At 38.3% G+C, this 111,411-nt stretch overlaps 1 protein-coding gene across 1 annotated transcript; it reads left to right on the forward strand.

The window, feature by feature from the left end:
- The first annotated feature begins 771 nt into the window (after positions 1 to 771).
- Positions 772 to 88,678, forward strand: FAM120A (family with sequence similarity 120 member A). The gene is made up of 18 exons (XM_058165615.1): positions 772 to 2,046; positions 8,935 to 9,181; positions 14,122 to 14,204; positions 58,479 to 58,607; positions 58,912 to 59,008; positions 60,395 to 60,492; positions 60,617 to 60,897; positions 63,439 to 63,526; positions 65,238 to 65,462; positions 66,322 to 66,496; positions 71,781 to 72,030; positions 74,075 to 74,189; positions 79,854 to 80,063; positions 81,027 to 81,207; positions 82,573 to 82,710; positions 83,913 to 84,054; positions 86,126 to 86,222; positions 86,775 to 88,678. The coding sequence occupies exons 1-18, from the start codon at positions 1,573 to 1,575 to the stop codon at positions 87,084 to 87,086; spliced, it is 3,342 nt and encodes a 1,113-aa protein (XP_058021598.1). The 5' UTR covers positions 772 to 1,572; the 3' UTR covers positions 87,087 to 88,678.
- The last annotated feature ends 22,733 nt before the right edge of the window (positions 88,679 to 111,411 follow it).

Genomic DNA, 111,411 nt, shown 5'->3' on the forward strand with positions numbered 1-111,411 from the left:
TAACGGAATAGGCTGCTCCTTGAACTGACATGGTCTCCTTATAGGTCTTCAACTAAACCGAATAACATCTATCTGAAATGTTTTGCAAACCTTGCTCCAAACGGGGTTGGACTAGATGGTCTTTGAGGTTAATTCCAACAGTACAATTTTTTGATTCTTTAAGAGAGCTCTCTGTGTGCACACAATATATATACATATATTATTCTTTAATCTTATAAATCTTGTGCGTTAAGCTTCGCCTTGTTCACTTTATATACAAAGTAATGAATTTACTCACACGCAACCCTGAATAGGCTTGAATGTGAATGTGTGTCACGTTATTGTGCATGAACAGAGGCGTGCACTTTCGCGGAGCGGGTTTCGTGTTCTCAGGCGCAAATGCACTCGCGGGAGTAGAGTTCGAAGTGGGGGATTTTGCACGTACAATAAACATTAGCACTCGTGCTCACAGTCACCCGGGAGGAAGCCTGGCCGAGAAAACCTTATAGAATTCAGGTCGGCCGCAGGTGGTTTGTACATTTCCAGGCACCGAACGGCCGCTCCTCCTCCAACCCCAGGGAACCCTCTCAACCCCCGCCCCTCCCCACCACGTTCCCTCCTCCTCGCCGCTCTCAGGCCCCCTTCCCTCCCATTCCCTGCAGCCGCCCGCCATTCACGCGCCTATCCCTCCCTCATTTCCGCTTGCGAGGCCCCGGCTGGTCCAATCCTCCTCTCCGCTTTCTTCCCGCCTGTCTCGCCGTGCGCATGCTTGGGTTATGCAACAGGCCATGCGCCCTAGCGTCCCAGCTGCAGGGCGGCGGCGCTGGGGCAGTTCTGTTTGCGAGAGGAGGCTTAGTCGAGGGGTGGTGGTGGTAGAAGAAGAAGCAGCGGAGGCTCGGAGGAGGAGACGGAAGGGGGAGCTGGCTTGGCCCGGCCAGCCTGCCTGCCCTCCCGCTCTGCCATTCAGGTGGAAGTGGAAAGAGGGGAGAGCGGGCCGTCGGCCAGCTGCCTTCCGCTTGCCTGAGCGAGCTGGCGGGCGGCAGTGGTGGCCTCGGCACTCTGGGCCAAGTCCCGCCTGTTCCGCGACGGCGAGTGGGCTGGCTTCCTGCGCGTTGTGCCGCTCCCCCCCCTTCTTCTTTTCCTCCTTTCCCTTCCTCCTCCTCCTTCCTCCCCTCCCGCTCTCTCGCTTTTCCCTCCCTCCCTTCCTTTCCCCGGCAGTAGGAGCCGCAGCGGCAGCAGCCACAGCAGCAGTAGTCCGGATCCCCTGAGCCATGGCGCTGTGAGAGCAGCACATGGCGGGCGCAGCAGCCATGAACCCCCCACTAATCCATACAACTCCCCCCTGAAGGGCCACCGTGTAACTGCAGCCGCCGCCCGCCCGCCCGCTCACCCACCAACCAACCAACCAGTCCGCCTTAGTTGAATAATATTAGACAACCAGCACCAGCTCTGCCCAGCACTACCCATCGCAACTGCTCCTGCCGCCTTCACGCCCGGACCGAAGACGCTCTTCTCAGCCAGCTCCTTCCCTGTGCCGCCGCCTCTGCCGCCACCTAAGCCCCCGCTAACAGCCAGCCCGGTCCCCCCGTCGCCATGGGAGTGCAGGGCTTCCAGGACTACATCGAGAAACACTGCCCGAGTGCCGTAGTGCCGGTGGAATTGCAGAAGCTGGCCCGGGGCAGCCTGGTGGGTGGTGGTCGCCAAAGGCCCCCTCAGACCCCGCTGCGACTCCTCATCGACGCCGACAACTGCCTGCACCGACTCTACGGCGGCTTTTACACGGACTGGGTGAGCGGCGGGCAATGGAACCACATGCTGGGCTACTTGGCGGCTCTGGCCAAGGCCTGCTTCAACGGCAACATCGAGCTCTTCGTCTTCTTCAACGGCGCCCTGGAAAAGGCCCGGCTCCACGAGTGGGTGAAGCGGCAAGGCAACGAGCGCCAGACCGCCCAACAGATTGTCAGCCACGTCCAAAACAAGGGCACCCCGCCGCCCAAGGTCTGGTTTCTCCCGCCTGTCTGCATGGCGCACTGCATCCGCTTGGCCCTCATCCGCTTCCACATCAAGGTAAGCGAGCGAAAGCAACGGCCTGTTCGGAGGGCTGCCCAGCGCCGTCTTCGCTGCCCCAGTGTCCCCTCGCATGCGTCTCCTTGGACCGTGACACCAGGGCCCTCTTGCAGCCCTGATCTGCCCTCCAGCCCTCTTCTGATTCTGCTTTTCGCTCCTTTTCTACTCGCTTGGCTCTCTCCGGTTCCCCTCCCGTCTCATGGAGAGGGGGCCCCTTTAGCAGGGGCCTGACGCCCATTGGGGACCAACTCCTGCGCTGCCGTCCTTCTATTCATGGAAGTGCCTCGCCACCTTGCTGAGTTGAAACCCCCCCCCCTCTTCCCTTCCGTGCGGTGGACAGAGGGGCAGCATTAATAAAGATGGCAGCAGACTTTTCCCTCCCGGTTATGGTTTGACTAATTATCCAGAGGGAGGAAGGGAGGGAAGTTCTATTTTCCCATATCCGCAAAATGTCGTCGAAAACTAGCTGAGTTAGAACCTTGGGCGGGGAGTCGAGATTTCCTGGGATCCAGCGTGCTTCCCGCTGGTCGTTAATAATCATCCAAGGTTGCCCCGAAAGTTTGTACAGTATTGCGTTGTCTTGGCTAAAACTCTTCCCCTCCCAGGAACAGAGTAGAAATAAGTCTCCCTACGTCCTCACTAAGAGGCAGGAAGGTACAGGGTGGCCGAGCTGGCATAGGAGAGGACTTAGTAAGCAAACTAATGTCCTCAATCTCTACAGGGATTTTTCTATTTATATATAGAGCTTTGAAAATCAGATGAGAGGAACAGGGAACATCCAAAGGCTCCCATCCACAATGGAAATGAGTTGCTAAGATTAAACATTTTAATTCAATTTGTTACAGTCATAGACCAGACTGATTAAACATTTCAAGGAATCCTCATTTGCTTTTTCCATTGTTCCTAAACTTGGATTTCTGGTTTGTTAATAATGCAGGTTTTTTTGCCATCTCTCCTCAGGCTTTCTGCCATAATTCTTAAGTACAGGTCAGGTCCATTCTTTCCCTGTATAAATAGCTATAAAGTATAGTTTAAACTATAAAGGAAGATAATTGGTGATCGTTGTACTTGATCCAGGAGTGAGAGTTGCATTTGCCAGTTGGGAACAAAATCCATCTTGTTACATTTCTGTTCTGGATTCACTATAATTTTTTTAACTGTGTTTTTTGTGTTCTTTTTTGAAAACATCAGGTTCAGGTACTTTAATGCCATTATTTTGATCCCTCAATTAGTAAAATGACCCTTGAACCTAATAACCACTCTTTGAATCGGGGTTATTTCTTAATCCAGTTGTTCGTTTTAATAATCAGAATCATTTCTATAATTTGTTTAAATCATAAATAGGAAATTAGGCAATTGTCCAGAAAATGCATGCAAGCAACAAGTTTTTTTAATTATGGTTTAGAAAGCAAGGGGAACTTGTGGCTTGAACTACACAAAAGTATGAAGTTCTAGACTAATAATATCACCATTGTAAATCATTTAATTCCAGTTTTGTAGAAGATACTAAGTTTTAAATTATTACTGTACAGCAATGAAGCAACACAATTATATATGTGGTTGAATAAATTTATTTACGATACGCTTTGATTTACAGATTTTATTTACATGTAGATCAATGACCATAGAGTCATTCCTCCATTTTTTCTTAAGTCCCCCACTCCTCGGATAATTATGTAGTATTGTTTTCGTAATTGTAATTGCATTTCATTTTATTTCATTTTGCCCTTAAAATAAATCCACTGGTAAGGTATCCTGCTTGAACTCTTAGTTCTCCTAAGTGGAGACTTTTGACAATTATGTTGCATAGTTGAGTGAGTATGTGACCTTTACGGATAATGTAATTTTTTTTAAATTGGAGCTTGATGTTACTAGGCTCTACCTTGTGGCATATAAAGCCTTAGCTGTAGAGAGACAAAGGATACTGTCCACCCCAGTCCCAGAATACTTTTAGACATGGATATTAAAAATTAGTTTTTAATAAGTTCAGTGAAACTGAAAACATAATAATACTTTTTTCTGGAAGTGTGGGTTAAATTATTTTCTGACTGAAACTTAACAGTTTAAGGCCTAGAATTCATTCTGTGTTGTAGAATGGCTGTGATACTTCACACTAAGTTGCTAGTGGAAGTCCCTCCCCTTGTTTCAGTTGTAACTGGTAAGAAATTTAGTAAGCCTACCAGTCCACAAATCTGATGTAATGATTGGCTTACATAAGTGACAGACATTAAGTGTAATATCATAGTGAACAAGTTAGATTGCTCTGTTCTTGTTACTCATCTATCAGAAGTGGACTGCTAAGTGTAATCATATTTCTCCAAATCAGATGTGACTTACATTTCTAATGAATACATGATTTGAAGCTAGAAAACCATTTTTACAGTAGTCTTTGAAGAAAAAGGATCACTGATTTCAAAGAGTATTGATGTTCTGAAGTTTTTATTAAAACATTTTTCTTTCCAACACTTAATCAGAATTTTCTTGTAAAATAGAAATAAAACGAAATGTTATATTGTAATGCAGACTTGAATTCGCTAGCAGTAGCTCTTCTTACTCTAAATTTACAGAAAGTTGCAATAAGATATTTCTATGCAGTAATCCTTTAAAAGTGAACTGGCTTAATGCCATTACATCTAGTGAAATAAAGTTCTAGCTATATTAAAGATAATATTAAAAATATAAAATAAATTTTATCATGATGACAGTTTATGTTATAACATGTACTATGATAGTTGTCTGATTAATGAACATAATTCACATTATATTGGTGATATATATCAAGTGCATAATTTTAAATAAATTGCATAAGCAATAGAGAATATCTGTGAGTCTAAACAGAAAGAGCATCATGGGAAGTTATATTCAGAACACCTAATATGTCAATACATGACACATGCATTTTAACTGCCTTTCAGATTAGATACATAATGCAATTTTAAATAACTAAGTGAAATGTTGTGTTTTTGTAATTTGACACTCAGCAATACCTATTTGATTTTTTCTTCAATTTATCCAGATGTGTCAGATTATACATACTGTCACCCATCTACTCTGCCCAAAGTTTGTACTTAATGAGGATTAGAGAAGTTATGTTTTATTACTGATAGAATGCTTGTAGCTGAGGATTGAACTGTGGGATCTTTGGTGGCCTCTTGAGCTTGGTTGTTTAGACATCTATTAACACCAACTAGCAGTCAGAAGACATGATGAGAACTCATTAATTTCACAATTCATGGACAGATCATAGTTTCTTGATACTCAGCATCGTAGACCAAGCTAAATCCCAATCAAAAAATGCTAGTGAATTACTGAAAACCTGGCACGGACAAGGCACGGACTCTATATGCCATCCACATATAGAGATAAACAACATCACACTCTTCAAGAGACAACCAAAAAGAAAATAAAAAAAATTATATCAAAATACTTCCTCATCGGCAATCAACACCCAGATGAGCAGAGATTAAAACCAAGATTAGCACTAGACCAACAATCAAGAAGTAAATAATACCCCAATCAAGAACCACCAATTCAGGCAAACAAGCTAACAATAAACAACAGCCTAATAAAAGAATCACAAGACCGCTCCCACCTACACTGACTGGGCAAGCCACTAGTATATAAAACAAGAGCAAACATTTTTTAGAATTGAAGATGTTACCTTGTTTGATAATAAAACCAAGCACAGTGAACACCAAGGATCCTACATAATCAATTACATTTGAAGGAGCTCAAATCTGGGAGACTTAATCTGTAATAAAGCTATTTTGAAGCAAACATATAGGATATCATGCATAATATATTTACTTTTTCATGATTTTGATATTCTTAAATCTCTGAGGAGAGTTGTAATACTGGAGTCTTTCCATTGCTTTTATATTTTAATTAGCATTTGCTCCAGAGGTGGGTTTCAGCAGGTTCTGACCAGTTCTGGAGAACCGGTAGTGGAAATTTTGAATAGTTTGGAGAACCGGTAGTAAAAATTCTGACTGCCCGCCCCCATCTATTCTCTGCCTCCTGAGTCCCAGCTGATCGGAAGGAAATGGAGATTTTACAGTAACCTTCCCCTGGATTGGGAGGGAATGGAGATTTTACAGTATCCTTCCCCTGGAGTAGGGTGGGAATGGAGATTTTACAGTATCCTTCCTATGCCACACCCACCAAGCCACATCCACAGAACCGGTAGTAAAAATTTGGAAACCCACCACTGATTTGCTCATAAGATTTGACTTGTCAATCCTTCCCCTCAAACCTCCCACCCAAATATTGGTTGTATGTGTAGGTATCTAATGTGATCTTCACCACCAAATTGGTGTGCTTTTTCTGGGCAATTGAGCAATAATTGGTCAGAATGGTCATTGTAGAAATTGAAAATTATAGTTTTAATTTTTAGTTTTTAATGGAGCAAATAGAAGATTAATAGAAAATATGGCTTTATAAAAGGAAAAGGAAGTTCTGTTTATGGTTATGTTGAGTGTGGGTGTGTTTAAGAGACTGGGAGAGAGAATGTTCTACAGAAAAATTCTCAGTTCTGTTCTCCAAATTCAAAATAGTTGTTCAGATGTATATGAATTATATTGTATTAGGAAAATTAGGTTATTAATATTTAATCAATATAAGAAACATCATAATATTCTTCCTAGGAAAAGAGTCCCACAAACTCAGTGTGACTTGCATGATTATATTATACTACCTATACATCATTTAAGATGGGGTAGTCAATCTTTTTATACCTACCGCCCACTTTTGTATCTCTGTTAGTAGTAAAATTTTCTAACCGCCCACCAGTTCCACAGTAATGCACCGTGTATCGTCGTCTGCGCATGCCTTTCACACATCATGGATTGGGTTTGGGGGAAGTGCCGGCTACCAGTTCTGCTTGTCTGTTACAGCTGGGTGGTGTGGGGGGAGTTGCACGAGCTATTCTGGGACGAGGCTCTTTTGTTTGTGGTCGCACTATAGCGCCATTTAGTTTCACTTGCGTAACGTGAACTAAACTTATGCGTGGGTGATACAAATAGTATATTTTCAGAAATTTAAATTGTCACGGAATTTTATGAAAACCTTATTAAAATGTTTTTAAATAATGCTATGAATTTTTTTTGAAAAGTCAATTAAATTAAAAAAAGAAAGTACTTCAGTATCGGACTAAACCCCCACCGCCCACCATGAAAGCTGGAACGCCCACTAGTGGGTGGTAGAGACAAGGTTGACTACCACTGATTTAAGACATGATAGTAAATTTAACAATAAACAGCTAAATACAGTAAATTGCACATATTATTAATTCAGCTTCTTAAAATGATTGGTGGAAAAAGGTGGTTTCAATTCCTGTTATGAAATTGTAGAATCTAAATGTGGAAAACAGTTCATAAATTTGAAGCAATGTAAGAGAAGGCCCCTATCTGCTTGCCACAAAGCTGGACATCTGACATTGTGGCATTTTTATGGAAAGTTATCTTGCTAAATGCCTAGTCAGGTTATTCTGAAATTCCTATGGCATGAAATGGAATTGGAAATTGACAAAATGATAAAGAGAGTCTCAGAATCGTTAAATGAACCCATATTCATAATCTTATCCTAACTAGCTTCCTAGGTGTATAAATTTTTCAGAAATGTTGATATAATTAGAAAAAAAATTACTATTACTGTTGAGAGTAGACCAACATTTTGAGGAAAATGGAAATGTATGAAATACATAATCTTAAAATTTAAAGAGTTTAAGATAAATTGTGTTAATTTATAAATGTATGGAATATGCTAATTAAGGTGTATTCTGTAAGAAACAGTGGAGCATGTATTTTTATTAGAAAGTTTATGTTAGTTTTATAGCTAGTTTAAAATAATTTAAATGTTGTTAAATTCTAAATAAATAGAATTACAGATAGTTGAATTTTTAGAAATGTGGCATCTACTCACTTTTTTGGGGTAAAGAGAAACCAGCAGACGAAAGGATTGAAAAAGGAAAAAAATCACCACCACTGTAAAAAAGTGAAGAACATTTTAAATTCTAATATATGCAACAAATATTGAAAGTACATGTTTTCTGGAAAAAAGACCCTGACAGTAATGAAGGTAACCCACCCACTCAAAGTTGAGAATATTTGTTTTGCTACATAAAATATCATGTAATCAGTATTTCTGAATTTGAAGTATTGTCATCTTCAGTTTTACTTACTCTTTTATTTTTAAAAACCTTTTGAGAACTGAGATTTTGCCTTGAGAAAGACCTCCCTATCCTTTCTAGTTCTAAATTATTTTGTATGGTATAAAATTTGTTTTATGTTTTTTTTACAAAAAATTAGGAAATGTTTCATAATATCTTTAAATTTTTTTCCGCTTTGAATGATCTAAAATAGATCTCTTTCAAGGTGCTCCATAGACCAATTCCATGGAAATTGGCCTAGTTCAAATTCCATGGTCATTCTGTAAGGAGTAGAAATAGAATTGTAGGTGAATTTCAGTGAAAGTTGGTCGAACTGTCAAGCACAGAAAAAGTTATTTGATTGATCTACCACCAGAAGAGTAGGCTGGAATATGATAAACCTATTAAGGCAGGTTTTCTCAAAATGCAGACTGTGACTTGCCAGTGGAGAAGAGGTCTTAAAGCATTAGATAAAGTGTCACTTTACAATGATTTCCTTACAAGTTCTTTCTGAACAAGCTTACTAGTTTCATCCAAAGGAATGCTGAATATAAAGCAGTGTGGTGTTGAGGGGTGCCTAAGCATTATTTTTTGTTTAATTGTATGAAGTTTAGCAAGGTATAACTTCATATTCTATATATGAAATTTTTAAAATGTGATATTAAAGTAGACTTTGGTTTATATGTACAAATGGGACCCAACTTTTGATATAATCTTTTCCATGTCCTTTTTTTTTTGCATAGGTTGCACAAAGTATCGAAGATCACCATCAAGAAGTAATTGGTTTTTGCCGAGAAAAAGGCTTTCATGGCTTGGTTGCATATGATTCGGATTATGCATTGTGCAACATCCCTTACTATTTCAGTGCCCATGCCCTAAAACTGAGCCGTAATGGAAAAAGCCTCACAACAAGCCAATACCTGATGCATGAAGTTGCCAAGCAACTGGACCTGAATCCAAATCGGTTTCCTATTTTTGCTGCTCTTTTAGGTAGGTAAAATAACGCATGGCAATATGTGTGTACATTTGTGTGTATATCTCCTGAAAATTGGTTAAAGGGCGAGTTGTATGTTTGTAATTATAAACAGTGAATGTCCTGGAAAATTCCATTGAATCCATGTTTTAGCTATTTGGATATCAGCCCACTTTAATTGGAAAATTGTCAAGCCAAAATTTTCGTATCACTTAACTGAATGTTATATGAAATGTACATGCAATTAAAATTTTCTTAATTTAATTGGATGATAATCTCAGGTACAATCGTTATTGTGAATGAATAAAGTTTACTGGAAAAGGAGAGAATTTTAGTTCTGGATACTTTTAAAATGAAGAGCATATCTGTATAGAATATTCTAATGTCCTATAAAATAACTGTAGAATAAAATAAGATAAACATGGAATGCCAACAAAATAAGAACTATCTATCAAAATAGACATTTTTAGAAGGAGCTTGTGACTACAGATGTGTGGGATTTTGTCCCGATTGGGCATTGAAAAAGGCAGGAGAGTGCTGTTTTGCATGCAGTCTGAATTATTGTTTGACTTGGATTTGGGTGTAACTGCTGTCAAATGCTACTTATTTAGCTAGAAATTAAAGCATTTTATTCACTATAGTATATTCTAGTTGAAGAGACACTTAATGAAATGCAGTATTACAGTCCTACATATGACTAGCTTAATTTTAATAAAAATCTAACAATAGGACCAGAAATAGTGAAAGAATGGTGATTCCAACTACCGTATATACTCGAATATAAGCCGATCCGAGTATAAGCCGAGGTCCCCAATTTTACCCCAAAAACTGGGGTAAACTGGGGACTCGAGTATAAGCCAAGGGTGGGAAATGAGGCACCTACCGGTTGGGGAAACCCTCCCTCCCTCAGCTGAGAAGGCTGGCGGCTCCCCCGCCCCGCCCTCTCACTGCACCGGCAGGGCTTCCCCGCGCTAATGCAAAAGCCCGCCAAGTTTGCGCCGTCCGGTAAAATGTGAAAAAAAGAAAAAAAAAACTCGAGTATAAGCCGTATATACTCGAGTATAAGCCGAGGGGACGTTTTTCAGCACAAAAAACGTGCTGAAAAACTCGGCTTATACTCGAGTATATACGGTATATGTAACTGCTAAGGTAATTACTAAGCTTACTCTAGTATCCACAGCAGCAAATTTGTGTACACATACAGTACATAGGAAATTGAGATAATGATTTAGCTTGCATAGAATGCTAATCAAGATGTATTTGTTTGCATATACCGTATATACTCGAGTATAAGCCGAGTTTTTCAGCACATTTTTTGTGCTGAAAAACGTCCCCTCGGCTTATACTCGGGTCTATCTGACTTATACTCAGTTTTTTTTTTTTTAAGCCCTCGGCTTATACTCAGTATATACGGCTTATACTCGCGTTTTTCTTTTTCACATTTGCGGACTGAAGCCCTGCCGGTGCAGTGAGAGGCGGGCGGGAGCTGCCAGCCTTCTCAGCTGAGGGAGGGAGGGTTTCCCCAACCGGTAGGTGCCTCATTTCCCACCCTCGGCTTATACTCGAGTCCCCAGTTTACCCCAGTTTTTGGGGTAAAATTGGGGACCTCGGCTTATACTCGGATCGGCTTATATTCGAGTATATACGGTAATTTATTTGAAGATTTCAAATGGTAATTTATTGTTACCAATACACCCTAATTTTAAAATCATAGTTTTAAGTTATTTGTCAGCCTTATGAGGTAGACCAGATAGGAATAGCACTAGCACTTAGACTTATATACCGCTTCACAGTGCTTTACAGCTCTTTCTAGGCGGTTTACAGAGTCAGTATATTACCCCCAACAATCTGGGTCCTCATTTTACCAGCCTCGGATGGATGAAAGGCTGAGTTAGCCTTGAGTTGGTGAGGATTGAATCCCCAGCAGTCAGCAGAATTAGCCAGCAATATTGCATTCTAATCACTGTGCCACCACACAACCAGATGAGCTAATTTTACTTTATTGTAAGGTCACATTAGCAGAATCTTGAGTACACCCTCTTCTCTTTAGACCCCTAAAATTAGGCAAGGGCTCAATGAGTCTCTTGCCCTATTCACCTTCCTGCTGTGACTAGCTGCCTTTTATCTGACTGTTCCCTTAGTTGCCCTGTGTCCCAGAGGTTATTCCCACATATCATTATACTTCATTGATGGACTTACCTATTGACAATATTTGTTAATATTGTAGCCCAACCCAATAAATATTAATTCTGGGCAACAATAGTATATCACAAAGTTCAAAATTCAAATTATGTATCAGTGAAAGTCATTAAGTAAAGTTACAAGCTATGAGAGATTGCCAGATTCAATGAAAGACTGAAAGCATCCCAAATTGCTTTAACTTGCTTATGGAATATAAGGAGAATTGGGACTGATAAACTTCTCGGAGAAGGATATCTCATTTAAGTAGAGAGCACCATTGAAAAGGCCTACTGTCAGATCTGCATATTCTGTTCCTTATGAGGAGACAGAATGAACGCTCTCTAAATGTTCTTACCACAGACAAAATCTATTTGGACAAGGCTCACACAAATCACAAAACAATTAGCCAATTCACAGAAGAGAAATCAATGCTGCTTAGAAAAACTTTTTTTATTTATAAAAATGCTGTTCAAACACATACATAAACATATACAAAATTTTAAAAAGGTACTCATGCACACTAAACACAATGACAGCCTTTTCTGCTCCTTACTAAGAGAGTCATCCTACAAATACACCCTCTAACAGACTCTGGTTCATATTGTTATTATTGGCAAAAGAGATACAGGGAAAAATCTTAAATCAATTTAGTTTAGTGGTTGAATGTAAGCAAGCATCCACAACAAAACTGGATAAATACAAAGATTGTTTTCAAATCAATCAGTTCTTCAGTTTTATGTTTTAAAAGTTGAAGACAAGAATGATAACTGGTTGATGCTATCATCAAAGAAGATGGAACCTGTAGAAAAGATATGTTGTACAATGTAGCTTACTTTGTGAATATAGTTAGTATAAGGATGGTAAAACTCTTGGCTTTAGAAGTTGCCCATAGCAGCAGTGATACTGTATTTAATTTTTCCTGGAACAGCGACGCCATCTGGATTACTGAATTTAGCATTAGTCAGTAATGTGTTTCTTATTTAACTATTTTCCACCAGGAGATGAGGATCAAGAAATGTTTCAATACAGGATTTCCTGACTAAAAAGGCTGGATTTGAAGATATCAGTGTCCCTATATTTGATATCCCTATCAAATATACTGTATTGCTTAAACAAAAGTGGAATTTTTGTACGATTGATAAGGCTTGCCACCCAGTGCACAATTCCTTTCTCTTAGGGATGCTTACATCAAAAATGTAGCCTTCCATCTTTTTCTGTCTTGGGCACTTAACTCTATGTATTTTTCCAACAATTGCCAAGAACTTTGATGGAAGTAGTCGGTAGTATTTCAGTATGTTTTGATATGATTGATAGTACTGATTTAGCAACTTTATATTTGTTTTCTCAAAACTGGAAAATCTTTGACAGTGAAGTTCAGTGTCTTATGTATTGTCTTCATCATAATCATCATCAACCTCATAATTATAGATGAATGATTGTTTGGTTTAGCTGATGTTTATATTTCCTGGGATGGATCTGTGTCTATTTTGCTTTCTGCATTCTAGTGTGACCCAAAACTCTTGCAGAAAAGTTCTTACAAGAGAGGAAGACAAGATTGCAGTTGATTTCAGTATTTTACCATCTGACCCTACACTATTGCATCTTAACCTGTTTGCATGGTAGAACAGCAGTACCATAATGAAACTTTGACTATCATCACATATTTTAATCAGATAGATTTTTGGGATGTCAACATAAAAGTTGAACATCAGCATTTCATCTGTTGATTGGCAGTGTTGAAAATTTATCCATTAATCCCAGAAGTATGGGTAGATCACATATTAGAATGGTTCTATGCTATGCTGTCTGTTCTACACTGATGCAGAACCATAATTTAAATTTTGGTATATCACCACCACAGAAGTAGATGTATTGGAAGAAGGGAGGCTTATGTTTCTTGTTTCTTCCTTCCTACTAAAATGTTTACACAGCTTAGAATGGTTTAAAAAAATTTTGCCTTGGTGAATCATAGAATATTTTCAGATGTTCAATTTTTTATTTTATGGTTACTTTTATTGTAACAGAAGCAGAGCTCTGATTTTACATTCTGTTGCTTAGGAATTGTTTCATTTTGTTGAAGTGGTCCATGTAGCAAGTGATGTCTGAAGATCTTAACTCCTAAACACGATTGCTTGGAAATAGGTTTCTGTTATAGGGATTTTACTTTCAGATAAATATACCCGTGTTTCCCCAAAAATAAAACCCTGTCTTATATTTTTTTGAACCTGGAAATAAGTGTTTGGCCTTATTTTGGGAGACGTCTTATTATTTTGGGGCACGTGAAGCAAGATGGGGCTCCTTGCTGTCTTACCTGATTTCCAGCTGTGCGTTTAAATATTTTCGGGAAGGGCTTATTTTTGGGGAGAGGTTTATTTTAGTGTATGTGCTCAAAAGCCCGATTGGGCTTATTATCAGGGGATGTCTTATTTTCGGGGAAACAGGGTATGTAAGAATTAGAAGTGATATTAGGAAAAAATATAGATTAATTATGTCTATTAACATAGTGGAATTCCATGATTTGGGAGTAGAATTTGAAGCTAATCTTTTTTAAAAAAAATTCCATCAGGCTTCATTAATTTCAAGCACTTATTTAAGTTAATGCATATGTGGAGATTCATCTATCTATATAAACATACTATTTAAAATAAATTGCATTCATATTCTTACAGTTTTAAAAGTTATATTGACCCTAGTTTTAATACTGTAAAATAGGAGATATTAATTTTCCAGATTCTGATGTAATTCATATGGGCATGTCTTGTATTGTATATTTTAGGTAATCATATTCTACCTGATGAAGATTTGGCTTCATTTCATTGGAGTTTACTTGGTCCAGAACATCCACTGGCCTCTCTTAAGGTAGAACTTCAATACAATTTGTTTCATTTTGAAAAAAATAACAGGATACAAATAATCCATAATGTGAGGCATCTTTTATTATTTTTGATGTTTCCTGAAAAATAGTCTACTTAATTAGAAGAAGTGACAAAGACTGATAGTACTAATGTCGAGATAACATATTAAACTGCAGTTGCTTTCTTTAAGGAATTTTTGGCACACATACACTAATAGGATGTTGTAAATCCTGTTTTTTCTCATTTCTGTTCTCATTCTCTCATTCTACAACCAGCAGTATGTTTAGACCTTTTGGTTTTCACTTTTACTCCTTTTTATTAAGAAACAGTCTGAAAAAAATGTTTTCAAGTATACTATGGTACATATATTTATAAAATACAAAATTTGAAACATTTGTGGAACTATAAACTCTCTTATGAAAATCCAAACTCTTTTTTAAAAAAAATAGAGCGCTTGTATGTTGATGAACCAGAGTTTATGAAGTAGAAATTTGAAAGAACAACTGTGGATTGGGAAGAACTAGGTTTATTGGATTTGACTGATTATACCTCCCTTTTAATCTGGTTTGGCAGCTAAAAGATAAGTTAAATTAATTCAATTAAATTAAAACATTTGAAGAATTTCTCTTGTTATCTATAACCAACTTTAAAAAAACACACCAGCAAACTGGGGTTGGGCATGTTTCACAAATAATTTGGGAAAAGTCCTTTGAGCCCTGTATGAAGACTAGCACCTGTCTTCTGCTCATTAAAGAAGCCTATTGCTTTCTAGACTTCTAAGTGAACTTGAAGAAATTGCAGCTGTGTAGGAGTCATATTCGGATTAACTGATTTTTTAAAGCTGCCTGCAGCTTCCCCCCCCCCCCCCCCAATATCCTCATTCAGTAATTTGAGAAATGGTTTTTTAAATGAGTAGGAGTAAAGAACACAGATATTTTTTCTGAATTTGTTTTCAAAATATTCCTAATATAGCTAGTTTAATTTAGATTTTGTAGAATTTTACTACTTTCTCAACTGGACATATTTTTTATAATAAAGTATAGCAGGAATTGTAGATCCATTTATGGCTTTCAGATTCTCTCATTCTTTATTTAATTTTTTTAATACTATTATGTTGAATAATGGTCATTTGTGCACTGAGGAAAACTTTCATTTCAAGAATGATTTTTAAATAGGATAAATGGAAAATACCAATCTTAATTATTAATAATTGTTTATTAACATTTACTTGAAAATAGGTTCTACTGATGATAGTGGAACTTGATTTCAAGTAATTGTGCTTATGATAGTTGCCTAACCAATATAAGACTAATACAGCAACATAAGTTGAAAAAGATATTAATTTTATTTTATTTATTCAACTTTACATTCTCTTTCACAAAGAAATTTTGGAAGGAATAGAAGTACTCTTAGACCAATTCTCCATCATCACAAGATCACAAGCATGATAAGCCATGGCATCACATGTAGATAGGATATTTAAAATCTGCATGCAGGTTGCTTCACTTGATTTTACGATATATTGATTCAGGCATTTACTTCCTGATCATAAGCACCAATAAAATGCTTTATTTGGAAAATTCCACACAATGCCTTGTAGCTTACCGAAAAGGGGATCCAATACGTACAGGATTTAATGTATCTGTGTTGTATACCTTATTAAATCAGCATTTTTTAGCCACTATCCAGCAGTCGATTGCCTTTTCTTCTTTTGTAAATCTGAACAGAAAGAACAGAAGAGTTCCCATGTCTCAAGATGGTGACCAAACTCTTTGTTAACTAACTTGAGCAGTAAAGGCGTGTTTTGATTTCTAAGTAGTTTATTAATTAGAGATTCAATTAGTGAAAGTATGTATATGTGTTCATATGTCTCCTCTGATGTACAAAATGGAGTAGAGCAAATCTAATCACAGCAAAGAGAGATGTTTGTTTTAAGGGAGTGGTAGCTTTCCTTGTATTACCTCCTGTAGTTATTTTGCTGTGTGCAATTTTACTTTGAGATCAGCTTCGATTTCATGAGTTAAATCTATGCCCATAGATGTAAGCAAGTCAAATAAACCAAGTAACTGCCCATATCCTGTATTATCATATTAGAATGTTATACCACAGGGGTTCTAAATTTATGATTAGATATGGATTTGGAGATTTACATTTATGGATGGCTGTATTTTTCAAAGATGAAACTTTCCTAGCAAAAGCATATTAGGTTATAGAGAAGGTCTGATACAAAGGTATTAATATTGCAGCAAATTCTTTTTTTCCCATTATAAAATTAACGAAGAAGGAAACTGCCAAAAGAAATTTATGGCACTCATTTCACTCCATTATTTTTTAAAATTTGGGATCATGTAGACAGAGAATATAGAAATATAAATTTTTAAGAAACTAGAAACAATGGGGAGTTGAGTTTTTATATATTGGTTCTTAAGGAGGAAAAGTGGAAACAATGCAATCTGGATTTTGTCACTCTAAGAAGATAAAATGCATTATGTATAAATTATGTTAAAATTGAAAATACCTATTCTTCAAGCCACAGTAATTATACTCCAAAGGTTACTATGGTTATATTTTAATTAAACAGAATATTGTATTTTATATATTAAAAATATATACATAAATATTTTATTTATGTTTTGATATATAGGTTATTAGATTATTTCAGCCCATTTATAGGCTGTATGTAGTTTGAGATTGGGATATTTGATGGATTTGATTGTGCTATATGTATTCATTTCATATATCTTACTGTGCTTTTGTACTACCCAAGAATGGAACTTATTTGGTTTGTTCAACAATAAAAGTTAAAATCATAAATAAGAATGGAATCAAAATTTAAAAGAAAAGCAACAACATAAAAGCAGCATATGACAGAAATAATCAGTGGTATATTTGGCTTATGCAGGCAGCAAGTTTACTCACCCATCCATCTGTTCTGTCCTCCACCCAATATAGCAGACAGCTATATAAAATATAACATAGCTATTGAAATGATTTTTAAAGTTATAGCTTCAAAAGTATAGCATTTTTTCACTCTTTTATGCTATAGCAGTGTTAGTATCAAAAAATGGCTTGATTCACATTTATTTTATAAACACACACACACACACACACACACACACACACACACACACACACACACAGAGTACCGTACGTGAATGCAGCCATTGTTATTTCTAAACCATGATTTATAACTTAATATATTGTGTTAACTAGATCACTAAGCCTTGTTTGAATGGACTAGCACAGAAGGAAGCATGAATACAGCCATTGTCTGGTATCTGATTACTTCAGATTTTTTTATTCAAGATCAATAAGATATTTTAGTGTTTTGCAAACCTGGGTAATTTCAGTCTTGTTACTTTTACTGCATGGCATATTTTTCTACATTTTCTACATATTATGTGTTTCTGCATTTACAAAAGAAAAACACATACTTGAATTTAGCAACAGCGTGGAGTATTTAATGAATATATATATTTGCTTATAAAGGGTCTTATTGGATCTGAGCTCTCTTAGTGTCTACGAGTTTGGGATACTTTACCAGACTCTCAGTACTTCATAGGCTACTGTAAATTGATCAGTCTGTTGGCACATACCTTCTCCACACTAAAACCTATAAATATTTATAAAACAAAACATATTAATGAATAGAACTGGTGCTGCAACTTGTCTACCCTCTAACATTACTATAAAGTTCTTTGTAATGAAGAAATGGACATTCTATTTTTAGCAACATTCTCCTAAAGTACTCAGTCTAGCCCTTGTCTGATTTGGAAAAGCATGAAATAGCATGCATTGATTTTCATGCCATCATGATAAGATCATATGAATTAGAGTGCTACTCCTGTTTGACTGATTACAGCAGTTTCTGGTATTGTTGAATTACTTATGGCTTCCTCAAAGTGCCATTTTTATTGTATAGTAAGAACATTGTATATGAAATTATGCAACCTGTATGTAGATTATCATATAAAAGTTATGCAAGCATGTAACCTTTATCCTCTCTCTTCAGTTCTAAAATTAATCCATTTTGTCATTGGTTGTACTATATTAATTTTCATTACTATAATCTCTATTGGTTCCCTTTTCTTTTTATATTGTTTTTAAGGTTCTGTTAACTTCAGAATATATTTGTTCTTTTGCTCCTCTTTATTATCCATATTTTTATGTTGTTGCTTTTGTTCCTCTAATACTTACATTCTCTGTAAACTAAATATTCATTCTTTTTATGTGTTTTTATGCCTTGCCGCTTCATTAGAAGTTTTTACCACTATAACTTATGTCTAATTCCTTCCATATTTTTAAATGAGTGATGAAAACTCATTTCTTCACTGTGCGATTGTTCTGCTGAATTCATTGTTACCATTTTTAACACTGCCTTTTCCTCATGTGTCTATTTAGGTGTCCACTTGAAAAAATCAATGCTTAAGGTGCTGGCACATAATGCCGTTTGTTTAGACACTTTGAGAAAGTGTCTATATATGCATTGTGATGAAATGTACATATATATGTATACGCATATATATGCAAGTCTTGTTCCTCCATAATGGCTCTTGGAGGAGTCCTGCTGGCCAATTAATGTCCTACTGGATTTGCACTTAGAAGGCAATGCAAATGTCTCCATTCCTCAATAGGAAGTATCTATCTATAAGACTTCATCAGTTCACGTTGCAGGTGTGGGATTTTATGTTTTGTATCTTCTTCCATATTCAAGATAAAATAATGTAACATGAAACACTAAATTAGAAATCTTTCAAACCAGTAACTTTGAATGCAGAATTACGTTTACAGAACATGAAGCCCACTATCTAGAGTTTGAAAAAGTATAGCATAATTGTACTAAATGAAGTCAAATGAATGCTATCACATGCTATTTGTTGTAAGCAATACAGGAAAAAAAGTTGGATAAGGATGAATAAATAGGGAAATTTATACAAAACAAGAGGATGAAGAAGTTGCCCTGAAGGAATCTACTCTCTATGTAAAATATGCCTGTTAGGAGATAATACAGTGAATATGACAGCCTTGTTTTATCTATGAATATGCTTGCTCATTTATTTTCGCAGAAAAGGAGAACCCAACATAACATGTTTGAATTAAAGATTTTAATTTAATTGATTAAATTAAAGATTTTGAGATAAAGAACTTTCCAGTTGACCTTCCTCCCTCCCCCTCCCTCTGCGCTTGTACAGAGTGGAAGAGTTGCATATTGATTTAGGAAACTTAGCAAATAGTCTAGTCAAGGCTAGAAGACATAATGATTTTTTTGAAACAGAGATAAAATAATATTTGGTATTGGTGCAATGATAATTAGACCTTCTGAAACTACAGTCTGGGAGTTTGTTTGACTCAAATGAGCGGTCTGCAATCAAATTTGTTTCTCATCATTCTTAAACCACATTTGTTGTAGTTTCCTTTCCTGTTTTACATTTTAGATTTAACAATTTTGGCTATATTCTCAGTAACCGTATTAAAAACTTGACATTCATTTTAAAATCATCTAATGGAGCTTACACATGAACATACTTGGTTTTTTTCTTTAAAAAATCTGTAACCATTTTCTTTTACATGATCTTCTCTTTGGCTGTGCTTTATGTCCTTTATGAACTTCAGAGCATCCTCATTATGCTAGCAGAACTTTTTGAGGTATTTCTTCTAGTAGTTATAGAATAAAACTCTATTCACTGCCTGTCTTTTTCAGCCACTTAATCTGCTGCTGCTGCTACTTTCTTTTGTGGACTTCTCGGTTCCAGTTACTGGGTAAAAAAAATTAAATCTTCTCCAGGATTGCAGAATTCTCCTTTCAAACTTCCATTGTCCAGGTGTGATGTCACTTCCTCCACCATAATTATAGTGCTACCCAGTTAGATTTCTTTTTTAAAAAATAAATCACTCCCCATTTAAGTATGCTTTGTAACTGACTGCTATGCTATTAAATGCTTTTGTTACAGCATCTCTATGTTGTGGCTGTAAGAAATGTACCATAATAAATTCTGACTTTCAATTCCAACAGAAATGTGTTTTCAGAATTGATTACAATATGAAGTAAATCTAAAGTTGATGACTGAAAAAAATTGTTACCTGTGATGTTGAATTTCTGATAACTGTAATAATGGACAAAGTATAGGTATCTTTTTAAAATGAAAATAAAAAAGAACCCTTATATCAGTGAGCATTTTTAAGTGGTATTTCATTAAAAATATCCCAAATAAAATTAAAGGCCAGGCTATTCCCTTCCTTTAATCTGATCATAGTAATATTTATTGGAAGTTCTTTTCAATTCATTACTACGTTATTTTGGAGGTTTTAAAAAAGGAGAAAAAAAAGAAAAAAGACTTGGCAATTAAAATTTTAAAACTTGTTAAACTATAATTTTCTAATGAAAATGCTGTTTACAAAGAGTTTATATTAAATGCAGTTGGTACTATTTTTAGGTGAAATGGCATCAATAATTGAAATGGATTTATCTTCCTTCATCCTGAATGAAATACGCACTCTAGAAGAAAATGTGAAGGGGAGAAGAGACCTTAGGAAAGAAAAGTTGTGGAATAGAAGCCACGTCATTCAGTGTTTGATATCACTTAGTGTGGCTTTGGGTTTTTTTCCCCTTTCTTTTCTTTAAAAAATAGTTTCTTCACCTTATGTTATTAAACAGTTTTACATTATTACATTAACTGTTTAAAATTTCTTGTACTTACAGAATTTACTTTATTCTAAACTGTTAATAAACTTTAAAAATGTACTTAAATCAATATTAATTTTTCAGAACACTTGGTAATAATCATTTTACTTCCTAAGCATAAATTCACAAAAGAATCACACCATGCTGGTAGGGTAAAATAGTTTTGCAAGTAGGTATCCATAGAATAAGTTCTAAGAGTTCATTGAAAAGATAGCCTTACTAGGCAGCTATCAAGAATATGGTAGTAGTTGTAGATTATGTTAAAAAGTTCCTGTGCCAAATTCCAAAAGTTTGAAATTATCCTAGTTCCATCACCTACATAGGATTTGTAAGATTTTGTTGCTGTTGTGAGGCCCGTGTCTTAAAAATGAAACTACATTCCCTTTTGCTTGTTGTTCTGGAGAGCAAGGTATTTCTCCCTGCAATAATCTAATGTTTTAATATCTCTGTGGTGTATTTTTATAGGTCAGTGCATTTCCCTTTTTTTGCCTCCTCTTCAAGTTATCAATCTGAACCTCCAGTTGCAAATATGAAAAACTAAAGATCTTTAGTTTTCATAATAATATACCTAATTACTTGGCAATACAAGGTTCAGGCTCATCAATTTAGACAAAGGTCACCATCATTGGCAGCCTCCAGATTATTTTTAATTTTTGCTGGAAGTAAACTTTCAAAAATACCTGAGATAATACATTGTGATCACAATTCTCCTTAATATGAGAGAGATTTTCAATCTTACTGCCCATTGTCTATTCATTTTTTTTGTGTGAGCACCCTTTTCTAATAAAAGTTACAGTAAAAATACCAAACTATTAGAGAGTAATTGGAGCTGACAGAATGCACATATTCATATTTGAAATCTGGTATTGCTTAACATAAGCACTGCTTCTAAAAAGATATACATATCTGGCTTGAACCAAGATAATTTGTCTTTTTCATGCCATACTTTAGGAATTCTCCCTGTTACTTTTTATTATTTTTCAGGATTATGGTAATCGTTATTTACTTGATATTTGTGAGCTTTCTTCCACATTGGTTTTAAACCTTAAAAAGTGACACTTGAAAAAGAACTGTAGATTTAGTGTATTACACAAGATTTGGAAAAGGCATGTTGTGCGAGTGTGGGGAATGTAGTTTCAGTATCAGAAATAGTTTTAAGATTCTTCTTTAGTTGACAGAACTGCAATTGGCTTGTAATTTTGAAGTTTATTAATTTTGTTTAAACTCATGGGACATCTCTTAATATAGAAGACAGGAATATACTGTATAGTGCTTTTCAACCTTTCTATTCTATTGGCATCCTTCAGTCTCAAAAGACTATGGTATCGTGCTCTGGAAACAGCATCTAGTATGGCTAAAAAGGCCAATTCGAGAGTGACAATCCCTTTCACACTGAGGATAGATACATTCTGTCCCCTGTCCAGCCCCCAGATTTTACTGGTTCCGGGACTGCCTCTTTGCCTCAGCCTGCTGAAAAAATGTCTCTTCGAATTGGAGAAGGCCATGCTGTGTCTTTAGCCTCCAAACTGAACGATCGGAGGTCAAGGTTTCCCAGTTAATGTCCATTCCCAGGGACTTTAGGTCCCTCTTGCAGATATCCTTATATCGCAGCTGTGGTCTGTATGTTTTCAATCATAACACTGTTCTATAACAGTAACTTCATAATATAATTTGTCTTTTTACATAATTTGCATATGTATTTCTTTTGACTGAGCAGCCCAGGTAAATAAAATAGAAGAATAAAAAAATACATAGTCCCATCATTATAAACATGACATTCATGACAGAATTAACGTATATATTACTCAAGTTCCAACTGCTTGTAGAAAAATCCAGGTTCTTTCTGTTTCAGTGCTACAAATTAGATGACATCTGGCTGTCTTTGGAAGATTTTTCTAGAAGGGCAGGGATGCCACTGAGAAAGATAGCTTCCAACATACTCACTAATCTTTCATAGAGGAGACCTACAGCATTCCTGAAATTGACCTAGCAGACAGATAGATTGCATTTGCAATGATCCTTTGCGAACCTTGACCCAAACGGCATTGGTGAGTCATCACTCTCACCAATAACTTGAATTGTACTTGGAAACTTAATAACAATCAGTATTGTTTTTCCTAGATTCTGCATTTTTCAGGGTCTGCTTGTTTTTGCATTATGCTTGCTTAGTTCTTAAAGCAAATAATTTTATCACTGATAAACAAGAGCTTTTGTTTGTTAGCTGGCTTGTGATTAATGCTGAGAAAAAGTGATTGTCACAAAAATTACTCAGATAGTTTCCATGTCTAAGGGAAAACTAGAACTTGGATTTCCCTATTCCTAATCCAGCACCTTAATCACTTCACTGAATTAAGTTCCCAGTGGCAACTGACATAACATCCCGAATATTGGTATTAAATGACTAACTGGCTTTTATTTCACAATATGAGATCTATTGTATTTTGAACCAGTATTCAAAATACCATCTCGGTATTTAAATATTTAATTTAAAGACATTTCTAAATAGATACAGTTACAGTAATCCAGTTTTGAGATAACAAAGGCACAAATGGATAAATGTATATAAATATAGCCCACAGATAGCAAAAATCATTCCAAAAGGAACCCTATCTACTACAGGTAGTCTTCCATTTACAACAGTTTATTTAGTGACCCTCCAATTTTACAATGACACTTAAAAAGTGACTTATGGCCGTTTTTCACAGTTATGACCTTTGCAGCATCCCTATGATCATATGATCAAAATTCAGATGCTTGGCAATTAGTTCATATTTATCATCATTGCTCTGTCCCAAGGTCACATACTTATCTTTTGCAAGCTTCTGAGAAGCAAAATCAATGGGTTAAGTGAATCTGGGGGAAGCCAGATTCACTTAACAGCCAGGTTACTAACTTATCAACTGCAATGATTTCCTTAGTAATTGAGGCAAAAAAGATTGTAAACAGGGCAAAACTCACTTAACAAATGTATCACTTAACAACAGAAATCTTGGGCTCAATTGTGGTGGTAAATCAAAGACTACCTGTATTTAATCTACATACTCAAAATAATCCCAGATGACCTTGCAAAAAGTCCTGGCTACAGGTAATCCTTGCCTTATACCATTTGTTTAGTGACCGTTCAAAGTTACAGCGGTATTGAAAAAGGGGATCTATGACTGTTTTTCACACTTAAAACCGTTGCAGACTCCCTGTTGTTATGTGATCAAAATTCAGACACTTGGCAGCTGGTATGTATGTATGACAGTTGCAATGTCCTAGAGTCATGTGATCACCTTTTGTGACCCTCTGACAAGCAGAGTCAATGGGGAAGCCACATTCACTTAACCATTTTACTAAATTAATGGTAGTGATTCACCTAACTACAGTGGCAAGAAAAAATGGAGAAAAAAATCACTATCTTGCTTAGCAGTGGAAATTTTGGGCTCAGTTGTGATTGTAAGTTGAGGACTACCTGTACTTTATTTGATTGTGCAAATGTGGGACTACTTAGAAGCAAATCCAAGCAACTTATTTGTTTTATTTATTAAATTTACATGCTGCCTGTTTCAGTATTTAGTGAGTGGGCAATATGCATACACACACATATATATAAATAACTAAAGATGCTGAGCACACCTAATACTTCTTCCTCCTCCTATTTTCCTCACAACCCTGTGAGTTGAGTTGGACTAACAGAGAGTGACTGGCCCAAAGTTACCCAGTGGCTTTCATGCCTAAAGTGGTACTAGAAAGCCTAATGTCTTAAACTACTAGACTAAACTGTCTCTCAAATCTCATCAGAAAAGGCTTGAAGAAAACTTGACTACCATCATCCCCAAAGAGGGTGCTAATCATAATTGTAAGCAGATAACATTCTTACAATAACACGTCTGGTGGGCCAGATGGTATTTAGTTTAGTAAAGTATTACATTATGGAGCTTGTTGTTGCTATTATAGCTTCCTGCCTGCTTGCCTGCCTACCTACCTACAATAAACAAAAGAACTGGAATTTGGATAATTGGTTAGAGTTTTGTATCTCCCTTCAATGGCTCTGGATGGGGGAATCTTAGTTTATAGAAGGAAAGCTTACAAATAAAAAAAAAGTTAAAGACAAGTGTAGAAATGAATCTTAATAAAACTTACATTTTTGCTGTCAAAGTCTTTACTTTTTCTTCACCTTTTCTCTTTTGTTACTGGTTGGGCGCCTTGATTCTTCACCTCTTTTTTCCAGTCTTTACTCCATATGAGGGAAATGGTTTGAAGAACTTTTACCTCAGGCCAGCTATGATGGAAAGGACCAAATGCCTGTATCTCCTCGGTTTTCTTAATTTCTGCCTCCTTGCCTATTGCCTCTTCTAATGAGGGCTGACTACTTTTAGTTTGCCTCTTTACTTTGGCTCTATTTATTCAGGCTATTAGCATTGAAGCCTATGGTGACAGTTCCCAGGTAGCCATCTTTTCTTCCTTTGGGCCTTCTGCTCAACTGTGCTATTTGATTGGCAGCTAAGTCGCCTTGATGAGGAGAGCCAAGAAGGGAATGGGAGGAAAGGAGCAAAGGAGCTTAGAACTGCTCAGACAGCCTGTCCTTTCCCAGTTCCACTCTTTCAAAAGTAAGATCACGTGAAGTGTTAATACCACTTTATAATGCCTTGGTAAGGCCACACTTGGAATATTGCATTCAGTTTTGGTCGCAATGATGTAAAAAAGATGTTGAGACTCTAGAACAGTGGTTCTCAACCTTTATAGTGCTGCGACCCTTTTAATACAATTCCCCACGATGTAGCAACCCCAACCGTAAAATAATTTTTGTTTTGAATTAATCGCGCCTGAAGCCCTATTGACTAGCGATCTGAACTGCTTGCGATTACCTTGAGGATGGAGGCATTAAAGCGGAGACTCCTCCCCTATTAAGTTTATCGTGCCTGAAGCCAGATTGGGAGCTGGCTGAGAGGGAGACAGCTGGCAGCTGGCTTGAGAGGGAGACATCAGAGCAAAAATTTCTCTCCTTTTTAATTCATCGCGCCTGAAGCCGAATTCGGCTAGTGATTTGAAGAGCCTGCAGCTGGCTTGTGGAGTCAATCATTGGAGCGCGATTCTTCGACTCGCAAGTACACTTCCCATATTTCCGATGGTCTTAGGTGACCCCTGGCAAATCGTCATTCGACCCCCAAAGGGGTCGCGACCCACAGGTTGAGAACTGCTGCTCTCTAGAAAGAGTGCAGAGAAGAGCAACAAAGATGATTAGGGGACTGGAGGCTAAAACATATGAAGAACGGTTGCAGGAACTCGGTATGCCTAATTTAATAAAAAGAAGGACTAGGGGAGACATGATAGCAGTGTTCCAATATCTCAGGGGTTGCCACAAAGAAGAGGGAGTCAAACTATTCTCCAAAGCACCTGAGGATAGAACAAGAAGCAATGGGTGGAAACTAATCAAGGAAAGAAGCAACTTAGAACTAAGGAGAAATTTTCTGACAGAACAATGAATCAATGGAACAACTTGCCTGCAGAAGTTGTGAATGCTCCAACACTGGAAATTTTTAAGAAAATGTTGGATAACCATTTGTCTGAAATGGTGTAGGGTTTCCTGCCTGGGCAGGGGGTTGGACTAGAAGGTCCCTTCCAACTCTGTTGTTGTTGTTATTGCTGTTATTAATGTGAAAACTGTGCAGGCAGATAGTCTGTCATATTCCTAGTGAAACGAATTATCTTTGTTTCATTCATTTCAAGCGAAGGAACCTGGTGGTGAAGTGGTTAAAGTGCAATATTTCAGGAAAATTCTGCCCACAACCTGGAGTTCGATCCTGACAGGGCTCAAGGTTGACTCAGCCTTCCATCCTTCCAAGATCGATAAAATGAAGACTCAAAATTGTTGGGCAATATGCAAATAATGCTTGCGTTATAAACCACCCAGAGAATGCTATAAAGCACTGTGGAACGGTATATAAAGTGCTATTACTATGCTATCTTGCTCAGATCTTCTCCAAGCAGATGGTATTGGGGTCTCTCAGGCCCTACAACTTTAAGTTAATAGCTTTGGAAAGGGCTCAGGTTGAGCATATAAAATAAATTTACCTTGTTGATTCTGTTGCCTCACTAGGATTGTAGATGTGATGATAGTCGGAAAATCTTCGATCTCCCTCACCTTGGTTAAAACCTACCACAAACTACTTAATGCTTTGCAACCTCTGGGTGAGTTAATAGCTAAGAATTATGGTTCCTGGTTCTACTTCTCTGACTAAAAAAGGCTATTTGGAAACAGATGATCTTCATTTTATTTATTTTAAATATTTATTTAAATATATATTTATATATTTAAATATAAATTTTGGGTGGTGTACAACAATCAGTAAAACAAACAAAAAACTCATTAAAATATAAAAAATAAAAATAAAAAATGCTATATAAAACTAAAATATACAGACACATGAAAAGAGTAAAACAATCAACCACAGTGGAGCCATCTAAGAATGTCATAGAGCACACTGGTAAAAAAGGCTTGCCTCTTGGGATCCACCAAGGGTAACACTAACAGATTCGCAAGCCAGATCTAATGGGATGATATGGAACTAGGGAGCAATTGTCCCTATAATAATCAGGTCTCATGCCATGAAGGACTTTAAAGATTAAAACCCACGCCTTGAATTGGATCCTAAAAAAATCCTTACAGGTTTTAAATCTGTGGAGATATAGTGACCCTAAACAAATTTTGAGACATTTCTTTCCAGTCTGTTACTATTGATACCAATGTGTCTGCCACCAGTTAATAAAAAAGGCAGAATTAAACATGACAGAAATTGAGAGTAGGTTTATTTTGTGGTTCATGCCTTGAAAAAACTAGCAGTGTTACTATTGCTGCTCTCCAGACCTCATTACTGGAATTACAGTATTAAAGAATCTTGCGCTTGCTAATGCTTTAGTCACCTCTAAGCCCTACATGGGGCTCCTCTTGAAGACCATTCAAGACCTGCAGCTGGTTCAGAGTGCACAAGCAGTTTGACTACACCTCATATTAAACTTCAGCTCTATAACCTGCAATAGATCTTAATGTACTTCAGGATGGAATTAAAGGTGCTGGTTGTCAAGTATAAAGATCTCCATGACATAAGATCAAGTTATTTCCGGAGCACCTCTCTCCAGTTGTTTTCATTTGTCCCACTAGGTTCATCAGAAGAAAGAGACCAGAAGGTCTCTTCAATTAATGTCATCTTTCCGGACCTTGAAAGTATGTCTTTCTATCACAGCACCTCCCAATGCCTGGAAGGCTATTACACCCACACCCACACCCACACCCACACCAGAGATCAGGTTGGCCATGACTCTTTCATAAAATGCTGAAGACTTGAATGTGTTCCAGTTCCTGGGGGTTGGAAGGTTAGATGGCTTGTTAACAGATTTCTGTCTATTGTTTTATTAAGTTCTTTCTCAGTGACCATTTTTTTAGTCTTTGCTTTTTAAAAAAAAAGTTTTGATAACCTCTTTTTAGTCATCAATGTAGCATTTTTGAAAGGAAGAGCCATATAAATTGATTGATTAAATAAATTTTCCAATGTGGTTAGGTGAGACTAAGATTTGCAGTGATTTAAAATGCAAAATATTCTTTAATTTGAACAGTTCCGTTCAATAGAACAGTAAAATTGCAAGGGTAGAACTAAATGCACAGTTACTTTGATGTTACTTATGGCAATACAAAGCAGTCTTTGTACAAATAATACACAATTCTTAGTTTTGACTTTAGATGTCATTTGGCCAAGTGCTCTCTGGTTCATCAAGATGCTGCATGCTTCAGTTTCAGCCACAGAACAATGCAATAATTTAAAATTTGCAGCTTGAAGTTAATCTCGTACAGTACCAGTATAAATGTAAAAAAAATGCTAAAAATTCAAACACTCGCTTCCCCTTATAATTCAGCCATGATTTTATAATCTATAAACTTGATTTTCCCTATAGAAAGTGATTGCTATTGTAGACTCTTAATATTTACCTGTTATCGAGTTTTTACCAAAATAAATAAGCTAAGTCATCCCTTGGCTCCTGTTGACTAAACCAGTCAGTTTATGGAAGTACCTCAGTAACATATTAATTGACTTTTGATTTAGTTCATAAATGGTCACAAATTCACATAATTTCCACTTGGTGTGGTTATGACTGAAGATTCTAAAATCTAAAATCTTGCTATCTGGACTTTAAAGACTGCATTTACAATTTTAATTTTAAATTTAAATTAGTTTGCTTCCAGATACAGTTCAAGGTGTTGGTATTCAAATTTAAAGCCCTTCATGCATGGGTCCAAGGTACTTGACATCTCATCCTACTGGGATTGGCCCACCTCATCTATGCCAATAGAAGAGGCATGCTGTGAGCTCCATTGACCAGGTTATTCCAACAAGTGGAGTCCAGGAGAAGAGCTTTCTCTGCCATTGTGCCTGTCCTTTAGATCATTTTGCTCCCCAACCCAGAGTGAGGTTGTCTCCAATTCTTCTGATTTTCCTCAAGAGCTTTTTTTTTTTTATAAATAATTTTTATTTCCATTTTCCAACATCATATTTATGTACAAACTATTATCCATCATTAATCATTAATTTCTATTTATTACTGATTCAGGCCTGCCCGATTGCCACTTCCTTTCTTCACAACCTCCCTCTCTACCCTCTACTACTTTCACATCCTTCATCTCCTTCACTTTACTACTTCCTCTCCTCCTTCTCCACTCCTCCCTTCTTCCACCCTATCTAACCTTCTTATTCCCCTCCTCCTTCTCTAGTCTTTCCTACCTACTTTCTTCCCTCCTTCTACTCCTCCTTTTCTTTCTGAAATGGCAGTCGAGCATCCCCAATATCATTTTAAATTTTAATTTCATATCTTCAAAAATTACTGTACATTAATAATCAATCCATGTATCATTTCCCCACCCCCCCCAGACTTCCCAGAGCAAATACCGGGTATTATGACCAACAATCACAAGCTAAAGTATACAAAATATACATAACCTCCCACCTTTAAAAATTTAAAACTTTAGATCCCCTCACAATAAAAATAAAGAGATAGGAAAGAATAATAAAAAGAAAAAAAGAAAAGAAGCAATACCAACTTCACATATTACTTCTTCTTACAGTCCATTTTTAAAATTAATCCATCTTCTCAAATTCAATTTTTTTTCCACTTGTATATTCCTTCAAATTTCATAAGTCCATTTCTCAAATTACAGTCCATCTTCTCGAACTCAAATTTTCATCACTTATATATTTCTTCAATTGCCATAACATTTAATGTCCGTTCTTCTTACAGTCCATTTTAAAAATTAGTCCATCTTCTAAAATTCAAATTTTTTTCACCCACTGTATATTCCTTCAAATTTCATAAGTCCATTTCTTAAATTACAATCCAGCTTCTCAAATTCAAATTTTCATCACTTATATATTTCTTCAATTGTCATAACATTTAATATCCAATCTTCCAATACTACTCCATCAATCAAATATCATTTCGAATAAAATCTCTCAAATATAATATTTCCAGCTTAACTTCATAACTTTTACTATCTATAAACGTGTCAATTAAAACAAATAATCATTTAAACTACATCCACAATATAACAGTAAACAGTTAAAATCATTACATCCACATTATCTAAATTCATAAATTTCACTTTCCATCCTTCACAATTAAATAATATCATCCCATAGATTTATACCATACAAATAGCAAATAACAAAAATCCTATAATTTATATCCTAAACAAATCAATTCCAAAAATTAACCATAATCATCATATTCACATCTTAAACATTCCTCCCCTCTCCCATTCTATTTTCCATCATTTCCAAACCAATTAACTTAGCATCTAACAACAAAGGATTCCCACTCTTTAAAACATTAATATAAAAATGTCTCGCTTTCATAACTGAATTAAGAAAATGCTTTCTGCCTCTAAAATTCACTGACAAACCCATTGGAACTTCCCATCTAAAATATATCTGATGTTTCTTAAACTCATCCACTAAAAAAGCAAATTCTCTTCTCTTTCTTAACATTTTAGGAGGAATTTCCTTCATCATTTTTATATCGTGTCCCAATATTTGAAATTTATTTTTATAAAAGGCTTGCAAAATTTCATACCTAATCTTTTTAGTTGTAAAATAAATAACTACACCCCTCGGTACTCTATTTTGTCTTGCCCACCAAGAATTAACACGATAAATTCTTTCAATATGAATCTCAAAATCTTCTGGCTCCACACCCTTTATCTGAGCAAAGGCTTGCGTAAAAATCTCTTTTAAATTTTCCTTCCTATTTTGCTTCAAACCCCTCACCCTTATAGCATATTCCATTAATCTATATTGTAATATTACTCTTTCTTCATCTGCCCTATCTACCTTTGCCTGTATATCTCCCATCTTATTATCTAAGTTCCAATTGTTTTGATTCTTTTGAATTTCCTCTATTTTCCTTTGCAACTCTAAATTAGCTTTATTAATTTCTGCAAGATCATCTTCCATCTGAATACAAGAGCTTAATATTTGCGCAATTGCATCCTTTACCATTTTCATTTCCCTCTTCTGCTCTTCCACCACTTCCTTAAAATCCAACATCTTTCTCTATTTCATCAAATTTTTGATCTATTTCTAAAAAATGACTCTCCAAAAACTCCTGTAAAGAATTTCTTAATTCCTTTTTGATTTCTTCTTTTAATTTTTGAATCTGAACTGAAGAAATTTCAAAGTTTTTAATGACTTTTGGCACTATTTGCTTAAAAGCCATTTTTAAAAAATATAACTTAATAACGGATCAAAAAAAAATATTAAAAAAGAAAAATTCAAAAAACGTTTCTTCTAAATCACTATAATCCCAAAGAAGAAGAAAAAATATAAATCATAAAATTCTCGTTTCTTCCATTTAGTCAGTATCTTCCTATATATCTTCTAATTCGACACTAGCTGTTAGTAAGCATTTCTTTAACTTTCGTTTCCAGTACACACATTCCACAAAACCGCCATTTGCTTTCTTCTCTCCTATCTTCGCAACAAATATATCATCAGGGGCTTGCAGTCTTCTTACAAACAAGTGCTAGAACTCCAGTTTCTGCTCCATCCATGTTACAATCCATCATAAATCAATTCCTGCCGTGGAAATTGGACACTACGTTTCGTCTGCCATAAAAGGCAGATGCCTCCCCCAATCTGGAGCTTTTCAGGCTATGGAAGGAGAGCTCCCCGCAAGCCTCAAAAGCTTTTTCTGTGGCTATATTTGGGTGTCTCAGCTTCAGCCTGAATGCTCATCTCTCCCTCTTTGCCCGAGGGAAGAGATTTCCAAGCTGTTGGACCAGATTTACGATGTCCTGACAGCTCTACAGACTAGGGAGTTAGCAGCCTAATCAAAGCTGCTTCTCAACGAAGCGGAGCCACACCAGAAGTCTGACTTTCCTCAAGAGCTTGAAGACCTGCCAGTTGACTTGCGGCTCCAATGGAGCAGTTTCACATTTGGGTGGTTGATAGATTAACAACATTCCACACTGTCATCTCATCATACTTTCTCCCTCCCTATCTTTTAACTAGGTTAATTATCAGTGTTTTTATAATATTTATATAGGTTTTGTACAGTTTAATTTTAATATTGTAAACTGTCCGAAGTTATCTTACAGTAAGATGGGTGGCTAATACATTTTACAAATAAATTAATACAACAGCTTTGTAACATATGCAGTTGGAAAATGGGAAGTAGAACTGTTTTCTTAAGGAAAACCAATTTCTTATTTAATGTAACTTCCTGGATTAAATGCTTTATCATAAAGCAGGGGTCCCCAAACTTGGTAGCTTTTAAGACTTGTGGACTTCAACTTCCAGAATTCTCCAGCCAGCTATAGCATAAAGCTGCCAAGTTTGAAGACCTCTGTCATAAAGTATCGATCTATCGATCTATCGATCTAATGTGGCAAAGATGGAAGCAGAAAAAGTTGCTGTTTTCTTTAAAAATTGCTGTGTGATTCATAACATTCTTATATAGCAACTTTCAACATGTGAAGACATGACTACACAAACACAGGTTTTAACTCTTGAATGTGCAGAATAGTAATCATTGCTTGTTGCTGAATATAACCACTACTAGGTGATTTGGGGTCCTTTCTCCTTATATAAGGCAAGATTCTGATTACCATATGTTGGCAACTATAATTGCTAACAGGAATTTTTCCCCCTCTGGGCATTAACTTTATGCTGGAGTAGCTGAATAGTTTCATAGTCACACTAAGCTGTTTAAAATGCAATCTTACAGTAGGCTATTTTCTACAGAGAATTCTTTTCTTAAGGCTGAATAGCGGTTGCCTTGCCACCCAGTTTTCTAAATGAGTTCTAATGTTCCCTTTGCTTTTCAGGTAAGATTTTTCTCCTAGGTCTGTCTCTCTGTCTCTGTCTTTCTCTCTCTCTCTCTCCCACACACACACATACACATACAGGAATTATAGATGTTCGAAAGATCATTTTAATTTACTTAACTTTACAGTCTGATTTCCAACACAATAAAATTGGTAGTCCAGTGTTAATATTTTTTTTTTAAAGATGGAGTTATTTTCATAAGTTTTGTACATTTCTGAGGCAATGAATAAGGGTTAGAATTGAAAATATTACATTTCTGAAGCATATCTGACTCTAGTTGGAATAAATTTAAATTATTCTTTAAATATATTTTGTAATATTTTATCAGGTATCAAGTAAATAAGCACAATACAGGTAACCCTCAATTTATAACCACAATAGGATTGAAATTTCTGTTATAAGTCAATGCAGTAATAAAGCAAGTTATCACATGAGCAGTCCCAATCTTACTACCATTTTTACCATGGTCATTAAATGAATTAGTCAGTTGTTAAGTATGATAGTATGTGTACCTGGATAATCAATGAATAGCTGTTTGGGCAATATAGATTTTCTCAGAGAAAGGTCCAGATTAACAAAACTACAGTCCCAGAATAGATGACGGAGGGGTGGTAAACAGCTTCAAGGCAGCCACACCCTAGAATCTCTTGGGATATATCTAGTAGATTTGAAAGTTAAACTTGACTGGATTTTGCTGTGTTCTTTTTGGCCTTGGGCCTGACGTTAAGTGAACTGCATAGTCATTAAGCAAATCCGGCTTCCTGAATTGATTTTTCTTGTTAGAAATCAGCTGGGAAGATTGTAAATTATCATCACATGACTGCAAGATGTTCCAGCTGGTTGGTAAATGTGAATGGTAAATGTGAATGGCAACCAAATTACAGAATTACAATCACCTGACCATGGGAGTGGTACAACAATCATAACTTCAAGGAATGGTCATTCACTTTCCAAGACCATTATAATTTCAACTGTTGTTAAATGAACAGTGGTAAGTCAAGGCCTAGTTGTACTCATGTATCTGTCCTATCAACTATTATTCTCTCAATTTAGAAATGGCTGTTCCTTCCTGGATCAGGATGACTTTAATCTAAGATATCTGGAAGTCATTGGTATAGAAAAAATGTAGCATTGATGAATATTTCATTTGTAAATGTCCATCAATATAACTAAATATATCTATATTTCTAATACAGAATTGCACAATACAGCTGCAGAGTTTTCTATTAATACTTAAAATAGCATCTACAATTATTATTAATTATGTGTTTTTAAATAAATTCTAACTATTCTTATGCCACATTTCTTTGTTCTAATGGGGCCCTCAGACAATTAAAATAATTGTTAAGACCAAATTACTAAAATTAAGAATGCCATTTTTTTCTTTTTATGACCCTGTAAATCCCTTTTTATCAGGGTGGAGTCAGAGCAACTAAATGGAGCTGAGCATTTACTGGTCGGATGCCCTTCCTGACGCCTACGTGGAGTTTGCAGCAGCTATTTTCTCTTTGTGCATTGATAGAGTAAATTCTCCAAATACTTTTAAAAATTTCATTAAGCCCTTCACTTATTCATGCTATTTTAGCCACTGCACATGCAATAATTTAGTGAAGAAGACATCACATAATGATTGAGTAAAGCAGCCATGCAACCATAATCTAACAAAATTGCATGGATATCTGCACACACAAAAAATCTGTGATCAGGTTGTTCATATGTTAGCTGGAATTTGTTTCAGAATTCTAGTTTAGGTGGAATCTAACACAAAAAGGGGTCCCTAAATAGGCTTCTTCAGGTGAACATATAGCAGCGAGGATCAAGATTGACAATTCAGCCCAGTTATTAGACAAACCTACATAGTATATGTATATATTGCCAAAATTATAGTAATTCTGGAAACAAAATTTTCTGCAGGTTTTGAACTGAAGTCAGGTAAAGTAAATGCTACTGATAAAGTATATGGTATGATAGATGATAAAATCTAGTATCTGATCTATTTGAGAATCATCTTCATTTGCAAATATTGTAGGGTTGGTGTTTTTTTTTTTGGTAACTTCTCAAAGGGAGTTTTTATAAAACAACTTGGTATTGCATTTTAACACCAGATTGAAAATGACTTCATTCATTCATTCCCTTTGGCTTCAAGAGTGCCCTCTTGTGGTTTTATAATAACTAAAATAGCATGTGTGCAAGACATTTTCTAATAACTCTGTTCAGTTAACGGCTACCACCTCTGTAAATAAAAAAAAATTAGGACTGAAATAAATACCAAGACAGCTGAAATAGGTTTGGTATGCAAATAGATATAACTTACATACATGTTTTCAAATCATGAGAAAAGGAGGTGTATGAGAAATCAATGAATGTGGAAAGGATACAAAGCCAAGAATAAATATATTCCTTCCGTAATAGAAGTATGTTGAAAAAGTGTTAGTTACATCTCCTACAAAGAAATACTATGTTTCATGAGGCAAAACTATATGGTATATTTGTATGTAGTGTTAAGTTTCCCTTATCTCGTAGGAAGAAATGGTATTTCCTAATTAAATACTTGCAATTATCTGACTGATAGCAGCATTCTAAGAAGGCTGCTCTCTACATAGGCATCTTTTTTGCATAATGCTGCAACAGCTGATTTATTATTTTTGGAAGGCATATTTATTCTTTTGTACTGAAGGCTTACCTCTACCAGATACCTCTATATTCCTGTAATCTGTCGTCTCCAACATACTATTAATGTCTTGTCTCTCCCCAAGTCTCCTTTGCTAAAAAGAAAGGAAGCCATCACTGTTCAGTTAGCTGTGTAGTGCATTTGTTTTTCATAATTCTAAATATAGTTCTTTTCACTGCAAATTATATTATGATGCAGATGATAGCTGTTTCCAGCATGCTGCTGAAGTAATCATGCAATATTTTGATACTTTGTATATGAAATTTCCCTTAAAGATTTTCAAAAATGTTACAGACTACATTGGTGCTAAGGCTATACAATTTGTACTCCAGGGAGGCATATAAATATATTACAGATCATGCTAACTTTAAGCAGTAACAGATGCTTTAATAAAGAATCATTTTTATTAATTTAGGCCATTTTTCTGCAAAACAGTTTAGGAATGTTAACTTGATTACAAGAAACATATTTATTGATGCATTTGTAACATGCCTTCTTAATTTTTCCAAATAAGTCAAGATAGCAAACACCTTCCTCCTATTTTCCCACAACAATAACCCTGTGAGGTGAGTTAGACTGAGAGAGAATGACTTGCCCATGGTCACTCAGTTGGCTTTCATGACATGGCTTTAGAAAGAAATAATGTAAAAGCTGGTGCCTTTGAATACTAAACAAAATTAAATTGCCTTGTATAATCATGCCATTAAGCTATAGTTTTCCAAGGTCTTAAGGAGATATTATCACGAGACCTCAATTGAAGATCGAAAGTTTTCCATTCCTTTTTCATTGAAAGAATAAATCACTGGACTATGAGCAACAGTAGAAGACTGTTGTTGAACTTGTTCATCTGGTACAGAAGGCAGCAGTCCATGTTATAATGTAAGTTGCTTGAAGCACATTATTCCACTTATTAGAATAATGGCTGTCAAGATCTTACCTTAATTCCAGAGTATAAGCTTGTTATTTAAAACTTCCATTGCTTTGGATCTACCATGAAGTCTGCCGCATTTTCGATACCGGTAACAATTTATACTATTAACTTAAGTTCTTCCTTCACTGTACTATCTCTGTGTAGAATCCATATGATAAGGATGCAGAGGCATTCTTGGTAGCTGCCCAGCCAGTTACGGAATTTTCTTTCCTTGGAGACTTGCTAAAGTTCATGGACCTTTCGGAAGCATTGTAAGATGTTTTCATTTGGTCTGGCTTCTAGTGACTGGGGTTAAGCCATTAATAAGGTTATTATTAATGACCTTATTAATGAAGCCCCTGGACAAGAGTATTATTCTATCGGTACGATTTATGGGAGGGGCAGATATGGCGGAAGGAGGGGACCATATCATGTTCAGGGAGTGCGCCCGCGCTGTTTACAAGCGATTGCGTGCTCCGGTCCCACTACTTTTCCCGTTCCCCAAGTGGTCAGATTCCTCAGGGCCGCGACCTTCAACTGATGTTATGCAACGCCAGGTCCGTTATTAATAAGGCCCCCCTCATTTCAGATCTGATACGGGAGGGGGGTGCGGACCTGATGGGCGTTACAGAGACCTGGCTGGGCACAGAAGGGGGTGTTCCCCTCGTCGAGATATGCCCACCGGGCTTCCGTGCATTTCATCAGCCGAGGGTTCAAGGCAGGGGTGGGGGGGGGTTGCGGTCATAATAAATGAGAGTTTGGATCCGAGGGAGGTCTCTGTCCCGCAGACAGCTGGCTGTGAGTCTCTCTTTGTGCGGTGGGGCCATGGGGTACAGATGGGTTTACTGGTCACGTGCCTGCCCGAGCTGCTCGACGTGATAGCCGAGGCGGCAGTTGATACCCCCAGGCTTATGGTCATGGGGGATTTCAATCTGCTGTCAGTAGGTGAGTCATCGTCGTCAGCTCGGGAGTTCATGGCCTCCATGGCAGCCTTGGACCTGACCCAGTTAGTGAACGGTCCCACACACACTGGGGGACACACGCTGGACTTGATTTTTGTCTCGGGACAGTGGCTGAATGATCTGGATGTGGGGGACTTAGTCATTACTCCCCTGCCATGGACAGATAATTCTCTCCTTCACCTGGACTTTCGGACCACAGACCCTCACCGCAGGGAGATGGAGCCAGTTTGTTGGTTCCGTCCCAGGCGCCTGATGGACCCGAGTAGGTTCCTGACGGAGCTTGGGCCATTTCCTGAGGATCTGGCCCATGGCTCGGCCGAAGAACTCGCTGCCGCCTGGGAAAGGGCGGGGGCGGGGGCTTTGGACCGCGTCGTGCCGATGCGGCCTCTGACCCAGCGCTGCTCTCGACTGGCTCCTTGGTTTACTGAGGAGCTGAGAGAGATGAAGCGCCGGAGAAGACGCCTAGAGAGCGCCGGGAGGGCCAGCTGCTCCGAATCTGACCGAACACTAGTACGGTCACATATTCAGACCTATCTAGTGGCAATAAGGACGGCGAAGCAAGTATACTTGGCCACCCTTATAGCATCGGCAGCCGCCTTGTTTAGAGCGACCCGCTCCCTTCTGTTTCAGGGGGCTCGGGAGGACCCCTTGCAAGGTCGGGCTGAGGAATTTGGAAGTTATCTGCACGATAAAATCGCTCAGATCCAGGATGGGTTGGACACAGATTGGGTAGATCCGGACGGGATGACGCGGGCACATCTTGAGAACATTGTTTGGGCTGAGTTTGATCCTGTGACTCCCGATGACATGGACAGGATACTGGGGAGGTTGAATGCCACCACATGTTTATTGGACCCGTGTCCCTCCTGGTTGGTACTGGCCACCCAGAAGGTTACACGAGGCTGGCTCCAGGGAATTATCAGCGCTTCTCTGAGGGAGGGAGTCTTCCCAGCTGCCTTGAAAGAGGCGGTGGTGAGGCCCCTCCTTAAGAAGCCTTCCCTGGACCCAGGTATTTTGGCTAATTATTTTTTTTTTTTTTTTTATTCAAAAAGTTTTTATTAGTCAAAAAAGGTTTATACAAATACATATCAGGTATGGTAAATTTTCATTTTTCTTATCTAAAATAAGAATTTTACTCAAATTTTTTAACACATACAACAGCCATAAGGCAAGCAGGTGACACGAAGTAGCTAAGTTTGCAAATTTTAAATACGTAATAAAGAAGAGTCAAGAATAATCAGAATATCGTACAAAAGAGAATAAGGAAAACCAACACAATCCCAAATATCTTTATCACTTCCTAGTTTTGGATCTCAGAACTCTGGGTTCAGCCTGACCCAACTCCAGGGCCGCAACAGCGGCAGCCGCTTCAGCCCCATGATCTATAACCTCCCCTTCTTCAATTCCTGGATCATCTGATTCCAGGAAGGCTTTGTGTTCCTCCACATAGGCCGTAGCCTCCACAATTGTACTGATTTTTTTCGTAATGCCCTCCCGGAAAATCATCAATCCTCTGGCATCAGCCATCTGAAGCCCACTCCCTTCTGGTACAATTTGCTTGACAAAAAATAATATTTCTTTCTTTTTTCACGTACCTGTCTGGGAATCTGCCTCAGAATGGCTATCTCCCTGCCCCTGTAAATCAGTGCCCCACTCCTATGTTTTCTAAGAATTTCATCTCTCGTCTCTCTTCTCACAAATTTGACATGAACCTCTCTGGGAACTGCATGCGTGCGTGCATATTGCGAATTAACTCTATAAACTCGATCCACATCCCAATTCATGAAATCAACACCTCTCCCAAGAAATTCTCCCAACAATTTAGTCACAACATCTCTCAAATCTTCTTGGTCCACTTCTTCCAAATTTTGAAACCTAAGGAAATAAGACATTTTATCCATCTGTAGTCCAAGCACAGCATTGCCTGTCGTCTCCTCTCTTTTCTGCACTGCCCGCATATCACCCTCCAGACCTTCCACTTTCTGCTTGTTTTCTGCTGAGACTTGTTGAGTATCCTTTAAATCCTTTTGGATAGTCACAATTTCTGCTCTTATTTCCGTTTGGCCTCTTTGCAAATCATCCAATTTCTTGTCCATATTGGATAACTTTTCCAGAATTCTCCATCTCTCCAGCAGTTGGTCTCTGACCTTTTGCCATTTGAAAAAAAAAGTATTCAAAATCCTCAGGCAAGCACAGTATCCTTGTAATTTCCTCCGGATCCACCAGGGGGCACTCACAGGAGCAACGAGTCCAGAGTACAGTTAGTCAACCAGGAAGCCGAAGGGAAGTGATGTCATCAAAATTCTCATAGTGAAGGCGGAAGCTGGGCGCCACCACTGTTCCCCAGAAGGAGGGGGGGCCTCAAACCTTCCCTCCTAAATTTCTCCATCACCTCTTCTCTCCAGAGCTCCACAAAACCGGTAATCTTCTTATTTTAAGTTCTCCTCTCTCCAGAATAACTCGTGCTCCTTCCAACCGCAGGGGAGAGAAAACCCCCCCGCACTCCGGAGCACTCCACTCACGCCACCGATATTCCCTTCCCTTCTCCTCCTCAATTCTTCTCCGTGCCCTGTTCACCACCAGGCTGCTGCAGTTATAAATCCAATGCCCCGGTATCACCGGGCACAGCGGCCCAGGCGACGACCAAAATAATGGCCGCGGCCTGTGGCCTCCGAACCCCGCCAAGCCTAGGACGCGCCAGCATCGGTCCCCACAGTCCTGTATATCGGCTGGGAGACCCCTGGCGAGCCGTCCGTACGGCAGGTGTCCTTTTCGGAACACCTGGCCCCTGAGGGCCTCGGCGGCGGCCGGATTCGGGCGCTGGAGGCAGGAGAAACCTTCCAGACGTCCGTTGCCGCTGGATACCGGAAGTCGTCTCCGGTATTTTGGCTAATTATTGTCCAGTCTCCAATCTTCGCTTTCTGGCGAAGGTTGTAGAGAGTGTGGTGGCTTGGCAACTCCCCCAGTACCTGGAGGAAACTGTTTTTTTTTTTTTTTTTTTTTTTATATAAAAAGTTTTTATTGGTCAATAAAGATTTATGCAAATACATATCAGGTATGGTAAATTTTCATTTTTCTTATACATAATAAGAATTTTACTCAGAATTTTAAACACATACAACAGCCATATGGCAAGCAGGTGAAACGAAGTAGCTAAGTTTCAATCTTACATACACAATGAGGAAGGGTCAAGAATAATCAGAATATCATACGAAAGAGAATAAGAAAAACCAACACAATACCAAATATCTTTATCACTTCCTAGTTTTGGATCTCAGAACTCTGGGTTCAGCCTGACCCAACTCCAGGGCCGCAACAGCGGCAGCCGCCTCCGCCCCATGGTCTATAACCTCCCCTTCTTCAACTCCTGGGTCATCTAAATCCAAGAGGGGTTTGTGTTCCTCCACGGTGGCCGCAGCCTCCAATTGTACTAATTTTTTTCGTAATGCCCTTCCGGAAAATCATCAATCCCTCTGGCATCAGCCATCTGAAGCCCACTCCCTTCTGGTACAATTTGCTTGATAAAAAGTAATATTTCTTTCTCATTTCACGTACCTGTCTGGGAATCTGCCTCAGAATGGCTATCTCCCTGCCCCTATAAGTCAGTGCCCCACTCCTATGTTTTCTAAGAATTTCATCTCTCGTCTCTTTTCACAAATTTGACATGAACCTCTCTAGGAACTGCATGCGTGCGTGCATATTGTGAATTAACTCTATAAACTCGATCCACGTCCCAATTCATAAAATCAACACCTCTCCCAAGAAATTCTCCCAACAGTTTAGTCACAACGTCTCTCAAGTCTTCTTGGTCCACTTCTTCCAAATTTTGAAACCTAAGGAAATAAGACATTTTATCCATCTGTAGTCCGAGCACAGCATTGCTTGTCGCCTCCCTCTTTTCTGCACCGCCCGCATCTCACCCTCAGACCTTCCACTTTCTGCTTATTTTCTGCTGAGACTTGTTGAGTATCCTTTAAATCCTTTTGGATAGTCACAATTTCTGCTCTTATTTCATCCAGTTTCTTGTCCATATTAGATAACTTTTCCAGAATTCTCTCCATTTCTCCAGCAGTTGGTCTCTGACCTTTTGCCATTTAAAAATTTCAAAATCCTCAGGCAGGCACAGTATCCTTATAATTTCCTCCGGATCCACCAGGGGGCACTCACAGGAGCAACGAGTCCAGAGTATAGTTAATCAACCAGGAAGCCGAAGGGAAGTGATGTCATCAAAATTCTCATAGTGAAGGCGGAAGCTGGACGCCACCATTGTTCCCCAGAGGGAGGGGGGGCCTCAAACCCTCCCTCCTAAATTTCTCCATCACCTCTTCTCTCCAGAGCTCCACAAAACCGGTAATCTTGTTATTTTAAGTTCTCCTCTCTCCAAAGTGATTCGTACTCTTTCCAGTCGCAGGGGAGAAAAAAAAAAAACCCCCCCGCACTCCGGAGTACTCCACTCACGTTTGCCGATATTCCCTTCCCTTCTTCATTCCTCAATTCTTCTCCGTTCCCTGTTCACCACCAGGCTGCTGCAATTATAAATCCAAAGCCCCGGTGTCACCGGGCACAGCGGCCCAGGCGACGACCAAAGTAATGGCCGCGGCCTGTGGCCTCCGCACCCCGCCGAGCCTAGGACGCGCCAGCATCGGTCCCCCCAGTCCTGTATATCGGCTGGGAGACCCCTGGCGAGCCGTCCGTACGGCAGGTGTCCTTTTCGGAACACCTGGCCCCTAAGGGCCTCGGCGGCGGCCGGATTCGGACACTGGAGGCAAGAGAAGCCTTCCAGACGTCCGTTGCCACCGGATACCGGAAGTCGTCTCCCCTGGAGGAAACTGTTTATCTAGACCCGTGCCAGTCCTGCTTCAGGCCTGGGTACAGCACAGAGACGGCTTTGGTCACGTTGGTTGATGATCTCTGGAGGGCACAGGACAGAGGTTGTTCCTCTGTTCTTGTCCTGTTAGATCTATCAACGGCGTTCGATTCCATCGACCATGGTATCCTGCTGCAGCGGTTGGAGGGCTTGGGGGTGGGAGGCACTGTTTTACAGTGGTTCTCCTCCTACCTCTCCGACGGCTCGCAGACGGTGTTGACAGGGGGGCAGAGATCGACCCCTAGGCAACTCACTTGTGGGGTGCCGCAGGGGTCGATTCTCTCGCCCCTCTTGTTCAACGTCTATGAAGCCTCTGGGAGAGATCATCCGTGGTTTTGGGATGAGCTGTCAGCTGTATGCTGACGACACTCAATTGTACATCTCCACCCCGAAACACCCCAACGAAGCCGTCGATGTGATCACTCAGTGTCTTGAGGCCGTTCGGGTCTGGATGGGGACGAACAGGCTCCGACTCAACCCATCCAAGATGGAGTGGCTGTGGATGCCGGCGTCCCAGCACAGTCAGCTTACTCCATCGCTGACTGTGGGGGGCGAATCTTTAGCCCCCAGGGAATTGGTGCGCAATTTGGGCGTTCTCCTGGATGCATGGCTGTCTTTAGAAGACCATTTGACAGCCGTCGCCAGGGGAGCTTTTCATCAGGTTTGCCTGATTCGCCAATTGCGCTCTTTCCTGGACCGGGACGCATTATGCACGGTCACTCATGCCCTCGTCACTTCCCGTCTGGATTACTGCAATGCTCTCTACATGGGGCTCCCCTTGAGGAGCACCCGGAGGCTCCAACTGGTGCAGAATGCGGCTGGGGATTGAGGGAGCTCCTCGTAGCTCCCATGTAACACCTCTCCTGCGCAGGCTGCATTGGTTGCCGGTGGTCTTCCGGGTGCGCTTCAAGGTGTTGGTTATCACCTTTAAAGCGCTCCATGGCATTGGACCGGGATATTTACGGGACCGCCTGCTGCCAACAGTTACCTCCCATTTTCCGGTACGTCCAGTGCGCCCCCACAGGGAGGGTCTTCTTAGGGTGCCGTTGGCTAGTCAATGTCGGCTGGCGGCCCCCAGGGGAAGGGCGTTCTCTGTGGGGGCCCTGGCTTTATGGAATGAGCTACCGGTGGGACTCCGTCTCCTCCCTGATCTCCGGACCTTTAAGCGCGAGCTCAAGACTTTCTTTTTTCACCAAACGGGGCTGGCCTGATTGATTTTAGTATGGGGGTTTTAGTGGGTTTTAATAGGGTTTTACTAAGGTTTTAGTTTTGATAAATTTTAGCTAATATTTTAAGTATACAGCGATTGAATCAGTTTTTTAAACTTGATATTTTATTTTAATTTGTTAAGATTCTTGTCGTTTTATTGGCTGTACACCGCCCTGAGTCTTCGGAGAAGGGCGGTATAAAAATATGAATTTATTTTATTTATCAAATCAAATTTGAATGAATGAATGAATGAATGAATGAATGAATGAATTAAAACTTACATTAAAACAATTTCAATATAAAAATAATATTGCTGTGCCTTAATTTTTAAAGTATTTTTATGAATGTCATAATGGGTAAAACACTCACTTTTCAATATTCTGTGTCTTAAAATCTGATTTGGGACATACTTCAAGCAGGCAAGATTTGTATTTAAGGGCACATACAATACAATCCTTGAGAAGTCTACAAAAAGTTTTAATTGTAATCCTAAATTTAATATGCTTGTTTTGAAAATGGGTAAAATGTTTTCTAGGAAGAGAGCATATATAATTTATGACATTAGGCAATAGAAATAATCTATTAAAGCTGTACCTTAGAAAACCAGAAAGATTGCCTCTTTTTATTTAATTATAAATTTATTGGTCACTTGGCAATAATTTTATTTTGAGCAGTTTAACAAAATAAAAAACACTGCACTAAAAATGTAATATTAACAACTATGGAAAATCAAAACTATATTTATTGCAGGCCTGGAACACTAGAATGACTCTTGCTTGTCATTAAAATAATGATTATTGGGGCGGGGCCAGCTGTCAAAGAGAAAGGTTGTGCAAGATGGCTCTCTGGTTTAGAGAGCTGCTTTTATAGCTGCTTCCAACTGCACGGCAGACTTTTCAGAATCCCAGTTTTTTGGAGGGGGACCGAAAGAAAGAGGTGTCCTGTGGAGCGGTTCTTGATGGCAGTTGGAACTGGGAGCAGTAGGAATAGCCTTGGAGAAGCCGGTCGGGAGAAGGAGATGGCCCACAATGGCGGCAATGAAGAAATGACAGCTGACAGCTTGGCAAAGATCAGTGATGAAATAGCGGGACAATAGTGAGACAGACCTGGTGAAATTTGATCCTGGCATCTTCTTGTGAGTGATCCGGGGTGAGAGCATCCCAGTGGATTTCTGAAAAGGTAAGAGGAGAAAAGGGGCCCCAGGAAGAAGAAGGGAAGAAAGTTCATTCCCTGTGATATAGCGGTGAAAGACAAGTTTGGGCATAGAAGGATTTACTGCAACATGATAGACCTTATTAGCTGAGAAAGGAAAAAGACCAAGGGTGGTTTTCTTTGTTTACTTTGTTTTCAAAAGACCTTATAATAAGAAACTAGAACAACTGAAAGTTGGAAAGTAAAAGTGCTGACAAATTGGAGGAGGTTGACATCTTGAATGAGGATTGAATGCTGAGTAACAGAATGAGACAAGGGAGATACCTACTGGCCAAGAAGAAAATAGTCACAGAGGAAAAAAAGGATACTTTAAATATATAAATCGGGATAAAAGAAAGAAAAAGAACTTTGCTCCAGAACTTTGCTTCAGAAAGAAGAAAAACTGTGGGTTAATATTTATTCGTCTAAGAAAATAAATTCAGTAGTCACATAAGAATTTGTTGACTTAAAGGATGGAAAGAAGCAATACACAAATAAGAATTTGACTGCACAATGAGCGTAAGAAACTGTCTATACTTGGTGATTTTTTGTACAGTGATTATACATATATAGAGAAGATTAACTGCAAACTAGACATTAGATGTTATATTAAGAATTAACTATTATTAGTTTTATTATTAATATTATAGTGACTTTACAACTTATCTCTATCAATTTATTCCTGCTATTGATTGCTGTAATAGGCGATTCAGAACTATATCTTGATATAAGTATTCCAAACTTACAAGCCATTCAATTACTTTTGTTAATAGTGTTTTATATTTAGCAATATCTGTTATAGTACATATTATATGATTTAGTTCTAGAAAATTTGATATATTTTGTACTTAATTTATTAATATATATAAAACATAAACTGTGTGGCGAGTAGGCACAGAATAGAATATTTGATAGTCTGGGTGTACTGGAGGGAACTTCCAGGACTGCAAATAAGTGGGAGAGTTGGTTTAAAACAGTGTTCAAGATGACAGGTATTCATAATTTAACGAGAATTGGTACAGGAAGGAGTCAGGCAACCCAAACTACAACAATTGAATTAAGCCCAGCAGGACAGAAGTCTATAGAAGAGATGATGCAATGAGAAAGATCAAATTCATTTAAGGACTTGCAACTAATGTTATAATCAATGCAGGATGTAATGTTGAAAAATCATGAAGACCTGAAAAAGATAGGAGAAGTGAGGAGTGATACTGGAGAACTCAAAGAAAAGATGGAATTGATGGATGGGAAATTCAAATGTTTTCAACAAAAAATTATGAAGAATGAACAAAAACTACAAGAGATGGAGGAGAGAACGGGAAAGGAGGAAAAGAGAGTAGATTAAATGGATGAAAGACTGGTACAAGCAAATAAAGAATTTGAAAGCCCACTACCTACACTTCCAAAACATGAGAGAAGAAAAAGGCAAGTGTCTGCCAGAAATGCTGGCAGACCTACTAGCAAGAGCTTTAGGAATTGGAAAAGAAGAGATGGTCAATGAGATGGACGAAATTTACAGGATTCACACTAATTATGTGAGAAGGCATAATTTATCCAAAGACGTTCACATCAGATTTGTTAAGAAATCAGTTCAGGACGAGATATTACACAGAACTAGAGATGACCCATTAGAATATCGTGGAAGACAATTAGTAGTACTTAAGTATGTGCCTAGAAGGTGAGAGATTTAAGAAGCTTTAATTGCAATAATACAAGAGCTACCAATAGATTTAAACTTAATGTTAACCGCTTTAATCTAGATTGCAGAAAATATGACTTCTGTAACAGAATCATCAGTGCTTGGAATACTTTACCTGACTCTGTGGTCTCTTCCCATAATCCTAAAAGCTTTAACCAAAAACTTTCTACTATTGACCTCACCCCATTCCTAAGAGGATCATAAGGGGCGTGCATAAGAGCACAAACGTGCCTTCCGTTCCTGTCCTATTGTTTGTCTTTTCTTCTTCCTATATATATATATGCTTATACTTCCTAATATTTACTCATATATATGTTTATATACTACATAATCTTTTTGTATGATACTTACATATATTGTTGTGACTAAATAAATAAATAAGGCCTTATCAACACTTAACTTCCAAATTGACAAGACAAAATATCAATTTTAGAAGATTGACCTGGGAAGGAAGTATGGTGTCATGGCAAGAAAAAAGATTCAGATTGGACATGATAGATAAAGCAGAAGAGTTCCACAGACAAAACTTTGGCAGTGAGGAAGAGTTAGAAGAAAGAGACATAAGAGAAGAAGGTGAAACAAGAATACAAGCAATAGAAACAAAAGAACCCCAAACTAGAGAGAAGGAAAATGGGAGAGGAGAAAAAGCAGATAATGGAAAACATGATGAAGGTAGACTCAAAGAATTTAAAGAGGCTAGCTAGACCAATAAGGGCGACAAGATCTAGATATAGGTAGAGACTCACAGGAAAAAATAGCGATTCTATGTCTAAATGTCAATGGTTTAAACTCCCCATGAATGAGGGAAAAAATTCTTAATAAACTTAACAAGATGAATTTGAACATAATAATACTACAAGAAACACATATAAAAAGGCAGCATCAATATTTATTAAATTACCCTAAGTTAGGGAATATGTTTGAATCACTACCTCAACAGAAGAGGGGGGAATTGTGATATATATTAAGGAAGAAATTTCAGCAAAACAAATCTACAAAGATGAGGAGGGTAGAATATTAATAATGGAAGTAATTCTGAACAAAAAAAGTGGTTCTTGTGGGAATTTACAACCCGAATGAGGGGCAAAAACAATTTTATAAGAAGCTATACAATATTATTGGAGAAATAGAAAATGATAATATTTATATTGGGTGACTTCGATGCAATAGAGATTTAGACCACAGAAGTGATAAAAAAAGGAAAGGAATCAGAATACTACGGAATACCTTTTTTAAAATGGCAGAGGAACTGAGCTTCAGGATAGTTGGAGAGATAGAAATCCGGGGGGGGGGGGAGTACACATACTATTCAAGTCAACATCTATCGTGGTCTAGAATCGATATGGTTTGGTTGTCAACAGAATTAAATTTGGAAGTTAAAGAAATTATAATTGATACAAATTGTTGGGCAAACCACAATCCTATTAAAATTAAATTATTTAATGGGTCTGCTTGCCGGATTTGTTATCATGCGGACATTTTCAGCGGCTGACCTTCTTGCCCTGCGAGATTCCCCTCTCTCGCAGGTTTGGCCCTCTACATTATTGAGGGCCCACCTTGAGGACGGGTTTTGGAACCCCGAGAGGTGGCATGCCAAAAATAGGAGGCTTAGGGGATATTGTTAGAGGTATTTAATGAAGTTTTGCAAAATGCAAAGATCAAAAAATGCAAAGATCCCAGCTTCATGGAGAGAAGCAATGATTACATTGATTCCCAAAGAAAATTTGGATCTGACACTTATCAAAAATTATAGGCCCATATCACCATTGAATTCAGATTACAAAATTTTTATGATTATAATGGCCGAAAAGAAATTTTTGGAAGAATTTATTCATATTGATCAGAATGGATTTTTGCCCAAAAGGCAAATAAGAAATAATGTTAGAACCATTTTAGATATTTTAGAGTACTACGAGATACACAATGAGAAGCAAATGGTATTAATATTTGCCGACGCACAAAAAGCATTTGACAATGTTAAATGGGAGTTTATGTTGAACCAGCTATGTTATATGGAATTTGGTGTGAATTTCATAAATATGTATAGAGCAATTTATTCTAAACAGGAAGCTAAAGTAGTAATTAATTGTGAAACAACTAAAAATTTCCAAATTCAAAAAGGCACAAGACAAGGTTGTCCACTATTGCCGCTATTGTTTATACTATCATTAGAAATTTTGACCAGAATAATTCAGGAAGACTAACAAATTAAAGGGTTAGAAATTAAGAAAGAATTTTTTAAGGTATAGGCTTTCGCAGATGATGCTGTCTTTATTATAGAAGAGCCCCTACAGTCTAATGGAAGTACTGGAAGAATATGGGGAAGTCAGAGGCTTGAAGATAAATAAGGATAAAACGAACATGCTAGTAAAAAATATGACCAAATTGTAAGAAAAGGAATTGGCTGAAAAAATAAACATTCAGACAACAAAAAAAATAAGGTATCTAGGAATTCAAATGACTGCAAGATACCGTATATACTCGAGTATAAGCCGAGTTTTTCAGCACGTTTTTTGTGCTGAAAAACGTCCCCTCGGCTTATACTCGGGTCTATACAGCTTATACTCGAGTTTTGTTTTTTTTTAAGCCCCTCGGCTTATACTCGAGTATATACGGCTTATACTCGAGTTTTTTTTCTTTTCTTTTTTTCACATTTTACCGGCGCAAACTTGGCGGGCTTTTGCATTAGCGCGGGGGAGCCCTGCCGGTGCAGTGAGAGGGCGGGGCGGGGGAGCCGCCAGCCTTCTCAGCTGAGGGAGGGAGGGTTTCCCCAACCGGTAGGTGCCTCATTTCCCACCCTCGGCTTATACTCGAGTCCCCAGTTTACCCCAGTTTTTGGGGTAAAATTGGGGACCTCGGCTTATACTCGGATCGGCTTATATTCGAGTATATACGGTATATTACATTCAAAGGGGACAAGTACAACAAATTAATTGAACAAATTTAAATGGATTTAGATAGGTGGAAAAACTTGCAACTTTCCTTTGTGGGAAGAATTGCAACAATCAAGATAAATGTTTTACCGAAAATATTCTTTTTATTTCAATGTATACCAATTGGATTAAAAAAGAATTTTTTTACAAATTTGAACAAAATTATATTGAAATTCATTTGGCAAAGTAAAAAACCAAGAATTAAACTAAAATTATTACAGGATGCTAAAGAAAGAGGGGGATTTGGCCTTCCAGACTAGGAAAAATATTATCAAGCAGTAACTCTTGTATGGGTGAGTGATTGGATACATCTAAAAAATAGGAGGTTGCTAACGCTGGAAGGCCATGATATGCAGATAGGGTGGCATGCTATTCTCTGGGAAGAGAATACAAGGTTCACCAGTACTTCCAGAAGCACGTCATTAGACGGGCACTCTTAGACGTTTGGATTAAAATTAAGCAATGTACTTATATGGAAATTCCGAATTGGATATCGACATTGGAGATGTTCACACACCCAAATTTTATTAAGTCAGGAAGAGTTATTACATACAAAGATTTTTTAAATGAAAGAGGAGAGTTGAAATCCAGGAAAAATTTAAATGAGGAAAGAATTGAACTTGAATGGTGGGCATATGTCCAAGTACAATGAAAATACATGAAGGACAAAAAAGAATGGGGCATAAAAACAGAGCTAACAGAATTAGATAAAATAGAGGAGAAGGCAATAAGGAAAATATATAATTATTTATTGGGACAGGATACGTTAGAAGAACAAGTAAAGGAAACTGTTAATTTGGAATAAACATTTTGGCTATAGCATTGATTTAGAAAATTGGCAGGATCTATGGGAAAGAAACAAAAAACTACTTTAGCTACTACATATAAAGAAAATTTATATTAGATGTTCTATAGTTGACATCGCCCACCCACAAGATTAGCAAAAATAAGCAAAAAACATTTGTCGACGTGTTGAAAATGTGAGGCAGTGCCGAGGACTTATTACCACATGTGGGAATGCCCAAAAGCCACAAAATTTTGGTACCAGATAAGACAATGGCTAGAAGAGATACTAACGCAAACTATAAAAGCAAAACCGGAATTCTTTGTACTGGGCATTATAGAGGGCAAATACAACAAGAGTACAATTTACTTAATATTCTAACAGCAGCAAAGATTGGCTTTTGCACAAAATGAAAAAACAAAGAGACCCCCACAGAAGAAGAATTGTTAACTAAAATATTAATTTGTGCGGAAATGGACAGACTGACCCTGGAACTTGAAGATAAGAAGGAATCAGAGTATTATGAAATCTGGAACAAATTTTATTATTGGCTGGACAGGAGGAGGAATGCTGGGATAAAGGAATATTGACGAGTTAAATGTTTAGAAGTTTTTTTTCTATTCTTTTATGTACACTGAGAGCATATGCACCAAGACAAATACCTTGTGTGTCCAATCACACTTGACCAATAAAAAAAGTCTATTCTATGTTAATTTTCTATGTTAGATACAATTGATTTGGATATCGATGTAACCTGCATAGATGAAAGAATATATATTTGAAATGTGATAATTAGTGTAAACTTATATAGAGATAAGGTGGTGTATCAATTATAAGGTAAAATATGATGAAAATGTTTAAACAAGATATGTTACACTATGTCCACTGTTTTTAATTTTGTATTGTTAATAAAAAACTTTTTTAAAAAATAATAATGATTATCTAGATGCCTGTAAGAATTCTGTCTCCTTAGTTACCACCCACCACACCTCATTCAATGTAGAGTCCTCCAGTAATGATGTTTTACAATATATTTCTACTGTTTTATATCTGAAAACTTTAAAAAGTTTAGATGCATTACCTTTATTTTACAGTAACTTAAAAATTGTTGACTGATAGGGACATCTTAAAAGACAGTTTGGATACAAAATAGCAATTTGTATATATAATTTACATCATTTCCAGAATCTTAAGTATAATGGTTGCTTTTTCTGATCAATTCCCCAGAGTTTAATAAAATTATCAGATAAGCATTGGAGTTGTTAGGTTAAAATTTCGAATCATAGTTTCACATTTTTGCAGCCATTACTATAAAAGGCTGTTATTAGCATGCAAGTAAGATTTTTTATTAGGTAAAATAATATCCAACTGAAAGAAAACAGTAGTAATTTCAAGTTTTGGATTATCAAATGTACGTGTATGTGTGTGTGTGTTTCTGTTTGTGATTACTTACTTTGGCACATAGTGATCTGTAAAAATTTTTTTAAAATATTTTAAAAATTAAAAATTTATAATACAATCCTATAAATGTCTGCTCACTAAGTTCAGTGAAACCTTTTACTCTACCAGGTAACTGTATAGGAATGCAGCCTTACGATTCTATTTTTTCCTGTTTTTGAATAATAAAAATTATGTAATATAAAATTACTATATTAACAAAAATTAATTAAGTTTTGGTCAAAATTACTAAATTGTACAAAAGTGTGCATGTGTATACATGTAAGAATTATGTTATACCCCATTGTCTCTCTGAAAGTGTTGAAAACATTTTATGAATTTTGGTATTTAAAGTTTAACGTTTATAAATAATGTGAGTGTCTATCAATTTTAAATCCAAGTTTTTGATTAGGTAATTAATATATTTCCTGATCAACTATGCATATTCTAGTTGCTAAAATCAGTTTAAACGTTTGTTGGAAATGAAATAATAGAATTTAAGAATATGTACTAAAATCTTTGGTCACCTATATGTAGGAACTGTAGAAGTAGATCTGCTTTGATTTGCCTTATATTGATTTGAAACTATTAAACAAAATCACTTATCTGTAATTACACACTGGTTAAAGCGAGACAGTTGTTTTGTAGGAAACATGCATAAAATCCAACTCTATAGTATCCAGAACTTTAAAAAGCAGATAGTAGAAAAATAGCATTTCTGTCAGAGGCAAGGAAAAGTTGTCTTGGAAAGTTATTATTTAAAAATGTAAAGATGAAGATTGTAAGTCAGATAAAAGGAAACGTTCATTTACATGTTCAGAGATTTTACAAATTCTATGGCATTGTACTATAGTACAATGAAGTCTTAATAAATCAGCTAGGGAGACTACTGTTAGTAATGCAGGTAGTCCTTGATTTAACAACCAATTGTTCAGCAATTGTTTGAAATTATCATGGTGCTGAAAAAAACCATCTTAACAACCTGTGCCCAAGGCAGTATACAAGATGGCTGAAAGGGCAGAGATGAGGAGTAGGGGAGATAGGGAGCTGGAGGCAGGGCTTCTATTTCTTCTATTTATTTATTTATTTATTTATTTATTTATCTATCTATCTATCTATCTATCTATCTATCTATCTATCTATCTATCTATCTATCTATCTATCTATCTATCTATCTATCTATCTATCTATCTATCTATCTATCTATCTATCTATCTAATGCATTGGCCGCCCATCAGGCAAGGCTAAGAGGGACCAAGTCAAAAACGGATGGGTGTTCACTTAACTACCTACAAATCTGAGTTAACAGCTACAAACAGAAGAGCCAGAATTGCCCTCAGAAATCAGTGCAGTCATGTGACATCTTGCTTTATGACTGCACCAGTTTACAACAGAAGTTCCTGTTCCAATTGTGGTCATGAGCCGACAGGACTACCTGTACATTTTATGTGGCTTATTGTTACAATTACCGTATATACTCGAGTATAAGCCGAGTTTTTCAGCACGTTTTTTGTGCTGAAAAGCGCCCCCTCGGCTTATACTCGAGTCTACGTCTTGATGTACTTCGGGAACCCCGCACAGGAGACGCCAAAGAGGCGGCGAGATCGTCCGGCGGGATTTGCCCAAGGCTGAGCAGTTCGCCGCGCGGACCTGAGCCAAGCCGGTCGCAGTCCAGCCGAACGGTGAAAGCGACATGCCGAGCGCCGCTCCGCTTTCACCGTTCGGCTGGACTGGGACCGGCTTGCTCGGGTCGCAGTAACTCCGCCAGGCTGTGCGCGAAGAAACCATTTAAAAGCCCGCCAGGCTTTCTTTCTTCTCCTCCGTGCTTCAAGTTGGGCTTTTAAATGGTTTCTTGGCGGCACAGCCTGGCGGGAGTTACTGCGGACCGAGCCAAGCGATCGCAGTCAGCGAGCGGTGAAAGCGACATGCCGGCGCCGCTCCGCTTTCACCGTTCGGCTGGACTGCGACCGCTTGGCTCGGGTCCGCAGTAACTCCGCCAGGCTGTGCCGAAGAAACCATTTAAAAGCCCGCCAGGGCTTTCTTTCTTCTCCTCCGTGCTTCAGAAGTTGGGCTTTTAAATGGTTTCTTGGCACAGCCTGGCGGAGTTACTGCGGACCCGAGCCAAGCCGGTCGCAGTCAGCCGAGCGGTGAAAGCGGAGCGGCGCTCGGCATGTCGCTTTCACCGCTCGGCTGGACTGCGACCGCTTGCTCGGGTCCGCAGTAACTCCGCCAGGCTGTGCCGCGAAGAAACCATTTAAAAGCCCGCCAGGGCTTTCTTTCTTCTCCCTCCGTGCTTCAGAAGTTGGGCTTTTAAATGGTTTCTTTGCGGCACAGCCTGGCGGGAGTTACTGCGGACCCGAGCCAAGCGGTCGCAGTCAGCGAGCGGTGAAAGCGAGCGGCGCCGCATGTCGCTTTCACCGTTCGGCTGGACTGCGACCGGCTTGCTCGGGTCGCAGTAACTCCGCCAGGCTGTGCGCGAAGAAACCATTTAAAAGCCCGCCAGGCTTTCTTTCTTCTCCTCCGTGCTTCAAGTTGGGCTTTTAAATGGTTTCTTCGGCACAGCCTGGCGGGAGTTACTGCGACCCGAGCCAAGCCGGTCGCAGTCCAGCCGAACGGTGAAAGCGAGCGGCGCCGCATGTCGCTTTCACCGTTCGGCTGGACTGCGACCGGCTTGCTCGGGTCCGCAGTAACTCCGCCAGGCTGTGCCGCGAAGAAACCATTTAAAAGCCCAACTTCTGAAGCACGGAGGAGAAGAAAGCCCTGGCGGGCTTTTAAATGGTTTCTTCGCGCACAGCCTGGCGGAGTTACTGCGACCCGAGCCAAGCGGTCGCAGTCCAGCGAGCGGTGAAAGCGGAGTGGCGCCGGCATGTCGCCACCGCTCGCTGGACTGCGACCGCTTGGCTCGGTCCCGCGCGGGCGGGGAGCCGACTTTGGCCCTTTAGCAAGGAGGAAGGTGGGAGGAAGCGGAGCTGCCGGCTGTGGCGCCCGCTGAGCCGCCGCCGCCGCCTGGAAGAGGAGGAGGTGACCTTCACGCTGGAGAGGGTGGGGATGGGGGTTGAGGGGCGTGCAAGAGGAGCGAGCGTGGAGGAAGAGGAGGAGGCGACGGCCCGCCGACAGCGCGGCTTCTAAGATCAGCCCACGCTCCGAAGAGGGAAAGGGAGCGAGTGGGTGGGTGGCTGGGACGAGACCCCCACCACAAACACACACACAGCCGGTCGGACGGCGCGGTTCCTTTCTCTGCTCTCTCTCGCTCTGCGTCAAGGCGCTGGAAGGGGGCGGAGAGCCAAACAGCAGCAGGGGCAGCCGGCGCCGCCGCTTCCTCCTCCTCCTCCTCCTTTCGTGGCGGGCTGCTTCCAAGTCTGGAAATCTGTTTTGGGAAGTGGTGGTGCAGCGCGGCAGTTCAGCCCTGTCGGCCGGGGGAAGGAGGCGGTGGATCGGATTCTCGCGCCACACCGAAGTCGGCTGGAAAGCTTGCTGCTTCTTTTTTGCTTCTCTCCCCCCCCCACCCCTCTTTTCGGCTCTCTTGCAACGTTGCTGCAGCTCCTCGGCTCCTTTTCCCGGCGCCCCAGAAGGCTCGAGCCTCTGCTGCCGATTGAATACTAAAATAAAATAAAAGCGGAGAAGAACGGGGCGCCGCTTTTGGTGTCCAGCGTCCCTGTCGCCGCCCGGCAGGACGCGTTTAAAAAGGCGGGGAGTTGAAAAGAGGCTGCCTCTTGGGGTTACCTCAACATCCATTCCAGAGCCGCTAAAAGAGCGGCTGCTTGGCCCGCCCTGGTTGGGGAACGGGCACAAAAAAAGGGTCCCTGGTGACCCAGAATTCATCCTAGCCCCATTGACTGGCCCCTTTGACTCGATAGGATTTAGCTGACGGGATTGTTAAACAGCGCTCGCACCTTTCTTCTGGGAGAGAAGTCACTCTAATAAATATTGGGAGGTGTTTTCAAGGAAACATAGGGGTCCACCTTCTGCCCACAAGAAATGTAGGGAAATGCCACCATTCCCAGCCTTCTGAGCACATCAGCTTATCCTGGCAGAGGATGAGGAAAGTCGCATTTCAAAGCCTTTGGAAATCACCAGCTTGGAAAAAGCTAAATTATGTAGGGCTATTCAGCTACAACTTCGTGTTTAGGTTTTGTCTTTTGAAGCGAGATAATGATAGCTAGCTAGCTAGCTAATTAGATAGATAGATAGATAGATAGATAGATAGATAGATAGATAGATAGATAGATAGATAGATAGATAGATAGATAGATTAGAAAGAAAACAGAACAAAAAAACAGAATAATAGAGTTGGAAGGGACCTTGGAGGTCTTCTAGTCTAACCCCTGCTTACGCAGGAAACCTTATACCACTTCAAATGCTTATCCAATATCTTCTTAAAACTTCCAGTGTTAGAGCATTCACAACTTCTGGAGGCAAGTTGTTCCACTGGTTAATTGTTCTAACTGTCAGGAAATTTCTCCTTAGTTCTAGGTTGCTTCTCTCCTTGATTAGTTTCCACCCATGCTTCTTGTCCTGCCCTCAGGTGCTTTGGAGAATAGTTTGATTCCCCTTCTTTGTGGCAGCCCTGAGATATTGGAATGTTCCTATCATGTCACCCCTAAACTAGACATACCCAGTTCACATGCCCGTGAGACGTCTTGCTTGCATGTCACACACACGCACCGCTCGCTGGGAAAAAAAAGGATGGAAGGAAGGAAGGAAGGAAGGATGGATTGATGGATGGGCGACCGCTTTGAGCGCAACCCTTCTCCCGCAACTAAGGGGGTCAATGTTTTCCCCAATCCTAGGGTGTGGGAAACAGTCATTCTTTCTTCCCCTAGTCTCTCCCGAGATCGCACTGCAGCGCCCATCATCCCCAGCCGGCAATCTGAGCTCGTGCCATCGATGTGGTCCTTGAACTTCCCCTCCTTGTTTCTAACCCAGCCTAGGATGGCGGCGTGGAGGGTATGGTGGTGGTAAAGCGACCAGGAGAAAGCTTTCGCTCTTTTGAGAGGTCCTCTTGGAAGGCTGCCTTGGAAAGGGAAAGTGGGAGGGGCAGAGATTTCTCCTCAAAGGTCCCCTTGGAAGGCTGGGTTGGAAAGGGAAAGTGGGAGGGGCAGAGATTTCTTCCTCTCGGGTCCCCTTGGAAGGCTGGGTTGGAAAGGGAAAGTGGGAGGGGCAGAGATTTCTTCCTCGGGTCCTTCTAGAGTCCTTGAGAAACTGATATCATACAAGGTTAATAAATTATACTCCTCCTCCTCATTGATGAGTTTTCATCCTGAAATTGATTGAAACATTGTACCATCATATGCTGCCATAGTATAGTGTTAACAACATCTGTAAAGATGATATATGAGCATGACACTAAGTTTTTCTATATTTCCCCTTTATTGAAAAACTTCCATCATGCTTCTTTCTGAAAACAAAGGTCATTATAATATACCTCATTATATATTTGATTTGATGATATTTCAGTTAATAAATACCATTTAAGGTGTTAAGCTTCCTTTCTTTTCAGCAGCAAAGTGAATTACAACTTTAAAGAACTTTATTACTTTATATTCATTTATTTTAAGTATAGATTTTAGATTTTTAAACAAATATGTTTAGAGCTTTTATATCTTTCAAGTTATTCAAATTATCCCTCAGCAGGTATATAATGGCATCCAATTCCAATATCATGTTGGGGCTTTTGAGCAAGGGAGGAGGAACGCGAGCACCACCTTTCGCGCTGGCATTCCGGGATTTCCCTTTGTTTAGAGCTGGGAATCCTCCTTCCCCCTTTTGCACTTTTATTGTTTTTCGTTCAAATAAATATTCATGTTATTTTACTTGGCTCTATCTTTATTTTTTACATTGACCAGTAGCTGCCTCATTTCCCACCCTCGGCTTATACTCGAGTCAATAGTTTTTCCCAGTTTTTTGTGGTAAAATTAGGTGCCTCGGCTTATATTCGGGTCGGCTTATACTCGAGTATATACGGTATATTTTTGGCTATAGAAATTAGATGTTCCCTTTCCCACCCATTTTTGTGTCTCCTCTTTATATAAAAAAGTAGCTTTTAATAGGTCTTCATAGTTGGCTGAACTTAAAACATATTTAAATATTAATGTGCTCTCTGTGTATTTTAACTCCATTTTAAATGAATTAACTTTAAACAAGATACTGTATAATTGAAATGTTAAAATCATTTTTTAAGCATTGATTTTATCTGGTTTGCAAACTTTCATAATACTCTTTTTCCATTAACTTTCTTCTTGCTCATTGCCATCAAGTTTTAAATTGTGGCTCCACTTGATTATGCTCACATATCCCTTATGGAAATACTTCAGTAGCTGCCACTTAATTACCAAATTACTACTATGAATATAGAAACATGCTTCAAATCTGCCAAATCAAAAGAATAGCAACAATATAATTTGCTCTTGTTTTAAAAAAATATTGCAGAGGTATCTCACATGATTTATTTATTATTTTTTAAAGTTGTCAATAGAATTCCTTGTTAGCATATTTTACAGTGGAATTTAATTCAAACCCCATTACTTATTGTAAATGTGAGTGGGAGTAGGGCAGTTCTAACATATGTTTGTGTTTCTAGGTACGAGCACACCAGTTAGTTTTACCACCTTGCGATGTAGTGATCAAAGCTGTAGCTGACTATGTCCGTAATATTCAAGACACCTCTGATTTGGATGCCATAGCTAAAGATGTTTTTCAACATTCACAGGTAAAAAAAAAAAAAAGAACAAAAGTTCATGGCTGTATAGTTCTTAAAGAGTATATTGTGGTACTTGTGAATTGCATTGCATGAATATGGCTTTTATTTTAACTTGTGTTTTATTATTCTCTTTGTAAGAATTGCTAAAGATGGTCAGAACTTAGAATAATTTTTGCTTACTACTTGTCCATGAAAGAAACCGTTAGGTTAACAGATTGCCTTTATACAGTTGCAAAAAGTTTATAACTGTATAGTAATGCTGGTTCATTTGTGTATTTAATTTTAATAAAAGTTAATTTTAACATTCTTTTAGTCTAGAACGGATGACAAAGTTAAAAGATTTAAGAGAGCAGTTGCATATTATTCAGCAACTAATAAGCCTATGCCATTTCATCCACCACATTACCTAGGTAAGTTCTTATACTCATGTAAGATATTGATTGATTTTGGTTAAAAATGAACTGTTTCTTCAAGATGGCAATTTGCAAATGTATTAGAACCTCAATCTCTAGTGATCAGTCTGAAATTGAGAAATACTATCTTATGACATGTAAAATAATAGAGAAGGTATAGGTTGTACCACACTAATTCTGTCAACTAATTGACCATTACTAATATTTTAAATGTAGCAATAGTGTGAAATACAGTATGTTTTATTTGAAGTGTATGTATGAAAAAGACATATGGGCCTCATTGGTCAGTGTAGTACCTCAACACAAAGGTTAACTTTGTTTTGAAAGAAAGACAAACAATTTTACATAGACTCAGAATGAAATCTCTTACTAATCAAGACAGGTAAATTTTATTCCATATAATCGTGAAAATCTAAAGCTAGAGCTTTTACTATTAATTGCATTAGTAGAATAGGTTTTTCTAAAAAAAATAGAAGCACAAAACTAGAGCAAATGAGTAAATGTCAGTCTTCATTGGTTGATGATGTTACTTCAGTTAACAATTCAAATTGTAGTCACTGAGACTTATTCTGTAGTAGATATTATGACACTTGTCTTCCTATTTCACAATAGTCTGATTATTCTGAGATTTATTTATTTAGTGTATTCTGAGTTAAGTCATATTGACAAAGGATGCAATGTTGGTTTGGATTGTCTTCTGTATCTGAAACTGAAGACTGGAAGAGCAGTCTGTTTATGTTCTGTAGAATAAGATCTATTTTCCCAACTTTAGTGGGCTAGTTAAAAGCAACAACATCAGTAGCTATACAAATAGTGCTTGATCACAGTATGTAAAGAAGATAGTCTTCATGTACTTTATTCTTTGTTGTTTTAAATCTTGATTTCTGACCCATAAGAGAACTCAAGAGAGTTATGAATTGTTTATGGCTATAATAAACTGCCTACATTTTACATTTTTATTTCTGCTTCTAGTTCAAAAAAACAGAATCAGATGCAGTACTTGTACACTGCACTTCTTTTCTATTGGAAAAAAAGAAGAAGCAAACACTAGAGACTAAAATGGTGGGACTGGATCTATTATGTAAATAGAAAAGGAGAGCGTTTTAGAAAGAACATGAGATTGTCAGAAAACTGGCAGTCAGCATAGAAAATCTCTACTGAAAGAGGCAAAAATGAAACAGAAATTGACAAAAGCTCTGAAATTTGAAGTAGACAAAAATAAATTTCACTTTAATAAATCAGATCAGAATTAAAAACATAAAATGGAAGCCTAACACCATGACTTAGATCTTTTGTTTTCATATTAAATAATCATCCAGATTTACATTGGATTGCACTTCATGAAAGAGGGAAAAAACCCTTTTTGTTTCCTCCCCTAAACAGGCAGACCAAATCACTTGGGAATGCCGGGTATAATGCCACCATATGTGTCTCCTCAGATGCTTAACATTCCACAGTCTGCCCTGCAAGCAAAGCAAGCGGCAAGTACATCCCCCCCCCCCTTCTGCTAATCCTTCTGCTGTTGGAACCCATGATGCATGTATTTGCGTGTGGGCAATATGCACAACTTTAAGAAAACATGGCCTAATTTATACTTTCTTTTAGGCCCAGCCTATCTCTAGTCATGGTAACGCCCAGGGTCAGGGCCCATATCCCTATAGTCTGTCAGAACCTGCCATCACGTTGGACACAAGTGGAAAAAATCTTTCTGAGCAGAATTACAGCAACATTCCTCATGAAGGAAAACATACTCCATTATATGAACGATCCTCTCCAATAAACCCAGCTCAGAGTGGGAGCCCGAATCATGTTGATTCAACATACTTTCCTGCCTCTTCTACGTCATCTTCCTCAGATAATGATGAAGGCAGCGGAGGTGCTGTGAAGTAAGTACGACAAAAGGCAGCAGGATTGGCTAAAACAACCTGCTGTTGGCCTCAAATTTGTTAAGATGGATCCAGATCTGGGCAAATAACTGTTTGGTGGAAGATTTTCCAGCTGTCTCCTCAGCAGGTCTTCAGCATGAAAAATATTTAAGAGTAGAAGAGGGATCTTTGGGGAATGGTATGAGCTGTAAAATTTGATGAAGATAGAGTGGGAATTCTTTAATTAAGGGATCTTTGACGTGTGCCCTTTTGCTTGAAAGAGAGTTTTGAAGATCATGCTCTGGTTGGTAAGATGAGATAAAGTGAGGAAGATCACATTGTGCCCATCGGTTTCTGTAGGATCCCTCTGATCTATTGTCTCCATTCTTCTTCTTGTTTGAATATTAGGCTATATTTATGCTAACGATTTTACTTATGAAGATATTTTTTAATTAAGAAAAGGAGGAGATTTTTGAAAATGGCATTTTCCTAGTTGCCTCAGCAAAATATTTTACACTGGTTCTATTTCTGAAAAATTATATAATATTTGTGAAATATTTTGTATATTTTAAAATAATATTTTGCTCTTAACCATTTGAAGTGTCAAAAGCTTTAAACTTTAACATAAATAATATTAAACTAAAGCCTTCAGAAGAATAATGATGACATAACCATAGTTTGCTCTGTACTAATAAAAATAAGTTAATCAGTCAATCAGAATAGAGCTGGAAGAGACGTTGGAGGTCTTCTAGTCCAACCCTCCTGCTCAAGCAGGAATCCCTATATCATTTCAGACAGGTGGCTTTCCAGTCTTTCCTTAAAAGCCTCCAGTGATGGACCTCCTCAACATCTGAAGGCAAGCTGTTCCAACTGGTTAATTGTTCTCATGGTTAGGAAGTTTCTCTTTAATTTCAGGTTGCTTCTCTCCTTGATTAGTTTCCATCCATTGTTTCTGGCTTTTACTAATAAAGTTAGTAACAAATAACGTTCATGAATTGTCTCAGGCGCATATGTTGACATATATAGGTTCAGCAAAAGGGGAGAAATCCATTCTAATGCTTTTTATTTTCATTCATAATTTGGGTGCAAATGTGACTTCTTAAACTATTTTTGTTTTTTGTTTCTTTAATTCTTTATAGATATTTAAATCCATCCCTTTCCATATTCTCAAAGTGCTTTATTGAAAATTAATATGACATAAACAAATCATGCAAATATGCAGATGCAGCCACTCTAAAACAAGCATATTTAAATCAGTTAAAATTTTTAAAAGGACTTACCTAGCGTCATGACATCAGCTTGAGTGCAAAATACCAAGAATGGTCACTGAAAATGCTATTTCACCTGCTGGCTGAAAATCCAGTATAGGTAATCCTTGATTTACAACCACAATTAGAACAGGAATTTGTGTCACAAAGCAATGTGATCATAATGTGATCACATGAACGTATTGCTTAGTGACAGCAGTTCTTGCAGTCCTAGTTGCTGTTGTAATTCCAGACATACAGACCATTAAGCAGGAAATAGCAAGTCTCAGGTAAGGTGAGCAGGAGCACCATAGGGGTGAGGGAAGCTAGCTGGGATACTGTAGTACGATGGAAGCTCTGGGAGGCTGGGGAAAGAAGATGTTGAATCCGTGCCTGTGTTCCAGTGCAGCAAGGCTGGAAAAAGACTAGGTTGCTGCTTATGGGTTTCTTGGCACTCTGCAGCTCTTGAGCTCTCAGAACAGCCCCTGAACTGCAGCATAACATGAAGCCTAGCCCCAGCCTGATCCAGCAGTGTGGCCAAAGGAGCTTCTTGCCAGTCTTGCGCCATTTCCAGCCTAGACCCAGCTGTCTTACCACCTTGTACTCCAAGTGCCCTACTGCACTCCACTGCTCCAACTGACCTTTTGCCATTTCTTGCTTCTGCTGCTGATGAGATGTGCCTGGCTTCGCCCTTTATGAAGCAGCTGCTGGCTAAATAAAGGCCATCTTCCCCAGGTCCTGCAAGGAAACTACTGTGTAAGACCTAGGGAAGAAAGCCGCCTATGAAGGACCAGGCCAGGCATGCCTCATTAGCAGCTGCACAGCAAGAAGGCAGCAAACGTCAATTTAGGGTTGTAGGGCTGTGATGTGCAGGGTACAGATGGAGGGTAGTAGGAAGTGGGGGTAGTTAAACAGCCTCATTGACAAGCAACCAAATTTTTATCACCTGTGGTTGTTGCAGCAACCATAACTTGGAGACTAGTCATAAGTCCCTAGTTCAACACCATCATAACTTTGATCAGTCTCTGACTGAATGGTCATAGATGAAAGATTATCTGCAGAAAAAGAAGTCTCCTTCAATATGCAGCCACATATATTGAAGGAGAAGGAGAGAGGGAGAGCCCTTTTGGTTGCTCAGAATCAAGCTATCACAGTCCTTTCAAAGAGAATAACATGTTACTTTGACTTTATTCTGAAATAGTTGGAGTCAGCTTAGCACAAAATAAATGTGTGTTTTGCCTGGATGCTCTGTTATAGAGTCTTGCATTATAATCCTTTTATTTATGTGGGCTTTTTTTTCTCTCTCTCTCTTCAGTCATGTTGGTGGAAACAAATTGAACTGGGAAAAAATAGGAACTCAGTCAGAAAATCAAGCATGTGGGGATCCAGGACACCAATCAAAGGTAGTGTTTTGAGCAATATTAAATTTGTGTATATGTTTTAATGATTATTTGGTTGATGGTAGAGGACACGGAATTACCTAGAAGATGCACCCATCATTTTTCCTGGATGATACAAATTGGGATCCATCCACTGACCAGTGAAGCAATGTTTTCGCTTCCTTCTGTACAAGAAAAAATAATCTTCTCTGACTGCTATTTGACTAGTGGTGCAGAGCAGAAGAAAAGTAGTCTCTAGTGTCCATGAATGCTTAGAAGTCTGAGCAAGTTGTAACCTAAAATGGCCAATGAAGTAGTTTTATTAATGTGATAGTTCTATGCTTATTGGTGTAGAACTCGGTAGTGTTATATATAGCATGCATAAAGGTAAAGGTAAAGGTTCCCCTCGCACATATGTGCTAGTCGTTGTCGACTCTAGGGGGTGATGCTCATCTCTGTTTCAAAGCCGCTGTCCGAAGATGTCTCTGCGGTCATGTGGCCGGCATAAAAAAAGGAAGGCACAGTCTATTATCTAGAAAGGTTGTGGGAACCTGACCATGATTCACATATACACATCTCTGTTTCAAAGCCGCTGTCCGAAGATGTCTCTGCGGTCATGTGGCCGGCATGACTCAATGCCAAAGGTGCACGGAAGGCTGTTACCTTCCCACCAAAGGTGGTCCCTATTTTTTCTACTTGCATTTTTACGTGCTTTCGAAACTGCTAGGTTGGCAGAAGCTGGGACAATTAACAGGAGCTCACCTCGTTACATGGCAGCACTAGGATTCGAACCGCCGAGCTGCCGACCTTTTGATCGACAAGCTCAACGTCCTAGCCCCTGAGCCACCACGTCCCCATAGCATGCATAGTCACTGGCAATTACACTGTCCTAAATGAGAGAGGAGGCACCCGGCTTTAATTTTTCTTTTCTCTTCTCTCATATATGCACCAAGACAAATTCCTTGTGTGTCCAATCACACTTGGCCAATAAAAATTCTATTCTATTCTATTCTATTCTATTCTATTCTATTCTATTCTATTCTATTCTATTCTATATCCTTCTTCCTCCTCAAGTGTATATTGTAATAGTTCGAACTGATAACTTTAAATCTAGTGTTGAAAAATATGCAGTGCGTAATGCAAAAATGTGCACAAATACCAAAAAAAGAAGTGCTGATCTCACCTTACACAATGGGTTGTCAAGGCTTTTAGCATTTGTCTAACATCAAGATTTCCACCATTGGCAGGGGAGCTGCCATCCCTACTTCTCTAATCCATAAATTACTTCAGTCAGTAGAAAAATGTATCACTTCTTAAAAATTAATATAAAGAATGCAGAATAAAAGCAATAGTGCTTGATATAAAAACGGCAATACAAGTTTTATCAAAATATTGATTTTGAAAAAATATTAAAAGATTAGGAACTTTATTTCTAAACAAGCCTTTTATAAAAAATAAAAAGAAATTCAAACTGTTTGAACTATGTTCAAGATATATTGTTCATGAATATTATACAATTATAGAAGAACGAAGTCATTATCAAGACACGGTCACTTCATTCTCAGCTTAACCTCTTCTATACTGTAAAATTGAATTGGGTTGCTTGTTCTATTTTCTGTAAATATGTTGCAAATGTAATTGAATATACATACAGCCTTCTGGATCTTTACGATTTCACAATATTCTCATTGTAAAAATGTTCCCGTTTCAAAAATAACTTTATTGTATATTGTAGGTGGAAGGTTCCTCTACTGTTTCTTCAGGGAATCAGGCAGCTGAAGTTAAAGGGAACCAAACCAGTAGTGCACAAATCCCATGTCTGTTGTCAATGCCCACCAGGAACCATATGGATATTACCACTCCTCCATTACCTCCTGTAGCACCCGAAGTATTAAGAGTAGCAGAACACAGACACAAAAAAGGATTAATGTATCCCTACATATTTCATATCCTAACCAAGGTAAGATTTTCTGGCAAGAATTCAAAGAGATTAATGTTATCTCTTGCTTTTAGTTCATATCTGAGAGAAAATTTGATTTAGTAGAATGAACACTATATTAGTTCACATTTATTCACTTTACTCAGTACTTTTTAAAAGAACTTCCTTTGAAAGTGTACTTTACAAGATCAATCCTATTTCTAGTTCAATGCCAATTGTCTTAATGGATGAATATATAAGAAGTATTTGTACAAAACAAATTTTGTGTTAGGTTGTTTTAAGTCTTCAGTTTTCATTCAGAACAAATCTCAAAGCTCTCCAGTTTTATCTAATCTAAAATGTGTTATTTCACATATTTTTAAATTTTGCCCATATCATATCTTACTTACATACTACTGTGTTACTTAGTGATACTCTTTGGAATCATATTCCTATCAAATAAGATCTAAAATTTTAATATATTTGAAAACAGTGGCTTTATAGATTTAGATTTTAGAAATATAGCTAAATTATAAATATACATTTATATGCAAATAAGACATGAAATGAAGTAAACCAAATAGAAATTAAAAGGGCAGTGGCTGGGGTATTAAAGTTATTTTGTAAATACTAAAGCAGAGGTCTTCAAACTTGGCAGCTTTAAGACTTGTGAACTTCAGCTCCCAGAATTCTCCAGCCAGCATAGCATAGCTGGCTGGAGAATTCTGGGTGTTGAAGTCCACAAGTCTCAAAGCTGCCAAGTTTGAAGATCTCTGTACTAAAGGAACCAAATTTGTATGTCATATAATTATTTTCTGAAAGTTGTAAATCTTTCAGCGGGTAAGATACCATGCCATAAATAAGATCCCTGAAAGCTGCTCATCATTTTGTTCATCTACAGGGTGAAATTAAAATTGCAGTTTCTATTGAAGATGAAGCAAACAAAGACCTGCCTCCTGCTGCTCTTCTTTATAGGCCAGTTCGTCAGTATGTTTATGGAGTCCTGTTTAGTTTGGCAGAAAGCAGAAAAAAAACAGAAAGGCTTGCTTTTAGAAAGAACAGATTTCCTCCGGAATGTATGTATTTGTCTTTTATTATAATGGTGAAATCACTTGAAACATCACTAATCTATTCTTTGCCTCAGTTATGCTGTAGAATAAACTGTGATTTAAATTTGCAAATATAAAAAAGCTATGATTTGCCAAAGTAATTCATTTTTCAGTTGCTCAGCATTTTTGTACCTATAGTGCAGGGGAATTTGGGAATGTGAAGCAATGTTTAAACAGCAGGTAGCACATCAAGGTTTGGAAATCAGCATTTTGAATCATGCTCTGGGCAAATTAGAAGCACTACAATATTTTTAATTAATAAAACACAGTAAACATCACACTGGATTGGTTGCAATTGCTGAATATTCATCAGGAGTTTGCATAGGTTGTCCATAGCCAGGAAGATATAGCATTTAAAATTAGTTATATTTTTCTAAATCTTTCAAATTAAAATAATGAAAGTTACATTTTAGTAGTTTCAAGTAAGCACACCATGAAATCATAGAACCGTCCAATCAAGAGAAGTGTTTTGCTTTTTTAAATGTCTTATATGATACTACATTCAAATTTATAAATTTATACCTGTATTGATTTTATTTTTAACTGGAATGAAGCTCTTGGATGTGTATATAGCCCCCATTAGATATAATTTACTAGATTTGTTATAGGATTTCCTAAAATAAATGTAACTGTTCTGAAAAAAATTCTGATAATATTTCAGTTACACAAGGAACTATTAATTCCATCCCTATGCTGGACAGGAACAAACCACTTCATTGTATAATGGGAGAGTGATAGAATTAAGCCACTCGTTGGAAAAAGATAAGTGTTATTAATGGCAGGAGGAGCGGAGGTTAACACAGGTCCATCCATCAAAATTTATTTTAAGCAAATCTGGCAAAATCATGTCTTTAGCTGGACTTTTGCCACTTTTCAAATGAAAATTTTGGGGGGTTCGCTTGTTTTAATTTCTGGCTGTGAGATCAGGGGTCAGTCAGGGTAAAGAAGCAGATAAAGAACTGCCAAGAGAATCCATACCAAAAGGAGCATTGAATAGGTTGCCAAAATATTTTGTCCAGGGCTCTGAAGGGATTAAATCATTAAAGCATGGAGCTAGGTTTATCTGAAGAGAGAAACAAGATGCCAGAATAGATGATCACGCTTATTTGTTACTGCTCATTGGGCCCTTGTCCCATTCACTAATGAATAAATTTGCTCTTCTTCTCTCTGATGTTTTCTGTAACCTTTTTTTTTTAGTAAAAGAAAAAGGTCCATGAGAGAGTAGATCATTATAGAACTGGGCATTTCTATAAACTGAAGTTAGCATAGCTTTGGCTTGAACTCAGTCCTTACCAAACCAAGCTTTCTGCTTAACAGAGCAATAATGGGTTGGAGTTTAATTGGATTTTAAATGGTCTTGAACTAAAACAGTAATTTTTTGAAGAGTGACAAAAATGTCATGAATATCACTGGTTGTGTCAATAACCATTCTTTTGAATAGAAAAAATAGGCAGAAAGGTTTTACACCTTCCTTTCATCAAACTAGGCTCCTTTCCAGAAAAATATAGGATCCTGGATTTATAAATATTAGATATCTGTAATTCTGCCCATTTTTTTGGCTTTATTATTTATGCCTGCTGTATTTTATTCCAGTTATTGTTTGCAATTTATACAGAATTTAATTTAATTAATTTAATTTGGCAGAAATTGAAAGCATGTTCTAGTTGCTATATAAGTATTAAAACCTAAGGAAATTACAAAAAACAAAGAGGTGTTTAAATTGTCACATACCAGAAGGTTATTTCCCAAATATTTCAGAATCAGATGTGCTTCTGACATTGAGGAAAGTTACGATATGTATTCTGGCATGGATCCTAACCACTTTTCCATTCATGCAAAAGAATGGGGCAGTTTCTGCAAATGTATGCCTCGGTTTTCAGACCTTTATACCATGGTCTATATCAGGGGTCACCAAGCTTTCGGATCTCAGGGACCCCCTCGCCACCTCTAGCCACCCCTCCCCTGCCAGCCACTCCTCGCCTTCCCGCCCAGGCTCCTTAGGGCCTCAATAGGAAGCAGTTGTTGGAGCTAAGCAGCCACCATGAGAAAGAGTTGGCAAAACAGCTCAGTTCAAATTGGATCTGATCGAGAAGGAGGCTCAGTAGAAGCAGCTCACTGAGGACTATGAGCATAGGCTTTCCAAGCAGAGGGAACACCTGCAGGAGTGCAAGACCACGTACAGATGCCTGGAGGCTCAGCGGGCTGAGATGGTCACCAGTTCCAGGCCATAAGGCATTCCCACTGGAACAAGGTTGTTGTGTCTGGGCCCCTGAGCCGGGGCCCTGCCAGAAAGTGACTCCGAAAGTGAGGGGAAGGGCCATCAGGACTTACCTCTGGAGCACTGGCTTCCCTGGCTCCACTCCAAGGGCCAGGCAGGCCAGGTGGAGGAGATAACGAGGCCTCCATCCCCTGACTCTTTCCCCCCCCCCCCGGCCACGCCTCCAGACCTGGCTGATGGCAATCAGGCCTGGCTGGACCCTAGTTTTCGTAGGCAGGAGAGGCAGGAACAACAGAAGCAGGGGTGGGGCAGGCCTAGGAAGTGGTGAGTCATGGAGCCACACCCCACAGGATATGGGGCCGGGATAGCTCAGGCAATAGAGAAGCCTGTTATTAGAACACAGAGCCTGCAATTACTGCAGGTTCGAGCCCGGCCCAAGGTTGACTCAGCCTTCCACCCTTTATAAGGTAGGTAAAATGAGGACCCAGATTGTTGGGGGGGCAATAAGTTGACTTTGTAAAAAATATACAAATAGAATGAGACTATTGCTTATACATTGTAAGCCGCCCTGAGTCTTCGGAGAAGGGCGGGGTATAAATGTAAACCAAAAAAAAAAAAGCAGCAAGGGCTGCTATACCACTTCATGGCGAGCAAATCAACTGCTTAGAGGGAGAGAACTAGAGCTGAAGTCCTGTTTGTTTCTGGTTTCCTGGCTGACTCATCGGCATCAAGAGAGATAACAGAGACACTTGGCAGACGCTCGCTAGTTTGCTGCCAGAGCTGATAGTTGCCGGCTAATTAAGTCATCGCTCGTGTCTCCCGGACTGGGGTGAGGGGGACAGAACAAAGGTCCTCAGGCTCTTCGCCACCAGCAGCACCTCCCTCCAGCCTTTGCCCAAAGCCCCACACCAGGAGGCTGAAGCAGACCCCAAGTCAGAATTTCTGTCCCCCTCCGACCCACACAAAAAGACCCCGAAGGGGGAGACTCTCTGCAGCAACACAAATGTTCATTGCATGTATCTGTCCCAGGGGCCGTAGTTTGAGGATCCCTGATTTAGTGCAATATAAAAAATGCAAATAATTTTTCTGCAGGCCACCAAATTTTCTCACGGACCACCAGTTGGTGACCACTTGTCTATACCATCCCTTATGATTACCTAACAGGAGTAGATGGAGGACACAAAGATTCCAGTGGGAGATTGCAATGAAAATGTCCTCTTCTGTGTATGGGAACTTTACTCTCCTTGCAGAAAAGACGCTAGGGTGGAGATCAGTGTGTTATTTTGCATTGATTATCATGAACAATTGGAACTGGAAGGAGCCAAGTCTTGTTTAAAACTACCCTCTGCTGCTCCATTGTAAAACCAGCATTCCTACCTTCTGACAATTTGCACTTTTGAGGTAGTAGTCATCTCCCCTATTAAAACTCTTTTTGGATGAGCTCACCATAAATATTTTGAAAATCCCAATTTAGTGCACCACATCAAATGGCACTATAATGCCTTGTTTGGACTTTGAAACTAAGGAGCATCAAACCTGATTAGTACTTTGATGGAAGATTATCAAGGAATACCAAAGCTGTAGGCTAGATTGAGAAATCATCTATAAGAAGACAATAGTGAACCACTTCTGTTGCCAAGAAGGCTATTGGGTTGTATTCATGTCATCAGGATATTGACCTCAACTCAAGGAATTTCATTTTTCCTTTTATATTGCAGTTTGATAGAATTGTTAGGGTGAGAAAGTTTAAACCATCCACTAGAATTCAAACGTTTGAATCTGATTTTGGTTGGAGCTAATACATAGCATTATCAGACTAAGGGCTCCAACAGTGATGATTCTGAAATTGATTTAATCAGTTTATGGAATGAGTTTGCCATAAAGATAGAGAAAGAATGAATACAACGGTATTGTTTCTTTCGGACTTCTGAGTACCTTTCAGTACTATTAATCATTGGTTCCTTTGGATATTTGTATTTCTACTTGGATTCACTGTACAGAAGGTGAAGCTGGGTGATTGTTGTTCTGTCCTATGGCATTCACAAGGTACTTAAGGGTTTATTTTCTCCTGATCTTACCAGTATGAAATGCCACTTACTATTTTTCATATAATCAAGGAAACATAATGATTTTTTAAAGCTGGTTCCTTAGCAGGATAATGGGCTTCATGGTGGCTAATAAATTAAAGCTCAGTCTAAGGATCCTGGAAGTGGATAGGTTGGGTTTTTTTTAATCCATCCATATTCTTCATTCTGCTATGGAGGAATTTTTGTCAATGGAGATACAAATGGCCTCAGTGGTTAGAGTTGCCTTTTATCAGTTCAATTTGATATGCAAGTTTTGATACACAAACTGCAGCCCTCTTGGGCAGGATAACTTGGGGTACTTTATACACGGGCTAGTAACATTTGAACATTTAGCTATCTGTATATGGTTTTGGAATTTATTTACTCCAAAATCCAACTGCCAGATTATTAATCGAGAGAGGTTTCTGCAGTTGTAATCACCATGTTCAAAATGTTAGTGCTAACTGTTAAAGCCATGAACAGCTAAACTGTGCCAACTAGCTGGTGAAAAGTCTTCTCAGTGTTTCTTAATTTCATCTTCAGAGGACTTCCTCAGGACCTCCTTACCATAGTTTCATATTTAGAAAAAACCCTCCTCAAGGAGGAATGCCTGAAATACACATGATATGATTAGGCAATTATTTACAAAGACCCTCCCAGGCACTGTAGATTTTAAACAGTTGCTGCATTTTACATCCTTATAGCTTCTTGGTGAACTAAAATTCAGAAAATTCATCAAAAAATAGAGAGGTCTTATATGAGTAATGGCAGTACCGGTATCAATGAGAATGCATTTTGCAAGTTACAAGTAGAATTCAGGTTCAGTGTAAGAAAGCAAATCTTTTGAGGTTGATTCCTAATATAAGTCTAAATGTTATAAATGCAAATAAAATAAATTGAGAAAAGGTATGGGCAAAACGGCATTTGTGCACAAACTATTTTGTTTCCTTTTTTAAAAATTCTGCAGTCTCACCAGTGATAATTAAAGAATGGGCTGCTTACAAAGGAAAGTCTCCCCAGACTCCCGAGTTAGTAGAAGCTCTTGCATTTAGGGAATGGACTTGCCCTAATTTGAAGAAACTTTGGTTGGGGAAAGCAGTAGAGGACAAGAATCGACGAATGAGGGCATTCTTGGCCTGTATGAGGTCAGACACACCAGCAATGTTAAATCCAGCTAATGTACCCACTCACCTAATGGTGCTCTGTTGTGTATTAAGGTGAGTATATTATTGATTAATGTTAGCATATAGTAAAAATTCCTCTTGATATTCTGTATGTATGTAATTATGTAAGAATGTTATTGTTTTATTGATAGAACTTTTCATGTGACTTAGAGCATAAATAATTTGTAGAACTGACATTTTTCTCTAGATTAAACACAAAGCAAATTAAGACTTAAAAGTTTGTTGTTCAATTTACTTTACACAACAATTAAGAGAAATACATGGAAATTCCTACTGGAGTGGAGAAAGCAGCAAAGCATAATTTCTTTTTTTAGGGACAATGGAAAAACAGATTAGTTAAAAGAGAATAATTTTAGGGATGTAATCCATTCAAATATGGGGGTGTAGGTTGAAAATACGTTGGTGAATAAAATAGAAAGCAGTTTAAGAAGGCAATCTTAAGACTCCCAGGGTGAACAGTTCTTAATTTTCAGCCATATCGGTTTGATTCTAGCACTGAAAATGACGTGCTTAGTTTAGCTCCAGACTGTTCTAAGCCTTTTCTGCCATAATTTTAGTTAGATTAGTTAACTTAAATATTCACTGACTTTTTTAAAATTATCACAGGAAGACTACATAGGATCCAGAAAGTAATAAAACTCCAGGAGAGCCTTTTACCAGGTTCGCCTGGTTCGCCAGTTGCGCCCCTTTCTAGACCGGGATGCCTTATGCACGGTCACTCATGCTCTCATGACATCTCGGCTGGACTACTGCAATGCTCTCTACATGGGGCTCCCCTTGAGGAGCACCCGGAGACTCCAGGTAGTTCAGAATGCAGCTGCGCGGGTGATAGAGGGAGCCCCTCGTGGCTCCCATGTAACACCTCTCCTGCGCAGACTGCACTGGCTGCCTGTGGTTTTCCGGGTGCGCTTCAAGGTTTTGGTAATGATCTTCAAAGCGCTCCATGGCATAGGCCGGGTTACTTACAGGACCGTCTGCTGCCACCGAATGCCTCCCACCGACCCGTGCGCTCTCACAGAGAGGGACTCCTCAGGGTGCCGTCGGCCAGGCAGTGCCGACTGGCGACGCCCAGGGGAAGGGCCTTTTCTGTGGGGGCTCCCACCCTCTGGAACGAGCTTCCCCCAGGACTTCGTCAACTTCCTGACCTTCGGACCTTCCGCCGCGAGCTCAAGACACATCTATTCATTTGCGCAGGACTGGACTAGGGTTTTAAATTTTTAAAGGACTAAATTTTAGCTTTGGTTTTAAATTGGGTTTTATTATTTATATCTTATTTTAAATATTTGGCCTTTATAATAAGTTTTTTAGATGAATGTTTTATTTTGTATATTTGTGTTTTTATATGGCTGTATACCACCCTGAGTCCTTAGGGAGATAGGGCGGTATAGAAATACGAATAAATAAATAAATAAATAAATAAATAAATAAATAAAATCAAAAAATCTAATCTTTTATTAAATATAAATATAAATTTATATTAAATATAAATTATTAAATAGAGAAGTATTTTCTATCAAAGTAATGTAATTAAATTTCAGTTTTGTAAAATCGTAAGTTGAATTCAGAACACATCTCACACAAATTAAAGGCCTTTTTTTTTTTTTTTAAATTTATATCCCGCCTTTCTCCGAAGACTCAGGGCGGCTTACATGTGTTAAGCAATAGTCTTCATCCATTTGTATATTATATACAAAGTCAACTTTTATTGCCCTCAACAATCTGGGTCCTCATTTTACCTACCTTATAAAGGATGGAAGGCTGAGTCAACCTTGGGCCTGGTGGGACTTGAACTTGCAGTAATTGCAAGCAGCTGTGTTAATAACATAGTTGTCCATTGATTCCTCCCTGGTACCTCTTCTCTGTTCTAGATTATGCTAAGGGCTCTGGAGCAGTTTTTGACTTTTCCGCCTCTTGCTCTCAGGCTTAATTTTACACACCAATATTTTGGATCCACTTTGGATGTAATTACAGTGCTTTAATTAATGCTATACCTTATTTAAATATTGTTGTATACAGACATCATAAGTATTACACAGCTTTTCAGAAATGGTTTACCCAAAGTTCTTTGTCTTTGTAGATATATGGTGCAGTGGCCTGGAGTTCGGATACTTCGTCGCCAAGAACTTGATGCCTTCTTGGCTCAAGCTTTATCTCCAAAACTCTATGAACCTGACCAACTGCAGGAACTAAAGGTGACTTGTGAAGTTGGTCTTTATGGAGCATTTAATCCTTATTAATTCAAGCGCTTTGCAAAGCAGTATTATTTTCTTTTGTCAGTATTTTCTATTTTCATCCACTTGTTCATCAAAATAGTATGTGGACAGGAAGAGTTTCTGCCTTCAACACCAGCTCAGTAATAACTTGCAGATATTGAAATCTGCTTCAATTTTCAAAGGAAATGTGCTGGTTTTTTGCTTTCTTTATCTGATACTGTATTCATTTTTGTTTTATATCAATGGCTTTCAGAGCTCTAACCTTTAAATCATCACTTTCATTTTATTTTATCTTTTCCTAAAGAATACCTGCTTGTCTCCACAAGATTCCACCTCCACATATGTACTCCTAAATAAATAATATCAGAGAAATTGTTACTTAGGCATATTGATCATGATTACTAGTAGACTATACAGTAATGAGATGGATAGAATTAAATCCTATTACTAGTTTTCATTTTCATTTCAATTTTTTTATTTAAAGCAATTACGTTAATATTATTAAAATAATAATTTACTACCACATTTTAAAATTCATTCATGGCCTTGTTCAAATAGATTAAGCATCCATTTTCAGTAAAGTATTTATAGATGGATGCATGCTTTTGTTGCATTTAAGAAATGTTGTTTAATTAGTATTAATGATATCTCCAAGATATCATAGTATTAATGATATCTCCATTCTTTTAAATCATAGAAATTTTACCCATTTTTTCTTTAGATGTAGTCATGTGCCTTGCTTTAAAGTCCCTACATATTTTTTAATGAAAGTTAAATAAATTTAATTTTTAGTTTGTCTCCCTGCTTTGTCAGCAACCATATACAATTCCTTAATAGAAATGACATTCATAATTAAAACGTTTAAATAAATATGTGATAGGCTAAAGGATCTGTACAGGAGTATGTGTACACCTTTTATTAAAAAATATCTGAATTTCAAGTAAAAGGTTGAAGTACAAGTATTTGACACTTGCAGCTGAAAATATCTGCATTTCCTCCACGGAAATAGGCAGCAGAGAGGAGAGAATTCCACCCTGGGCTTAATCCAGTTTTTGGTGGATTTATTCAAATCAGTATTTTTTAGTCAGTTTCTTAAAAGATTATTTGAATTGTCCCCCTTTTACCAAGAAAACCAAATACGGTTATACCCATGTTGTGGAAACCATTGATATCATTTTCCATTCCCAAGGTTATTCTGAAAAGTCTCATATAAGACATAATTAATGTATAATCTTAAAAGATTCTCAAATTTAGAAAATAATAACATTCAAATCATTCAGCAGAAAGAGTTTGTGATTTTTTTTTTGTTAAACTGAACTTTTTGATGAAGATTTTGTCCCATCTATATAGGTAATTTTTGTTTTTGCTTGTCTTGCTTCTTTCTGTAGAACTTCCCTTTCCTCCCCTTCCCCACTTTTCTGTCTTTTTCTCAGCAACCGCTCACTGCTTTCCTGCTAACAACTTGTACTTCCTTAGGGAGGCCTACCTCACACCATGGCTCTATCGTCTGATATAGGCTAGCGTTGAAGACAGGATGCTGGGCTAAATTGATCATTGGCCAGACCCAGTAAGGCAGTATTTGTATTCTGAATGTAAATTACCCCAGTTAAATCAGTATGAGCTTAGAATTACAGGTGAGTGACTTGGAAAAGAACCATACTGGATGACAGTAAATCTCAAATTTTGTCCAACAATAAAAGGCTGAATTCATCTTGTTGACTTGTACTTTCATTTTCAAAATTCAAGCATGTAGAATAATTATGACAGTCTATTTTATTAGCAAGTTAGGTTTGACAGAAATAAAATACATTTTTCGGTCAACAGTAATGCATGCTATATAAGATTTATGGCATGCTGTGCACATCATATAGGACTTCATTTTCATAATGCTACTGTATTTATTGCAGTTATGACACTGTCACCATAAGTTTGTTTCTATAGGACACATTGGAAGTACCTTGAAAATCTGATCTAACTGCTCTTGTTTGGTAAACCTATCCCTGACATATATAAATCTACATTTAAGAATTTGAATGTTCTGGCCAATCAGTTGTTCCTTTCAAATGTATTAGACTTCAACTCTTGTATTTCCTAGATAGCATGGTCAGTGGCTATGTTGGTTAGGATGTGTGGATGTTGAAGTCTAAAATTTTTGATAGCATATAGTTACTATCCAGTTTCAAAACATAGGCTGATATTGATAGATTGTTATACCAATGTAAACGAAATTAACAATTGACAGGTGGAATCCAAATATACATCTACGATGATGGAAGAGTCTTTGGGCTATTGGAAACTTTTGCTAATGGAAAGTGAAAGGATCTGATTTTACTAGTCTCCTGCTTCCCAAAGCTACCTCCCATTCTGTACAAATCCTTCAATGTGTGTTTCCAGAGCTACTGCAAGGCAACAAACAGACAAAATATTTCATCCTCTCTTTCCAAGAGCAAAACTTGATAATACACTTGTTGATTCAGTTCTGTAAATTATATCAGAGATAGTTATGGTACTCATAACTACCAATATTTATGGATATCTTCATATCTTTAATTTTTAAATGATTCCTTTCATTTTAAAGAAATGAAAATTTCAGCTTTAGCTTCATTTTTATTTAGGATCATGTGTCTGTCCCCCACGCAAACTCTACAGACATTCTTAGAAAACAAAAATGGCAGGTAAAGGTAGTTCTATACTAAATTTACACGTGTATCTTCCTGCTACCCAAAGCTAAAGAGATTTCGCTGATCATAATTTGTGATTAGACAAGCTCTCTTATAGTGGCAGCCATTTTATAATTAGGCAAATCTTTACCTTTGGCACCCATTTTATAAATAAAGCAACCAGTTTTTGAGAATACATGCAGCAAAGTTGCAAAAATCAAAACATCTGCTGACCATCTGAAATGCTTGTTTACCCCTGCAATAGACTATTATAATTCTTTCACATATAAAATAGTTCTAAGCTATTTTTTCTCTATCTAGAAAATCCAGTCATATCTTCGGCTCCTTGAGGAGTTTGGACAGTGGATCATCTATCAGCTGTACTAAGTGACAGCTCCTCTGATTTTTAACTGAGAAAAGGAGAGAAATAATTGGGTTTGGCTAGAAAGCTACCCCAATTTCCTTTTATAATAACAGTCTCGTAAAAAATGTGAAGACATGCATTATGTTTATTAATGTTGCTAAATATTGTACTTCAGATAATAAAAAAAGGATATGCCTCAACTTTTACTGCAGATATTTGCTATTCTGTTAGCTGGGTAGTGATTTGCATCATTAATTTCCATAATGTGTCTGTACAAGCTTTTTCTACAATGAAATCAATTTATTTTTTTCTTGCCTACTAAGGCATTCTTGCATTTTTTCCTGCCTTTGGGATATTTTCTTCTCCAGCTTTATCATGCTAGCAGTACTATAGCTAAACTAATCACACCACTCACTGTTCAGGTTTGTCAGTAATTGGGGCAAATTTTATTCTTTTGAAAGAGGCAAGAGACAAGCTATATTTCAATAACTAAAGCAAGCATGGGTGACTTTTCAGTATCTACAGACTGCAGGTATCATTTGGGAAGAATCAAGTGCTGCAGAGAACAACAATGCAGATATGAACATAACTTGTGGGGATTTCATTTTTGAATTCTAATTTGTTCAAATTTTTGAGGCGTTGGTTTTCAGCTGTGATGGTGAAAGTGGGCTTGGGTGGGTACAAAAACTAAGTTTGGAACCCTCATGCAGCCCCAGTACTGCAGGCTGTCTATTTTTAAATAAATTAGGGCTTCTGTGATGGGGGAGGGACAAGCATTTCTTCTTAAAGTCAAGTCTTGTGCAGGATTGGCAAAAGAGAGAGACAGACATCCTAATAACATGCATTGCTTTTTTAGATGTCTGTGCAAATGCTTCTTTTGGGCTAGTGATGGAAGAAAGATAGAGGCTCTGTCAGGTATAACTCCACAGGCACATCCATGTGTTTCTTTTGGCAATATTGAAATGCCATAATAATAGTTTTTTCCAGTATACCTTATAGCTCTGGTATAGTTTTCCTAGTGGTACTAACCAGTTTGAGTCTGCTTAGCTTGAGTGAGGTGTGGAAATAGCTAAATTCTGTGAGTATTAATATACAATTTCCAATTCATGTGCACTCACAGATTTCTGTGGTATTTCTCACTAATATACAGAGAATAGCTAAGCTAAGATTTATGGGCTGTTTTACAGACTTCTAAACAAGACTACTGTTTAACAGCGGTGACTACAAAAATTCATGCCTATATCTTTTTAAAAGTATTACTTAAATCTATTTTAACACTGCTATAGTTTAATTCTTTAATCTTGGATCCTTGTATAGACTTTAACCAATAAAGTTCTACACTTTTGTTTTTAAGATTGAAAACCTAGATCCTCGAGGAATTCAGCTCTCAGCATTATTCATGAGTGGTGTTGACATGGCATTGTTTGCCAATGATGCTTGTGGGCAGCCAATTCCATGGGAGCATTGTTGTCCATGGATGTACTTTGATGGGAAGTTGTTCCAGACGAAGCTCATCAAAGCAAGTCGAGAAAGCTCCCTCATTGACCTCTGTGATGGTCAGGTAATGTTGCTCCTGTGATGGGTGCGATGTCTAATTGAATGTGTATGTGTATGGACAAATAGGTAGTCAGTATTCTTGTTTTTGGTAATGAGCTCAAATTCATTTGCAGGCAGAGGATTTTAGCCTAAGGGCAAATGTATAATTAAACATATAATAGAATGTATTATTTATCTGATTGGTTGTATCATGCTAAAAGCTTTCTTGAATGTAGATTGCTGTAAGTATGTCTGTATGCAAGTAAACAATCCTTGATTGTTCAAATCCTTAAAATTATGATAATTATTTTGTGCCACAGTAATTTGGGTTGATTTGGAATTCTAATTTGTTCAAATTTTTGAGGCGTTGGTTTTCAGCTGTGATGGTGAAAGTGGGCTTGGGTGGGTACAAAAACTAAGTTTGGAACCCTCATGCAGCCCCAGTACTGCAGGCTGTCTATTTTTAAATAAATTAGGGCTTCTGTGATGGGGGAGGGACAAGCATTTCTTCTTAAAGTCAAGTCTTGTGCAGGATTGGCAAAAGAGAGAGACAGACATCCTAATAACATGCATTGCTTTTTTAGATGTCTGTGCAAATGCTTCTTTTGGGCTAGTGATGGAAGAAAGATAGAGGCTCTGTCAGGTATAACTCCACAGGCACATCCATGTGTTTCTTTTGGCAATATTGAAATGCCATAATAATAAGTTTTTTCCAGTATACCTTATAGCTCTGGTATAGTTTTCCTAGTGGTACTAACCAGTTTGAGTCTGCTTAGCTTGAGTGAGGTGTGGAAATAGCTAAATTCTGTGAGTATTAATATACAATTTCCAATTCATGTGCACTCACAGATTTCTGTGGTATTTCTCACTAATATACAGAGAATAGCTAAGCTAAGATTTATGGGCTGTTTTACAGACTTCTAAACAAGACTACTGTTTAACAGCGGTGACTACAAAAATTCATGCCTATATCTTTTTAAAAGTATTACTTAAATCTATTTTAACACTGCTATAGTTTAATTCTTTAATCTTGGATCCTTGTATAGACTTTAACCAATAAAGTTCTACACTTTTGTTTTTAAGATTGAAAACCTAGATCCTCGAGGAATTCAGCTCTCAGCATTATTCATGAGTGGTGTTGACATGGCATTGTTTGCCAATGATGCTTGTGGGCAGCCAATTCCATGGGAGCATTGTTGTCCATGGATGTACTTTGATGGGAAGTTGTTCCAGACGAAGCTCATCAAAGCAAGTCGGGAGAAAGCTCCCCTCATTGACCTCTGTGATGGTCAGGTAATGTTGGTCCTGTGATGGGTGCGATGTCTAATTGAATGTGTATGTGTATGGACAAATAGGTAGTCAGTATTCTTGTTTTTGGTAATGAGCTCAAATTCATTTGCAGGCAGAGGATTTTAGCCTAAGGGCAAATGTATAATTAAACATATAATAGAATGTATTATTTATCTGATTGGTTGTATCATGCTAAAAGCTTTCTTGAATGTAGATTGCTGTAAGTATGTCTGTATGCAAGTAAACAATCCTTGATTGTTCAAATCCTTAAAATTATGATAATTATTTTGTGCCACAGTAATTTGGGTTGATTTGGAATATTTTTTAAAATTTTATTTCCATTTAAATGGCCATTCATCTCAAATTCATGATTCTGCATGCTAACAATAGTTAATTTGTAGTAATTTGGTATAGGGTATGGACATATGTAGGTGATCTGTGACACAAATTTTATATTTGCTTACTTTTTACCACATAAGTGATCCAGAATCTGCTCTTTCTTTTTTGTTAACTAGGATGCAGTATTTCTTTAAAAAAAAAAAGAGGTTTCAAACAGGTGGAGATGGCATTTTTCACATCCAGGAGACCCTGTCTTTCTTTGACATTCCTATATTCAGAAATGTCAAATTCAAATAATCCATATTTTGTGTACACTATTTTGAAAGATTTTTAAAGCTTTCAAATCACTTTGGGTATTCTAACAAACTCTTTATTATCCAAAACATAAATAACGAACAGAGGATATACTGTTTTAAATATTTTGTTAAGAAAATAAAACATTATATGGGAAACAATTTTGTCTTACAGGGAGATAATTCATTGATGTATTGATTTTCTGTCCCTTAATGTTTGCAAATACCATCAATTACCTGGCTAACTGCCTTCAATAATGTTATTTAGAAATGTATGAATATCTGTGATTTGTATTCATAATATAAATATGTTGTGCCATATTGTTTGTTGTAGGCTGAACAAGCTGCCAAGGTAGAAAAGATGCGCCAGAGCATCCTTGAAGGTTTAAATTTCTCCAGGCAAAACCATCCACTCCCTTTCCCACCACCACCTGCCATGCCTTTCTATCCAGCTTCTGTTTATCCTCGGCACTTTGGGCCAGTTCCACCTCAGGGCAGAGGCAGAGGCTTCGCTGGTAAGACTTCTTCACTGTTATATCTGTTAATCCAATATAAATTAATGAGATATTGTATTGGGACCTTTGTGTAGGAAGCATGTTTTGACTAAGATTTTGGACTATAGTAGGGAGACACAGGTTCACATCTCAGACCAACCTAACTCATAGTTTTGAGTTGAAAATGGAAAGAAAAACCCTACATCTATCACCTATAGCTCCTAATGGAATGGTGGAATAGGAGCAAGCAGATCAATACAGATTAAGACAATTGAACTGGCAAAAATAGTTAATCAACTAAAATTTACCCTGAAAAGCTGTTTATACAAAGAGAGATATAAGTCTGGATAATAGCCAGATTTAAATATGTAATTCAACTACATATTTAATTATATATATAATTGCATATTTACACATAGAGATAAACAACATTTACACACCGTTCAAAAGAGTTGATTAAAAAAAAACTAAAGAGGAAACAAAAGACCTGAACATATCACCAGCAATCAACAACCAGGTAAGCAGGAATTAACACCAGACAAACAATCAAATAGTAAACAGCAACCGAAGCAAGGGACTACTGAGGAGAAAATAACAATCCCCACTAACACTGACAAGGCAAGCCACTACATATACTGTAAACAGCAAATCCCTTCTAGCACTGAAAAAGTTACCAAGTTGTGGAATGAAACACCTGCAGAAAAACAAACAAGATCAGAGACCACTAAGGACAAAATGGATCTGGGCAGCTCACAATTTTTAAAAATAGCATACATAATACAATATAGAATAGAATTCTTACTGGCCAAGTATGTATATATATATATATTTATATAGACACTTATATATAAATAAACAAGACAGTTTCTGTCCAAACAGTGCTACAGAGGGATGGAGGGAAGGAGAGAGAGAGAGAGATTAACAGGAAATCAATACCAGTTACTAATGCCCTAGTCACTTCTCTTGGATTATTGCAAGCATTCTACATGGGGCTGCCTTTGAAAAGAATCTGGAAGCTTCAGCTAGTACAAAATATGGTTACGCAGGCAATCTTGGGTGCCCAAATAGTGGTGCATGTAACACCTCTGCCGCACAAACTGTTGGGTGCTGGTCTCCATCTTGTCCAATTCAAGGTGTTGATTATGACTTAACAAGCCCTATATGGCATGGGGCCAGGTTACCCTTGCAACCGTTTTGGTCCCATTATATCAGCCTGCCCCATCTAGACAGGCAAGAAAGGTATGTTGTAGACCCCATCAGCCAGGTAGTTCTTGACATACGGCCGTAATAAAGTCTGCCTATTACAGTCATACATCAAATTGTCATAAAGCAATATTAGTCTGAGAATTAATCCTTAAAGAGGTTCTGTCCCTTTCCTTTTCACAGGAGTCTATGGCTTTGGGGGCCCTTATGGGGAAACAGTTGCAGCAGGCGCGTATCGGACCTTCCGAGTGACTGCCACAGGAGGACACTCTGGACCTTTCTCTGGCAACGATGGCAACAGGACTAGCAAGTTTCAGGGCGGTAATACCACCAAACCCTTTTACTTATTGCTCACAACAGCAGTGCATTGACTGGAACTTTCCAACATTCATTGTATGAGTTTGTCTTTCTAAAATAAAGCACATACTTTAAAGAAAAAGTTCTCCTATTTTCTTCAGTGTATGTATGTGAAAAGATAGAATAGGAAATTCCTACATTTGAATTATTTTTCACAGATTGCTATGTGGTCTCTAAATCAAAGATCCATTTAATGTCTCTTAAAGTTAAGGTTCTCCTCAGACTGAGCTCAGGCCCTGGTGATTACAGCCATTGCTTAGCTTTTGAAATTAAGTTGGCTAGATGCTGCATTTTCTATTTATTGCTTAGTAGCCTAATGTAGCAGTTAGTGTGTTGTTACCAGATAATAAAATACAAAAAAAAGAATGAAATTCTGTGACTATATCAACATTGTAGTCATTACTACATTTACATTTACATTACTTCTGATTCCAACTACTTTTAAGCTTTTTGCCATTAGCTCAAGATAGTGCTGTATAGCTATTGTTCCTTCCTTAGATCATTGGAAATGCTTGTTTGAAAGTAAAATAGAAATTGTAATAATGCCGGTAGATACAAATGTTCAAATTTAAAATTAGATGCATTTTGAAAGAAAAGCTTTCTGAAGATTTTAGAATGCATTTATACCTTGTTTCAGTGTTTTTAATATTAGTTAATGCAATGTTCTTTTTTGGTAAATATTAAACATTTGAAATTCTCACAGCATCGGGTTTTTTTCAAGTTATTCAACAGGAAAGTTTGAAACAATTGGATTAAACATCCAAATATTTTCTTTGAAATATCAAGTCTATCCTGGCTATGTTAGCACCCCCCTAGTTATTCACTTGCATGCCAACAAATCCCAAACTACCCTTTATTGACAACAGGATGAGGGTTGTGGAAGCAAAGTTTCTGTTGGACAGTTTTATCTTCAGAACAAGTCACTTAGAAATAATTTACCCAAGTGTAATTTTGGAATGATACATTGTACCCCATTCATTTCACAAAAATGAATTGGATTTTGTTTGTGCTTGCTGTGCCACTGATCTCAGTGGTCTTAAATCCTACTTTGACACAAAGGCTATGCAGGTATGTGCCAGATTTCACTCTTACAAAGAAAAAGAAATCTTTCAGAGATAATAACATTCCTCCATTTAAAAATAACACATTTTTAAATCTTGGTTTAGGTGTCCAACCCATTCCTTCTCAGGGAGGGAAGCTTGAAATAGCTGGCACTGTGGTGGGCCACTGGGCTGGAAGCAGGCGTGGTCGAGGAGGAAGCAGGGGGCCATTTCCTCTGCAGGTGGTTTCTGTTGGAGGGCCAAGAGGGTAAGAAAATACCAACATTACAATTCTCTTTGGATTAATTAAAAGAGATGCTTGCTGGATTTTGATTTGATTATGACACAGAAGTGGTGATTGTCTAATTCAGAGTGTATTGGCTCAGCTCTTTATTTTGTTAGAATGTAAGTGTAAAGACTGATTAATTTTATTTATCAATTTTTTATACAGCCATCACATTTGTATTAGTTTGGGTAGTTTGCAACGTGTGTTTTGATTGTTGTAAAATATTATTGGTTTCATTTGTAAGCCTCCTTCATGGGACAATGAAATTGGCATAAATCTGTGAACCATTTGTCAACATAGAAGGCTACATTGCTGACTGTGAATTTATTGGAAACTGTCAAGTTTTTTTAATTTTTAATCGTATTGTTAAATACAAATATTTAAAGACAAAAGGAAATCTTAATTCAGAGATCATTTTAAAAATTAATATTTCATGCAAAGTAATGAGAAGATGCAAACCAATCTATACATTTATTGTGAATGTATGACCCATGACTGCATTCTATAGAATGCAGATTCTCAGTCCATATCCCTGTGAGTGAGGGCTGGCTTCTTGTCACATATAGAGTAGATTGCATCCCTGTTGAATATAGAAAGGAATTCTTTTTTGAAAAATGACCACAGAAGCTGGGCAAAGAACATGACATCCTATGTTCTTAGAACTTCTGGTTAATGTTGGAATCTCCAAAAAGCTGGACAAATCCAAAAATCGAAACAGGACTATTCAGGTATCTTTCTGTTTCTATAGAAGTAGATGTGAACATCAATCATGACAGTTATGCGACATGGTTAGGAAGTGACATTTTTATGGTAACTTCTGGATTTTGATTTTTTAATTGTAAGAAACGCAGCACAGGTAGGGTGAGCTTGTCTCTCACAGCTTACCAGGCTAGATATGGATATCAAGTATGGTAGTCCCAAAAGATAAGTGGTTGGCATCCAAAAAGCCGCTACCTCAAAGAAGGTATACAGGAGATGGGGCTAGGGTATGAAGAGCCTCTGGGATTGGAAGATACTACATCTTATTTTTTGCCCTGTAATGTCTCATTACATTGGACTACTGCGCATGGGACACCAAAAAGTACATAGGCTATTGGAATGTTTCTCGGTGCAATTCCAGGTGCCATATTCACTTTCAAAATCTTTCATGGCTTGGAACCAGGAAACTTGCAGAAGCATCTCTGCCCAGTCGTTTCTCCCCATTCTATCTGATCCATGGGGGTGGGGCATATTCCCAGTACTTTCTCCTAAGGTATGTTGTATGGCATAGCTTAGGTGGACAGCCTTTTCTGCTATAGTACCTGCCCTCTGGAATGCCATTCCTCCAGAAAGAGATTGTCCTGACCTTACTGCCCTTCTACAAGGCCTTGGGAACCCAGTTCTATCTCATCCTGAGTGGGTAACTGCCATTTCCTCGTTGTGTTAATTATATGATCTTTTTAAAAAAATATTTCCTGCTATGTGTTTTTAATATGATACTTGTATGTAGTTTTTATTATTCATTAGCCAATTACATATTTGAGATTGTGCATCCATGTAAATCCAATAAATAACTAAAAATATATTACATTATAATTAGGAAATTAATGCTACAATAATTAGGAAATTAACCCTACTGCAGTTGGAAAAATATAGCAACACTAGGGTGAGATTGTAAAAATAGAGTGGCAATTAAGAATCAATAAATAAGTATAATTGAATTTATTCATAGGAAGTTTCTTCAACTTTAATCTTACAGTTAAGAATGCTTAAGAACATGTTCTAGAAATGAGGATAATTTTATTCCAATATAAATTATATTACCAATGATTATTCAAATAAACATAAAGTTTTCTCTTGCTAGGTTAATTAGCTGATAAGTGGGAAATGCATAATGTAAGGAGAAGAAATATTGCAAAGCTAGAATTCAGTCTATTAAAATAATGTTTTAGTTGCTTTCTGAAAATAAGAAAAACAATTGCTTTTTTGGTTCTGCAAGGGAAATTGAATTCTGCTGTATTTCCAGATAAATTTATGAAATTAAATATGTTTACCTTTTTCTGGTTCTATAAAGACGTCCTAGAGGAGTTATTTCCACACCAGTGATAAGAACATTTGGCCGAGGAGGAAGATACTATGGGAGAGCTTATAAGAACCAGGGAGTTATTCAGGTAATGGAAACAAAAACAGGTATCGGCTCTTTTTGTTAATGCACATACGTTACTGTTACATTGGGATTTGTGTTTTAGAAAACACAATTATGTTTTAGGTACATTGGCCAAACAGAGGGTTAACAAATTCATTTTCCTTGTGTTTTTTGTTAAAGAATAAAAAACCGTGCCAAATTGTTGAGTGAGATCAATGTCCCGCTTAGTATTCTATTTCCACAGAAAGCAGTTAGATAAACCAGCACATTTTCCATTAGGTATAGTATAGTGATATACTATAATATATGGTAATTGTTTAAAGAACTTTGTTTTACAAACATTTATATTTTATTATCAGATATTAAACCAGTTAATACCCCTGACTATGTGGATTGCAGATAGCTAGCTGGCAAATGCCAATTACTAATAATATTTCCCAGACTGAAAAGTGCTCTTAGTATCACAGGCATCAGAACCTGTGTAACAAAAATCTCAAAAACTTTTCAGTTACGTTCCTAACTAATTTCATTATTTCTTTTCTTTTATTATTCTTTTATTTTAATGTTTAAAAAACAGGGCAAACCTCCTTATGCTGCTTCAGCGGAGGAAGTGGCCAAAGAACTTAAATCAAAATCAGAGGAAGGCAAGTCCTCTATTGTGTCTTCAGAAGGATCCCTGGCTGAAAATGGCATAATGAATGAGGAGAAACCAGCTTCCCATATGAATGGGAGTACAGCAGATGTCAGGGCTTCCAACCAGTCTGAAAGTGCCTTGAGTAATGACTCTAAAATGTGCAATACAAATCCTCACTTAAATGCACTAAATGCAGACAGTGTTTGCCATAAAGATGATGCTCTTGAGGCTACTGTCTTAAAAAAAGAAGAGTAAACTTATTTTTTATAGAGGGTGAAGGATGTTGGAAGGGTCAGGATTAGGAATATCTGGAAAGAAAGAGAGCCTACAGTTACGTACATTTTTTCCTTTCCGTAAGAGAAAAATGAGGACTTGGAAATTCGGATCCCTCTTGGATGTCAGAGATTTAAAGAACACATTTTTAGTTTTAACCAGTTGTAGTCAAAATGCTACAATACAATAAAAATGAAAGAGAATGAAGAGCATTTGACTCCCGCACTTAAAATGATGTATACACAAAGTTTAAACTGGTTATGACAAAAGCTTGTCGTTTTTGTTTCTTGAAATATATTAAAAAGGAAAAGAAAAACAAATTTTGGCAGTCTTTCAGTATATATAGCTTAAAATATAATTTTTAGTACTTGGCACCATATGTATGCCATTATATTTGATTTTGCATTACTGTGTCACAAAGCTTTCCTTAAGGCTTTGATTTCATGATTATGGGGGGGAAAGGCACAACCACAGTTCTTTCTTTTCTTAAATTTCATCACCGTTGATGTGGTTTCTTTTTATGTTTAAAATGTGCAAACTATCAAAATAAAAAAAAATTATAGAGTAATATTGGAGTTCTGCTGATTTTAAATATACATCATAATACTTTACAAGCAAGTTAAAATGGATTTAACTTGAAAATCATAGAAGATGCAAATGACCTTTTCAAAAGAAACACAATGTGTTCTGATACTTTTTGTGACTAATACCATGCATCCGTGATCAATGAACTATGTGGTTTTTGAATCAGACGTAGACCATTAGTACTACTATTTGAGCTAAACTTCTGCATGGTTCATAATTTTAAAGTGTGTAGTTAATATTATGCATGTTCTTGTCCTCTTTCTTCCATTCTTACAAGTACTGTGCCCATTTGCAAAACAAAAAAAAAGCTAATAATCAGTAATAGTCCTATAAAAGATGTTAACTATGTTTAGTCATTGACTGATCTTGCTCTAACCTTAAAATTTTGTGATTATTGACCTCTGTTGCATTTATTCTAAAACAAAAAAAAATTATCTAGCCGTTTTGAATATCAACGTTACCCTGGTGTACTCATTGCTGTATGCATTATTGTTCTCTGTTGCTGTTTTATGCCTTCATATTAGCAAATATGAAATTCTGTGGAAAAACACAAAAAAAGCTTTGATCTTCAAGAAATACCCCCCTTCTGTAGCAGGAAACAAATGGCTTGTTCTTGAGAACTTTCCCATCAAGAATTTAGTATAAGCAAATATACCTGTATCATTTTGATGTTTTTGTTAGTGTTTCCAAACTTAATGTACTTCAGAATCAGAATCATTTCTTTATATTCGTTTTCATATAATTCTCCTGATGCTCTTCATCACACATTAGTGATCAGAAATGAGGTGTAATTCCCTATTCCCTGCCCGCAAGAGCTAAGTAGGTATCTTAATGTAAGTTGAAGGGAGTTCTGCCCCAACTCATGGATTGTGCAAGAATGAACTACTGTTGGGTTTGATTGGTTGTAGATGGATTGTGGTGTGGTGTATTTGAAGGCTATTGAATGCAACTTACAATGCTTAATAAAAATCTTTATTCTTTTAGTATAACCTTGTTGTATGGTGTCTTACTTGTGTTCCAAATAATTTTTATTTTTTCACACAAATTTGAAGTCTTCAAACATCAGCAATTTTAGTAGTTGATGATGAGCTCTAGAAATAAAGATGGTAATGACAGCAAGATGGAGCCATGTTGAGCAGATGTTATTTTTTTCCAGCTTTCAGGATGTCAGTTGCAGCTGATGGGTTTTTGTCTTGAGAACAAACATGGTGGGTGGTCATCAATACACTACCTCTCTGTGGTGTTTTGTGTAAATAATAAATGTTCCTTTTGAAGCATAATCGCCTCCTTTTATTTTGCCATCCTTCAAAGTAAAAGATTGGGTTTGCAATTTTGTAAAATTCTTGAATAACCTGGAATATAAAAAATGAATTCCACATTATCTCTCTATTATTAGAATTCATAACACTGGGAAATCTAATAAATAAAAAACCTTGCTATTTTGATTTCCATAATGTGCCATAAAACATCTTGCTGACAGCAGCCAGTGATTTTGAGAGCACATATATAACATGTATTGGTACAATTTGTTATGGAACCCAAGCTAAAGAAAAATTCAATTTCTTATTCCATTGTGGACAACAGACTCGGTGCTTCTATATTTAATTATAGAATCATTATGAATTAATTTAATTCAATAGCAAAGCTATGGCATTCTCAAAAGAAACCAAGAAAGGACTTATCTGAAGTGCAACTTTCCTGATGAATGAAATGAAATAAGGCTAACCTGCAACCATTCTAGGTAGGAAAGATTGCCTCCTGATTTTTTAGTTTCCCATCTTGTGTGGGACTCATTTTGGGAAGAGGATAACATCTTAAATGTGCATAGGGTTGGGACAGAAAATGAAATTTATTACTTCTTAGCAACTGCCATTTTCAAAGAGGTGATCACCTTGGGGATGCTAGCAATTTTAATGAAGATAGTGCCTGATAGTGAGAATCTCCTCATTATTGTCAAAAGAAGACAGCTGTTTCTTTAGATAGATAAATAACGGTCTGGAATTGGTCCAATTTCTGGCACTTTTCTACTTTTTTGAGGCTGATAGGAAAAAAACGTAGGACAGAATCAGAATAGACTATAATACAGTGCATTTCTGTTTTCTGGCTATGGATGGAGAAAAGCAGGAAGGGAAAGACTGCTAAAGATCCATTCCCATGGTCTTTCATATATTGTTTCTTATCCCCAGTTGTGTATTTTGTCCCATCCTCTGTATCTCTGTTGCATTGTCCCCAAATTGTTACTATTAGCGTGTATGCATTCAGTTAAAACATTAATAGCTATTTTTGTGCTGACTGCCAAACTAAAGCAGTCTAGTTTCTACAGCAGTCATACTATTTTTGTTCCTTTTTTCAAACTCCACTGAAGCAAATCACTAACCATCTGGTGCAGATTTATGGGGTGGCACTGCAAGGTGAAGGAGAAGTCCATTTTTTTCCCCTTTCTACCATTCTTGTTGTGGACAAGAAGCACTAAATGCTGCCTAGTGAATTAATAACAACCTGCTTACAAATACTCCAGAGCAGACAGATTCATTATAACAATAGAATAAGAAATCCTAGAATTTGCTCAGGTCCGCCAGTCAAATGCTCAGTAAAGTGTTACCAGATAGCTATCCAAATTTCTATCTGGTTATCTGGTTAGCTATCCAAGTTTCTCACTGGATATTTGGATATCCAAATTTCTCACTGGATATTTGGATATCCAAATATGCAGTGAGACCCAATTTTTCATCTCTTGGCTAATTTTATTGTTTGAATTATTACTACATTAACTTGGAATCTGCTCTCCTGTAACTGAAAATAAGTCATTCAGGCCCTAGTCATCTCACAGTTAGACTATTGTGATGCTCTCTAGCCCTGAAGAGCATTTGGAAGCTACAGCTGGTGCAAAGTGTGGCAACACAGACAATTCTTGGGGCCCAAAGAATGGCCCCTGTAACACTACTTCTCCACAAACTGCATTCGCTGCCAGTCTGCCTTAGGTGCAATTCAAGGTGTTAGTAGTAATCTTTAAAGCCCTTCATGACGTGTCCAGGCTACTTGAGGGAACCATCCCATCCCGGGGTGGGGTGGGGGGGTAGGATAGGTATGTCCCACCTGTGCCAGCAGAAGGGGCATGCTGCAGGCCCCTGATTATTCCAGCTGGTGGAGTCCAGGAGGGCCTTCTCTGCCGTTGTATCTGCCCCCTGGAACATCTTGTCCCCTGGAGTCAGGTTGGCTCCAATCCTTCTGACTTTTCTTAAGAGCTTAAAGACCTGCTTGGGCCAACTAGCTTGGGGCTCCAATGTGGGAACATCACAGTGGAGGTGGATGATCAAATAACAACAGATCTCACCTCCATACATCCCACCCCCGCCCTCCCCATCTTTTATTGGATCATAGCATTTGGCTTGTTTTATTTTTTTTTTAGTATGTATAAATATTTATCTCTTATATGATCGTAAACCATCCAGAGTTATTCTGTGGCAAGATGGATGGCCAATAAATTTTATAAACAAATAAAAATTAAATAAAATATTCACTGTTTTGCACTCTAGAATGATGGAAAGTGGGGAGGGGGTCAATGAAATTGCCAAAAACCCCAGCACCCATCCATCCTTTGGAGTTCTTTGCAATTGTTGCTTTAGTATTTACTGTTACCTTAAGTTCCTTTTCTGTCATGGAATCTCCTGTCATTGATCTTTTGAAAGAAAGAAAAAATCCAATTCAATCACAGTCCAACTCAGTTCTTAAAAGTCAAGAATTCCAGCATTACATGATCATTTTTCTCCAATATTCCTGTTACTTTTGTATCCTCAACTAAGTCTTTTTGGGTTAGTGTCAATGAAGGATAGCTGTTTTTATTGTGTTTTCCTCCAGTCTGAAGGTGAACATTATCAACAAGACAAGTCAATAATTTCTTAGAAGAACCATACATAGCAGAATTTGATTCTCAACAGGTATAAAGTTAATTTAAGACCTTCATCTATACTGCTTTTTTCTCAGGTGAAAGAATAATTCTACTAGTGTTCCCCAACTTAACAAATGTTTGTAGCATTTCAAAACATGCTATGATGGTAGTATTTCAATTGTTCAGTCATCTACCAGTTAGCATTGTGAGTGTTGCCAGTCACAAAATGTACCTAACCAGAAGATATGGGAGGTGAAGATAGTCCTCAAACATCCTCTGTAACTTTCCACTACTCTTGACTTACCTTGGTCTTTCTTCTGGGTGAATAAGTATGCTTCTAAAGAAAGGGCTGGTCTCTGAGAGTGACAGATTAATATAAAGTTGCATTCAAAATTTAAAATAAATAAAACAGTCGGGGCATATTCTGAACTATGTTGGGAAACTCAAAAGTTTACAACTCTACTATTCTCTTGCTTTCCAAAAGTTGAAATCCATTTCTCAGACTACTTCCACTGCTTTCAGCAACAAAAGCAGTGGAACGTGACAAAATAATAAATTTCAAAAGAAGTTTGTACGTGGATTTTGGTTCTCAGTTGTATAGATTATTTTGAAAGTTACTTATATAGAATGCATTGATAGAGCCTCTTGCGACCAGGAGCAATATCAGGAAAAGGAACTCCATTTAAATGTTTGCTTGTTAAATCTGGTCCTGTTGCAAAAAAGCCTCAACTTGTGTAAATCCATGTTAATAAAGGGTGTCAAAAAGCCATTCATTCTCTTTCAAACCATTCTGACATGGTCTACGTCTTCTCATGAGTTCATTAACTTGAAAGTTTATGCCACTGAAATGTATGTATTGGTATTAGTCTCTTCCTTTCAAGGAATAGTCAGTCACTGTAACTTACCAAATTTAGTAAATTCATTTACTAAAGGCAAAGCTCGAAATATTTGCTGTTGACCTATCAGTCAAATGCAGAGGTTCTGTTTTATTTAATGCCCTGTGTGTAGTCTGTGAAGTCAGCTATAGAATCATCCCCTTGGTAAATTGTTGGACTCGCACCTGGTTTCACACTGCTGTTTATGTGCAAGGAAGACTTTCTTCTTTTTTACATGTGTTGCTCAACTGGTCAACCATCCGGCTGGAAAATGGAGAACCCATATATTACCGTATATACTCGAATATAAGCCGATCCGAGTATAAGCCGAGGTCCCCAATTTTACCCCAAAAACTGGGGTAAACTGGGGACTCGAGTATAAGCCGAGGGTGGGAAATGAGGCACCTACCGGTTGAAACCTCCTCCCTCAGCTGAGAAGGCTGGCGGCCCCGCCCGCCTCTCACTGCACCGGCAGGGCTTCAGTCCGGTAAAATGTGAAAAAAAGAAAAAAAAACTCGAGTATAAGCCGTATATACTCGAGTATAAGCCGAGGGGCTTAAAAAAAAAAAAACTCGAGTATAAGCCGTATAGACCCGAGTATAAGCCGAGGGGGCGTTTTTCAGCACAAAAAATGTGCTGAAAAACTCGGCTTATACTCGAGTATATACGGTACACTTAGTTAGAACAATCAATTAGTGGAACAACTTGCCTCTAGAAGTTGTGAATGCTGCAACACTGGAGGTTTTAAGAAGAGATTGGACAACCATTTATCTGAAATGGTATAAGGTTTCCTGCCTGAGCAGGCGGTTGGACGAGAAGACCTCCAAGGTCCCTTCTGATTCTGTTTATTCTATTCTATTCTGTTCAACACTCTGTAAAGCCTTAAAATTGGCTAACCCATCATTGGGAGAGTTCAAGGCATATTGTGTTTATGTATGATGGGCTGACATATATACATGGAAAGTATTCCAAACTATAGAATCAGCCAATGCCCTCATGCATCTGCAGAGTACAATAAGGCTCAAAGAGAGAGAGAGAGAAATGAATTGAACTGGTAAAGGTGCCCCAGCAATTGCTAAGCACTTCTAGCCTGGAGAAATTAGTCCCCGGCCCACCGTTAAACGCAGTCCTTGGAGGCAAGTCCTGCTCTCTCTGCTGCTGCTGTTTATTGCCACTGCTGCAAGTAAAATTACACTTGCAAGTGATATTAAATTCAATGTCCAATATAAAATCTGGTATGTAAATGTATTACATGCACAACTAGATCAATCTTACAAATGTCCCAGGTCTTGGAAGGGTCACATGGCAGGGTTTCAAATCATAAACCGCTCAGAAGTCAAAGAAACAGTTTCTTTAAATGAATGTTCTGTATTGCCTGGTCAATTTTATTATCCCTTACTGTAGCAGCATGCACTTTCCGCAAGGAGAAAAGGTTGGTCTCCTCTTAATTCTGCTACTTGAGTCTTCTTTTTTTTTTCCCTGAAAAGAAAGATCCTTCCAAGTTCACTCCCCACCCAGCTCCTTTTAAAGGACTGTCTGCTTTCTTAGTTTTGCACTTCAGAATTTATTTTATGGGTTCATGCTTCTCGCTTACCCAAGTAGTAATATAAATCCAAGCCTTTGTCTGATTTATTTCATTCCATCTTCATTTGCAGAGATAAAAAGGGGAGGGAAAATGTGAAATTTACCAAATTCACTAAGGTTCAATAGTATACAAAGATCCTGAAGGACTGGCCTACAGTGCCAAAAATCCTGGAATGGCCTTTTAATATATTCTAGCTCAGTGATGGCTAATCTTTTTGACACCGAGTGCCAAAAGGCAGCCAATGATTATCAGCCCCACTTGGGAGTAGGTCCAACCAACCCTCTCTTGCATTCAGTAGCATGACTGGTGGTAACACAGGAAGGGAGAAACAGATAGTTGGAACCCACCCATTACTGCTTTGACACTACTACTCATTCACTTGTGGGCAGTTCTGCCAAGGTGTTGCTGAGGTATAAGGGTAGTTTTTGCAGGCTGTCCTTAGTGTACCAACATGTACTAATTTCATAGATTGAAGGAAAAAAACATTGGTTTAGCAGCATGGAGGATATGCCCTGGCATCTCTTTTTTTTTCTGTCATATTGCCACAGATTAGCCTTAATTTTGGGGTGTGGTGCTGCAGGGATCGATTCTCTCACCCCTCTTGTTCAACATCTATATGAAGCCGCTGGGTGAGATCATCAGTGGTTTTGGGGTGAGATACCAACTGTACGCTGATGACACGCAGCTGTACTTTTCCACCCCAGGCCACCCCAGCGAAGCTGTCGAAGTACTGTCCCGGTGTTTGGAAGCTGTACGGGTCTGGATGGGGAGAAACAGATAGTTGGAACCCACCCATTACTGCTTTGACACTACTACTCATTCACTTGTGGGCAGTTCTGCCAAGGTGTTGCTGAGGTATAAGGGTAGTTTTTGCAGGCTGTCCTTAGTGTACCAACATGTACTAATTTCATAGATTGAAGGAAAAAAACATTGGTTTAGCAGCATGGAGGATATGCCCTGGCATCTCTTTTTTTTTCTGTCATATTGCCACAGATTAGCCTTAATTTTGGGGTGTGGTGCTGCAGGGATCGATTCTCTCACCCCTCTTGTTCAACATCTATATGAAGCCGCTGGGTGAGATCATCAGTGGTTTTGGGGTGAGATACCAACTGTACGCTGATGACACGCAGCTGTACTTTTCCACCCCAGGCCACCCCAGCGAAGCTGTCGAAGTACTGTCCCGGTGTTTGGAAGCTGTACGGGTCTGGATGGGGAGAAACAGATAGTTGGGAACCCACCCATTACTGCCTTGACACTACTACTCATTCACTTGTGGGCAGTTCTGCCAAGGTGTTGCTGAGGTATAAGGGTAGTTTTTGCAGGCTGTCCTTAGTGTACCAACATGTACTAATTTCATAGATTGAAGGAAAAAAACATTGGTTTAGCAGCATGGAGGATATGCCCTGGCATCTCTTTTTTTTTCTGTCATATTGCCACAGATTAGCCTTAATTTTGGGGTGTGGTGCTGCAGGGATCGATTCTCTCACCCCTCTTGTTCAACATCTATATGAAGCCGCTGGGTGAGATCATCAGTGGTTTTGGGGTGAGATACCAACTGTACGCTGATGACACGCAGCTGTACTTTTCCACCCCAGGCCACCCCAGCGAAGCTGTCGAAGTACTGTTCCGGTGTTTGGAAGCTGTACGGGTCTGGATGGGGAGAAACAGATAGTTGGAACCCACCCATTACTGCTTTGACACTACTACTCATTCACTTGGGGGCAGTTCTGCCAAGGTGTTGCTGAGGTATAAGGGTAGTTTTTGCAGGCTGTCCTTAGTGTACCAACATGTACTAATTTCATAGATTGAAGGGAAAACACATTGGTTTAGCAGCATGGAGGATATGCCCTGGCATCTCTTTTTTTTTCTGTCATATTGCCACAGATTTGCCTTAATTTTGGGGTGTGGTGCTGCAGGATCGATTCTCTCACCTCTTGTTCAACATCTATATGAAGCCGCTGGGTGAGATCATCAGTGGTTTTGGGGTGAGATACCAACTGTACGCTGATGACACGCAGCTGTACTTTTCCACCCCAGGCCACCCCAGCGAAGCTGACGAAGTACTGTCCCGGTGTTTGGAAGCTGTACGGGTCTGGATGGGGAGAAACAGATAGTTGGAACCCACCCATTACTGCTTTGACACTACTACTCATTCACTTGTGGGCAGTTCTGCCAAGGTGTTGCTGAGGTATAAGGGTAGTTTTTGCAGGCTGTCCTTAGTGTACCAACATGTACTAATTTCATAGATTGAAGGAAAAAAACATTGGTTTAGCAGCATGGAGGATATGCCCTGGCATCTCTTTTTTTCTGTCATATTGCCACAGATTAGCCTTAATTTTGGGGTGTGGTGCTGCAGGATCGATTCTCTCACCTCTTGTTCACCATCTATATGAAGCCGCTGGGTGAGATCATCAGTGGTTTTGGGGTGAGATACCAACTGTACGCTGATGACACGCAGCTGTACTTTTCCACCCCAGGCCACCCCAGCGAAGCTGTCGAAGTACTGTCCCGGTGTTTGGAAGCTGTACGGGTCTGGATGGGGAGAAACAGATAGTTGGAACCCACCCATTACTGCTTTGACACTACTACTCATTCACTTGTGGGCAGTTCTGCCAAGGTGTTGCTGAGGTATAAGGGTAGTTTTTGCAGGCTGTCCTTAGTGTACCAACATGTACTAATTTCATAGATTGAAGGAAAAAAACATTGGTTTAGCAGCATGGAGGATATGCCCTGGCATCTCTTTTTTTTTCTGTCATATTGCCACAGATTAGCCTTAATTTTGGGGTGTGGTGCTGCAGGGATCGATTCTCTCACCCCTCTTGTTCAACATCTATATGAAGCCGCTGGGTGAGATCATCAGTGGTTTTGGGGTGAGATACCAACTGTACGCTGATGACACGCAGCTGTACTTTTCCACCCCAGGCCACCCCAGCGAAGCTGTCGAAGTACTGTTCCGGTGTTTGGAAGCTGTACGGGTCTGGATGGGGAGAAACAGGCTCAAACTTAATCCCTCCAAGATGGAGTGGCTGTGGATGCCGGCACCCCGGTACATTCAGCTGCAGATGCGGCTGTCTGTCGGGGGTGAGTCGTTGGCCCCGATGGAGAGGGTACGCAACTTGGCCGTGCTCCTGGATGGGCGGTTGTCCTTTGAAGAACATTTGACAACCGTCTCCAGGAGAGCTTTTTATCAGGTTCGCCTGATCCGCCAGTTCCTGGACCGGGATGCCTTAGCACATTCACTCATGCTCTCGTTACCTCTCGCTTGGACTACTGCAATGCTCTCTACATGGGGCTCCCCTTGAAGAGCACTCGGAGACTTCAGCTAGTCCAGAATGCGGCTGCGCGGGTTATTGAGGGAGTGGTTCGGAGCTCCCACGTAACACCTATCCTGCGCAGACTGCACTGGCTACCTGTTGTTTTCCGGGTACGCTTCAAGGTATTGGTTACCACCTTTAAAGCGCTCCATGTCTTAGGACCGGGTTACTTACGGGACCGTCTACTGCCGTCTTCTATCTCCCAGTGTCCGGTACGTTCCCACAGAGAGGGACTCCTCAGGGTGCCGTCAGCCAAACAGTGTCGCCTGGCAGCCCCCGGGGGAGGGCCTTCTCTGTGGGGGCTCCTACCCTGTGGAACAAGCTTCCCCTTGGGCTTCGACAATTACCTGACCTTAGGACCTTTCGCCGCGAACTTAAAACCTATTTATTTCGTATGGCTGGACTAGCCTGATTTTTAAATTTTAATTGAATTTAATGGGTTTTAAATTTGTAATTTTATAGGGAGTAATGTTATGTTAAATTTTCTGGCTAATTGAATAAGTCTCTTAAGGGTTGTTTTTAATATTGTGTATGTTTCTGTTTGTATTTTATTTGGCTGTTCACCGCCCTGAGTCCTTCGGGAGAAGGGCGGTATACAAATTAAAATATTATTATTATTATTATTATTATTATTATTATTATTATTATTATTATTATTATTATTATTATTATTGTTGTTGTTGTTGTTATTATTATTATTATTATTATTATTATTATTATTATTATTATTATTATTATTAATTTTGGCCTCAGCCAACACACAAGGGACTTCGTTGTTCTAAGTGACTATTCAATTGATATGAAAGTGATATTTTACATCATGAGAGACCAAGTGTTGCCTGACAATGTATCAGATCTGTTAGCCTTTGTCTTCCGTGACTTTGGAGGAAAATGAGGAAAAATAAGAGGGTAGGGATCAACAATGGAAAAAAGAAAGTTCCTGCTAGTGTATTTCTCTTCCAGCTCAAGGATAGGTGGTGAGCACTTAGCAAGAGGAAAGTCCCTTTCTCTTCAAACCCTGAGAAAATTAAGATCAAGAAGAAAAGCAACCGGATTGACACAAAATGCTTCAGGTGATATTGTTGTGCAAACTATACATTTCACAGGGTTATTGTGATGATTGTCCTTCACTTATAAGCTTTCCTTGTTTTGTCATTGCATTGGTTCTTCTTTTTCCTTTTTACCAAAAAGGCAAAAAATATGAAAAGAGAAGCACGATATCCACATAATGCCTATTGATTAAGATTAACCTTCAAAAGCCTTTTCAGGTTGCTAACCATGGAGATTCAGCGATTTTTCTGAAAATGCAATTTTGAAATGTTGTCATTTCAAGACAACAATGTAGTTGGTAAAACATCTATTCAAGTTCTACCTCTGGCAATCATGTGAAATAATGAAAGCCATTTCAAAGCCAACTAATAATACGGTCAGTTGACTAATGTACGTATGACCAAGTGACCAAAGATGAAAGACCTTATATCCATTTTTTTTCTCCCTTTTTACTTCAGCTTCTGTTTTTCTCCCCTTTCTTTGAATTTAGAATGTGGGCCCTTGATAAAAGAGACATGGCTCATGATTATTACAAAAATAAAATGAAAAGATTAAGTATTATGTATGTTCACCACCTTGAGTTATTTATAAAAATAATAAAGGCAAAATCAAATCAATAAAATGGGATTTGACTGGCAAGCCCTTTTCTCTGCACTCTTTTAAACAAAGGACCCAGATATATTGTTCAATATTGAGACGGCAACACAAACTATGGAAGAGAATGAAATCATGATCTATTTTGTTTATAAGAATTCTTATAAACAAACATTAGTCTTTTTTTAAAAAAATCACCCCTATATTTTAAAATTTAAGAGGTTTTTTAAAAAAAAACCTGCATTGTGATCTTTGAGCATATCAGGAAACATTAAATAAAGTCGGTTGATGAGAGTGCTTCAGCATGTCGGTACCCCATGGGCAGAGTTAAAGTTTAAATAAATCTCCATGTTATGTCGATGAATTGTTCATGCTTACATAAGATGCTGGAAGAAGAATCCCTAAGAGCCTTCACCATGGTTGGGCATTCAGCTGAAGTGTGGATGTTAGAAATGTTTAGCAGGGTAGAAGAATAATGTTTTCTTTAACAAGACAGCAATCAACCTGCAGGAGGTCCTTAAGTGATCTTGGATGTACTTAGCTTTTTTAGTCATCCCAACTTCCTTAATAATTAGTAGTTAATTATTTTGAACTATGCTGCTAACCAACTTATAATGAACTTTTCTTTTACTTTGGCAATCATTGTAATCTACAATTCTGTTTTTTGCTGCTTGATGTGGTTTTAAAGGAGTAGTAGAAGGATTTGATTGGCTAGGTGGCAAACACATACGTAAATTAACTTTATGAGCATTCATTCTCACTATTTCTTGGCATATTTATTTTAACACATTTCCAAAAAGCCTTTCAAGAAAGCTCTTCTAATGCAATTTCCAAACCGCAACATAATTAACGGTGCATATACATTTGGATAAACGTAAAACATAAACAAAGGCTTTCAATTTCTACAATGGCTTACTAACTATGACTATCATAGCCAGGACATTAAACATCCAAGTCATAAAACAATTATTTGAAATCTATAACATGGCTAAATCTCATATTTCGGTCATTCCGACAAGACTTATGCCTCCTGAGATTTCTGTCTACTGGCAATTTTGTAAGACTTCTGCATTTTGTTTAAAGTTCTCATGAGATTTGGTGATTTTTTTTTCAAATTTCAGTCATATACATATGTTTACAAATGTGGGAAATGGAAAAAATAGCACCTAATCAGAGAATCTTCAAGGTAATCACAAAAAACTGTAGGCCTGTCTCAAAAAATAAACAAACCCCATAGCTCTGAAGAAAAAGACTCCATAAGACAATTAAAATTACACTTTATTGAGATAGGCTATTGTAAGACAATCTTACAAGCCTGACTAAATTTTCTCTTTCCTCTCTAATATTTCAGGGCATCGAGGAAGGGCCAGTCTGAGTCTTTTCCTCTTTCTCTGTTTCCTGGCCTCAAAGCAGGGGTGTAATCCAGCAGGTTCTGACAGGTTCTGAAGAACTGGTAGCGGAAATTTTTAGCAGTTCGGAGAACCGGCAAATACCACCTCTGTTGGCCCCAGAGTGGGGTGGGAATGGAGATTTTGCAATATTCTTCCCCTGGAGTGGGGAGGGAATGGAGAAAGTGGGCCTCTAGTGGCTCAACGGACTAAGTCTGTCTGTTATTAACACAGCTGCTTGCAATTACTGCAAGTTCAAGTCCCACCAGGCCCAAGGTTGACTCAGCCTTCCATCCTTTATAAGATAGGTAAAATGAGGACCCAGATTGTTGGGGGCAATTAAGTTGACTTTGTATATAATATACAAATGGATGAAGACTGTTGCTTAACACATTGTAAGCTGCCCTGAGTCTTTGGAGAAGGGCGGGATATAAATTCAAATAAAAAAAAAAGTGGCTCTTTAGTAGACAATAAAGCTTCTTACCCAAAACCATACAGTGTCTTGAGCGTCGAGTTGAGATTAAGAGCCCAAAAGCCAAGTTATATCAAGCCATGCCACAAGGTTCTGTGGGAAGCTCTGCTGAGATCTTGTCAATGAACTGATAGTAATAACAATGATTGACTAGCAATAATAGGAATAAGAAAAAGAACTACTGTGTTTCCCCAAAAATAAGACTTGGTCTTGTTTTCTTTTGGGCCCCAAAATAAGCACCAGGTCTTATTGTCAGGAGATGTCTTACCCACTTACCTTAGGACCATCTCAGCCACCCACTCAGTGGTGGATTTCAAATTTTTTTACTACTGGTTCTGTGGGTGTGGCTTGGTGGGTGTGGCATGGCTTGGTGGGCGTGGCTTGGTGGGCGTGGCAGGGGAAGGATATGGCAAAACCTCCATTCCCACCCCACTCCAGGGTAAGGATACTGTAAAATTTCCATTCCCTCCTGATCAGTTGGGACTTGGGAGGCAGAGAATAGATGGGGGCGGGGCCAGTCAGAATTTTCACTATCAGTTCTCCGAACTACTCAAAATTTCCACTACCAATTCTCCAGAGCTGGTCAGAACCTGTTAAAACCCACCTCTGCTCCCATACCCCGACACCTGTCGCGCCACTGTCTGACTTCTGCGGCTGCTCACAGAGAGACTTCATGTGGTGCATCGTGCCAGTACCACTCCTGACTTGATTTTTCAAATTTAAGTCATATATCTATTTATATAAGTGGATTTCTATTTCATTTTTCATCAGTTTCATAAACATGGAAGTTGCATCTCATTCATAATCTAATAATTGTAAGAAGAAACAGAAGAAACTCCGGGTCCAAAAGGTCGAAAAGGTGAAGAAATGTCTATCATTAAAGGAAGACATCAAACTGATTTGCCAAGAGGAATGAAAATGACTCTTCCAAAATAACTTAACTTCTGATGTTTCTTTATCTGTGGTCTGGGAGCCCAGCAAAGCATTTATGAGAAGGTTGTTCTCTGACATAAATTAGAAGGAAAGATATGGAAAATCAGAAGAATACCCTGATGAATACACTGAACCAATTGGTATTAAGGCACAAATAGACCAGCTTTTGAATCCGAACAAAAGAGTGATTCACAATCAACAAAATTTAATGGAAGTAAACAAGACCTGCAAGAAGTTGAATTTTGTTAAACATACATACTTTGGGGGCGGGGGTGAGATAAGTTACTGGTTTATAAACTGCATAAGTAACAATATAAAATAAATATAGTTCTGTCTGGGATGCAGCAGTTCTCGCCTCCATTGGGAGACAAAAATAATATTAATAAATATAAAAATAATCATAAAAATCTTATTTTATAATTGATATGGTGCTGATCACTGCTGTTATATATTTCTTGGTCTTAGTTTTTTTTCTTTCTATCTATCTATCTATCTATCTATCTTATTATATATTAGCTCCTGACTCTGCCAGATGGCTTGGAACCCAATGGGGGAGCTTCATACTCAAAATGTTTGACCAATTAAAATTCTACACCCCCCCTTTCCCCCCCACCCCCCCACCCCTGTGCCCAGTCCTCTTTTCTGCCATCTTGGATACATGATTTTATCTGCTAATGTTTTTATTTGCTGTGGTTTTTTAGAATGGATGATTATAATGTTTTAATGTTAGAAGTTACCCAGTGTCATTGGATATGAGATGGGCCGCAAATAAATGTAATAGATAAGTAAATTAAAATTTAGAAATACAGAAATAAAAGACTACAGTAATACTAAGATGGTCTGAAGTTTTCTAAGTAATATTTTATTTTATTCAAAATATTAAATTTAATTAAATATTGAAAATTCTATCCTAAAAACTGGGATTGTCACAATTTTCTTTCCTGATCATATGTACTACACAAGACAGTTTGGGTGGCAAAAGGCTGCCCTAGAGTAATTTTAGAACCAAATCATGTAGCATTTATATATCAAGATCTCCATTTTGAATTGCACCAAAAACATATTGGTAATCAGTATGGAGCCATGAACACCAATGTAGCATATTCCTAATGGTTAAGCCCTGCCAATAACTGAGCTTCAGTAATAGTACCAATTGGAGCTTCCCACTGGACTTTTTTTGCAATATAAGTAGTCCTTGTTTAGCAATTGCTTCATTTAGTGACTCTTCACAGTTACAGTGGTGATGACAAAGTAACTTTGTGACCGATCCTAACATTTATGATCTTTGAAGATCTACAAAGCAAAAGAAAACGGAAGAAAGATCATAATCACACTGGAAGTTTCACTTAGTAACTGTGTCACTTAATGACTGAATTGCTGATCCCAGTTGTTGCTAAATAAGGGCTATCTTCAGTCTGCACACATGGAGATAAGAGCATGAATTACTTGTGCAAGATCCTTCATTTCCAGGGATAGCAGCTACTGATCCCCCAGCCAAAGTTTGATAGAATAGAAAATAAAGCAGACTTTTGTATCTCTGCAGAAGAGAACACAGAGAATTAAAGCTGTGTGGGAAAAACGATAAAAGGAAGGAAAGGAAAATTTCTCATTTCTATTTCTGCACTCCACATACTATTTTCAGAAGGCAACTTCATTTTTGTTTACTTTAAAGGACATTAAGATGGCATGCACCCATACAGCTTATCTCTTAACTTCAAGTAGAATGGAGTATCTTTGGGAATTTCTGCTGATGTTTTCAGCATCAGACTGACCGCCGTTAAAAGGAACTAGATGAACAATTATTGTAATGTAAAAGGTAGAAAGCTGGCACTTAAGGCTAAAAAAGGCAAGGAAGAATCCTTAAAAACTTAAAAGACTCGTAAACTTTTTAGCTCCAAGGCATGACTCTTGCTACGACATCTCAGGAGCTCATACGTAGAACAGCGGTGCAAAAAATGCATCAAATGAATGGATAAATAAAATAATGAAAAAGCATAAATTAGAAATGCATTAATTCTCATGCAGAACCTGAAGAGGGCTGCCAAGCGTTATCAGAGTCTGCTTTATGAAGTAGGAAGGATATTTATTTATTTATTTTTATTTATTTATTTGATTTTTATACCGCCCTTCTCCCGAAGGACTCAGGGCGGTGTACAGGCAGAATAAAACAAACAATACAAAATACAATTAAAATGCAATTTAAAAAACTTATTTAAATTAGCCTGACAATTTAAAAATTTACCATACACTAAAAAACCCATTTAAAATTAATAAAATTTGGCATTTAAAATTCAATTTAAGCCAGCCCCGCGCGGATAAAAAGGTGTGTCTTCAGTTCACGGCGAAAAGTCCGAAGGTCAGGTATTTGGCGTAAACCTGGGGGAAGCTCGTTCCAGAGTGTGGGATAGAAACTGATTGCCAAAAAAAGCTGCAAGAGCTTAGCCTTTAAGGTATCATTGAGTCCTTCGGGAGAAGGGCGGTATAAAAATTTAATAAATAAAATAAAAATTTTTATAGTTGCCACTTAACAGTTTCCAAGTGCAGAGTCCTTTCATTTATGCTTTTAAATGCACATGAATCTCCTCCATGACCAATTAATAGTTGGAATATGCCATCATTAATTAGGTAAAATTATTTTGATGTTTTTCAATTGCTTAAAAAATATATGCATGTAAAGCCAATCTACAAAGTAAGAGTAGTGTCTCTTTGGTGACTTTGTTTAAAGGCAATTTTTTTAGAATACGATTCCCAGTCACCAAGTGAGTCTGGAGGTGTCCCAAAAAATCAAGAGAGTGGAAACAACCATGTGGTCACACTTCTGCTCTCTTTTTACATGGATTCCCCGTATTCTGCCAGTCCCATCTAAAAAATTCACACTCTTTCTTTTGAAAATTGAGCTTAGAAAAAAGAGGGATGGCAAATTGACAGTGTCCTTCTATCAAATGACTGGACTGCTAATATTTTACCTTTTTGAAGCATTCATGCATGGAGACTGAAAAGGTTTGGGTTTACCTCAGGAACATGTTTTGGCTAGAACTGCTTTAAAAAGTCACATTGATGTATGACGGTATAATGTAACATCATCATTAGAAGAAAAGTTGCTTCAAATCATCTGGGAAACATCTGATTATAGTTATAGTATGTCAGGTGAAACCTTTAGCTTCATTGTCCCAAAGTGCTTTTTCAAAAGGCAACTGGACTTTTTTCCCCCTTGAAAACCTTTCATTTTTCATCCAAGAAGTTTCCTAGATGAGAAGTGAAACATTTCCAAGGGAAAAAAAAACTCCAGAAAGTCCAGCTGCCTTTTAAAAATCACCATTGGAGCAACCATGACCCAGATATTGAGACTCTCCATAGACTTTCAGCTTCATTGCATAAAGCATAATTCTTATTATGAATTGATTCATATTCCATTGCATTGGATCACCCAGACAAGGAGACTTTTACTTGTTGCGCTTCTAGTTGGCTTATATTCTGTTACTATTTTTAAATGTGGAGGATTTTTTAATAGTTAAGGGGAAAAGGCAGAAAGCAAAAAGGAGAAGGTGAAGAAGGAGAAGAAGTGGTTTACACTGAGTGGTCTTGAGTATACAATCTTGCATTAGAATGTAAATTCCTTACTGGATCAGATTAACTTTAATAGGGGGTGCAGATAAAGATCCTGCTTGAAACTGCTCTCAATACTATGAGAGAAAAGGAGCATCAAACAGTCAGCCCCACAAAGAAATAGAGAGTGAGGAGAATCCATCGGGATGTGGAGAAACCCAAGAAGCTTCTGCATTTACTGTTTTCCCCATTTGTGTCCTTCCTGTCTCTCCAGTGAGACTGCTGACAGCCTTTGGAAATTCTCACACTAGTATGACTTGTGATAATGTCAGAGACACCAGAGGATACCCTGCCATCGGTTGCAGCAGAATAATAGGCTCACCTCTCTCCCAAGGCTCAGACCAGGGAGCTCTCCTTATCAACAACAACAACAACAACATGGCATTAATAAAAATTACCACCAGCTAATTGCAAAAGGCAGCGTCATTTGGAACAGCTTATATCCTGCAACAATACTTTTGATATTATTAAATAATACCTGCCTATCCCAGGTCCTTTGACTCGATAGGTCAGTGATGGCTAACCTTTTTACCATCGCGTGCCAAAAGTGGGGGGAGCAGGGGGGGGTCATGCTTGTGCTTGCCCACACTCAAAGTCCAAAGAATAACAAAGTCAGAAGGGACCTCCTAGTCCAGTGATGGCTAACCTTTTTACCATCGTGTGCCAAAAGCAGGGGGAGCATGGGGCGGTCACGCATGCATGTGCCCACACCCATAATTCAATGTGCCCCACCCCCTGCACATGTGCACGTGAACCCCTGTGCTCCCCCCACTTTTGGCACACAATGGCCTGGTGGGCCTGGTAAGCCGGTTTTTCACCCTCCCCAGGGCTAGAGGCTTTCTTGGAGCCTGGGGAGGATCAAAACGACCTCCCGGGAGGCCCTCTGGAGGCTGGAAATGGCCCATTTACCGACTTCCAGTGGGCCCAGAAGGCCTGAACTCAGCTAGCCAGAGTACACATGAGTGTTGAAGCTGAGCTAGGGCAACACTCGCGTGCCCACAGATATGGCTTCTTGTGCCACCTGGCATAAGTTGCATAGGTTCACCATCATGGCATAGGTGGCATGGGTTCACCATCATGGTCCTAGTCCAACCCCCTGGTCAAGCAGTAGGCCCTCTACCATTTCAGACAAATGGGTGACCTCTTTTTAAAAAGCTCCAGTGACAGAGCATGAAATGAGACTAAGTTTAGCCTTTTCTCTAATGTGGACTTTCTTATCCTATTTGGACATTTACATCGTTATCTTTCTGTCCCCCTGGAAATGACTTCAATGTCATGTACAGTAGATCAGTTACTATTTTTTTATTCTAAACTTTATGACACATGTGTTTGGGATGCCCAGGAATACAGTATTTACTGCTGCAGTGCTGCTAGTTAGCTTCACAAATATATTATAAATGTTCTAATAAAATTATACAAGCTTTGCAAGCTAACCCAACCTGATAATTAAGCAATTGACAGATCAATTATTACTATTTTTAAAATTTCAGTAAGTAACAATTCTCACCCTTATCTGGATGAGAAATTTAATCATTGGCTTCTGGGAAAGTCCCAAAATGTCCTATCCCCCAGAGCATCTCCTATATCATACACCAAAGATCTAACTTTCTTGAGAGATCTATAATGATGGGTAAGGTGAAGGAAAAGAAAATGAAAGAAGGGTGACTTGCAGCAAAGTGGATGGACGCCATTACAGCAATAGTGGAAAACCTGAAATGCCAGATTAAGGACAGATCATCCTGGAGGTCTACCTATGTGTGCCAACTTGATGGCACATCCTAAAAAAAATAATCAAATTTATACTAACACAAAGTTCATGATACTTCATGATAACTACTGCAGACACAGAAGTCTGCACATCTAACATTGAACCCCTTACAGCAGTGCTTCTCAAATAGTGGGCCCCCCCCCAGGGGGGGCGCGAGGCTCCGTAAAGGGGGGCGCGTTTGACCTCGGCAAACACTGTCATAACAAGCTAAGCCCCGTGTTTATGTCTCTGTATCCAATCAGAGAACAACGGGGGGCGCGAAAAATGTTTTCTTCTTCCTAGGGGGGCATGACAGAAAATAATTGAGAAGCACTGCCTTACAGACACCAGTTCCTGCCTGCAAAGTCGCAACTTGAACACATTCCTTGGGTCCAAATTATCCAGTTTCGAGAGGATGTGGTTGTCTCTGTCGGAAAAGACCACTTTGAATACTGTGGATCAGCAATTCATGTGAGTTTGTGCTTGAATCAAAGAACAGCTTCAGCAGCATTTATTCTAAGAAGAAATATAAAGTAAATACTACATTCAATATTTTCTTTCCACATTGAAGTTCACCTTCAGCCTTATTATGTAAAATTCATTTACCAATTTCCTTCTCACAGCCAGTCATAATGAAATCATTACTGGTTTTTTTTATAATATAGCCATCGATGTCCAGTATGGTGTAGATAAGAAATTCTGTCACCCCTATCATATTACATTAAAAGGGTGACACTGTCTTATAGGTTATCTATTGGATTTCTACATAGGAATTAATAAACTTATCCCAAAGAAAGAAAATGGGAGGGGACTCGGGGAGAGAGGGAGCATCCATTTTATCAATGAAAGTCTTTATCATTAAAATGATAAGACAGGGCATAAAGAATGTTCATCCCCTTAGTCATAAATTCCCAACAGACATCTTCAGCCTATTCGGTTAGAAAAGAGAGATTCCCACTGTTAGTCAATTCTGATCATCATGTCAGTAAATCTAGAATTCTGCTAGGCACCAGATCAGTGATACTACTGGAAAACTACTGCGAAGCCATCCATCAGAAATCTTCGATCACATCCCTGTGAATCCAGGAGGAATTTATGTGCTCTTATTCCCGGGAGAGTTACTTTTAACAGCACCATAACTGTTAGGCTTTACTCTATCAAATAAAACATCCCCTGCAGTCCTGCAGTGTAATGTTTACTACCAATAAAAACACCCAAGATAACATGTTTAGCTTATGGATGGGAGGACAACTGATGTAAATGCATTTTAAAAATCATAAATTTGCAATATTGAGAAAAAGATGTATTGTGCAACCAGTTAGGAAGCAGGTCAGAAAATTGCATGTAATGCAATCAGGGGTGAAATCCAGCAGGTTCTGACAGGTTCTGGAGAACTGGTAGCGGAAATCTTCAGTAGTTCGGAGAATTGGCAAATACCACCGCTGGTCCCAGAGTGGGCTAGGAATGGGGATTTTGCAGTATTCTTCCTCTGGAGTGGGGTGGGAATGGAGATTTTGCAGTGTCCTTCCCCTACCACGGCCACAAGCCACACCACGCTCACTAAGCCGCGCCCCCAGAACCGGTAGTAAAAAAATTGAATTTCACCACTGAATGCAATTGTATTATAATATGATTTGTCAGCGTTTGCATCAGATAGCGTATTATTAAAGATAAGAAATCCAACATACAGAAGAATGAATTTTTCTGAAGAATAACTCAAATGGCTTCTTCAAAAGAAGTGGTTCACTTACTCTTCTGGATTTCTTTTGGGCTAATCAACAGAAAGGTGAAAAAAAGGGAGGGCACTTGAACTTTCAAATAGTTGTGTGGGGTTTTTTTTGCAATACCTCTCAATAAACATTCACTGTCAACACTCAACACCGCTTGTCATTAAAGAAAAGATACTGTTATGGGCCAGCAACTTCCTTAAGAAACAGCAAGCAGACAGTAGGAAAAAAAATGTATAAATGCAGTTTCATAAGGACCAGTTGGCTTCTTACTTGTTTATAAATGACCTGAAGTTAAGAATATATTGCTAATTACATTACATTACAATAATTGGGGATGGTAACGCAGAAAAAAAAAGATAGCAAGGCATCTTAAATAAAAGCATCTCTCCAAATTGGCTGAATGAATGGGCTTCAAAATGCCAAATGTAAACTCAATGTAATCAGGTGCAGTGATGCACATTGGCCATATAAGGTCCAAATCTCACATAGGCGTTAATGGAGCTTTGAGTTGACAGTGAGTGGTCAGGAAGAGAAGCTTGGAGTCATGGTGAAGAGCTGAATGAAAATGTCAATCTGCTGTAAAAAATAATGCTAGGAAATATATTGAAAATAAAACTGTCAGTGTAGTAACGACCTTATAAATTTTGTTGCAACCGGATTTGGAATACTGCGCATGGTTCTGGCAACAGCAAAAGAAAAAAGGATCCTGCAGACTTGTAAAAGTATAAACATGATTATTCCACTGCAGGGAAAGACCACAGGTAGTCCTCAACTTACAACCACAACTGAGCCCAAAATTTATGTTGTTAAGTGAGAAATTTGTTAAGTGACTTTTGCCCCATTTTACGATTTTTCTTGCCATATCTGTTAAGTGAATCGTTGCCATTGTTAAATGAGTACCACGGTTGTTAAATGAATCTGGCTTCTCTGTGGACTTTGCTTGTCTGAAGGTCGAAAAAAGGCAATCATGGGACCATCATAAATGTGAGTCGGTTGTCATGCATCCAAATATAAATCACGTGACCATGGGGATGCTATAAAGGTCGTGTGAAAAACGGCCATCAGTCAATTTTTTTCAGTGAGGTTGTAACTTTGAAGAGTCATTAAATCAACTCCTGTAAGTCAAGGACTGCGTGTTCAGCAGTTGGGTTTTTAACATAGAGTGGCAATGGCTTAGGTCAGGGGTCTCCAACCTGGGTCCCTTTAAGACTTGGGTAAGCAAAGCTGGCTAAGAAACTCTGGGAGTTGAAGTCCACAAGTCTCAAAGGGACCAAGGTTGGAGACCCCTGGCTTAGGTGACCTGATAGAAGTGGAGAACAGGTGGGCTTCGACTCACAACAGTTTATTTAGTGACCATTCAAAATTACAACAGCACTTCTAGTAAAGAGAATGTATATTTGATTATCGATGTAATAACTGCAGCTAGGATAGTATTTACACAAAACTAGAAAAGTAAAGAGATTCCTACAGATGAGAACGTGATTAGGAAAATATTAGAATGTGCAGAAATGAATAGGTTAACACTTGCAATTAAAGAGAAGGAACAAAACTGAATATTATAATGTAATGGAACTATTTTACCGATGGCTAGAGAATAAATAAGAAAGTTAGAAATAAAAGTAGATTAGTGAAATATAGAAATAAGTTAAGAAGAGAATTGTTGCAGTATTAGACATGCAATGTATATCAATATTAAGTTAAGAACAGATAAACAATGAATATTGCTGTAAATTTTAATTTTTATTGCATGAGACATTTGTACCCAGACGACACACAGTTTAATGGAAGATGGATTGTTTGTATTAAATATATATATATATATATATATATTTGTTTTCGTAGGTTTTCACGGGTGTTTGTATGTAGATCTTTGCTGATGGGGGAGGCTTTCAGCGAAGAAATCCAACAAAGAATCATTCCCAGAGAGAAATCATCCAGATGCCCTAAGCTCTATGGCCTCCCCAAGATACACAAAGAAGGAACCCCACTCAGACCCATAATCAGCTCCATAGGCTCACCTCTACAATACCTAGCCAAATTTCTCGCCAAAGAACTACAGCCCTATGCAGAATCCATCGCCTCACACGTAAAAAATTCATTCCAGTTCATAGAGATCATAAAGAAACAAAACTTACAGCCCAGCGACCTACTTGTGAGCTTTGATGTCATATCCCTCTTCACCCAAGTGCCAATCAAAGAAGCCTTGACAGCTATCTAAAACAAATATAACCCCTCCAAGCACATCCTAGATCTGACCAACCACTGCCTATCCAACACATACTTCATCTATAATGGACAAAAATACAAACAAATAGAAGGAGCACCCCTCTCACCTGTCATTGCCAACCTCTACATGGAAAACTTTGAAACCCAAGTACTAGAAAAATCTGATCACAAACCCAAACTCTGGCTCAGATACGTAGACGACACCTTCATAATCTGGCCACACGGGAAAGAAAAACTTGACAACTTCCTCACACACCTCAATAGCCTACACCCCAAAATACAGTTCACCATGGAAACAGAAGTTAACAGCCAA

This window comes from Ahaetulla prasina, chromosome 2 (assembly GCF_028640845.1).
Source record: "Ahaetulla prasina isolate Xishuangbanna chromosome 2, ASM2864084v1, whole genome shotgun sequence".
Lineage (NCBI taxonomy): Eukaryota > Metazoa > Chordata > Lepidosauria > Squamata > Colubridae > Ahaetulla > Ahaetulla prasina.

Bases quoted from the DNA above. Each gene is read 5' to 3' on its own strand.
- FAM120A (XM_058165615.1), top strand. From the start codon at position 1,573: ATGGGAGTGCAGGGCTTCCAGGACTACATCGAGAAACACTGCCCGAGT. The intron at 2,047-8,934 runs GTAAGCGAGCGA...TTTTTTGCATAG, and splicing joins TCATCCGCTTCCACATCAAG to GTTGCACAAAGTATCGAAGA. The intron at 65,463-66,321 runs GTAAGATTTTCT...GTTCATCTACAG, and splicing joins TATTTCATATCCTAACCAAG to GGTGAAATTAAAATTGCAGT.